The sequence below is a fragment of the Staurois parvus genome, unplaced genomic scaffold, assembly GCF_062004578.1.
Source record: "Staurois parvus isolate SC_StPar_1 unplaced genomic scaffold, SC_StPar_1.0 ptg000437l, whole genome shotgun sequence".
In the NCBI taxonomy this organism is placed as follows: domain Eukaryota; kingdom Metazoa; phylum Chordata; class Amphibia; order Anura; family Ranidae; genus Staurois; species Staurois parvus.
In genome coordinates this window covers 929880-1042500 of record NW_028318233.1, presented here as the reverse complement: position 1 = coordinate 1042500, position 112621 = coordinate 929880, and the positions used below count along the sequence as shown (strand labels likewise).

Genomic DNA, 112621 nt, shown 5'->3' with positions numbered 1-112621 from the left:
GTTACTGTATATCCTTTCTCCACTGACATCAGGAGAAATGTATTTCAGACCAGTGGGGGGAGAACAGAATGGAAGAGAACAGGTCGGGGAAACAAGAGTTTTCATACCTGGTGTCAGAGGGAAATAAAAGAGGGTTGATTTCATGAAAGCAAAAAGGACCATCGGGATTAACAGGAAGAGATGGGGTCTGTAGTTGCCAATGTCTCCATGTCATACTGAATTTCTCTTCTGTGTTATAGAGGGTAGAAGTAAAATCTTCCATGAGAAGAATGTCATTTATATCTAGAAGGCGTTTGTGTTTGTTTCCATAGACAGGGTACATGCAGGCCTTTGACACATTAAAAAATGGATAGGAAAGGAGGCTTTATATTTCGAGATGGGTCTCTTTGTCAGATGGAGAAGACAAGCCGCAGGTCTACCATGGTTGTTTCCTATTAGTCATGTCACTCCAAAATGATTTTACATTTTGGGCAATGCCACAAGAAATGTGACCTTGTGCCTACTGTATTACCACATCACCAGCATGAGTCAAGGATTTGGTGATTTATACTATGCAGCGCAGATTGTACTTTATACCATCAAGGTAAAATCTTGTACCCTAAAGCCCCTTTCAAATGGGCAGACTCCGCCAGCAGATTTGCCTGCTCAGCGGGGAATTGTCCGCTGATCCCCTCTGAGCAGGCAGATGACAAGTCCTTGTCCGCTCCGCTTATGCAGAGTAGACACAGACACAGCTTGTTGTCCTCTGAGTGATCGGATGTAAATGGACCGCCTATCCGTTTTACATCCGACTGTCATCCGAAAGCGATCTGTTAGACAGATGGGGAATGTACAGTATCTCCATCCATCTGTTTTTAACAGATTAGATCGGATGCCGATGGCTGTAAAGGGACACATTCATTTACATCCACCTCTCCATAGAAGGTAATTGATGGTCTGATCAGATCCACCTTAAAATTGGACAGGTGGACCCAATTGGTCTGCCTGTGTGAAAGGACCCTAACTCCTGGAACCTGTTCGCAATCAACGATTTACAGTATGTGCAAGATGTAGTATCTTCTCCTTTTGCCTCAGTATCGATTGGAGCCCTGAAGCCATATTTGTCAGACTTTCTATGCTGCAGGGATGGGGGGAGGAGGGGGGACTGCAGCTTCTTGTCACTCCTGTGTTGTGTAGCCCTCCTACCATGTTCTACTACTTCTGAATGAGGATACAATGGGCTCAGACAGGGAGGTTCTCAGGCCATTGAAAACACCTGTGTACAGTTTGCAGGATCAGTCATTCAAAAGGTAATTGCAGCAACAATAAGGTAGCTAGACATAGATGAATGGTGGGATGTTAATTAGAGCAGCCCAGGGAGCATGCTATGTCCCCTGAGTTTCTGGCATTTAGCTGGTACTCAGGTTGCAATACAAACAAATGTATAACAGATCTGGGGTATACAAAGGCAAAACATACTTGCAGTTTATGTAAAGGAAAATTTTTTTTTTTTTACTTTTAGACAGAGGAGGCAAGGGTTGGACGTCCCTGTCACATTTTTATTGCTGTCTATCTGCTGGGGATAGTCACCCCTTTTTTTGTCCTGGTGATCACTGCCAGGGAAACAGAAATTAAGGCAAAACCCTACATTTTAGAGTTGTCCCCATAACAGAAGGTGAGTGTAAGGCTGGCCATACACTATACAATTTTCTGTCCAATTTCTGCCCAATTTCTTTTAGATTTACTTTCAACTATGTAGTAGGGCACAGGGGCAGACTGACCATTTGGAAACTCGGGCACTGCCTGAGGGCCCGGGGTCAGTAAGGGGCCTCATGAGATGCCCCTGGTACCTTTTTCATAGGCTTTTTTGAGTTTGGGCAAGGACACAGGGGCCCCATGAGTTGTCAGTCCGCCCCTGGTAGGGCAGCACAGTGGCTAAATGGTTAGCACTTCCGCCTGGCAGTACTAGAGTCGTTGGTTCAAATCCCAGCCACGGCACCTCCTGCCTGGAGTTTGCATGTTCTCCCTGTGCCTGCGTGGGTTTCCTCCGAGTACTCCAGTTTCCTCCAACACTCCAAAGACATGCTGGTAGGTTAATTGGATCCTGTCTAAATTGGCCCTAGTATGTGTATGTATGAATGTGAGTTACGGACCTTACATTGTACACCCCTTGAGGGTTTAGGACTGCTGTGAATGTACAATATATATGTAAAGTGCTGCGTAAATGGACAGCGCTATATAAATACCTGAAATAAATAAATGTAGTGCAAGGGCCTGCCTAACTGGATACAATTGAAAGTATTGTTTAGGTTTGACCTCGTATTATGTGTTTTTTGGTAAATCTAAAGCAAAAATCTCAAGAAAATTGTATAATGTATGGCTAGCCTTAGGCCTCATTCACATGGGCATACACACACATGCACCTGTATCTACAACCCAGCTGCATGCAGGCAGCCTATTTAAATCTGACAGTCAGCTGGACACATGGATCTTCAAGCTCATCCTGAAATGTACATGTGTGTAGGTGCAATGCACTGATGTACATAGTCTATGTACATTCTGATGCATGCTTCGAACTTTGTTGTTCAGGAGCGGCTTGGCAAGAGGAATACGACATTTGAAGCCCATGTCCAGGATCCGGCTGTGTGTGGTGGCTCTTGATGCACTGACTCCAGCCTCAGTCCACTCTTTGTGAAAGTCCCCAACACTTTTGAATGGCTTTTTCCTGACAATCCTCTCCAGGCTGCGGTCATCACTGCTGCTTGTGCACCTTTTTCTTCTACACTTTTCCCTTCCACATAACTTTCTATTAATGTGCTTTGATACAGCACTTTGGGAACATCCAACTTCTTTTGCAATTACCTTTTGAGGCTTTCCCTCCTTGCGGAGGGTGTCAATGATGGTTTTCTGCACAACTGTCAGGTCAGCAGTCTTTCCCATTATTGTGATTCCTACTGAACCAGACTGAGAGACCATTTAAAGGCTCAGGAACCCTTTGCAGGTGTTATGGCTTTACCACATGCCGCCCAGCCACTGTAGAAATACAGTGTCAGGGCGCCACGGCTGGGCAAAACCACATTTTAAAACAGGTAGGGGGCGCGTGCGAGGCGCGCTTCCCGCCCTACCTGTCCCGCCAATCATGGCCGCGAATGTCAGTCGCCGGGGCACAGCCGGTCGTTACCGGCTATGTCCCGGTGATTAGCGGCAATCAGTGACAGAGAGCACAGCTGCAGTAGTTGTGCTTTCTGTCAGCTCCCTGGCAGCTCCTGACACGCTGATCGGGACAGAAGAGTTTATCTGTCCCAATCAGTGGTGTTCCCTGCAGTACACACCCCCGCCCCCTAGTAAAACACTCCCCTCACACAGTTAACCCTTTCACTGAATAATAAAGTTAACCCCTTCCTCCCCAGTGCCATTAGTACAGTGTCAGTGGGGTTTTTTTGCACTGATCACTGTATTGGTGTCACTGGGGATGTCAGTGACCCCAAGTCAGTTCCCCCCCAGTGTCAGAATGTCCGCCGCAGTCCCGCCATAAGTCGCTGATCACCGCCATTATTAGTATAAAAAAATGTTTTAAATCCCAGTATCTTTCCCGCCATTTGTAAACGCTATAACTTTCACGTAAACCAATTAATTTACACGTATTTTTTTTAGCAAAGACATGTCGCAGAATGCATTTTGGCAGAAATTTATGACTAAATTTGATTTTTAGATTTTTTTTTACTAGACATGTTTTATAGCAAAAAGTCCAAAATATTGTTTTTTTTCCTCAAAATTGTCAGCCTTTTTTTTTATAGCGCAAAAAATAAAAACTGCACAGGCGATCAAATACCATTGAAAGAAAGCTCAATGTGTGGGGGAAAAAAGTATGTAAATTTCATTTATGAACCGTATTGCATGACCGCGCAATTGTCCATTAAACTAGCGCAATGCTGTATAGCAAAAAAATGGTGTAAATTGTAGTATCTATACCGGGTGTCGGCAACCCGCGGCTCCAGAGCCGCATGCGGCTCTTTTTCATCTTTGCTGCGGCTCCGGAGCACACTGCCCACCAGGTGGTCGGCAAGCCGCAGATCGCGAGCCACATGCGGCTCTTCTGTGTGCCGGGCGCCCGCTCCCCTCCCTCCTCAAAAATCCGGCCCACGGAGCGTGGAACATTGGCTGTCAGGATGTAGGTGGGGCAGCCAGGATGTAGGCGGGGCAGAGTGACGAACTCCTCTCTCAGTCCGCCCTGAAGACCAGAACGGCGCGGGAACACAGCGAGAGGAACGCGCGGAGCAAAGGTAAGTGAATTGAGACAATATGGGGGATGAATTACTATGTGGGGGATGAATTACTGTGTGGGGGATGAATTACTATGTGGGGGATGAATTACTATGGGGGATGAATTACTATGTGGGGGAAGAATTACTATATGGGGGATGAATTACTATGGGGGAAGAATTACTATATGGGGGTTGAATTACTATGGGGGAAGAATTACTATATGGGGGAAGAATTACTATATGGGGGATGAATTACTATATGGGGGAAGAATTACTATATGGGGGATGAATTACTATATGGGGGATGAATTACTATGGGGGAAGAATTACTATATGGGGGATGAATTACTATGGGGGATGAATTACTATATGGGGGATGAATTACTATGGGGGAAGAATTACTATATGGGGGATGAATTACTATATGGGGGATGAATTACTATGGGGGATGAATTACTATGTGGGGGATGAATTACTATGGGGGATGAATTACTATGGGGGATGAATTACTATATGGGGGATGAATTACTATGGGGGATGAATTACTATATGGGGGATGTATTTTCAGTTTTAAAAATGTGGCTGTCAAAATAAATTTCAATCGTGGTTTTGGCGAGATTTGGCTCAGTTGAAAAAAAAGGTTGCCCACCACTGACCTAAGGCTATGATTGTGATTATGAAGATACACTGTGGCCCTGATTAACCCTTTGCTTACTGGGCCCTTAAACCCCCTTCATGACCAGAGTGCTTTTTGCAATATATGCAGTGTCGGATTTGTTATAAATGTTGCAATGGTTTTGCGGCTCCCAGTCTTTTTTTTCCCTTCGGAAACGGGTCCAAGTGGCTCTTTATGTCTTAAAGGTTGCAGACCCCTGATCTATACCATAGTTTGTAGACGCTATAACTTTCACACAAAGCAATCAATATACACTTATTGGGATTTTTTTTACCAAAAACATGTAGCAGAATACATTTTGGCCTAAATTTATAACTAACTTTGAGTTTACTATTTATTTTTTATATCTGAAAGTAAAAAATATTGTTTTTCTTCAAAATTTTTGGTCTTTTTTTGTTTATAGCGTGAAAAATAAAAAGCGCACAGGTGATCAAATACCACCGCAAGAAAGCTCTATTTGTGTGAAAAAAAGGATGTAAATTTCGTTTGGAAGCAGCATTGCATGACCGCACAATTATCAGTTGAATTAGTGCAGCGCCAAGGAGCAAAAAGAGGCCTGGTCATTAACCTCCCTGGCGGTTTTCCCGAGTGTAGCTCGGGGTAGAATTTCTATACCACAAGCGGTAACCCCAAGCTACACTCGGGCTTACCATGCGGCGATGCTCTGGGGGTCCCTGCAGCACTTACCTTGTCCTTCGTTCCCACGATGTGTCCCCTGCAGCGTCCCCGGCCATCTCCTCCGGCCGATGCCGGCATCCGGCTTCTGTGTTCCGGTCCCCGTGACGTCGGGACGTACGGGCGCCGGCGGCGGCGGGAAATTTAAAAAATTTAAAAAAATGTCATTTTTTTTTTTCAATTTTAAATAGTAAAACATTGCTGTTTCATCCCATTTCACATACATATTGTCCCTAGTGCTTTGCCCTGTGCCCTGCCTGCATTTTGTCTGTTCTTTCTGCCTGGAAACTTAGAAAAGTCCATGGCGTCCAAAAAGCGTCCATTTACGTCAAAAGCGGTTTTAGACCGGCTAGAGAACAGCGATAGTAAATCAGAACCACTTACAGAATTGAGTGATAATGATTCGTGGGGAAATTTTCCTAAAAATTACAGCCTACAATAAAAAACTATTTCCATGCGAAAAAATGGTACCGCTTTCAGCACAAAAAATCAGAAGGAATCATACCGCCAAGGAGGTTAAGGGGGGTAAATCCTCAGGAGGGCAAGTGGTTAATTAGCTCATTAGAGTGGGATACTTTGAGCCAAGAATATTGCACCTTTTCACAATATTCTAAGTTTCTGAGATTGTGGATTTGGGGTTTTCATGAGCTGTAAGCCATAATCATCACAATTATGACAAATCACGGCTTAAACTATCTTGCTTTGCATGTAATGAGTCTATCTCATATATTAGTTTCACCTTATAAATTGCATTACTGAAATAAATGAACTTTTGCACAATATTCTAATTTTTTGAGTTTCACCTGTACATGCAACACTTGTTCATCCTGCGCAGGTGAAGACGTGCTTTACACAGGTGTACAAATCACCTGTGTGAATGACGCTTAACCAGTTGTCTACCAAAGTACATTTATAAACTTCATGGTAAGCAAGTGGTTGAATCAAGCTCACCGCTGCAGCCAGTAAAGGGCTTTCCGATAAAAGTGATCACTTTTTTGGGGTTTTTAAAGGGCCTCCGCCGGCAGCAGCCATGGTGGTTCCCAGGCTCTCCTATTCCACCATGGAGCCCAGGACTACGGGAAACTGCTTCCCTGATGAGTGCAGGAGGAACTCAGGGAACATCTGCTCCACGATCCCTCTTGCAACTACTCAAATAGTCCAAGCGCACAGTTATCACTCCTTGTCTAGCGTAGCCAAGAGTACCTGTCACCTGTCCAGGCTGACCTATAGGGGGCTTGTTGGCCCCCTTAAAAAAAGGTAAAAAATAAAAGTTTTTTTTTAAATTGTATAAAATAAAAATAATAAAAAAAAATTAAAGCACCTTTGTCACTCCTGTACACACCCCATATAAGAAGCACTGTGTAAGGTGAGCACATGTATGTAAACATCAATTGCCCTCCACATGCGAGATATTTTTGCAAATGTCAGAGCGAGAGCAATAATTCTAGGGACATAGATAACGGTTAACTCGAAACTGATGACTTGTGAAGGCATGTAATGTGTCACCTATGGAGAATATTGGATACTGTAGTTTTTTGCAATTCCATAAGCGTGTCGAATTGTAAGAAATGATATGCTTCATACTATTTACTTCATGTAACTCTTTTAAATTTTACCAAAAAAATTGGGTATTGTGTTTGTTTGCACTAAATTTAATTTTAGTGTATTAGTGTATTTTTCCGGGGAAATTTGTGTTTGACAAAAATTTGTGCAACGTAAAAATTGCAACTACCCCCATTTTATTCTCCAGGGTCTCTGCTTTTAGAAAATACATATTTTGGGGTGGGGGGTGTTACAGTGATTTCTACAAAAAAAAGCGCAGATTTTAACATGTATGAAATAACTGCCTCAGTAGAATTAAATCTTTCAACGGGGACAGATTTTGCAGTGACAACTGTCTTAGATGTTCCTAGGCTGGAAATACAACATGATATGAGGGGACATGAGTGGAACTTTTATCCCATTGCTAGAGGTAAGTTAGACTTTCTATGGCTCTACTCATACACTCACCATACACGTTATAATCTGATTGTACAATCTTCTGTAGATCTACCAAAGCTATGAGGATCTGAACTATACAATCAATGTGTATCAAAGAGAGCAGGCCTTTTCTCTACATCGTCTCTTCTCGGCCAGGATTCTGTCACCCCTGGGCTCATTTGGAGGTTGCTAGTGGTTCCTTAAAGCGGAGTTCCACCTGAAAAAAAAAAATAAGTCAGCAGCTACAAAAACTGTAGCTGCTGACTTTTAAAATACAAACACTTACCTGTCCCTCGGTCCAGCGGTGTCCTCACCACAGCTGGTTTCACTGGCTGTCTTCTCTCCCTGGCGCCAGCATCTTCAGTGTGGGCACCCAGTTGTGACAGCTTGCGGCTCCACAGCTGGGTGCCCACTGCACATGTGCGAGAAGCACTGCACTGTGTGAATAGCCCCGTAGTCTTCTGGGACCTGTCATGTGTCCCAGAAGACTACGGGGAGGACAACCTCCACTTCTAATCGCCTAGGCCAGTGATGGCGAGCCTTTTTGAGCCCGAGTGCCCAAACTGCAACCCAAAACCAACTTATTTCTTTCAAAGTGCCAACACTGCAATGAAACCTGAATATCGAGCTTTTGGTTTAGAAAAAACAACTCGTACAGTAGTGCAAACTAATTAACAGTACAGGGATGACCAGAGACTGCGGACAGTACAGGGGTGACCAGAGACTGCGGACAGTACAGGGATGACCAGAGACTGCGGACACAGTACAGGGATGACCAGAGACTGCGGACACAGTACAGGGATGACCAGAGACTGCGGACACAGTACAGGGATGACCAGAGACTGCGGACACAGTACAGGAGATGACCAGAGACTGCGGACAGTACAGGGATGACCAGAGACTGCGGACAGTACAGGGATGACCAGAGACTGCGGACACAGTACAGGGATGACCAGAGACTGCGGACACAGTACAGGGATGACCAGAGACTGCGGACACAGTACAGGGATGACCAGAGACTGCGGACACAGTACAGGAGATGACCAGTGACTGCGGACAGTACAGGGATGACCAGAGACTGCGGACACAGTACAGAGATGACCAGAGACTGCGGACACAGTACAGGGATGACCAGAGACTGCGGACACAGTACAGGAGATGACCAGAGACTGCGGACACAGTACAGGGATGACCAGAGACTGCGGACACAGTACAGGGATGACCAGAGACTGCGGACACAGTACAGGGATGACCAGAGACTGCGGACACAGTACAGGGATGACCAGAGACTGCGGACACAGTACAGGGATGACCAGAGACTGCGGACAGCACAGGGATGACCAGAGACTGCGGACAGTACAGGGGATGACCAGAGACTGCGGACAGTACAGGGGATGACCAGAGACTGCGGACAGCACAGGGATGACCAGAGACTGCGGACAGCACAGGGATGACCAGAGACTGCGGACAGTACAGAGATGACTGCTGACCTTTGGGGAGGGAGGGGGAGCGGGTACCTGAATTTGACAGGTACCCGCTCTTACTTCCGCAGAGTTTTTTTTTTATCTTACCTGTTCCTTTATCCAGCTGCGCGCTGTCTTCCCGGCTTCTGTAGTGTGGGCGCTCGTCGGACAGCCGGATGCCCAGTGCGCATGCGCGAGAAGCGCTGTGCTTTGTGATTGGTCCGGCGGCTTCTGGGATCTGTCATGTGTCCCAGGTACCGCCTTACCATTCACAAAGAGCACTGCTTCTTGTGCATGCGCACTTGGGACCCGGCTGTCACGCACACTACAGCCGGGAAGACAGCGCGCCGCTGGATTCTCCTGGCGTGCCCACAGATAAGGCTCGGCATGCCGGCTGTGGCACGCGTGCCACGGGTTCGCCATCACTGGCCTAGGCGATCACAGCATAAGTGGGAGCGGATACCTGTCAAAGGTGCCAATCCTTAATGGGGAGCGGGGGACAAAGTCTTAAAGCTGAACTTCACCTTTTGGGTGGAGCTCCGCTTTAAAGTATAGCTCAAAGCAAAAATTTGGTTTTGGATGGGGGGGAGGGTTAGAACACCTGTCAGGATTTTATTATTGTCTGTGCCCTTGTTAGGGGATTTTGCCCTCTTTGTTATGTTCACTATTATATTACCGAAACTAAAAGTAAATGAAAATCCCACATTTTTGGAATAGTGGGGATGGCTTCTAGCGGGGACTCCCTCACTTTAGAGGCATTTCCTCACTTCCTGTTTTGGCTATGGGACGACAGGAAGTGAAGAGAAATCTCCCATTTGGGACATAGTTGACAAAAATAAATCTTTCAGGGGTTATAACTTTCCCTTGCTTTATTAACCACCTCTCGCCTGCCATATAAGGAAATGACGGGTGCAAGGTGGTTCTGTTGTTCTGGGAGGACGTCATATGATGTCTTCCCATTCTAACCGCGCAGCGCGGCGATCGGCGGTGCGCTGTGTCCCTCGGACACATCCGATCAATGGAAAAAGCCTAAGATTTCGGCTCGGTCATGTGATCAGCTGTGTCCAATCACAGCTGATCGCATGTAAACAGGGAAATGCCAGTTATCAGCATTTCTTTCCTCATGAGCTGTCACACTGACAGCTCAAGAGGAGAGGAGAGCCGGTAATCGGCATTCCTCGGACGGGACATCTACACTGATCATCAGGGCACTGATGATCAGTGTAGCCCCAGCAGTGCCACCTGTCAGTGTGCATCAGTGTCAGCTGCCAGTGCCCAGCAGTGCCACATCAATGCCATATATCAGTGCTCATCTGAGCTGCCTTTCAGTGTCACCTATCAGTACCAGTCAGTACTGCTTATCAGTGCAATATATGAGTGGCACCTATCAGTGCCCATCAGTGCAGCCTCATTAGCGCACATCAGTGAAGGAGAAAAATCACTTATTTACAAAATTTTAAAATAAAAACTAAGAAGAAAAAACTTTTTCAAAATTTTCAGTTGTTTTTGGTTTGTTTAGTAAAAAAAAAATACCCAGAGGCGATTAAATACCACCAAAATAAAGCTCTGTCTCAAAAAATAACACTTTCATATGGGTACAGTGTTGCATGACCGCGCAATTGTCAAAGTGTGACAGCGCTGAAAGCTGGAAATTGGCCTGGGCAGGAAGGGGGTATAAGTGCCCTGTAGGCTAGTGGTTAAACAAAATTGCCGTTTTGTTCTATTTGATGTCAGCAGAGGGAAATCTCCAGCTGCAATGTCAGTGGGCACACAGTGGAATTAGGTGCAGACATGGTTCGTGAATGTAGTTGTATTCAGCATACGAGCAGATTGCTTAACTCCATGGACACGTGTTTTATTGATGGGAAACATCACTGTAACGTATTGGGGAGGCTGCCTGCAGTAGAACACACCCCTCCAATAAGATGGCTCCTGCTGTGAGAACAGGAAGCACGCCCACCCCCATACTGCTCCCTCCCGTGAGGCGTCACTTCCTTCCGCCCTTTCCCGCTCTCCAGGCTAAACGGTGGTGACGCAAACACGCCGCACGTCCCGCTCCACGAGTGGTGTGTATGAAAGGAGTGTCCGGCCCTCGCCAATCTCTCACTCCGCGCGCCCGTTCTCTTCTCAAACATCAGGTAAGTGAACTTCGCCGAGAACCGCCCTCCGACGTGCGTCCGTTCCCCACGGTGTGTACCGGCTGGTGGCCCGGGACACGTGTACAGCTCCAGCCCGTCATAGGCGGGTGGGGTTCGGGCCTATTCTGCGGCGCGGTTAGGTTCTGAGGTGAGTATGGAAAGTTTCCTCAGTGCACGGAGCTGGGACGGCGGATAGACCGCGGTCGCCATTTTGTGGCTGTGCACAATAGCAGGTGGGGGGCGGCGTGGTGCGGCCTGGCTGTGTTCTGGGACCTCGTGGTGGAGGGCTGGGCTCGACGGGTGTACGGCGGCCCATGTGTGTCTGCAGCTTCTTCCTTCATATCACCCGGCCTGCCTGCTGTGTGTACTGTACAGGGCCGGACTAATCCGGGCACCTTAACGCTGGAGGAAGGATCTTCTATTGCGGGCAATGGGCAGTACATGGGATGACGAGACTCTTCATATCGGGGGAGATCCGTGATGTCTGCGGGGGGTGAGAGGAGGCCGGTAGCCTGTCTATAGACCGGCCTTCGCTCTCTTCCTAGATCTGGTATAACCTGAACTTCCTCCCGCGTGTGCTGTGCAGGAGGCGCCACTCACCCCCCACTTCCCCTCCTCCTGTCTCGTCTTTGTCCTGATCCTCCTCTCCAGGCAATCCTGCCTATATATGACACCTGGCCCCAGACTGGCTTCTCCTCCTCTACACTGTTATAGATTGTATATTGGTGGCATTGCTGCCTATATATGAAGGGCCACCTGGTCCCAGGCTCTCCTCTACACTTAGATTGTGTATTGGTCCCATTGCTGCTCTGAATTGTACCTTTTTAAAGCGATGTTAAACACCAAACGCCTTGCAGCTTTCCAATCATCAGATGTGGCTGCAATTTTTTTTTCGCCTGGTGATCTGACCAGTTACATCCCGTATTAGAGCGCCCCCACTCTGGATGGAGGAGGACAGCGGCATTGACAGTCTAGGGGGGGGGGGGGTAGTGTTACTGGACTAGCAGTTTTAATCGCACTAACACATTTCAAATCCAGCTCACACTGTAGTTGCAGTGACCATTTTTTTTTTTTTTTTTTGGGATAAAGGATTTAAATGAAAGCTGATCATTGAGTATTCCTGCTAGTGATGGATTGTCTCAACCCTCCTAAACATTTGCAGGGAAGCTTTTTATGTTCAAAAACCAACATACTGGTCAGATCACAAGATGAAAATAAGAGTAGGAAAAAAAGTGAATGCAGCCAGAGCATCTAGGAATGAATAAACTGCCACACATTGTTTGCATTTGGGTTTAATGCTGCTTGATCCAATTCTGATAATGCCCCTCCCTGTTTGATGTGATCTGTAGGGGTGAGTTCACACTTGACTTTATTTCTAACTCTTGCCAAACGCCCCTATAGCGTTTCACAGGTGTGTTGGGAAGCGTTTTTAATGCTACCTAAACGCCCTATGTGTGGTTTTGAGGAGGTTGATAGGCGTTTGCCAAGTGTTAAAACCGCACCACAAACGCCTATAATGAAGTTAAATGGTGTTAATGCTCTGCAACCCCAGGTGTTTGCGGATTGGCACCATAGACTTGAATGGGAGGCTTCAACTCCTGACTGGACACGAGGCTTTAGTTCTGCTGCGACACAATGCGTATGCTTCAGTGTGCACAGCACTGTGTGCTGCCAAGTGCAGAATTTTCATACACGTTTGAGAAGCGTTAAAAATGCTTCCCTGACGCCTGCTGACAAAGCTAGTGTGCACTGAGCCTAATTTTCACTGTTAGTGTCCGGTCACACCTGTGCAATTTGCAAATTGAAATCGCATCTAGTGAATGTCAGTGTCTTTAAAATGTGCGGTTTGCTGCAGCGGGACTTCTAAAGTAGTTCTTGCATTACTTTTTCTGCAGTTTTGGTACACTTTCACATACATAGAATGTAATGGAAATCGCACTGCAAATTGCAAGAAATCAATGAAAATCTTCACACAGCAATGAAATCTTCAGAAATCACACCTGGAATTGCGCTGAAATTGCACACATCACGTGATTTTAAATCACAGCAGTGCGCTGACTTGCACAAATCATAACCAGAAGATGCAGGTGTTAGGCTGTAATGGTTTGACATCTTAACCACTGTGATATATTGCAGCTTACCAGTCAGTCATATGTGTAGTGGTCGCAATTTTATTTTTAAGGCTTCTCCCCTTTAAATTGTTTGTAAGCTCTCACCTTGTAAAACCCATTCGGTTTAAAATATAAAAGGTAAAACATTTGTGTATAGATATAAAAAAATCCCATTACCCCCCCCCCTTTTTTTTTTTTAACAAGTAATCACATTCCCTTTGTTTACAGCATAGAGTTGAGGGAGAAGGAGCAGCAGCACACTGAGCTTCCCAGTGAATGGTTGTGCAGGAAGGGGTGTCATGGAAAGTCTGGCCATCAGAGGAGACTAGGCTGAGTTTCCAGCACAGCTAGAGAACTGACCACGTTGTGATGTCATGCCTAGTGTGGTTAGTTGGTCAGTTTGTACTAGGAAATCTGGGACTGGCAGGAACGCCAGATACCTCACACAAAGGAAGCAATACAAAGAGTACAGGAGACTTTCATATAAGTACATGGTACTTAAGAGATACTTTAAGAATATATGTTTGGTTTACATATCCTGTAAGGCCCATTTCACACGGATTCCTAAAATGCCATGTTTTTAGGTGTTCAGGCTTTTTCTTTTTAGATCTCAATACAGTCCAATTTTTTTTTTTTTTTTTTCTTTTAAGCCCACAAATCCTACATAAAAACAGGCAGAAGACCGTATAGTAAAATGTGTGCACGCATATGCAAACACGTTAACTTTTTGAGATATGTCGAAATAAATGCACTTTCGACACATCTCAAAAATTTAACTTGTTTGCGTGTGTGCGCAAGCACATTTTACTGTACTGTCTTTCGCCTGTTTTTATGCAGGATTTTTTTTTTTGCCGAGAATCTGATGTTCGTACATTAGTACTGTATGTAAGCAGCGTTTTTTTTCACATGGTGTCTGTTAGTGACTCACGTCCTGTTTCTTTTTTTTTTTTTTTTTTTTTCCCCCCCCCATGTGAGATCTGCAGATTAAACTCTACATCCTTGGGTGGCTACACTCACTTCTCTAACTATAGAGGGATCCATAGTTGTCACATAGGTTGGGTTTTAAACATGTCTGCTTTTGTTCGTCTCATTACACGGAGGGGGATGGATGTATGCATTTGCTTTGCTGTTTCTGTAACGTGATGCCGTTGTACGTTTGGATTGCATAGAACATGAAATTGGCTTTTGTTACATAAAAATGCTCAATACTGGAGTAGCTGGTGCTTTTGTTTCAGTCTTGTTTGCTGGTTGCTGTGGTTGTGTTAATTACAGGCTCTTCGCAGCAGGTCTGGAAAATACTTGCCTTCTAGGCAGTCGCTTCATAATGCAAAAGCTTTGTTCATATTTCAATATTTTTGGTATTAAACACTTTTTTTTTCTAAATTCACACAAAAAAAATTTTCTTCTTCAGAAAAAATGGCCGATGAATGCATTGTGAGAGTTCGTGGTTTGCCATGGTCCTGCACCCGGGAAGAGGTACTGGAGTTTTTTTCAGGTTAGTAAAACAAAAATTAAACCACCTTTCTGGTAATTTCCACATGAACTTACAGCCTGATTCCATCATTTTAATTTCTTTCACTTTAATATTATGCTGAAATTTCCATTACAGCTCTTGTAGTTTGCCCTGATTTAATCACTTTTTCTGGCACTCTGTAGTGTGGTATTGCGATGTGACCGAAGGTGCCTAGGTATCATTCCTGCGTTCTTTGTTAGGAATGCATTGTGTGGACCTTTAAGTAGTCTGCTTGACCACATAAGGGTCATTTCAGAAACCTGCAGGAGCAAATGTAACTGATGGATGTTCCCATCACTGCTTTCTGATTGTAAAGAAAGCTAAGTTGAAAGTGACTGCATGTTACTACTATGTTGCTGAGCTGGCCATGCACATACAGAGATTGGTAGCAAACTGATGTGTTCAGAACAGCAGCATTTTTGCTGATTTACATGGCACTGTACAAAATAAAACAATCAGGCTGAGTAATAAGCATCTCTTTATACTGACCAGCATTTCTCAAGCAGTGTGCAATTACTGCCACTCTAAGTAACCGCAAACACAAGTTATCTTTTAATCAATGTGAGAGGGAACTTCACTGACTGCCATTGTGAGAGCACATCTTTTTGCCTGATTACCAGTGTGAGGGGGGTCCTACAATTACCACCACTGTAAGAGGGCATTTCTTCATTCCCCACTACTAGAATTGGGAAATACACAATTCTCAGCCCAATTTTCTGCTCTATGCTGTAAAACCAGTCCCTGCCACCTCTTTATGCCTGTCAATTACGTTCACCTGACGTCAAGTTCAATGCAGAGTGTTAGCTGTACATTGGACATGAGGATGCCAAGGAATAGTCCACTATGGGAGAGGGCAATCTGTTAAACTGCTTTCCTGTTCCCTAGCATTTAACATTTTGCAGTGCGGGTACAGAACTCACTGCAAGGGACTTTTTTTTTTTTTTTTTTTTTGCCTGGAGCGGTTTTACCAATAGTAGCAAATGTTTTTGGCATCTAACTTGGGACCTTCCTCTTAAAACAGCGGACTGCTCTATTGCTGATGGAGCTGGTGGCATTCATTTCACAATGTCCAAGGAAGGTCGTCCTAGTGGAGAAGCCTTTATTATATTGGAAACAGAAGAAGATCTTAAAAAGGCCCTAGAAAAAGACCGGAAATATATGGGTCACAGATATATAGAAGGTAAAGCTCTGTCAACACGTTTCTCATTTCCTGCTTTCAGCTATGCTGTAGAATAAACATGCTGTTTTATCCGTGTATGTGCTATGCAAAAGAGGTTTGACTACATATCACACTGTTGCAGTTTTCAAGTCAAACAACACAGAAATGGAATGGGTCTTAAAACACAGCAATGCTGGTGACTCTGAGTCCTCCACGGATGGAACTGTGAGGCTTCGCGGTCTACCCTTTGGCTGCAGCAAAGAAGAGATTGTGCAGTTTTTCTCAGGTACTTGTAGTTTCGTAAAATCTGTAATTCTTAGGTCTGGGAATTCAGGAATATAACTATAGCCTAAGTCAGATCTTTTTTTGATTTATAAGTAGTTCTTTAACATAACGCACTGAAGGCCATTAAGCCTAAAACACAAGTTGCCCTGTACATCAGCTATTAACATTTTACAAATTGTTTACAGAACGGGATATTTGAGATGACATTTGCTAAGCAGCTATGGAATATGAATAAATTCATTCTACACTTGCAGCTAAATGCAGATGGCTTCCGTTTTAACGTTGGTAATGCCAGCAATGTTTATTTCAACATCTCTAAAATACCTTCAGTTCTGATTTTGCTCTGTTTTTTGTTTTGTAAATGTTTTTCATAGCTTTTGTCTTCCATATATGCCACTTGTGTTTTTTGGTTTATTGGGCTTTTGATCTCGTAGACTATACTTTCATAAATTTGTATACTGGTAATGTTCTTGTTAATGTAGATAACATTGTGGGGTGGTGGGATAAAGCCATAGTTGTAATGTAAACTGATGTTAGGCTATTGGGATTTTTATTTAAAGTTGTTAGTATTGTTAAGATGGGTTTGTTTCAGCCTTTAACACTGTTCCCCTTGACGGGGTTATTTGTCCTTGGGTTAAAGGGTTGAGAATCGTGCCAAATGGGATAACATTGACGGTGGACTACCAGGGGAGAAGCACAGGGGAGGCCTTCGTACAGTTTGCTTCAAAGGAGATAGCAGAAAAAGCTCTGGGGAAACACAAGGAAAGAATAGGGCACAGGTGGGGATGGACAGAACGGGATCGGTCTTCTGTTATTCTTTGTTTTTATTTTGTTTTGTTGTTTTTGTTTTATTATTTTATTTATTTTTTGGGGCTTCATGGTGGTGGGAGGGGGTTCTGATTTTAAGAAAAAAAAAAAAAAAAAAACAAACAAAAAAAAACCCTTTTTGTTCGGTCAGTATAACAATGCAAATTGGTATCTCTTCTCTTCAACCGCTTTCTTTAAGAATCAGCTTCACATTTTCTGAGCTTCTAAATCTTGATTGTACAAATGCTTTGGCTTTTATAGTCTGTGAAGCCACTAATTTTTATACATTTTATTTTACAAGAATACTGACTTTTCTTTTAAAATGGTTGCATAGATACATTGAAATATTTAAAAGTAGCAGAAGTGAAATCCGTTCATCCTATGATCCACCTCGAAGAATGATGGGAGGACAGCGTCCAGGTCCTTATGATCGACCAATGGGTGGCCGTGGTGCCTATTACGGAGCTGGCCGAGGCAACATGTATGATCGTATGCGAGGAGGAGGAGGTGGTGGCGGCGGTTATGGTGGTGGTAAGTCCTGTTATAAGCTATATGTTGTGTCTGTTTTAACTAGTAGCAGGCTGCTTGTCTGTCTTGTATTTTTGAGCTTAGTTTGCTTTCTGCATCAATCCTTTTGAAAAAGCTTATTTTAAGTTAGCTGGTGCAAAGGGCTATGAAGCTAATAATGGGGGGGGGGGGGGGGGATGGATCAAACCTAGTAGCCCTGGGCAACACTGGCATTACACCACTCTGCTTGCCATAATAATTTTAAAATTGTATATGCAATTCTCTTAACTCAGCCTGCTATTGTGATTTTGTTTCTAGGTTATGGTGGATTTGAGGAGTACAGTGGCTATAACAACTATGGTTTTGGAGATGGCTTTGATGACCGACTTAGAGAAAGCAGAGGTTTGTTTCCCTTAACTGTTGTCATGGTGGTAAGATGTATCAGTAGAACATACCTGCATTATTTGTGTCATCTTAAAAATGACTAGAGGGCAACTTCTATGAATCTGAGCAATCAAAAGCAATTCTTTGCAGACACATTAAATGTTGTAAATTGGCAGGTAGTCACATGTTCTATTTACACCATAGAGCCCTGAAACTTTGGGCACTTTGTTTAGCTTTTGCTTCCAGTGCTTAATGGCTGTGCCTCTAACTTTCTAAACTGGCTGGTCGGGATTTGCATAAAAACACCTTTTATAAGTTATTTATATGATTTGCAGAGGGCATGTATAAGATCCTTGTTGAACAGCACTAATGAACCTGAATATTTTGAGGTAACATTTTTTTCTTTTTTTCTTCTTCCTCTAAATGCCTAGGTATGACTCAAGGTTACCCTGGAACAAGTGATGGTGGCACAGGTTTTCACAGTGGGCATTTTGTTCATATGCGGGGCTTACCTTTCCGTGCAACAGAAAGCGATATTGCCAGTGTGAGTGTTTTTTCCTAAAGTTTTGCTCAGAGCTAGTCATGCAAGACTATTGTGCATAGAGCTTGATAAACTAGTGGGTACTTTTATATAGCCACTCTGTCGGGGTGTGGGCAGAATGTCCCCTGTAGAAGACTTTAAACTTGCTGGTCCAGCTCTCATTCATAGAATCTTCCTTTTGTTACACTGCCTTGAAAGCCTTCACGTCTGAAGCTATGCTGGGTGTGTTTGATGCCTGTGTCCTCATGTGCATTTTGGTTCCTTCTTACAAACCTACCTTGTCACAGGACACAACTTGGTGGGGGGATGCAGGCAAGTACCACAAGAACTGTCAGATGTAAAGAGATTTGTGGGGGCAGCAGCATAGGGAAGATTCCATGATTAGGCATTGGACTGGATAAGTATAAAGTACCATGCTTCACAGGTGGCTGAACAAGAGCGAACACTGCTACAGGTCCACCAGCCACACACTACCACAATAGTAATGAACAAATGCCAGCCCAGCTCACAGCTGACTAAGGAAAGCCTAATATGTTGCACTACTGTTGTGTGGTGGTTTTTTTTTTTTTTTTTGTTTGTTTTTTTTTTTTGTTTTTTTGCATAACCCCATCCTTGGCAGGAAATGTTTGGCTAAACCCACCCCCCGACAGGGTCTCTTGTATGTAATGAAATCGCCACTATTTCATTTCACTGAACTAGGAAAGACTGCTGCATCTCAAACCTGATTTACAAAGGGATCTTTCTCTTTTTGTAGTTCTTCTCCCCACTTACACCCATCAGAGTACATATTGACATTGGGGCAGATGGAAGAGCCACTGGAGAAGCTGATGTGGAATTTGCAACACATGAAGATGCAGTAGCAGCCATGTCCAAAGATAAAAACAACATGCGTATGTAAACTTTTTTTTTTTTTTTTTTTTTTTTTTTGTTTTTTTCCCCCCTGCCTTTTTGATATGAAAATGTTTTAATTTTTTTTTTCTTCTCCAGAGCATCGATACATTGAGCTATTTTTAAACTCTACTGCTGGTGGTGGTGCTGGAATGGGCGGTGGAATGGGTAGTGGAATGGGATGCTATGGCAGAGAAACTTTAGGTATGTATACATTAGTACTGTTCATTTAAAGTTTGACACTTCAGTGTATGTTTTGGTGAATAAATGAAGTAAATGCCCTTCCTTTCTTTTGGTGTAATGTGATCCAGATGGTACTGGCTATGGTGCAGTTGGCAGAATGGGAATGACGGGCAACTACAGTGGATGTTATCCAAATCCAGATGGTCTAGGTGGTTATGGTAAGTAAATATTTTTAGGTTTTCCTCCTTTTTTTATACAGTTAAACTTAAACCTCTCACAAATATGGACCATTCAATCCAAGCTTGTATGAAAAGTGCATTGGAAGAGGATGCCTTTTAAAGGAAAATTAATACATGCATAAATGTAAGCAGATTAAGTTATACGGAAATCTCACCTTGCTTCACCTCTCCTTTCTGCCCCCTATTTCTTGTCATGGGCAGGCTCTTTGGTCAGTTGGGAGGGGAAAGGCTAAGCTCAAGGTGTACATAAGTGTATACCTTCAGGTGCTTGGATCTACATTTAGTTTTCACTGAACCTAACCTCTGCTTATGCAGTCTTTACTTTTAGCTTGAGTTGCTCAAGGTTGTAATGCAGGGGTAGGCAATTTTCCCAAGGGGGTCACATGTTAAACTGGGACTCTTGTGGACGACTGGAATGAACGATTAATAACTTGAGACCTGGAGTGGCAGGAGTGCGTGGGGATGTCTCCTAGGCAATGTTCTCTTGCTTGAACTGAGCCTCTCTGCTGTACTGATAGCTCTTGTAACTTCCCACTCAGAGAGGCAGTTGACAGTGAAGGCATGAAGGGCCAAGTGGGGACATCTAAAAGACTGGATGTGGCCCTGGGGCTGCAATTTGCCCAGGTCTAATTTTAAAGGACCATTAACCTTCCAACGCACCTTTTTGTTGTATTTGAAATTCAAAATTAATGTGATCTCTTTGAATGTAATTCCTTAAAGCATGTGGGTCACTCTGGGGATAGCATTGTTTCTATTAAACAGCAAGTGCTATATAGTGAACCTGTTTTCTGTAAGTTCAGCTTAAATAATTCTTCCCTCTGCTCTTCTGAAGTACTCTAGTAGGGAAAAAAAAAAAACCTGTCTACTTCCTAACTGCAACTGGGAGTGCAGTTCTGTCTCCTCTTCCCTGCTTAATCTGTCAGACCTGTGCAAATGTCAGTTGATTTCCTGGCAATCCAGCAGTTCTAAATGAGAGCTTGGTTTGAACCTAATTTTTATTTTAGATTTGCTTGGTAAATTTCCCTTCTGTCTCTGGTAGGTTTTAGCCCCTGAATTTTCTGGGTGATTGCAGCATATCAATATAAATGTCCCTCACTCTTACTACTTTTGCCTTCTGCTGTTCTCCTTGTGACCCTGATGCTGCTACTTTATACTAGTGTCCTTTATAATTTCCATTGCTCCCTTTTATTTGTCACTGATTGAAACATGCCAGAGGAAACCTGGCATATTCGATAAGATTCTGGGGTCACGTGCTGTGAACAGGTCAGTGCTCAGGTGACTGCCTCCCAGATATAACCATGAAATCGCATACTCCTGTGTTTCTTACACACTGTGGCCACTATAATTTTATGCAACTCCCTTTTTTCACCATGCCCTGGCCTCCTTACAGCACTATTTTATATATTTCAATACTTCGAACCATGTTTGTGTGGGTGTGAATGTTCTTCACTGTGGCGCTACATATAATGCTTCCAAACTGCACCACAGATATTTTTTTTTTTTTTCTCGTTTTGAAGGATACAGCTTCTTGGTTCACTGTAATGCTTTACAACTCCTAGATTAGACATGTACTTTAAGTATTATTTCTAGATCTTATGGCTTGTTTGTAAAGTTGCATTTCTATTCAGCAGACTGTTTTGTGCTTAATATATGCAGACAGTGATTTTTTTTTTTTTTTTTTTTTTTTGTCATTTTTAATACAAACTCTATGAAATATTCTCTTTACAGGAAGGGGCAATTCTGGAAACAGTGGGGGCTACTTTGGGCAGCACGATAGCATGGGTACAACTGGATGGCGTGGAATGTACTAGAACAGATTTTGTCTAGAGGCGATCGTGGATGGGAGTTCTTTTTTTTTTTTTTTTTTTTTTTTTTTTTTTTAGTTCTGTTTTTGTGTTTAGCACTTGTACAAAATTTGTACAAGAAAGTTGATCTTAAAACAATTTTAGTGAGCAGAGTACAGTGGACATTGTTACTGTAGAAATCTTCATTTGTTTGAATGCAAACATTTAACTTTGAATAAATTTTTTTTTTATAATCAAAGATGTGTTTTATGCCTAATATTAAGGTTGTAATGGAAACAATCATTGCATTTTTGAGCATGCATTTAGGCACATGGAATACATGTTCTGTAATGCTAAGGACAAGTTTTTTCTTTCAGAAACACTGTCTCAGGAAGATGACAACCCCCCTTATGCCTGAAGGCTTTTCCACAAAGGATGGGGGTGTAATTTTAATGAATTTGTGAATATGAAGCTGCCCTGTTATAATAACCCCAATAGTTTGTTTTTATTTTGTTTTTTTTTAAATAAAATTGTTGTGTAGATTCCTGAACCTGTTAGTTTAACCTATATAAATATGCAAATCCGCTTCAATCCCATCTGGGTTCTTTAGGTTTTTTTGTCTGCTTTGTAAGTTTTTTTGATTATGTTAAAACATACTTTTCAAAAGGGATACATTTTGCCACAATTGCTAACCTCAATTTGCCTAGCCATTATGCTGACCCTTGAGATTCACTGATTCCTGACGATTGTAACACATTCACCAGGGATTTTTACTAGTAATGGTGGCAATCTGTGACTGACAGCGGCGGTCATTCTGACGCTGGGGGGAACTGACTTGGTCTCACTGGCATCCCCAGTGGCACAAATACAGTGATCAGTGCTTTTTAAAAAAAAAAAAAAAAAGCACTGATGCTACTAATGGCACTGGACAGGAAGGGGTTAACACAAGGGGCAATCAAAGGGTTAAATGTGTGCTGTTTTACTATGCTCTGTTCATGTGCTTCACTGTAAGCACACTGCTTTGGATGGCTGTGCACACGAGGTGACAGAACTGTTTTTTGTTTACAAATCATTCTCCCTGTCAGATGCTTGACAATAACCTTGCTGATGGGTAGCCACCAGCTGGGACCTGGTGATTGACAGCTGCGAAATGCAAAAGTGTGTATGTGAGATGGTGCAAAAGAGTGCGGCCCTGTAGCAGTATATTTGCTATAGGGTGGTCAGGAAGTGGGTATGTATAGTTGAAAAAACAGAAGTCTTTATCTACATGTTGGCTTAGTCAATGCCTCAAGGTTTTGAAGCTGCCTGATACGCATGGTGTAGGCAGCTATCTTCATAAGAAGGCTGCAGCGTTTGCATCTGTCCTTCTTAAAGCGGAAACCAGCCTAACATTTTCTGAAACATTTGCTTTTGAGTTTTCTTGTAACTGAGGTATATCAAAAGGTGCTTTCACAGTGTTGCAATTTGACTGCAGCGCAGCTAACCCACACCAAACATGTCTGTAAGCTGCACTGAAATCAAACCACACCGCATCAATGTGAATGTGCCATTTGATGTACCTCAGTTACAAGCACACTCCTGTTTCACAATGTTTAAAAACGTGTCCAGTTTTGGTGTGCTTTTAGAAAGGCTCTTTGGTGTGCTCTCAGGAAGCACACCAAACACACACAGAGCATAATAGCTCTCTATCTGAAAGAGAGCAGTTAAACACCAAACGTGGGTAAACTGTGCTGCTCCTGTTGTGTGGTCAGACCACATTTTACAAGGTAGCTTGTACAGTGAGTGGAGTAGGCTTCTAATCTTCATGCACTTTCACTAGTCTTGCTGTGTTGTGAAATTTGATTGCGTAAAGATGCGTATTTAATTTGTGCAGATCAGCATATTTCTAAAATTCAGCATATATAGCATTTTGTTATGTAGTTCCTATAAACAATGAATGATAAAAAAACACGCATTTGTGAATTTATCTGCGTATCACATGGGGAAAAACTATTCTAGATGGTTCCTCTGCAAGAAAGTGTGTTTTGTTAGGAAACTACAGTAAAGTGTTACTAAACGCATCACCCTATATCTGTCTGCCCCCCAGTACACAACAATGAAATGCTATCTTTGTAAAAATAAACGAATACAAAAAACTGCTAAATGCCTGTTCTCATCAGCAGTTAGAGCAGTCTTGTAACTTCTATCAGTGCCCAGCTGAGCACTGATTATAGCTTGTAGGAGTTATCAGTCTGCCCTGACTGTCCTATGAGGCTCCCTGACCCTCTGTTTGGATAGTGCTGATCGGCCTTCTATGTATCTCATGCACCATTCCAAAGAGAGAGAGGGGGGGGGGGGGAGAAACTTCTAGCCATACACACTAAACTAAGCATGTGCAGAGTGTCTTCTAGAGCTCTGTACAATCGGCAGATGGATTGGGGGACAGGAGAAGGAGGATCAGAGAAGACAGGACCAAAGTCTTTTTACATGGAGGATTAACGCCTTAGGTTCCACAGTGAGTATAACTAGCATGCTTTATGGCAGTGGTTCTCAACCTGTGGGTTGTGACCCCTTTGGGGGTCGAATGACCATTTCACAGGGGTCACCTAAGACCATCTGGGAAAACACATATTTCCGATGTGTAAAGAGCAGCTATTGTGTAGAAAGCAGCAGTATTGGAGGTAAAATGACACTTCATGAATTATAATTTCTGGGTAAATAATTTTATAGTTGGGGGTCACCACAACATGAGGAACTGTATTAAAGGGTCACGGATTTAGGAAGGTTGAGAACCACTGCTTTATGGCATATACAGACTGCTTTTACTGTTGGGGGCTTATTAACACTTTTAAGTACTTGAACATGTCATAAATGTTCATTGTGTGAAAGGGTCCTTGGGGTTATAAAAGAGGGTCACCAATCAACATTGATAATCTGTTGATGGTCAATCTGCTGTTTGGCATTCTTAGTGGCTATATCAAAATATGCCCTACTTTGTCAACCTCCATGTCTTTCCTACTACCTTGCAAACACTCTTAGGGCTCATGTACACAAGGCATTTGGAAAACTCTTCTGAACTTTGGAAACTGCTGGAAAACAAAGGTTAACAAAAATTTAGCTGTGTTTGCATGCTGTGTTTATGCGCAGAAGCATTGTAAAAAGATAATGGTGGGACACCTTCCCAAATGCCCAGAAAAATAGTAAACTATTTCAGACATTTTGAGAGCAGAAGCAGAGAGAGCAGTATGTGTTGAGATGACCTGTCTTTTCTGGTTGTATTTACGATGGACTCCATCATGAGCATAATGTGGCATGTTCTACCATTATTTTTTTTTATTTTTTTTCCTTCATGCAAAACCTGCAACTGACTGTGCTGGTGTACCGGGTCTATTTGAGTACCTGGAGAACACTGCATGCATTTCTAATGATGAAAAAGGCTCTGGCTATGGAACAGTTAAACACATATAAACATGGTTAACTATGTTGATAAGTGTTTGGCAATTGAAATGCTGGTAAAATCTACTGAATGCAAGTTTTGTGTGTTCAAAAAAAAAAAAAAAAAACTAAACTCAACTGCCTGTAAATGGCATAGTGTACATAGACACAGGAAAACATTAGGGAGAGTTCAGGGGCTGCTGGGGAAAAAGACTGCAGAAAAGCTCCTGAATGTGAGTTTATCAGCTGCAGTGTACATGAGCCCTTCCTGGTGTCCTAGAATAGAGTTGCCCAAGGTGGTTTAAATGTTCAAATACACAAGAAAAAAAATTCCCCTTGGATGTTTTACTGCAGGATAAATATTTAAGAAAAAAAAAATTGGCAAAATAGTATTAAAATTAAATCTTTATTTGTACATCAATCACAGAAAATGCTTAAAAATTAGCTCTGGTTCATAAAATCCCAGTATGGCAGAGACACCCTATTTGGCAAAAAAACATGACAGTTTTACAAAAGAATTTCATATCTGATTTTGCCTCTATGAATATACCAACCCGTTTTGAGATACAGCTTTACACTTTCTTGGGGATCAGGGATTGTCTGAACTAGAAAAATACGTACATGTTAGATCAACACCATTATATATTAACATATAGAACCAAACTACACTTGGGAAAATTACCATCTACTTAAGAAATATTAAGTAACAACCCAGAGAAATTAAAAAAAGGTTTGTTTCCAAGCACCCCTCTTCATGCATCTTAAAAGAGGAATAGAGCTAGTAGGCCTGCAGAAGGTCACCAGGCGAACTACACCAGGAAGTAAGGGAGTCCCACACCTGTGAAAGGGGAATTAAGTATGTTTGTATATTAAGATCAGAACTAACTCACTGAAATCTGCATTTAGGCCAGTACATTGATTACTTGTAGTAACCCTCTTAGGGCACAGAAGAGTTTGACTGTCAGAATCTTACTGTGGGTCACATCCACAATAATCCTCAGGCCACTGTGATTAACCCACTTGCCTACTGGTCACTTATACCCCCTTCCTGTCCAGGCCAATTTTCGGCTTTCAGCGCCTTCACACTTTGAATGACAATTGCAGGGTCGTGCAACACTACCCATATGAAAATTTCATAATTTTTTTTTCACACAAATGGAGCTTTCTTTTGGTGGTATTTAATCTCCATTGGGTGATAGGCAACAATGATGGGTGGCACAGCTGGGCGCTGATCATTGGTGCTGATCCCTACTCTGACAATTGCCAGTCACTGATACAGATGTGGAATTTACACTGGTACACGACAGATGTAGATCACTGGTACACGACAGATGTAGATCACTGGTACAGATGTGGAATTTGCACTGGTACACTACAACAGATGTGGATTTCACACTGGTACACTGACATGTGGATCACTGGTACAGATGTAGATGACCACAGGTACTGTGTGACAGATGTGGATCACTGGTGTGCTGACAGCAGTGGGGGACACTATGGGGTGATCTGTGTAACTCCCAGTTTTATACAGATCGGCTCTGCTTCTCGCTACTGGGATTTTTGTGAGGAGAGGCAGAGCCGGTCAACAGATTGGCGGCTTAGTTGACATTATATGATGGCTGTGATTGGACACCAGCCATCATGTGATCAAAAGGGCCAATCAGAGAGCCCTTCTGCTGTGCAGCGTTGTGCTGTGTCCAGGGGACACAAGCACACCTAGAGTGCAGCTGCGCGGCCACATTCTGAGGGACGTTCAGGAATGTCTGGAGCTTTGCTTGAGTGAGGGCCCCATCTGTGGATCCCTTTGAACATGGTACAAAATTCTGTTAGACCTTCATGCCACTGCTGACCCACCTTTCTTGGTGAAATGGGAGAGAGACTTGCAAACTAGTTTCACAGAACCCCAGAAGGAATACATACTTTTTTGTGTGTGCAGAAGTCCTCCCTTTGTAGTAAATATCAATAATCCTCCTACAAAATTACCACACAATGATACAGAACCCCATCAGTCTTGGCCAAACTATTCCCCAATCTGACGGTTGCTGGTGCTGTTAACACCCAGGCACCATCCTTCATATTTTCTATTAATGCCCCAAACTTCAGACTTCCTGTCAACCGGTCCTTCAGCTCATTCACACATTTACAGACCTATCCCTGTGTAATAGCCCAGCTGCAGTTCTATTTAATCTCACCCCCATGTCGAAGAAGCGCCATAATAAATCTCTTCTCGGCCATCTACACGGATGTGCATACCGAACCAATGGAAGCAACAGTCTGCCCCTATCGTGGCCCAATGGCTCGCAAGAGTGAATGATTGAACAGATGGAAGACATGACTTCGCTATTTGGGACAAATCAGTGGAACATAAGACATTGCTCTGTGCTTAAGACCTTGAGAGTCCTTCTGCATGTGCCCTACTCCTTAGGGGGAACTCCTCCTCTAAGACTTCCCCCTCCCCCCCTCCCTTTTTTCTCTCTCCCCTCTTTTATAATATACTAAAAACTGATATGCTCAGACCCTAGTTGATCGACCAGCTTAACACTTCCCCCACTTACTGGGAACTTCTTTCGCAAATTGGAGGGACTATCTTCCGTTGAAGGGGGAGATCTTACATAACCTGCCCAGAGAGAAACCCCCAATCAATTACACTCGCCATACTGCAACTGGGCTCCATGTCCACATACGATTTCATTTTCTGATAACTGCCCCGAGTGATCATATGTTTACCTGCATGTATACACACATTGATGGCACAAATGCTACTTTGTATGGCTTATCTGTCCTGTGAAGTAACCATTTCATTTTATATGTTGCATATCACTAAAAAAAAAAAAAATACCAGTATGTGAAAGAATATTCTTTTTCTGCCAAGTAACTCCAACTGTCACTAAGATAGTGGTAAGTTATATGCTTATCACATATTGATGACGCTCTAATTAAAGAGTGGTAAAAAACAGCTCCGTACAATCAGGCATCAATAGCATCCATCCCTCTGGGTAGCGGAACTGCTGGCAAACACCGTTTTCGCAACAGTCAACTCTGGTCCTCAGCAGCATGTACTCAAAAAAAGAAACATACAAATGTTTCCAACGGTGTAAAAAAAAAAAACTCATGGCACCTTTTATTATTCATTTATAATTCAAGATATTGCACTCACATGGATAAATATAGTAATTCTGCATTAAAAGGTCACCGTAGCCGGGAAACAGCTGCCACTTTAAGAGGCTCCTCCCTACGAGTTTAGTAGTATAGGGCATCTTGTGGTAGTTGCAGACACAAACAGGATCCACTTCTGTGGTGGGCTGCCAAGGATGTCACTTACCCTTACTTGGCCAGTGCGTTTGTGGTCAGTCTAGAAGAAGAACCTGCGCAGTGTCTCCCTGGGATAGTGAATGTACTGCACACTCAGCTTCACCCTGTACAGATTTTGCAGCTCACAGGACAACAATCTAAGTGGGCATTACTGTGGCAGGTTCATTTTGCAGTTAAGCCTATGCACACAAACAGTAGCCACCACGTTTTAACAAACATGCACCTTACTAGCAGCAATTCTGACCTTCAAGAAATATTGCTGCTATGCCCAGACAGGAATGTAATGAAGTTTAAGGACTTCCTGACCACCCTCTAGCAGAATTACTGTGACAGGGCTGCTCAAAATCACATTTATATATATATGTGATGTATTTCCAGGTAGGGGGCGTGCAAGCGCGCCGCCATACCCACACCTCCATTGGTGGCCTTAGCTGTTGATCACCAGGTCCCGCCCGGAGATTCCCCACCCTCCCCTGTCAGCACCAGCACGCTGCTTTGTATTGTTCTGCATAACAGAGCAATACAAAGCAGCGTGCTTACACAGTAAAACTTGGCAGAGTTGACAGGGGAGAGGTCTGTATGTAAACAACATAGATCTCTCCCCTGTCAACACGAACAGGCTGCTTTTTATGTCTCTGCACAGCAGAGCAATACAAAGCAACTCGTCTACATAGTAAAACACAGCACACTATGTGAAACACAGCACACATTTAACCCTTTGATCGACCGAGATGTTAACCCCTTCCTGCCCAGTGTCATTAGTAGTGTCAGTACATTTTATTAGCACTGATCACTGTATTAGTGTCAGTGGGGATGTCAGTGGCAGTTAGTTGCCCTCCAGTGTCAGAATGCCCGCCGCAGTCCCACAGTCCTGTTATAAGTCGCTGATTGCAGCCATTACTAGTATAAAAAAATAAAATAAAAAATTCCAGTATATATACAGCCATTTGTAGACGCTATAAGTTTTACATAAATAATTAATTTACACGTACAGTATTGGGATTTTTTTTTCAGCAAAGACATGTTGCAGAATACATTTTGGCCTAAATTTCTGACGAAATTTGATTTTTTAAATTTTTTTTTACTGTGACATGTTTTATAGCAAAAAGTAAAATAAAGGTTTTTTTTCAAAATTGTCAGTCTTTTTTTGTTTATAGTGCAAAAAATAAAAACCGCAGAGGTGATCAAATACCACCTAAAGAAGACAACATACAGGTTCAGGGGGGAGGGCTGAGTGTTGGAGTGGAGAGGACTTCCAGGCATTGAGAGCGGAATTCTGCTGGTGTGAAAAAACCAGGACCTCCCAAACACCCCACAGAGTACTGGACTTGTCCTCCTGACGTTACCTGGTCAGTCGGAGCTGTGGGAGTGCTCGCAGACCCTGTACAGCTGCGTCCTCGATCTCGGAGGAAGCCCTGCTTTGCTCTGTCCTGCCGTGTCGGTGTGGAAGGAGTTGTGTGCTGAGAGGCATAGGAGTGCCGAAGCTGACAGTTCTGAGGAGGAGACAGACACTTGCAGTAGAGGGGCAGAGATGCGTGGCTGAGAGGGGGTCAAGAAGCAGTTGAGGAGAACACATGAGGAAAAAGAGTACATTGGAGCAGGTATGTCGGCTCGTTACTGATTAGCCTGACGCATGCTGTGGGAAGCTGGAGGAGCTTGAAACCTGGAGGGAGGACCACTCTGATAGGGATCCCAAGCAAGGAATAAGGAGCTGTGACAGAGGGAGAGTAGACCCTGAGACACTCACAAAGTTGACTTATATAAACTGATGGTCTTGCTGCCCAGGTACCCCATATCGTAAGTATGTTAACAGGATGGAGAGAATTGTAAGAAAATGGAGTCCGTGTTTGGGACATGGCCGGAGGTGGTGAGTTGCCGTGGGCAACGGAAAGAGATTTAAGTTCTAATACTGTCTAATGACTGTTAAATGAAAAATTTTCACACATGAGGGGGGTCGGGTGAGCAGTAGATTGAGGAGTGGGGTGTTCTTAGGTCAAGAGGTCAAGGAGAGAGTCAAATATCATACATCCTCACACCTTGTCTGGGATTGCTTATGGACTTTTTCTTTGGAACTGTTGTTATTACCTGGGAGTGTTATACGTGAGGTGAGTGGACATTAGTTAAAATGAAGAGTAGATCTGCAAAGGGCGGGGGGGAGAAAACCCCGCAATCAAATGCAAACAGGAGTACTATTAAAAAATATATGCCCGTGTGGGAAAAAAGCCCAGATACAAAAGGTCCTGAGAAAAATCTAGATGGGATTAGAAAATATGAGGAGGAGCATACTAAATTGTCACATGGCTCCCGAGATGGAAACTTGATTAATAAATCCATAAGTGCAGACAGTGTAATGGACCAAAGTATGGTGGTTCAACAGGACGCCATATCGCAAATTCCTACAAGATCTGAGATGGCGGGAATGTTTGCAAAAATGGAACTCTTTATGAAGAATGAAATGGCCAGAGTTCATAATGACCTGGGGCGAATATTAACAAGAGTGGAAGAAGTAGAGGGGAAGATGGATGCCCAGGCCCAGCAGATAGTGAATTTGCAGTCACCGGTAGAAAAGAGAACAGCAGGAACTAGTGTACAGATTAGAAGATTAACAGAATAGAGACAGAAGAAATAATTTGAGGATTCAAGGTTTACCAGAAGTTCCTAAAGAAGAGGATCTGGGAGAGAAAGTACGGAGTGTGTTAAATCCATTAATTTGAAGATCAGTAACAGCCCCCTAAAATTAGAAAGAGTGCATAGAGAAGGGCAAGCAAACTGATAAGAGGCATGGAGGAGCTCAGCTATGAGTAACTGAATTTATTCTCTCTTGAGAAGAGGAGATTAAAGGGGGATATGATCAACATGTATAAATACATCAGTGGTTAATATAGTGAACTTGGTGTAGAGCTATTCACCCTGAGGTCATCACTGAGGACAAGGGGGCACTCTACGTCTGGAGGAAAAGAAATTTAATCTCCAAACACGGAAAGGTTTCTTCACAGTGAGAGCTGTGAAAATGTGGAATAGACTCCCTCAAGAGTTGGTTCTGGCCAGCTCAGTGGATTGCTTCAAAAAAGGCCTGGATTCTTTCTTAGGTACACAGAATATAACTGGATACAAACATTTATAGGTAAAGTTGATCCAGGGAATTTACGATTGCTTCTCGGGGGATCAGGAAGGAATTTTTTCCCCTGCAGGAGCAAATTGGATCATGCTTTGAAGGGTTTTTTTTTGCCTTCCTCTGGATCAACTGTGGGTATAGGATTATAACTTTTTTTTTGTTTTTTAATGGTTGAACTTTTTTCAGCCAGACTATGTCATATAGAATTAGGCGTCCAATAGGAATTACAGCCGATCTACCAAGAGACGTGATTGTTCCTTTCCACCACTGTGTGGACAGAGAGGATCTGGAAAAAATTGAGAAAAAGACCGGGTATAAAATATGGAGAGACGAAATTGCAAGTATATGCTGATGTAGCCCCAGAGACTCTGTCTAGGAGAAGAACGTTGAAACCTTTATTGGATCAGATGAGAGAGAAAAGGATCTCATACAATTGGGGGTTCCCGACATGCTTGATCGGTAGGAAGGACAGGAAATCGGCCAGGTTAAGATTTCCAGAAGATCTAAGAGACTTTTGTGAAAAACTAGAGTTGCAGATGGTAGAAATGGTAGGGTGGGTCGGTGACATCTAGTGAGAGTGTGGAGTTGAGAACCGATAACTGGCAGCAAGTTAATAAAAGGAGAAGATGATGGGGGGCAGTGGGAGGATGGGGAAGGGGAGGGGGACAGGGTTAGGGAGAGGAGAAGGTTTTGTTTGGTGTTTTTTTTTAATCATCTCTCTCTCTTTCCGAATCTCCCTCTTCACTCCTCCCTACTGCTGGCCCTTTCTGTAGTCCTCTGGTGGGGTTTCCGTAAGAGGAATGAGAGACTGGGAAAAATTTTGACGCCTGGAGGCCTAATAGGATAAGTTATTAAGTATCCCTTTTGTGGGGAGAGGGGGATCAGGATAAGCGTCCATGTTGAGAGTCATACCCTAAAATAGGAATTGGTAGAGGAGAGAACCTACGTCAGATTCCAGGCCTATACGTAGGCCAATGAGGTTTTAAGGGGAGATTGGGTAGGAGTGGGTGGGGAGGGGGGAGGAGGGATTGGAGGAGGTGGATGGGGGGAGTAGAAGAAATAGGATAGTTGTACATGAGAATATCTATTTTGCCAGTCTACAGGTAAAGAGAAGCAGGGTGGAGAAGAGAAGTTACAAAAATAGATGTGTGTGATTAATATTATGACCTACAATGTAAAGGGTTTAAACTCTCCAACTAAAAGACATACGGTTCTCAGGGAAGAGATGCATCTGACCTATGATACCAATGTTAAGATATACTCAAGGGACTACCCTCAATGGCATTATGCGGATTCACCAATAAGGAGTTGCAACTGGAATTTCAAAAAATATAGGTGGAGGAGAAATTGGTTGATCCACAGGGCTGGTATTTGGGACTTAGAGGAGAAATGCAGGAGCAGAAATATACATTAGTTCATATTTATTGCCCAAATAAGAACCCGGAAACATTCTTGCAAGAGGTGCTGGGTAAAATAACATACTTTCAGAAAGGTAGATTGATTGTAGCGGGCTACTCTAATTTATGCCTAGATCCATGGATGGATACGTCCTCTGGTTTGCAGAGGGAAGGAGGAAGAAAATTGAGATTGCTAAAAAAGAGGTTATTTCAAAATCAATAGATATATGGAGAGTGAAACACGCTAGAGAGAGGGATTATACCTTCTACTCGTCTGTGCATAGATCATATTCACGATTGGATAATATCCTGATTGAGCACATACAACTAGAATCGTTGATGAAATCAGATATAAAGGTGAGGCCTTTATCAGACCATGCCCCTGTTACATTGAATTTGTGGGTGGGAGGAGATCAAAACAGGAGGGCTATGTAGAGATTAAATGAGTCACTTATCCAGGATCCTGAGATGAATGAAAGGTTAAAAGAAGAAAATGTGCAATTTTTTGCCCTGAATGAAACAGAAGAAATATCGGTGGCCACTCTCTGGGAGACACCTAAAGCCTATATGAGGGGAATTCTGATAGTTTTAGGGTTAAAAAAGAAGAAAGAGCGAGAGAGAAAAATAAAGGAGGTAACGGAAAAGTTATATATAAAGAACAGACTCATACAAAGAAACAGGATGTAGACGTTCATCAGATGATCACGCTTAAAAGAGAAGAATTACAAGATTTAATGAAGCAGGAGACTAGGAGAATTTTTAACAGCATTTCAAAGGATAGATATACTGTAGATGGAGAAACAGGCCAGGGAAATACCTGATGAAAAAGTTTAAGGAGAAGAAATCTAAAAATTATATAAAAAAAAAGAGAACGGGGAACTGGTCTACTCCATAGATATTGTTCCAAAAGTTCTATAGTAAGCTCTATGAGGTGAACCCTAAGGATCAGAAAGGAAGGGAGGAAGAGAAGAATAGGAAAAAGGCTAGAATTCCTTATGGAAGCACAATTACCAAGAATAGCAGAAGATAAACTGGTAGCCCTAGAGAGTATAATATCACAAGAGGAAATCAGAGAGGCCCTGAAGAGTATGGTGGGAGGAAAGAGCCCAGGTCCCGACGGTTATACAGTAGGATATCATAAAAAATTGAAAGAAATAATGGTACCTAAACTTTGTACTTATATGAACGCATTAGGTGAGGGGACGGAAATGAGAGAGGAATCACTTCATGCACATATAAGAGTTGTTCTTAAAGAAGAGAAGGACAGCGCACAATGCCTTAGTTATAGACCAATATCATTGTTAAATATTGATACAAAGTTAATTGCGAAAGTATTAGCCACCAGGTTCAAAGAACTGATGCCAGAGCAATACATCTAGACCAAGTTGGATTTGTTCCAGGAAGACAAGGGAGAGATAATGATTTAAGAACATTGCTACTCTTACAGAAAGTAAAGAAAGGGAAACAGTCGGCGATCGTATTGTCAATAGACGCAGAAAAAGCTTTTGACAGAGTAGACTGGGGATTTATGATTAATACGCTGGAAGTACTGGGAATGGGGAGCAAAATAGTGAGATGGATAAAAGGACATTATAACGGACCCTCTGCATCTATCAAAGTGAATGGGTCGTTGTCGAGATCCTTTAAAATGTATAATGGTACTAGACAAGGGTGCTCACTGTCACCATTGTTGTTTGTTATCTCTAGAACCATTGTTGGCAATGATAAGAAAGAATGTAGATATTAGGAGAATTAAGTTGGGGGAAGTAAGGTAGCAGCATATGTGGATGATATGTTGATTTACATTGTGAATCCTAGAAAGACACTGCCTAATCTAATGGGACTATTAAGGAGATATGGGGAGTTATCACATTTGAAAATAAATATATCATAATCTTAGATTTTGAACATTAATACATCAAAGGTAGAAGCACAGTACCTACAAAAAGACTTCCACTTTATATGGAGAGAGAGAGAATTAAATTACTTAGGAATAAAGCTAACACCTTCAATAAAAAACTTGCATCAAGCTAATTATATCCCATTAATAAATTAAGTTAAGGATGAGTTGAGAAGACTCTCAGTAGGGGGGTCTTGTATATAGGCCGTATTAACCTGGTCAAGGCAGTGATAGTGCCAAAAATCCTGTATAAGTTCCATATGCTCCCCATATACGTGCCAGGATCCTTTTTTAAGATAAGAAAAAATGATATTGAGGTTTATATGGGCTAATAAGAAACCTAGAATCCAAAGTGAGATCCTGTGTAAGAACAAAGAGAAAAGGGGATTGAACTTGCCAAACATGAGGAAGTGTCAGGGATCCGGGTATGACCAGAAATGTGAGGACTGATACAGGGAAGTAACAGGCTTCAGGAATGATATAATAACAATACAATTTATTATTAGCCACCTAAATATACAACGCACAGTAAACCAACCTTCCACTAATCTTAGTATGTGCAGGAACACAGGCGTAGTCAGGGCTGGAGAGGTGGAATGGTCAGGCTGGCCATATGGTTCTGTTAACGACCGTCTGGTGGTAACTCTAGCAGTCCTCAGGACAGGATTCCCCAGGGCGCGGAGTCTAAGTCCCAGTCTGCTTATTCACCAGGGCCCCTGATGGTGGGGATGGACTTGGAGCAGACAGGAACCAGGTTGCGGCCCCTGAGTACACCTGCTCGTGGTAGAGGGATCCGCCAGAGGTATATACTGATGTGAAGAGGCAGACGGTGTGAGCAGGGATGGCTGGATCCGTGCAGGATGGATGGATGGATGGATCGTCTGGGTAGCGTAAGGCGTAGTCAGGCAGGCCAGGTCAGCAACGTGCGGGTAGCGAGGTACCGAAGGAGCAGGCAGAGAATGGTCAGGGTCACAAGCCGGGTTCAGTAACTCACGGGCTGCGCGGTACAGAGGATCAGGCAGAGAATAGTCAGTGTATCTGAAGAGTGCAGCGCTTATAGACAATAGGTGAACAAAGGGAACAGTAAGTCCTTAATATTAAATATAAGAATTATGAAATAGTCCATCAAATATATAGATGAATATGAAAAATTGAGGTGACTTGGGTATCCGTGTGGTAATGGTAATGAAATGCGCACTCACCGGACGCACATATTAAATGCGCCTTATATGTAATTATCCTCGCCGGAGAAAGCCCCACCCTCCTGCTCATGTGACCGTACCGAGTAATTTCTGGTATGGCGCTTCCGGATCTCTAGGTTCCGGCTTGTGTTGCATCTGTACTGACGTTACGAGTGTTCTAGCCCACAGATCCACTCTAAGGACGAAATACCACCCACTACCCAGGCCATCCGGAGGGACAGCACCCACCAGGATTACACAGGGGGACCCCTTTGAGGAAGAGGACCACTTTCCTCGGACCCTATAGAGGGAGGACCACCCATTACCTAGCATCAGGATAATTACATATAAGGCGCATTTAATATGCGCGTCCGGTGAGTGCGCATTTCATTACCATTACCACACGGATACCCAAGTCACCTCAATTTTTCATATTCATCTATATATTTGATGAACTATTTCATAATTCTTATATTTAATATTAAGGACTTACTGTTCCCTTTGTTCACGTATTGTCTATAAGCGCTGCACTCTTCATATACATTGTCTTCTCCACAGGTCATTGGTACCTTTTTTCTGTGCATAGCAGCTTGTTTACTAAGGCGCTTATACCACTTTTTATACAAGAGAATAGTCAGGGTCACAAGCCGGGTTCAGTAACTCACGGGCAGCACGGTACAGAGGGTCAGGCAGAAGGATGGTCAGGCAAGCCAGGGGTTAAACAGGAGACGGTCAGCAACAATGCAGAGGTCGGCAACAGAAGATAGGCAGAGGAACAGAAACACAGGATACCAGGTACAGGGGCTCATGGGAAACAATACACCAAGGCACTGACTGCAGGCCTGGCCATTCCTTAAATACACCTCCTGCAATCAGCCTCACTTGATGGTTTGATTGCAGGAGTGAGCTTCTGGCTGCTGAAAGCACCCGCTGGCCAGCCCTGGTACTGCAGCCCACATGGCAGGTGAGTCCCACCACCAGTGGTGAATCCATTCCTGACAGGAAGTATTATATGTCGGTGTTATTATCACGGGTGGTGGATTGGACTTATAACTCGGAGGGGGAAAAGTTGGGTTAAAATTGAAAGTATACTAAGTAATGTACAGTTGGAGAGGATTATTTGGATTCCAGAAAAGTTTTTAGTGTTGGATGAAGAAAGTAGTGCACTAACACGAGAGGTGTTAAGAATGTGTGTTAAGAGTGTGGGATAGGTTGCACAAATCATTGGGATGGGAGTATAATTCATTATGGATACCCCTGGTGGATACGGATTTTCTCCCACCAGATAAGGAGCACATCTCAGGGAAATGGTTTAGAAATAGAAATGCGCGATTAAGGGACATAGTTGACAAGGGGAAGTTATGTAAATTTCAGGAACTAAGGAGTAAAAAAGATTTATTTTATATACTGGATGAATTTAGATATCAGTTGGGCCATTTTGTTTCAGCACTCCCCCAACCACTGAGGATGTCGGAGGATATGCTCCCTTTTGAAAAAATGTTGATTCACAGGTCCGCCTATAAACATATAATTTCTAGAATATATAAGATTCTTATTGAATGGTGGGACCTGAACCTCTGTCATTCTTAGAAAGATGGGAAAGAGAACTGGGTACAAAAATTAATGAACAAAGTGGTAAATATAAACACAGTAGAAATTGCTTAGTTAGGTTGTATTGTACACCGAGTGTTGCACATAAACAGAAAGAAGAAATTTCACCACTATGTTGGAGAGGTTGTGGGGAAAGAGGGACTATGACTCATATTTGGTGGGATTGTATAAAAATTCAGGGCTTTTGGCAAGAGGTAATTCAATCTATACAGGAGATTGTGGGGATAACTATCCAAAAGGATCAGTGGGTTTGTTTTAAAGGACCAAGTTGTCAATAAAACAGTATAAAATAGTTTAATATATCATTTAATTAGTGCTGCAAAAGGATTAATCCCTACATTCTGGCAGGTTCCAGATCCCCCAACAATGAGAGATTGGATGAGGAGGATTGAATATATAAATATGATGGAGGAGTTATACCACATTGATGAAGATAAAATGGGAAAATTTAGAAAAGAATGGAGTAGGTGTGATGTTTTTAAATCATCAGAAAAATATCTCAGGATAATGGGTACCAAGTAGGAGGATTTAGAGATTCAAACTGAATAACTGGAGAGTGATAAACGTAGAGTGACCATAGGTGTTTAGTAGAAAGGTTTAGAAAGAGATCGTTAGAAAAAGATTGATAGGTGTGATTATGGGGATAGGGAGGCTGGGGTGTTAAGGTGAAGCGGTTTAGGAAAAGGATAGCTAAACTGTTTATGTTACGATAAATTGTGTACTGTTTTAATTTGTACTGAAATAAAATTTAATAAAGGACATTAATAAAAAAATACCACCTAAAGAAAGCTCTATTTGTGGGAAAAAAAAGGATATAAATTTAATTTGGGTGCAGTGTTGCATAACCACACAATTATCAGTTAGTTACGTAGTGCCGTATCGCAAAAAAATGGCCTGGTCAGGAATGGGGGTAAATCCTCTGGATCTGCAAGTGGTTAAAGTACAGTAGCCTTCTGCCAAAATGCAGTACATGCTTTAATGTTAGGTTAGGGCAGTGGTCGGCAAGCCGCGGCTCGTGAGCCACATGCGGCTCTTTACAAACTTAAATGCGGCTCTTCTGTGTGCCGGGCGCCCGCTCCCCTCCCTCCTCTCGGGCGGCCGCCCCCTCCCCTCCCTCCTCTCGGGCGGCCGCCCCAAAAGTCAGGACTCTGCAGCTGTCAGGATGTAGGCGGGGCAGCCAGGATGTAGGCGGGGCAGCGTGACGAACTCCTCTCCTCTCACAGTCCGCCCTGAAGACCAGAACGGCACGGGAACACGGCGAGAGGAACGCGCGGAACAAACGTAAGTGAATTGACACAGGGGGGACTTACTATATGGGGGACTTACTATATGGGGAATGAATTACTATATGGGGAATGAATTACTATAGGGGGGATGAATTACTATATGGGGGATGTATTACTATATGGGGGATGAATTACTATATGGGGGATGAATTACTATGGGGGATGAATTACTATATGGGGGATGAATTACTATATGGGGGATGAATTACTATGGGGGATGAATTACTATATGGGGGATGAATTACTATGGGGGATGAATTACTATATGGGGAATGAATTACTATGGGGGATGAATTACTATGGGGGATGAATTACTATATGGGGGATGAATTACTATGGGGGATGAATTACTATATGGGGGATGAATTACTATAGGGGGGGTGAATTACTATAGGGGGGATGAATTACTATATGGGGGATGAATTACTATATGGGGGATGAATTACTATGGGGGATGAATTACTATATGGGGGATGAATTACTATGGGGGATGAATTACTATATGGGGGATGAATTACTATGGGGGATGAATTACTATGGGGGATGAATTACTATATGGGGGATGAATTACTATATGGGGGATGAATTACTATGGGGGATGAATTACTATATGGGGGATGAATTACTATGGGGGATGAATTACTATATGGGGGATGAATTACTATAGGGGGGATGAATTACTATATGGGGGATGAATTACTATATGGGGGATGAATTACTATAGGGGGGATGAATTACTATATGGGGGATGAATTACTATGGGGGATGAATTACTATATGGGGGATGAATTACTATGGGGGATGAATTACTATATGGGGGATGAATTACTATATGGGGGATGAATTACTATGGGGGATGAATTACTATATCGGGGATTAATTACTATGGGGGATGAATTACTATGGGGGATGAATTACTATATGGGGGATGAATTACTATATGGGGGATGAATTACTATATGGGGGGTGAATTACTATATGGGGGATGAATTACTATGGGGGATGAATTACTATAGGGGGGATGAATTACTATGGGGGATGAATTACTATATAATAGATGTATTTTCAGTTTTAAAAATGTGGCTCTCAAAATAAATTTCAATCGTGGTTTTGGCGAGATTTGGCTCAGTTGAAAAAAAAGGTTGCCCACCACTGGGTTAGGGAATTAAGGCATTTAAAGTTAGAACATTTAGAAAATTTAAATGTTTTATAAACAATTTTAAAATACTGTTTTAATATAAAGAAAACCGGTTCAGGAAGATATTCACAAAAAACATACTACAAATCAACAGTAACAGTAAAATAAATGTAATTAGCTGCATAGCAGTCCAATCTGATGTTTTAAAGTAATTGGCTCTCATAATTTACCCTTGGAAACCAGGCATAGTTCTAATAGTAATCAAGAGCCACTGAGTTGCAAAAGCAGCCATTTTTTCTGGTCCCTGATGAGGACGTTTACAAAATTAACATAACCAATCAAAATGTCTGAGGGATGTGCTGAAGGGGTGTTGAAGAGTTTTATGATGTTCAGCAGAAACACCCTTAATGCCAATTGGACAAAGTTTTGCAAACTGACGACCAATAGTGCACATAATTAAATTACAATTTGATAGAGAACAAATATGAGATACAGGCTATGCCTGTTTTGCTTAGAAGATCTAATGTATTTTATAAGCCTTCTGCTCCTAGTATTTGGTGTCTCATTGATTGTTTTTGTTTATACATTAGTGCAATCACTTTTTAAGAAATGTAAGTTAATAGCAGGAATTATTATGGAAATTGTATGAAACTTACCTTTTGTACACTTCATCAGCATATTAGCATAGGCCACAATCCTCCAGTCATATATACACCAATCAGCCATAGCATTATGAACCCCTACCATTATTCATTGAGACATGGACTCCACTAGACTTCTGGAAGGTATGCTGTTGTATCTGGCACCAAGCCATCAGTAGCAGATCTTTTAAGTCCTGTAAGTTGCAAGGTGAGGCCTTCGTGGATCAGATTGGTTTTCCAACACATCCCACAGATGCTCAATTGGATTGAGACCTAGACAATTTTGAGGCCAAGTCAACACTGCAAACTCGTTGTCTTGTTTCTCAAACTATTCTTGAATTCTTTAGAATGGGCCACCTTATTCCATAGCTGAGTGGTCCAGTTCAGATGCTCAGGTGCCCATTTTAGGTGCTTTTGGCTTTTGACATGGGTCATCAGATTGAGAGTAGACATCACTGGGGCAGGTTAAACCTGCAGTTAACCCTTTGTGCACAAACAGTAGCCACACCACATATTGTAGCCTCCCTAGCGGTCTGATTATGTCCATATTTCTGTGCTCAAAGCAGTACATTTTTTTGCATGGAAATATGTATCTTTTTTATTGTAGGCCTGTAATTTTTAGGAATAACTCACTGAAATCTGTCCGAACTAGAGTCTAGTAAACATCCCGGGTATATTAAAATTTGAAACACGAAATCATAAATTATAATTTACTAAAAATCATAAAAAATAATAATATAATAATAATAAATTTAATTAAATAATATAATCAAACAAAGAACACTGAAATTTGAAATAAAGCTCCAAGTTCGCACATCACTGAGCAAAGTCGCAAAATCGTTTTCAGTGTCTGATGACGAATTTCCCCACGAATCATTATCACTCAATTCTGCAAGTAGTTCTAATTTACTATCGCTGTTCTCTAGATGGTCTAAAACCGCTTTTGACCTAAAGGGACGCTTTTTGGACACCATGGACATTTCTCAGTTTCCAGGCAGAAAGAACAGTAAAAATGCAGGCAGGGACAGGAAAAAGCACTCGGGACAAAATGTATGTGAAATGCTTTGATACAGTAATGTTTTACTATGTTATTTTAGTAAATTTAGTGAATGTCACTTTTACAACTTTCAAAATTCCCGCCAGTTCCATCCTCTGTACGTCCCGACGTCGCAGGGAACGGAACCCAGAAGACAGATGCCGACATCCGCCGGAGGATATTGCAGGGGACAGTGCAGGAGGGACATCGAGGTTAAGAAACATGCACATCTCTAGCAGAATCTGCTGTAGTATTTCTGACCTTTAGAAAATGTTGCTGCCATGCCCAGACAAGAATGTAATAAAGTTTATAATATGGTAGCCTTCTGCAAAGAGGCAGTAAACATTTTAATTGTCAAAGTCGGTAAAACATTACACTTGCCAATTTTTTTCTGCTTTTAACAGATCAACTTCTGGGACAACATCCTCACTTGCTGCCTAATATATCCCACCCACTTTCAAATGGCATTGTAATGAGATAATCAATATTACATACTTTACCTGTCAGTGTTCCTAATATTATATCTGATCAGTCTATAGGTTTTGATGACAAAGATATAAAACAATATATAGAACTGTGTTTGTAGATACCAAAAAAGATCAATCAGTCGGAGTATCTAAGAAAATGGATGGTTCCTAAGTATAATCTAGCCCCAGAAAAATTGAAGATATAAACAGTAGATTGCTTTGAATCTACTTAATTGAACATAAAAAGTTCAATTTCTGAATGTAAAAGTCCAAGGTTTGTTTTCAAATAGAAAATACCCGATCTGTCTCTAAATATCACCCCTATCTTACTAGATAAGAGCCACAGACAAAAAGATTTACTATACTATCTGTTAAGGGCAGTATTGTGAGATGTATAAAACATATGGCCTGCAGATGTATGATAATGAAATATGGAACTGCAAATAAGAAAACATTTAATTTTAATTAACACAAAAGAAAGGTTTACTATAAAAGAGTTATTAACTTGTTACACTAAAGGTGTGCTACACCACATACAATGTCCATGTGAAAAACAGTACATAAATCTTACAAGGTGAGAACTTAAAGTACATGCTGTATGAAAGAACACCTAGGCATTCTAAAATATAAACAGAAACACACTAAAAACAGTTACACGCCAGTAATGTACAAGGCACTTTTGAGCATTAGAGAAAGTCTATAAAGTTGCCAGAGGGGGAGACAATATAATAGAAACAGGTTGGATCTACAGTATAATATGAACTATCTGAAACCCTTGCGTTTAAATGTTTGTGTTTTATCTTTACGTACAGGTTTGTTACAACTCCTGTACAAGAGTGACGGTGGTATGTTAGTGTTTTTTTATTCCTCTTTTCATATAAAACATTTTTTAACAACAGGCAGCCTCACATGATGTTTAATAGGACTTTATTTAAGATTATGTTTTTGACTTTTAAAGAAGGCACAATAAATAGTTTAATTTATTACACATAAGGATTGCTACCCTACTGAGACAAAAGTAGGAATGTTTAGAAGAGTAAGGGCCACAGGTATTAGAAGAAGGGGAATTACATATTCTCCTAAACCAATGACTGACGGCTGACTCTTTATCAGCCTCTAGCATGCACAATTTCTTCTTCCATACAGACTGAAAACTTACTGGGCACAAGTAAACAGTGTCCTAGGCAGCTCACCACAAAAGCAAATTGTGTCTCTCACTGCAACTACCATTATTGGTTTACCAACGACTACACTCCTAAGGGGGATAGTGTCATTAACAGTGAATCGGCTCGGATGACTTTCCCACAGGAAATCAGTTCTATAAGGACATTGTTTTGCTTTAGCATTATACATATACTGCCTTCTGTTTCTGTGACGTTTCTACGAGGATATATTCTACTGGACTGAACACGCAGCAGACTTAGAATTTATATTTTATTTCATTTAGTTACTGAATAATTGTACAACATTGTTTATTTTATGGGACTTTACACTGAGGAATCTGTTGTGAAGCAGTCTTAGGCTGGCAATACACTATACTATCTAATTGTACAATCTACTTTAGATCTGCCATCAACTACACTGCTCAAAAAAATTAAAGGAACACTTTTTAACCAGAGTATAGCATCAAGTTAATTAAACTCCTGGGATATTGATCTGGTCAGTTAAGTAGCAGAGGGGATTGTTAATCCATTTCAGCTGCTTTTGTGTTAATGAAATTAACAACAGGTGCACTAGATGGGCAACAGTGAGATAACCCCCAAAACAGGAATGGTTTTACAGGTGGAAGCCACTGACATTTTTTACCCTACTCATCTTTTCTGATGTTTTTTTTTTACTAGTACAGGCTAGACAATGACACCCTGACTTCCATTAGGTATCGGGATGAAATCTTTGGACCCATTGTCAGATCCTACACTGGTGCAGTGGGTCCTGGGTTCCTCCTGGTACACGACAATGCCCGGCCTCATGTGATGAGAGTTTGCAGGCAGTTCCTGGAGGATAAAGGCATTGATACCATTAAATGGCCCCCACGCTCGCCTCATTTAAATCCAATAGAACACCTCTGGGATATCATGTTTCGGTCCATCCAACACCACCAGGTTGCACCTCAGACTGTCCATGAACTCAATGATGCCCTTGTCGAGATCTGGGCGGAAATACCCCAGGACACCATCCATCATCTCATTAGGAGCATGCCCCGATGTCTGGCAAGCATACAAGCGCGTGGGGGCCATACAAACTACTGAGTACCATTTTGAGGTGCTGCAATGAAATTTCAGCAAAATGGACTAGTCTGCTGCATCATTTTTTTACTTTGATTTTCGGGTTGTCTTTGAATTCAGTCCTCTGTAGGTTGATCATTTTCATTTCCATCAAATGATGGGGCATCCTTACATTCTCAACACATTACCCAGTCCATATCAGTATATATATCCAGCATGATATTTTTCCCCATTGAGATGTGATGTGTTTTCAAAGTGTTCCTTTCACTTTTTTTGAGCAGTGTATGTAGTACAAGGGCCTGCCTAACTAGATACAAATTGATTGCTTAGGTTTGTCCTCTTATTACATAGTTTTGGTAAATCTAAAAGAAATTTTACAATCAGATTGCCAGCTTTATGGTCAGCTTTAGTGATTTCCTAATTATTAGTACTGCAGCGTTGTTTGATCCACTGGCAAGCACAGATTGTCACTTTAATATTTTTATTATTTTGGGATAATAGGAATATACTTACTTTGAGAATACTGTTGGTGCCTTTTTTACTATATTATTTGATTCTCTAAGCTATGCACTGTTTACACAAGGTGTATATCACATGTGCTTTTTGGCTCCCCTACTATGAAGGCAAAAGGGTAAAAGAACTGCTCTCGGAAAAAAGAAAGCACATCTCTATGTTGGGGTGCTTCTTTGGGACATTCCAGAATCTGCAGGTATGTATTACCTGTAGCAACCCATATTTTTACACAATTGTATAATATGGGAACCAACTTTATTGAGGGGAAGGAGAATAGGCCAGCAGCTAGGAGGTTCCTACACAATTGATACTCTCCCAAATGAGAGAAGCTTCCTAGCTTTGTCTCCTAGTAATGTATCTCTGGCCTTGTATAGGAGGAAGACCAATACTCTCACTGGACTTGATTTTCCTAATAAAGAGGTCTCCTTTGCTATATATAAAAGAAAAAATAAAATAAAAATACATCACAATGACTTGTCATGAATCCTCATTTTATGTTCAAGTTACAGCACCACAATATGGAGCCTGACATCCTTCTGATTAATGTGTTCTTTGCTGGAGTGCAAATTATTTGGGTGTAAATAGGTAAAACTTAAAAGTATGTTAAACAGACATAAGCGGGCAAAGTTAAAATAAAACTAAAATGACCAGGTTGAAATACAAATACATTTTTTACTATCCAATGAGAACCTGGAGCACTTACTGTAGTACACAAAATAATATATTTATATATACTGTTTTCTAGAGTGTCTGTATAAATATGTTTAATAACAAACATATAGGTTAGTTAGATATTGTAGTACATATATTTTACAATATATCATAGATGTTAATAAAATTACTGTATAATGCATATTTGGTCATACAGTGCTAGAATGATATATCTTTAATAAGTTTATATTGGGGGGCGGATTCAACACTTGCAGCCTTCACATACGTTATTTCAATGTTCCTAGATTGGCTTAAAACATCTTTATCGCTGTTTGTTATAAAATGGTTTCAAAATAAGGGGAAAATAAATAAAATGGAAACAAAAAAAGAGAGAAAACAAATTAAGTTTATTAGGAAATGTTGTAGTTTTATTATTAAACAATGTAACCACTTTTTAGAATGTATCAACTTGGTAAACAGTGCTTAAATAATACCTTTCAATAATGCGTAGCCAGTTCCAACCTCATGTTATCTGTACTCATCCTCACCTCTACTCCAGACCTCAGGTCACCATGCAAAACTCTTTTATTCTCCCCAGTACCAGTGGGCTGTATGGTACTATGCATGCAGAGCCTTTTCTCCATAGGCCCTAACTGAGAACCTGTCATTTTGCAAGCCAGCAAGGAAATATGTTCCTCATTAAAATTAATGGAAATGGTGGCAGATACTACTGTACGGCCTGGCAGTACTGCAAAGGAATGAGCCCTAATGGAATGTTTATTTCACTGATGTTTCTATATTAAACCAGTCTTTGGGGAAGAGAAATACTGTACATAGCTAGTGCCAGTAAAAGAAGACTCCCTGACCACAAGAGACTGTAAAGTCTGAAAACATCTGATCATGCAGGGGGAAAGAAAAGAAAACCCTATCAAGCAATTGTTTCCCAGATATGTAAGGCTTCCACCTGGTCTTCTATTTTCACTCTCTCAAAGTTCTATCAGGTTGACACTGCCAGCTTCCAGCGTAAGTTCCTTCAGGTAGGGCTTTCAGCTGCAGGAAGTCCTTGGTTTTCTAATATTTTCTGGGGCCTGTTGGAAGCCTAACACTCATTTCAACACTTTTAGACAGGCTTAAGACTTCCTGTGTCCCTCAATGGATAAGTAAGAAAACAGTATTTTTTTTAACTTTCTGTAAAATCATTTTTTTTTGTAGTCCATTGAGGGCCATAGGTCCCATCCATCTGCTTTAAGGGATAAGTTCACCTCTCTGACCATGTTACATGTTACACCCATATTTGGGGTATAACATGTTTAGCCTCAGAACTCTCTCCCCCCGATCCCCTCCTCTTTGTGGCATCTTCTCCCTGTACTCACTGCCACAGCCCCTGCACGGCCGAGTCATTGATTCACAGATCGCTATGAATAAATGAACTAAAAGTACCAACAACCTTTGCGGCTGTCAGCTTGTAGTTCTCAATGAACTACCACGGTTATGCTGAGCACTGTGGTAGTTAATTCATTCCTCCTGTCAGTGTAAAACTGTCTGCTTGTATGAGGTACAAGCAGACTGATTACACTGACAATCTGCAGAAGACCTGCATGGCACCTGTGATCTACTGATCGCAGGTGCAATGCTTTACAGGCTTCTAAAACAAAAAATAGAAAATGCATGTTTTTTTAACTGCAAAAAAATGTGTATTTATTATTTTTTGTAAAAAGGTGAACTTATCCATTAAGATCATGCTGAAGGGGTTATTGAGGGCTGGCCTACAGTTTGTTTGAGAGTTTACATCCTCCTGTAGGTGGCAGTAAAACCCTAAAGGTTGAAGACTTTCTTTGACCCTAAATGGACTCCTAGAAAATAATTTTTATGACAAATACAAAAATCTTACTTTACAAAAGATAGATACTCCATGCATTTTCTTACCTCTCTTCATATGGTTTTCTGCAAGCTGACATTTGGGAAGACTTCCCATCCTGCTCATCAATCACATCTCTTTTTTTGGCTTCCTCTTCCGAACACTGCATGTCAAGCAGAGATTCAATCAAATATTTTATATTTAGTTTAGAAATGCTTTAGAATAATTTATTAAATCCCAGTGGATTACATGCTCGATGTGCAACACCACAGTTGACTTGATACCAGTACTTTTACTCTGCAGACTACTTTTGTCTACCTACAGCAATTTTTTTCCATTAAGTAAGAAGGAAGATGTGAATGACTGCTATGGGCAGCAAGAACGTTTTTTTGTTTTTTTTTTAACCTACTTTTTACATCCGTTTTGCATCTCCATGCTTGTGATCTGCAGCCACCTTCTGTCTACATGCATTCCAGTGATGGATACATGGCATTCTTGAGTGTGTTGGTGTTGGCACTATTTCCTTATGGTGACAACAGTGGACCATGCCTACATATTAGTCAGCATGAGAAGCCCTTGTGACTGAGTGCTTTCACAGAGGCAGAACTTGAAACCAGAGACAGCAAATTGCCACCCTACAGGTTAAATTGAGATTTCAGAGTCTGGGCTTACATGTACTTTAAAGCAACAATATCAGGGGGTTAAAAAATGCATGTTTACTTATACTTTTGAGTCAATGTGGTCATCCAAGGCAAAGCTACAGAATGCATCTAATGGGGGAAGGCATTACTGTATATAGAACTCACAGAGAGCTGGCATAAGAGTTCATAGGAGATTGGCTTAGCATCCCTAATTTATTCCCCCCCCCCTCCATTCACTGATTTTTGTTAGGCTACTCTCCTATAACAGATTAAACTTTGGCACTTCTAGAGTTATCTACACTAGATGGGTGAGATTTCCCTCTTCAGTTCGGTGGAGTCTTTGTACCACATCTGCACTGACTGGGCCCCACACTGGAATGCTTTCCTTTTTGAGCATGACCTCCAGTTAAGGGAGCAGGAGCAAGTCATTGTATACAAGTACATAATTTGCTCTAAATTTTACAAATCAAGTGAATGAGGAGAACACAATCAACTGCAGGAAGTTACAGGATAGAAAATGAACAATGAAGTGCGGATTAATGAATAGCAGAGTTAAGGGCCCATTCACACTTGTGTGTAGTCCTGCACTGTGTTGCCAAAAAGGGTCATGAATGTCTTTTCATCCGTTGTGAGCCCATTCATAATGAATATAGTGCCTATATGCAACGGACATTAGCTCATGCGGAAAGAATGTGTATTAATAAGCCACAACACTTAGGTGTGAATGAATCTTAAAGAATGTTTCCGCAAGCCCCTTTACCTGCATTTTCTGGTACATCTCAAAGTTAATTGCCTTTACTTCTTCCAGTTGCTCTTTTAGACCAATGAGAGTATCTTGCTTTTCTAAAATGTCTTTCTCCAACAACTTAACTGCAAGTTCAATCTCATGCTGCACTCTTACTGGCTCAAGGTCAGTGTCTGATTCCTGAGATGGTGGAAAAAAAAGAGAACAGAAAAATGTTGTGCAGTCACAAAAGCAACAAAGATAATTTTCTGACAAAGTCATATATCTTTATATATCTAAATGTTACACTGAACTAAAAACTTAACTGTGAAATATAAAATGAAAGCTATAACCAACATGCCAATATGTAGCAATAAAAACATGATAATATTTCTAAACCTTTTTTACCCTACTAAATATACCAGGTTTTATTGCTGTTAGTCCCCTGTTCCTATTCTGTCTGGCAGCTGTCAAATAGTCAGGAAGTGATGAGAAATTATAGGCTTGCTTACATACAATTTCAGGGTTTCTGGTTATTCGCTTCCATGTTTTTGTAGCCATCCTTTATATATTATGAACTTAACAAGGGGAAAGCCATGCATCTACAATCTCAGTGGTTGTATTTATCAGTGCAATGACTGGCTATGCAGTCATACCCACCTGTCTCAGCTGTGCGTCTTCATGATGCGTACATATGTCAGTAAAGATATCATTCAGCCCATGTCTTGTATGCTGTCTGTATATCTGCTCCGCTTCAATACTGGCCTTGGCTGCCTGTGTGTAAACCTCATGATTACAATCTAACATGAAAAGTTGCAGGGATGAAGTAGATGGAAAAAAAATTATGAAAAGTAGACAAGTGGCAAAAAATTTTAATTAATAAAATGGGTGGAAAGTTTTTATGAACTACCAGTAAACAGCTTTGTAGGAATTATTTTCACCTTTGCTAAAATATAGCAAAAAATACCTGGGAAAATCTTTATATAAACATGTAATGCTCGCCACACATGGAAATGTTCAGGAACCAGCATTTCATTGCAAGAACTTGGGAGACATGAATACTAAGCACAGATATAAGTCTAGAGACTGAATCTGTGCAAAAGTACAAGAAAAAGCAAAGCATGAGGGAAGGAGGGAGGAGGGCAGTGTGGCACGGAGCTCCATATCAACAGGTAACTACCGTAAAGGGACACAGAAGCTAGTAGGCTGAAGGTATCAAGGAAGCAGAGGAAAGAATGTCATTCAACAATGACTAGAGCTGGTGTTGTTCAAAAAGGCTTTATGAATCTAACATTGACAGTAGAATAAAAAAACAGTATGCATCGATCAGTCTGGCTGAAAACAATCCCTACAATCTATGTCACCTGCCAGCAGGTGCTCCATCGATGATAAGTCATTTACAATAGTAGTCCACATCGTAATGTAAAAGAATAATTGAGTTTCTGTGGCTTTCCACATTCTGGAAATAATTGTTTAGGTCGTGACAAGGCAAAAGCTAACATCCGCTTTAATGCTCTTATTCGAACCAGGCAGCAGAGACAGCAAAGTGATCTCAGTAGATATTTTCACTTGTGTAGATTGTATAAAGTAAAAGGTACAAAGAAAACTTTGCCAAAATGGTTGTATTATGCTGAAACTTCACCAGATATGCAGATATGTACTTTTATGTTGTAGTCAGCCCCAGCACAAGTCATAGGAGGAGGATAACATGTTACACAGTATATTAGTGGGGCTGCATTACCGCCAAGATAGTAGTTTTACATTTTTCTTCTAGACAGGCTTTTTTTTTGTTGTCTCACGGGGGAAGAGGTACATTTTTAGGACATTCACTTCCAAGGTCACCAAATCTATTATATTCTTTTAGGACACTGGACAGCATAGTCAAGGGGGAAGATGCACTCACCGGCCACTTTATTAGGTACACCTTGCTAGTACCGGGTTGGACCCCCTTTTGCCTTCAGAACTGCCTTAATTCTTTGTGGAATAGATTCAACAAGGTGTTGGAAACATTCCTCAGGGATTTTGGTCCATATTGACATGAGTTACTGTTGCCTTTCTATCATCTCGAACCAGTCTGCCCATTCTTCTCTGACATCAACAAGGCATTTTCGTCCACACCACTGCCACTCACTGGATATTTTCTCTTTTTCGGACCATTCTCTGTAAACCCTAGAGATGGTTGTGGGTGAAAATCCCAGTAGATCAGCAGTTTTTTTTAAATACTCAGACCAGCCCGTCTGGCAGCAACAACCATGCCACATTCAAAGTCATTTTAATCCCTGATGTGAATGTACAATATATGTATGTAAAGCGCTGCATAAATTGACGGTGCTATATAAGTACCTGAAATAAATAAATAATCCCCTTTCTTCCCCATTCTTATACTCGGTTTCAGCCTCAGTACATTGTCTTTATCACATCTAGATGCCTAAATGCACTGAGTTGCTGCCATGTGATTGGTTGATTAGCAATTTATGGTACCAAGCAATTGAACAGGTGTACCTAATAACGTGGCTGGTGAGTGTATATCCAGTATAAAAAAGCAGATCATCTGCATACAACCCACATTTATGATGATGGATTCTGATCTGTAAGCTTGAATAGAAGGGTTATTTCTGATGGTCACTACCAAAATGCTCCACCATAAGAACATATAATAGGGACAGGAGTCAACTCTGTCTTTTGTTGTTAAACATAGACATAGGTGCAGACAGTATAATTAAGGAGAATCCTAGCCATGGGGTCAGTGTAGAGGGTCCAAACCTTTGCTATAAAAGGTATATCCCATGTTTAACTGTAGAAGGATAGCTTCAGGAATGACCAATGTACCCAGTCGATGGCCTGCTCTGCTCAACTGTCTGACAGCAAGATGGGATCAATCTGCATTGAGCCAAGGAAAGCAGGTTAATGGTATGGTTGATATTATCCCTGGCTTCCCTGTATATGACAGAAGACAGGAGTGGCGTGGGCCCTTACTTTTAAATGATCAAGTATGTCAGAATAATAACATCTGTTTGTGGAAAAAAAATATTTCTACCTCTAGATGTTGATGAGCTTTCATGAAAATCATGGCATTGTCGTTCCTTAATTGATGGTTTTCCTCTTGCAATTTGATAATATTATTCTTGGCTATTGCTAACTAAAACAGAAACACAAAGGTAAGCAAAAAGGAAAAAAAACACAAAACAATCCAATACAAAAATAGTAACAGAGATTGTAAATATTTATCAAACATGTCCACTTTCATCTTTGCTACAGTTGCACATTTCTGGGTGTGTCAAATGAACATTGGCAAAGTTGGGTAGCAATTTGATGGATAGGATTCTGGATGTATGAGGACCCAAGCCAATACGCCTAAAGTTGTCAGGTAAAACTAATATGTATGTACATGTGTCTGTATGCTACTCCGGTTAACATACAGTGGATATAAAAAGTCTACACTCCCCTATTAAAATGTCAGGTTTCTGTGATGTAAAAAAATGAGACAAAGATAAATAATTTCAGAACTTTTTCCACCTTTACCTTTGGTTCACACATAAGCGTTTTCCTCAGTGTTTTGCAGAAACACACTACAGTCTGTGTAACATGATTTCTAGAGATGAGCGAATTATTCAAAAATTCGGTTCGGCTGATTCGCCGAATTCGCCGAATAAATTCGCTTCGAGCCGAATATATTCGCTGCGAATTTAACTTATAAAAAGGGTGTTTCTAGGCTTCAGAGAGCCTTTATATTAGTGCAGAACACTGTACCTTTAATTTAAATGCCCTTGGAGTCTGCTGGGGAAGAGAAATAATACTGTCAGTCAGTATGACATGCAGATGAGTGCCGTCGATCTTAGAATCACCGCACACTTCACTCATTTGGGCAGTCACGGGGCCAAAACCAGAGTGTGGAGCCACAGTGTGGCGGTGGAGGCAGCAGCAATGGGAGGCCATACAGCACCCTATGACAAAATGGAACCCACCAGCAGTGTGAGGACACCTGAAAGTGGCACATGGCAGAGTGTGGCGATGGAGACAGCAGCAATGGGAGGCCGTACAGGGACCCATGACACACTCTGGACCTGGCAGCAGCATGAGGAGGCGGTACAGGGGCCCATGACAGATTACGGGCCTGGCAGCAGCATGAGGAGTCGGTACGGGGGCCCATGGCAGATTACGGGCCTGGCAGCAGCATGAGGAGGCGGTACAGGGGCCCATGGCAGAGTGGCGGAGCGTAAGCAGCTAAAATTGAAGGCCATACAGAGGCCTATGTTAAAAAGTCCCCCCAGCAGCAGCGTGGGGAGACGACTATCAAGAGTCCAATGGCAGAGTGGCGGAGCAGAAGCAGCTTCAATTGAAGGCCATACACAGGCCTAGGTTTAAAAGTCCCTCACAGTTAATTCCAATAACGAACTCTACTCCTCCGTGCAATCTACTTACGAGACCCTGGGCAGGTCTGGGTCCAATTTGTGGTAGAGACTGGTTTTGTTCAGCCATCCTTGAGCGAGTAATAACAGGTCTGTGCTGCCCTTTGGTGTCTGGCTTAATGCGCACAACACTGAACGTCCCAGCGTTTGTCAACGATTTGCCGTTAAGTGATGCAAACCCGCTGAACCACATTCATGAGGAGCTGGTACAGGGGGCCATGAATCAGTATGGACCTGGCAGCAGCGTGAGCAGACGACAGAGGCACATGGCGCAGGGTGGCGGTGTAGGCAGCATTATTCTGAAGCCATACACAGGCCTAGGTTAAAAAGCGGAAGCCGTCAGCAGCGTGAGCAGACGACAGAGACACATGGCGCAGGGTGGCGGTGGATGCAGCAGTATTCGGAAGCCAAACACAGGCCTCGGTTAAAAAGCGGAAGCCGTCAGCAGCGTGAGCAGACGACAGAGGCACATGGCGCAGGGTGGCGGTGGAGGCAGCAGCAATGGAAGGCCATACAGCACCCTATCACAAAATGGAACCCACCAACAGTGTAAGGAGACCTGAAAGTGGCACATGGCAGAGTCTGGCGATGAAGTCAGCAGCAATGGGAGGCCGTACAGGGACCCATGACACACTCTGGACCTGGCAGCAGCAAGAGGAGGCGGTACAGGGGCCCATGGCAGAGTGGCGAAGCGTAAGCAGCTTAAATTGAAGGCCATACAGAGGCCTATGTTAAAAAGTCCCCCCAGCAGCAGTGTGGGGAGACGACTATCAAGAGTCCAATGGCAGAGTGGGGGAGCAGAAGCAGCTTCAATTGAAGGCCATACACAGGCCTAGGTTAAAAAGTCCCCCCAGCAGCAGCGTGGGGAGACGACTATCAAGAGTCCAATGGCAGAGTGGCGGAGCGGAAGCAGCTTCAATTGAAGGCCATACACAGGCCTAGGTTAAAAAGTCCCCCCAGCAGCAGTGTGGGGAGACGACTATCAAGAGTCCAATGGCTGAGTGGCGATCCGGGAAGTCAGCGTTGTGATTGCAGATGCAATGCAGAAATTCTACGAAGTAATGCCGTGGGTGCGAAGAAGATCATATACCGTCGTACTTCCATCCATAAGACGGAACAACCTGCGAACCGGGAGCTTTATTGCCCTGACCCGCTGAGCAGCTTCTGGGATACCCAAGAGGCCCATGGCAGAGTGGCGGAGCGTAAGCAGCTTCAATTAAAGGCCATACAGAGGCCTATGTTAAAAAGTCCCCCCAGCAGCAGCGTGGGGAGACGACTATCAAGAGTCCAATGGCAGAGTGGCGGAGCGGAAGCAGCTTCAATTGAAGGCCATACACAGGCCTAGGTTAAAAAGTCCCCCCAGCAGCAGTGTGGGGAGACGACTATCAAGAGTCCAATGGCTGAGTGGCGATCCGGGAAGTCAGCGTTGTGATTGCAGATGCAATGCAGAAATTCTATGAGGTGATGCCGTGGGTGCGAAGAAGATCATATACCGTCGTACTTCCATCCATAAGACGGAACAACCTGCGAACCGGGAGCTTTATTGCCCTGACCCACTGAGCAGCTTCTGGGATACCCAAGAGGCCCATGGCAGAGTGGCGGAGCGTAAGCAGCTTCAATTAAAGGCCATACAGAGGCCTATGTTAAAAAGTCCCCCCAGCAGCAGCGTGGGGAGACGACTATCAAGAGTCCAATGGCAGAGTGGCGGAGCGGAAGCAGCTTCAATTGAAGGCCATACACAGGCCTAGGTTAAAAAGTCCCCCCAGCAGCAGTGTGGGGAGACGAATATCAAGAGTCCAATGGCTGAGTGGCGATCCGGGAAGTCAGCTTTGTGATTGCAGATGCAATGCAGAGATTCTATGAGGTGATGCCGTGGGTGCGAAGAAGATCATATACCGTCGTACTTCCATCCATAAGACGGAACAACCTGCGAACCGGGAGCTTTATTGCCCTGACCCGCTGAGCAGCTTCTGGGATACCCAAGAGGCCCATGGCAGAGTGGCGGAGCGTAAGCAGCTTCAATTAAAGGCCATACAGAGGCCTATGTTAAAAAGTCCCCCCAGCAGCAGCGTGGGGAGACGTCTATCAAGAGTCCAATGGCAGAGTGGCGGAGCGGAAGCAGCTTCAATTGAAGGCCATACACAGGCCTAGGTTAAAAAGTCCCCCCAGCAGCCGTGTGGGGAGACGACTATCAAGAGTCCAATGGCTGAGTGGCGATCCGGGAAGTCAGCGTTGTGATTGCAGATGCAATGCAGAAATTTTATGAGGTAATGCCGTGGGTGCGAAGAGGATCATATACCGTCGTACTTCCATCCATAAGACGGAACAACCTGCGAACCGGGAGCTTTATTGCCCTGACCCGCTGAGCAGCTTCTGGGATACCCAAGAGTTTGGCTTCTGTGGGGAATATGGTTGAAAACTGAAACTTAAAGGCATGTTGATGGAAGGGCACCAGTGTCAGTGCTCCGGAGGGAATATAGCTTCAAAGCTGACACTTGAGGTATATCGACGGTCAGAGACCACAGGAAGTGGAGCTTGCGTCTTAAATCGACTGAATGTGGCAGATGTGAAACGTCTACGGGCCGTATATGAAACGGGTTGTTCCTCTTTCTGGAATAAGTGTTGGAAATGGCCACTCTTTTTGGTGTGGCGTTTTGTCTATTTAATTCCGATAACGGACTCTACTCCTCCGTGCAATCTAGTTACGAGACCCTGGGTAGGTCTGGGTCCAATTTGTGGTAGAGACTGGTTTTGTTCAGCCATGCTTGAGCGAGTAATAACAGGTCTGTGCTGCCCTTTGGTGTCTGGCTTAATGCGCACAACACTGAACGTCCCAGCATTTGTCAACGATTTGCCGTTAAGTGATGCAAACCCGCTGAACCACGTTCATGAGGAGCCGGTACAGGGGGCCATGAATCAGTATGGACCTGGCAGAGGTGTGAGGAGACCCGAAAGTGGCACATGGCGCAGGGTGGCGGTGGAGGCAGCAGTATTCGGAAGACATACACAGGACTAGTTTAAAAAGCGGAAGCCGTCAGCAGCGTGAGCAGACGACAGAGGCACATGGCGCAGGGTGGCGGTGGAGGCAGCAGTATTCGGAAGCCATACACAGGCCTAGGTTAAAAAGCGGAAGCCGTCAGCAGCGTGAGCAGACGACAGAGGCACATAACGCAGGGTGGCGGTGGAGGCAGCAGTATTCGGAAGCCATACACAGGCCTAGGTTTAAAACTGGAACCCAGCAGCGTGAGCAGACTACAAAGACGCACATGGCAGAGGATAGATCTGGCAGCAGTATGAGAAGGCGGTACAGGGGCCCGTGGCACAGTGTGGTGATGGGGGCTACAGCAACTGGATGCCAGAAAGTGGCCGATAGGGCTATATACTGCATGGAATTATAAAGTTGTAAAGACAGCGGCCTATAAGGCTATACACACTATAACAATCATGACTTGATTGACCATTGGCCTATAAGGCTATACACAGCATGAATATCATGACTTATTCTGAGAGTGGTTTGGAAGGCTATATACAAAAAGTAATTCATGAGCTGTCCGGACAGCGGACAATAAGTACATATATACAAATCAATTCATCAGCTGTCCAGCCAGCGGCCTCAAAGGCGACACATATAGAAAGCAATTCATGAGCTGTTCAGACAGCGGCCTCTAAGGCGACAGATATACAAAGCAATTCCCGAGGTGTTCAGGGAGCTGCCTGAACGGCTAGGTTATTACTAAATATATTTTTGTGGCCAAACATCGGCCTATAAATAGATGTCTACACAGTGACAAAAAATTATGTCGCCAGACAGCGGCCCCTAAGGCGACAGATATACAAAGCAATTCCCGAGGTGTTCAGTGAGCGGCTTGAACGGCTAGGTTATTACTAAATATATCTTTCTGGCCAAACATCGGCCTATAAATAGATGTCTACACAGTGACAAAAAAGTAGGTCGCCTTACAGCGGCGTATCCTACAAATTGACATTATAAGAAATGGTTTAGACCAAAAAAAAAACTTTGATGCGATGCTATACCTTAGTAGATTGTGGAAAGTCGACAAGTCAAGCGTAACTGTGTACATTACAGAAAATCTTAACAAGACAACCAAACATGTGGCCAAACCGTGACCGATACAACAAGTTAACAATGTAAGAAACATGAGGGGACCAAACCGTGGCCAATAAATAAACAGTCCACCTCATTGATGAGATGGACAACACGTGTCAAATAAATATTTAAAAAAATTGCTATTCCATCGGTCTGGAACTGGTCGACTATAAATAATTAAAAAGTTTAAATTCATGTGACAGTCGTCCAGCGACGTATAAATAATTTAAAAACACCAATTCATGAGGGGCCCGACCAGCAGAGTATAAGTCATTAAAAAGGTTCAATTCATGTGACGGTCGTCCAGCGAAGTATAAATAATTTAAAAACCCCAATTCATGAGGGGCCCGACCTGCAGAGTATAAGTCATTAAAAATGTGCAAAACATGAGTCGGCCGACCAGCAGCCTCTCAATTAAATATATATACAAATGTACGGATCAGGTGGAGGTCTTCCATTTGTCCCTAATAACATGTTTGGGGCATGATTCATGGCGGATTTAGTCAGTTGTGTCAGGAACTGGTGGTTTGAAATTATTACATTATTACATTACATTGAGTTTATATAGCGCCAAAGGGTTTGCTCAGCGCTGTACAATAGAGGGGGGGACAATACATGAAACATTACAGCAGCTACGAACAGCACACGAGGGGTAAGAGGGCCCTACTCTTTCGAGCTTACAATCTGGGAGGGAGGGGGTAGTGGTACAGGAGGAAGTGGCTGTGGGGGATGGAGTGGTAGGAGGAATGAAGGAGAGCAGCAGTTAGGTGAGGGTGGGGTAGGCTTCCCTGAAGAGGTGGGTTTTCAGGGAGCGCCTGAAGGTGAGGAGGGAAGGTGACAGTCTGATGGATTGGGGTAGTGAGTTCCAGAGGATGGGGGAGGACCTGGAGAAGTCTTGCAGACGTGCGTGTGAGGAGGAGACCAGGGAGCAAGATAGAAGGAGGTCCTGTGAAGAGCGAAGGGTACGGGTAGGGTGGTACTTGGGAATCAGGTCGGTGAGGTAGTTAGGGGCAGTGTTGTGAATGGCTTTGTAGGTCAGAGTGAGTAGTTTGAATTTGATGCGTTGGGCGATAGGGAGCCAGTGGAGGGAGAGGCAGAGGGGGGTGGCAGAGGTGGAGCGGCTGGTGAGGTGGATGAGTCTGGCAGCTGAGTTCAGGATGGTCTGAAGCGGGGAGAGTTTGCACTGTGGTAGGCCGGTGAGGAGGGAGTTGCAGTAGTCAAGGCGTGAGATAATCAGGGAGTGCACAAGTAGTTTAGCGGTGTCTGGGGTAAGGAAGGTGCGTATTTTGGCGATATTGCGGAGGTGGAGCCTGCATGTGTTTGTCAGTGATTTGACATGAGGTTGGAAGGAGAGGTTAGAGTCCAGAATGACCCCAAGGACTTTGGCTTGCGGGGCGGGATTGATGGTGGTGATGTTAGTAGTGATGGATAGGATGGGGGGGGGGGGCGCGGGCAGGAGGGAAGACGAGAAGCTCGGTTTTGGAGAGGTTGAGTTTGAGGAAATGGAGCGACATCCAGTCAGAGATGTCGTTTAGGAGGTGAGTGATGCGGGCGGAGAAAGTGGAGGTGAGGTGAGGGGTGGAGAGGTAAATTTGAGTGTCATCAGCATAGAGATGGTAGTTGAAGCCGTGGGAGTGTATGAGTTTGCCAAGGGAGGAGGTGTAGATGGAGAAGAGAAGGGGTCCAAGGACAGAGCCCTGGGGGACCCCAACAGAGAGGGGGAGGGAAGGGGAGGTGGCACCATTGTAGGAAACGCTGAAGGAGCGTCGGGATAGGTAAGAGGAGAACCAGGAGAGAGCGGTGTCTCTGACGCCAAGGGAGAATAGTTTATTAAGGAGGAGGGGGTGGTCAACTGTGTCGAAGGCCGCGGAGAGGTCCAGGAGGAGGAGGACAGAGTAGTCGCCTTTGGCTTTGGCGGTAAGTAGGTCGTTGGTGATTTTGAGGAGGGCGGTTTCGGTGGAGTGTAGGGGACGGAAGCCGGACTGTAGTGGATCAAGGAGGTTGTTGTCAGTTAGGTGGGCGCTTAGGCGGTTGTAGACTAAGCGCTCCAGGAGTTTGGAAGTGAGTGGCAGCAGGGAGATGGGTCTGAGGTTGTTTGGGTCAGAGGGGTCCAGGGAGGGCTTTTTGAGTATGGGGGTGATGTGCGCATGCTTTAGGGGGGAGGGGAATACGCCGGTAGAGAGGGAGAGATTGAAGATGTGGGTGAGGGAGCAGATAGAGAGGGAGAGATTGAAGATGTGGGTGAGGGAGCAGATGAGGGAAGAGGGGGGTGACTGGAGGAGTCGAGAGGGGATAGGGTCTAGGGGGCAGGTAGTGAGGCGGGCTTCAGAGAAGACCCTGGTGACTTCCTCAGTGGTAGCGGGGCTGAAGGAGTGCAGAGCTGGTGGGGTTACGGTAAGCGGGGTCTTGGGTGTGGAGGGGGGCAGTGCGGTTGCGAGGTCAGAGGAGGGAAGAGATGAGGGGGAGATAGGGGGGGGGAGGCTAGGTGGGGAGGTAGATTGCGAGTTGACTATGTCCTGACGGATAGCATCAATTTTATTGTGGAAATGAGTGGCAATCTCGTGGGCGGTGAGTGAGGTACTGAGTGGAGGAGGGGGGGGAGAGAGCAGGGAGTTGAAGGTGGAGAAGAGTCGGCGAGGGCAGGAGGAGAGGGTGTTAATCAGGTTTACGAAGTAAGCCTGCTTGGCGGCGTGGAGGGAGGAGGTGTAAGTGAGGAAGGCAGATTTGTAGAGGGAGAATGAACGGGGGGACCTGGTTTTGCGCCATAGTCTCTCCAGTGCACGACTGCGACGTTTGAGGCATTTAGTGTGGTCGTTCTGCCATGGTTGGAGCGGTCTGGGTTTGATGTAGCGTGTGGTTAGGGGTGCCAGAGAGTCTAGGGTAGCTGATAGTGAGTCGTTGTACGTGTTAGTGGCTAGGTCAGGACAAGACAGTGGAAGGATTCTGTCGTGTAGGCGGTCGGCAGCTGAGTGGAGGGGGGCCGGGTTCAGGTTGCGAAGGTTGCGGCTGGTGATGGTTTGGCGCTCTGGGGGGGGGGAGTTAGGGGAAGGGGAGATGGAGAACGTGAGGAGGTGGTGGTCGGAGAGAGGGAAGGGGGTGTTAGAGAACTGGTTGAGGGTACAGAGGTGGGAGAAGACGAGGTCCAGGGTGTTCCCAATGAAGTGGGTGGAGGATTGAGTGTGCTGTGTGAGCGCGAAGGAGGAGGTTAGGTGGAGGAATTGGGAAGTAGCCGGGCTGTTGTCATTGATGGGGATATTGAAGTCCCCGAGGATGATGGTTGGTAGCTCAGAGGAGAGGAAGAAGGGAAGCCAGGCAGCGAAGTCATCCAGGAAGCGGGGTATGGATCCGGGAGGCCTGTAGATCACTGCGATCCTTAGGGGGGTGGGTGAGAAGAGCCGGATGCAGTGAGCCTCGAAGGAGGAGAAAGTTAGGGAGGGAGGATTAGGGAGGACCTGGAAGGTGCTCAGCGGTGATAGGAGCAGGCCGACCCCACCACCTTTGTGACCGCTCAGTCTTGGTGAATGGGACCAGACGAGACCTCCATAGGAGAGTGCCGCAGGGGAGGTGGAGTCAGTGGCCTGTACCCAGGTTTCGGTGATGGCTAGGAGGTTAAGGGAGCGGGAGATAAAGAGGTCATGGATGGCAGTAAGTTTGTTGCAGACCGAGCGGGCGTTCAGGAGTGCAACCGAGAGAGGGGGGATGGATGCGGGGAGAAGGGGCACAGATATGAGGTTGAGGGGGTTACGGCAGCTGGCGGGAGCAGGGGGGTCCCTAGAGGAGGGGTGAGGTGGCGAGGGGCCAGGGTTCGGGGAGATGTCCCCAGCAGATAGGAGAAGGAGAAGGGTGAGGAAGGTGGCATGGGAAGTGTAGGAGCGTGTGGGTCTGATAGTGGTGGCACGTGGGTCGACGGGGGAGTGGAGTAGCAGGAGGAGGTGGTGAGTGCCGTAGTGGGGAGAGGGGAGTAGTGAAGGGGCAATGTAGAGCTGTTTTGGGGGGGTAGGCGGGTAGAGGGAGGCGATTTTTGGGATGGTGGAGAGGAAAATGAGGAGGAGGAGTGCAGGAGGCATGTTGGGGTGGGTGCGGTGACAGTTGGGTCAGGGGAGGTGAAGGGATACAGGTCAGGGCAAGGTGTGTGGGGAATCTGTGTTACCATGGGAGAGTCATTTGAGTCCTTCTGTAGGGGTAGAGTGAGGGTGGAGGGCGGCAGCTGGTTGGCAGCAGTCTGTGGGTGCAGTAAGCTGGCGACCATGGGTGCTGTGGCATGTCTTCAGTGGGTACGGTGGTTCGGCTAGTGGAGGGGTCGTAGGGTGCGATGGCTGGGGGTGATGGTAGGCACGGCGACTGGTGATGCTGGCGGCTCGGTGACTGGGGTTGTTGAGGCCAGGAGTCGGGTGCTGAGGGCTCGGCGTCGTGAGGCGCTGAAGGTGTTGAAGGACCGTCATCAGAGTCGAGCGGGGCGTTGCGGTAGCGATCGTCGGCCCTGCGTGGTTTGTGCTCAACCGTGATCTGTTGCGGCCGGTAGGAGAGACCGCAGCTTCAAGGGTCGTGGTGGGCCATTAGTCGCCGGGGCGTCGCCAGAGGGAATAGCGTGCCGGAAATCAGGGTGCTGGGCGAGCGTTCCCTGGTGTGGTGGCTGGCTGGTAATCCCAGGTGGGGTGGTGGGCAGGGGATCCCCGGTGGGATGGTGGCCGTGCTATCCCTGGTGGGGTAGTAGCGATCCCTGGAGGGATAGTGGCTTAGGGTCCCTGGTGGTTTGGGGTTTCAGGTGGATGGTGGGATCCCTGAGTGAGTGAGTCCCTGGAGGCTGGCGGTGTGATGGTGGTTGGGCTCCCTGGTGGGTAGTGGGCGCCCCTGGTGAAGTACCTGGTGTCCTGGAGCGTCGGTGGATCCCTCCTGGGTTAGCAGGACCGTTGGTGGTGGTGGTAGCTTCCCGGAGCAGCGGAGGCGTCCCGCCGCGGCCGCAATTCCCGCCGCGATTCCAGCCACGGCTGGCAGGAAACACCGCGGCTTCGGGTGCCGCGGTAGGCCTCAGGCTGCTGCGAACCGCCGGAGCTCCGCTGGAGGGACGGAGTGACAATCCCCTTGATTAGTCTGGATTGAGGCGTGGATTAGTCTGGATCCCCTTGAAATCCAGACTAATCCACGCCTGATTCATTTTCACAAACGTGAGTCTCTCCACACTTTGGGTGGACAGTCGTGTCCTCCGCGGAGTTACAATACCTCCTGCCGCACTAAACACGCGCTCCGATGCCACGCTACTGGCCGGGCATGACAGCCTTTCAAGGGCAAATTCAGCTAGTTGGGGCCAAAGGTCAAGTTTCGTTGCCCAGTAGTCAAGGGGATTGTCTACCTCGGTTGGCAGGGTGCTGTCCAAGTAGGCCCAAGCCTTTTGTTTGAGGTCCTGCTCCAGGTCCACCTGATGCTGCTGCTGCTGCGGCTGGTTAGTAGTTTCCTCACTGCGCTGGTGAAAAAAAGCTACTCATCATCGACTGCAGACTGAGGCAGCCGCTGCTGGTGGAGCTGCCACTGCTCCTACCACCCCACCCCTCCCCTGCTGCCATGGCAGCGGAACGCGAGCGCACAGGGCCCACAGTGTCTGAGGATGGACGTTGGCGCAGAAAGGCAGAGACCAACTGACTACATAGGTGGTTTTTATAGTACTTTATTTTGGCCTCCCTCTCAGCAGGTGTGAAAAAGGCCACCATTTTTGAACGGTAGCGAGGGTCCAACAAGGTGGACAGCCAAAAGTCATCCCTCTGTCTGATGGTTATTATTCGGCTGTCGCTACGCAAGCAACCGAGCATGCTATGGGCCATTTGTGCCAAAGAATGCGAGGGACTCCCTGCCTCCATCTCCACAGCATACTGCCACGGTGCGTCTGGGTCCTCTGTCTCCTCCTCCTCCTCTACCAGATGCTCCTGCTCCTCCTGTCCGCTGAGTGGAAAAACCACCCATTTCACTCAATAATTCCTGAGCACCAATGTCCTCCTCTACCTCCTCCTCTTCTTCCTGTCCTGCCCCCACAGGGGTCATGTGGCGTTGAGATCTGTGCGCCACGTCTACCGCACCCTGACCAGCCATTGTTAACAGCATTTCTTCCAGGACGTGCAACAGAGGAATGACGTCGTTCATCCCATAGTCCTGCCGACTCACGAATAGCGTGGCCTCCTCAAAGGGCCTGAGCAAGTGGCAGGTGTCACGCATGAGCTGCCAATGGCTGACATCTAAGTTACACAGGGGAGTACCTTTATCCGCTTGTAACATCAGGAAATCGGTGATGGCCTTTCGCTGTTCGTAAAGGCGGTCTAACATATGTAGGGTTGAATTCCACCTTGTTGCAACGTCGCAGATCAGGCGATGCTGTGGAATTCCGTTCTGCCGCTGCAGCTCAAGGAGGGTGTGCTTTGCGGTGTAGGAATGGCTGAAATGCATGCAAAGTTTACGTGACATTTTAAGGATGTCTTGCAGTGGGATGGTGGATTTTAGGAACCGCTTGACAACCAGATTGAACACGTGAGCCATGCATGGCGCATGGATGGCACAACCTTCCTTGACGCAGAGCAGACACCATGTTCTTTCCGTTGTCGGTCAACATGGTTCCGATTTTCAGTTTGCGCGGAGACAGCCATCTGTCGATTTCTCTGTTCATTACACTCAGAAGTTCCTCCCTTGTGTGACTACATTCGCCAAGGCATACCAGGTGCAGCACAGCGTGACACCGTTGCGCCCTGCACATGTGATATGCCGGTCGGGTAATGGGACTTGGCACGGGGGTGGCGGATGAGGACACGGCGGAAGAAGAGGTGGTAGAGGCGGACATCTTTGCTGGACCAAGGACGTGCAAACGTGGAGGCAAAAGCGGCGTGACCTGTCCAAGTTGCTGGTGCGGCTGTGCCGGCACCACGTTCACCCAGTGGGCCGTAAATGACATGTACTGTCCCTGACCGTAGTTACAGCTCCACACGTCGGCGCTGCCGTGCACTTTGGCAGAGACCGACATGCTCAAAGACTGGCCCACCATCTCTTCTACATGTGAATGCAGGGCTGGCACTGCCTTTTTGGCAAAGAAATGCCGGCTTGGCACTCTCCACCGCGGCTCGGCACAAGCCATCATTTCTCGGAAAGGTGCTGAGTCCACCACTTGGAAAGGGAGGGACTGCAGCACCAGCAACTTGGACAGGAGGACGTTCAGCTTCTGCACCGTCGGGTGCGTGCTCGCAAACTGTTGTCTCTTGGAAACGGATTCCAAGAAAGACTGCTGACGGAATCCGTGAAGAGGAGTAGCAGGAGAAGGAGCATCTGAACGAGCGGAAGATGCCAACGAGCGACAACTCCCCTCAGCAGAGGTGTTGGAGCCATGACTGGCAGATAGAGGGCGATTGACGTCGGGTGACGGAGCAAGTAACGGAGCGGGTGATGGAGCGGAGGCTGGGGCAGGCAGAACCGCCGTATCTTTATCACGGTTTTCCCAGGCCACCGAATGGCGACGCTGCATATGCTGACGCAACGCTGTAGTCCCAACATTGGCCCCCTGGCCACGCTTGACTTTCTGGCCACATAGTCGACATACGGCTACGTTTACTTCCTCGGGCGGCTTGACGAAAAATTGCCACACCGCCGAGTAGGAAACTTTGCCCCCGCTACTCCTCACTGGCTGACTGCTACTTCCTCCGTGCACACCGGCACCACTACTGGCCGTGGTGGTAGGCTGCAGTGGAGCTGGTGCTCTACTCCGTGGCCGTTTGGCTCCATTGACACTGCTGCGACCCTGCTGCCTCCTGGGCAACCCACCGACTGTTTTGCTCGCTGGCAAGCTGGCACCCTCTTCTCCTGATGATGTGGAAGCAATAGCCTGATGACGACGAGGCTGCCAAGTGCGATCAGCCTCATCATCATCAATTAGGGTCTCCGCGTCACTACTAGCCCCCTCGGCTGCGTGTGGGTCAGGAGACAGACCTGTCTCTAGACCGGTCACCGAGCCACTCTCCTCGCCAGTACTTCTTCGCCTGGCTGCTGAAGAGGCGGATGTCTCCCCCCGTTCCTGACCGCCCTCTGTTAGCTCTTCCTCACTGTACAGTGGGGCTGAGCCCACAGCATGCGATACTTCGCTTGGTGAGGGAACACCAAAGGACAGGGGCAGGTCGAGGACACGTGATTTCAGTGGGCTTGCTCCCGGGCCATGCCAACTATCGGTTGTGTCTGACGTACCCACCGACCGTTGGCTGTAGGTGTCAGACGTGACCTGGGAAGAGGAAGACGACCGAGTCAACCAATCGATGACGGCAGGGTTGTCGGTAAAGACACGACCGCTGGATGACACCGGGAGCACTGGCCTCTGGCTGCGACTAGTGCTGCCTCGACCCCTTCCTCTGCTGCCACATCTGCTCGCTCCTGAAACATTGCCTCCTCTGCCACTCCTCTGCGTGTTGTCTGACATACTCTTTAATTCAATAAGCACCCCAAAAATAAAACCGGATTTAACTCTTTGAACGTACAATAGTGGTTGTGAAGCAGAAAGTCAGTTTATTTAGCACAATCGGTCAATTGCAGCTTGCCGTTGGCTGTAAACTGTACGTTTATGTCACTGGAATGCACTAATCACCCAAAAAATATTACCGCCACCCGGCGTGTATATGGATTTAACTCTTTGAACATACAATAGTGGTTGTGAAGCAGAAAGTCAGTTTATTTAGCACAATCGGTCAATTGCAGCTTGCCGTTGGCTGGAAACTGTACGTTTATGTCACTGGAATGCACTAATCACCCAAAAAATATTACCGCCACCCGGCGTGTAAATGGATCTAACTCTTTGAACGTACAATAGTGGTTGTGAAGCAGAAAGTCAGTTTATTGTACACAATCGGTCAATTGCAGCTTGCCGTTGGCTGGAAACTGTACGTTTCTGTCACTGGAATGCACTAATCACCCAAAAAATATTACCGCCAGCTGGCGTGTAAATGGATTTAACTCTTTGAACGTACAATAGTGGTTGTGAAGCAGAAAGTCAGTTTATTTAGCACAATCGGTCAATTGCAGCTTGCCGTTGGCTGGAAACTGTACGTTTATGTCACTGGAATGCACTCATCACCCAAAAAATATTACCGCCACCCGGCGTGTAAATGGATCTAACTCTTTGAACGTACAATAGTGGTTGTGAAGCAGAAAGTCAGTTTATTTAGCACAATCGGTCAATTGCAGCTTGCCGTTGGCTGGAAACTGTACGTTTATGTCACTGGAATGCACTAATCACCCAAAAAATATTACCGCCACCCGGCGTGTATATGGATTTAACTCTTTGAACGTACAATAGTGGTTGTGAAGCAGAAAGTCAGTTTATTTAGCACAATCGGTCAATTGCAGCTTGCCGTTGGCTGGAAACTGTACGTTTATGTCACTGGAACGCACTAATCACCCAAAAAATATTACCGCCACCCGGCGTGTAAATGGATCTAACTCTTTGAACGTACAATAGTGGTTGTGAAGCAGAAAGTCAGTTTATTGTACACAATCTGTCAATTGCAGCTTGCCGTTGGCTGGAAACTGTACGTTTCTGTCACTGGAATGCACTAATCACCCAAAAAATATTACCGCCACCCGGCGTGTAAATGGATCTAACTCTTTGAACGTACAATAGTGGTTGTGAAGCAGAAAGTCAGTTTATTTAGCACAATCGGTCAATTGCAGCTTGCCGTTGGCTGGAAACTGTACGTTTATGTCACTGGAATGCACTAATCACCCAAAAAATATTACCGCCACCCGGCGTGTATATGGATTTAACTCTTTGAACGTACAATAGTGGTTGTGAAGCAGAAAGTCAGTTTATTTAGCACAATCGGTCAATTGCAGCTTGCGGTTGGCTGGAAACTGTACGTTTATGTCACTGGAATGCACTAATCACCCAAAAAATATTACCGCCACCCGGCGTGTAAATGGATCTAACTCTTTGAACGTACAATAGTGGTTGTGAAGCAGAAAGTCAGTTTATTTAGCACAATCGGTCAATTGCAGCTTGCCGTTGGCTGGAAACTGTACGTTTATGTCACTGGAATGCACTAATCACCCAAAAAATATTACCGCCACCCGGCGTGTATATGGATTTAACTCTTTGAACGTACAATAGTGGTTGTGAAGCAGAAAGTCAGTTTATTTAGCACAATCGGTCAATTGCAGCTTGCCGTTGGCTGGAAACTGTACGTTTATGTCACTGGAATGCACTAATCACCCAAAAAATATTACCGCCACCCGGCGTGTAAATGGATCTAACTCTTTGAACGTACAATAGTGGTTGTGAAGCAGAAAGTCAGTTTATTGTACACAATCGGTCAATTGCAGCTTGCCGTTGGCTGGAAACTGTACGTTTCTGTCACTGGAATGCACTAATCACCCAAAAAATATTACCGCCAGCCGGCGTGTAAATGGATTTAACTCTTTGAACGTACAATAGTGGTTGTGAAGCAGAAAGTCAGTTTATTTAGCACAATCGGTCAATTGCAGCTTGCCGTTGGCTGGAAACTGTACGTTTATGTCACTGGAATGCACTAATCACCCAAAAAATATTACCGCCACCCGGCGTGTAAATGGATCTAACTCTTTGAACGTACAATAGTGGTTGTGAAGCAGAAAGTCAGTTTATTTAGCACAATCGGTCAATTGCAGCTTGCCGTTGGCTGGAAACTGTACGTTTATGTCACTGGAATGCACTAATCACCCAAAAAATATTACCGCCACCCGGCGTGTATATGGATTTAACTCTTTGAACGTACAATAGTGGTTGTGAAGCAGAAAGTCAGTTTATTTAGCACAATCGGTCAATTGCAGCTTGCCGTTGGCTGGAAACTGTACGTTTATGTCACTGGAACGCACTAATCACCCAAAAAATATTACCGCCACCCGGCGTGTAAATGGATCTAACTCTTTGAACGTACAATAGTGGTTGTGAAGCAGAAAGTCAGTTTATTGTACACAATCTGTCAATTGCAGCTTGCCGTTGGCTGGAAACTGTACGTTTCTGTCACTGGAATGCACTAATCACCCAAAAAATATTACCGCCACCCGGCGTGTAAATGGATCTAACTCTTTGAACGTACAATAGTGGTTGTGAAGCAGAAAGTCAGTTTATTTAGCACAATCGGTCAATTGCAGCTTGCCGTTGGCTGGAAACTGTACGTTTATGTCACTGGAATGCACTAATCACCCAAAAAATATTACCGCCACCCGGCGTGTATATGGATTTAACTCTTTGAATGTACAATAGTGGTTGTGAAGCAGAAAGTCAGTTTATTTAGCACAATCGGTCAATTGCAGCTTGCCGTTGGCTGGAAACTGTACGTTTATGTCACTGGAATGCACTAATCACCCAAAAAATATTACCGCCACCCGGCGTGTAAATGGATCTAACTCTTTGAACGTACAATAGTGGTTGTGAAGCAGAAAGTCAGTTTATTTAGCACAATCGGTCAATTGCAGCTTGCCGTTGGCTGGAAACTGTACGTTTATGTCACTGGAATGCACTAATCACCCAAAAAATATTACCGCCACCCGGCGTGTAAATGGATCTAACTCTTTGAACGTACAATAGTGGTTGTGAAGCAGAAAGTCAGTTTATTTAGCACAATCGGTCAATTGCAGCTTGCCGTTGGCTGGAAACTGTACGTTTATGTCACTGGAATGCACTAATCACCCAAAAAATATTACCGCCACCCGGCGTGTAAATGGATCTAACTCTTTGAACGTACAATAGTGGTTGTGAAGCAGAAAGTCAGTTTATTTAGCACAATCGGTCAATTGCAGCTTGCCGTTGGCTGGAAACTGTACGTTTATGTCACTGGAATGCACTAATCACCCAAAAAATATTACCGCCACCCGGCGTGTATATGGATTTAACTCTTTGAACGTACAATAGTGGTTGTGAAGCAGAAAGTCAGTTTATTTAGCACAATCGGTCAATTGCAGCTTGCCGTTGGCTGGAAACTGTACGTTTATGTCAATGGAATGCACTAATCACCCAAAAAATATTACCGCCACCCGGCGTGTAAATGGATCTAACCCTTTGAACGTACAATAGTGGTTGTGAAGCAGAAAGTCAGTTTATTGTACACAATCGGTCAATTGCAGCTTGCCGTTGGCTGGAAACTGTACGTTTCTGTCACTGGAATGCACTAATCACCCAAAAAATATTACCGCCAGCCGGCGTGTAAATGGATTTAACTCTTTGAACGTACAATAGTGGTTGTGAAGCAGAAAGTCAGTTTATTTAGCACAATCGGTCAATTGCAGCTTGCCGTTGGCTGGAAACTGTACGTTTATGTCACTGGAATGCACTAATCACCCAAAAAATATTACCGCCACCCGGCGTGTAAATGGATCTAACTCTTTGAACGTACAATAGTGGTTGTGAAGCAGAAAGTCAGTTTATTTAGCACAATCGGTCAATTGCAGCTTGCCGTTGGCTGGAAACTGTACGTTTATGTCACTGGAATGCACTAATCACCCAAAAAATATTACCGCCACCCGGCGTGTATATGGATTTAACTCTTTGAACGTACAATAGTGGTTGTGAAGCAGAAAGTCAGTTTATTTAGCACAATCGGTAAATTGCAGCTTGCCGTTGGCTGGAAACTGTACGTTTATGTCACTGGAACGCACTAATCACCCAAAAAATATTACCGCCACCCGGCGTGTAAATGGATCTAACTCTTTGAACGTACAATAGTGGTTGTGAAGCAGAAAGTCAGTTTATTGTACACAATCTGTCAATTGCAGCTTGCCGTTGGCTGGAAACTGTACGTTTCTGTCACTGGAATGCACTAATCACCCAAAAAATATTACCGCCACCCGGCGTGTAAATGGATCTAACTCTTTGAACGTACAATAGTGGTTGTGAAGCAGAAAGTCAGTTTATTTAGCACAATCGGTCAATTGCAGCTTGCCGTTGGCTGGAAACTGTACGTTTATGTCACTGGAATGCACTAATCACCCAAAAAATATTACCGCCACCCGGCGTGTATATGGATTTAACTCTTTGAACGTACAATAGTGGTTGTGAAGCAGAAAGTCAGTTTATTTAGCACAATCGGTCAATTGCAGCTTGCCGTTGGCTGGAAACTGTACGTTTATGTCACTGGAATGCACTAATCACCCAAAAAATATTACCGCCAGCCGGCGTGTAAATGGATCTAACTCTTTGAACGTACAATAGTGGTTGTGAAGCAGAAAGTCAGTTTATTGTACACAATCGGTCAATTGCAGCTTGCCGTTGGCTGGAAACTGTACGTTTATGTCACTGGAATGCACTAATCACCCAAAAAATATTACCGCCACCCGGCGTGTAAATGGATCTAACTCTTTGAACGTACAATAGTGGTTGTGAAGCAGAAAGTCAGTTTATTTAGCACAATCGGTCAATTGCAGCTTGCCGTTGGCTGGAAACTGTACGTTTATGTCACTGGAATGCACTAATCACCCAAAAAATATTACCGCCACCCGGCGTGTAAATGGATCTAACTCTTTGAACGTACAATAGTGGTTGTGAAGCAGAAAGTCAGTTTATTTAGCACAATCGGTCAATTGCAGCTTGCCGTTGGCTGGAAACTGTACATTTATGTCACTGGAATGCACTAATCACCCAAAAAATATTACCGCCACCCGGCGTGTAAATGGATCTAACTCTTTGAACGTACAATAGTGGTTGTGAAGTAGAAAGTCAGTTTATTGTACACAATCGGTCAATTGCAGCTTGCCGTTGGCTGGAAACTGTACGTTTCTGTCACTGGAATGCACTAATCACCCAAAAAATATTACCGCCAGCCGGCGTGTAAATGGATTTAACTCTTTGAACGTACAATAGTGGTTGTGAAGCAGAAAGTCAGTTTATTTAGCACAATCGGTCAATTGCAGCTTGCCGTTGGCTGGAAACTGTACGTTTATGTCACTGGAATGCACTAATCACCCAAAAAATATTACCGCCACCCGGCGTGTAAATGGATCTAACTCTTTGAACGTACAATAGTGGTTGTGAAGCAGAAAGTCAGTTTATTTAGCACAATCGGTCAATTGCAGCTTGCCGTTGGCTGGAAACTGTACGTTTATGTCACTGGAATGCACTAATCACCCAAAAAATATTACCGCCACCCGGCGTGTATATGGATTTAACTCTTTGAACGTACAATAGTGGTTGTGAAGCAGAAAGTCAGTTTATTATACACAATCGGTCAATTGCAGCTTGCCGTTGGCTGGAAACTGTACGTTTATGTCACTGGAATGCACTAATCACCCAAAAAATATTACCGCTACCCGGCGTGTAAATGGATCTAACTCTTTGAACGTACAATAGTGGTTGTGAAGCAGAAAGTCAGTTTATTGTACACAATCGGTCAATTGCAGCTTGCCATTGGCTGGAAACTGTACGTTTCTGTCACTGGAATGCACTAATCACCCAAAAAATATTACTGCCAGCCGGCGTGTAAATGGATTTAACTCTTTGAACGTACAATAGTGGTTGTGAAGCAGAAAGTCAGTTTATTTAGCACAATCGGTCAATTGCAGCTTGCCGTTGGCTGGAAACTGTACGTTTATGTCACTGGAATGCACTAATCACCCAAAAAATATTACCGCCACCTGGCGTGTAAATGGATCTAACTCTTTGAACGTACAATAGTGGTTGTGAAGCAGAAAGTCAGTTTATTGTACACAATCGGTCAATTGCAGCTTGCCGTTGGCTGGAAACTGTACGTTTGTGTCACTGGAATGCACTAATCACCCAAAAAATATTACCGCCAGCCGGCGTGTAAATGGATTTAACTCTTTGAACGTACAATAGTGGTTGTGAAGCAGAAAGTCAGTTTATTTTGCACAATCGGCAAACTGCAGCACCAACTGTGCACGACAGCCACCAAAAAAAAAAGGGTGTATGTCACTTTAAATTTTCGATTCTTTGATAGCTGTGGCCCTAAGTAACGATTCTGTGTCCCTGAGTAACGATTCTGTGTCCCTGAGTAACGATTCTGTGGCCCTAAAGTCTCTGTGGCCCTAACTCTGTCCCTTAATACACACAGGTCTGTCTCTCTTGAATGACCGGAGGCTAATGGAGAATTCTAAGATGGCCGCGATTTATAGCTCTACCATTACACAGTGCTGGCTGGCTGCTGATTGGCTAATGCGATCACATGTCATGAATGCATTATGGGTCAGCGCGCCTTGTCTGCGTGCCTTCCCAGAGATCCCGCCCCATCTTCTCTGTCCATTTTCTCCGTCGCCACACATGTCGCCGCCATTTTTGGGAAAATTCGATTCGTGCATCCGAAGTTTGCTAATCTTCGGATTCGTCGCGAATAGAATTTTTCCAAATCTTCGGAACGAATTCCACTTTGTCATGTTCGATTCGCTCATCTCTAATGATTTCCTATGGGACAGGTTCATATCTCCGCATTTTCATCCGATGCGTTTTTTGGAAAGGGTCAGGGATTTTTTTAAACGCAAAAAGTAGCATTTTTGGTTCTATAGACTTCAATGGAAATGCTGCAGAAAAGCAGTAGTGTGTTTTTGCTGCGCAAAAAACGCAAAACACACTGCAGAAAGGGATCAAACCTAGCCTAAATGTGAGCTATAAACTGTACAACTCAATTGAAAAACAAACTTAAATCTTTTTGGGCGGGGGGGATTAAACATAAAAAACTAAAATAATGTGGCTGCATAAGTGTGCACACCCTCTTATAACTGAGGATGTAGCTATGTTCAGAATTAAGCAATCACATTCAAAATCATGTTAAATAGGAGTCAGTACACACCTGCCATCATTTAAAGTGACTCTGATTAACCCCAAATAAAGTTCAGCTGTTCTAGTAGGTCTTTCCTGACATTTTCTTAGTCGCATCCTACAGCAAAAGCCATGGTCCGCAGAGAGCTTCCAAAAAAGTATCAGTCAGGAGAAGGGTACAAAAGAAATTCCAAGGCATTAGATATACCATGGAACACAGTGAAGACAGTCATCATCAAGTGGAGAAAATATGGTGCAACAATGACATTACCCAGAACTGGACGTCCCTCCAAAATTGATGAAAAGACAAGAAGAAAACTGGTCTGGGAGGCTGCCAGGAGGCCTACAGCAACATTAAAGGAGCTGCAAGAATATCTGGCAAGTACTGGTTGTGTGGTACATGTGACAACAATCTCCCATAGTCTTCATATGTCTGGGCTATGGGGTAGAGTGGCAAGACAGAAGCTTTTCTTCTGAAGAAAAACATCCAAGCCCGGCTAAATTTTGCACATCTGAAGTCTCCCAAAAACGTGGGAAAATGTGTTATGGTCTGATGAAACCAAGGTTGAATTTTTGGCCATAATTCCAAAAGATATGTTTGGCACAAAAACACTGCACATCACCAAAAGAACACCATACCCACAGTGAAGCATGGTGGTGGCAATATCATGCTTTGGGGATGTTTTTCTTCAGCTGGAACTGGGGCCTTAGTCAAGGTAGAGGAAATTATGAACAGTTTCAAATACCAGTCAATATTGGCACAAACCCTTCAGGCTTCTGCTAGAAAGCTGAACATGAAGAGGAACGTCATCTAGGAATGACTTCACCAGAAGAAGTTTAAAGTTTTGGAATGGCCCAGCCAGAGCCCAGACCTGAATCCCATCAAAAATCTGTGGTGTGATCTGAAGAGGGCTGTGTACAGGAGATGCCCTCACAATCTGACAGATTTGGAGTGTTTTTGCAAGGAAGAGAGGACAAATATTGCCAAGTCAAGATGTGCCATGCTGATAAACTCATACCCAAAAAAACTGAGTGCTGTAATAAAATCAAAAGGTATTTCAACACAGTATTAGTTTAAGGGTGTGCACACTTATGCAACCATATTATTTTAGTTTTTTACTTCCCTCCACCTAAAAGAATGCAGTTTGTTGTTCAACTGAGTTGCACAGTTTATAGGTTACATTAAAGGTGGAAAAAGTTCTGAAATTATTTATCTTTGTCTCATTTTTTTACATCACAGAAACCTGACATTTTAACAGGGGTGTGTAGACTTTTTATATCCACTGTACTCCAACGGAATATACAGCAGGTAAAATAAATACTGAACACATCACCATTTTTCTCAGTAAATATATTTGTAAAAGTGCTATTGACATGAAATTTTCGTCACATGTTGGTGACAACCCATGCAATCCATACATACAAAAAAACCCAAAACAAATAAATTCAGAAATTAAGTTATGTGTAATAAAATGGAATGACACAGGGAAAAGGTAATGAACGCATGAAGAAATGGAAGTGCAAAAGGGCATAGAAAGCGGAGACACCAGCTGAAATCTATCAATAATTAGAAAGCAATCCTGCCCCTTGTCAGTGCAAATTAACATAAGCTGGTTCAGTCTCAACTGATGGCCCATAAAAGGTTTCTCATTACCAAGGTGTCAAACAAGAAACATCTCATGATAGGTAAAGGCAAAGAGCTCTCTTAAGACCTTTGCAACCTTATTGTTGCAAAATATACTGATGGCATTGGTTACAGAAGGATTTCTAAACTTCTGAATGTTCCAGTGAGCACTGTTGGGGCCATAATCCAGAAGTGGAAAGAACATCAGTACACCATAACCTGGCCATGACCAAGATTTCAGAAAGAGGAGTAAAAAGAATTATCAGAAGAGTTGGGCAAGAGCCAATGACCACTTGTGGAGAGCTTCAGAAAGAAATGGAATTAGCAGGTACAGTTGTTTTAAAGAAAACAATATGCAATGCACTCAGCCACCATGGCCTGTATCCACCACCACGCAAGACTCCATTGCTGAAAAAAAAGCATGTTGAAGCTCATTTAAAGTTTGCTGCACAACATTTAGACAAGCCTGTGAAATACTGGGAGAATATAGTCTGGTCAGATGAGACAAAAATTAAACTCTTTGGATGCCATAATACACACCATGTTTGGAGGTCAAATGGCACATCACCCCAAAAACACCATAGCAACAGTGAAGTTTGGAGGTGGGAACGGGGCTGTTTTAATACAATTGAAAGAAGGATAAATGGAAAAATGTACCAAGGCATTCTTGATAACTATCTGCTGCCATCTAGCAGTATGATGAGTATGAAATGAATGCAGCAAAGTAGTTCATCTCATGGGACATTTTGCGCTGTTACGGTTTGCACATATTTGTACCACGTTTTGCCACATTTGTCACACAATTTTGCACGTGGCAAAATTCACATTTGCTTCTGCGTTTGAGAGAACACATCTATCTATCCAATCACTGTGTATCCAATCAGGCAGGCCCTTGCACCACATAACTGATGATAAATCTAAACGAGATTGTACATTCAGATTGTATAGTGTATGGTAAGCTTTACAGACTTCCAAAGACACACATCTCCTGTTTTCAGTACTACAGCTCTGCTCCACATAGGCTGTTATGTGATTGCTTAGCTGCTACAAACTCTATCAAATGAAAGATCTATGGAAGAAGAAGGTAAAGTACAAAACAATCCATTGGCAGAGGAGGATGCTAGCTGAGTATTCATGGAGAACATTGTTCAGTGATAATGACTGCATTGTAGAAGCATGTAACTACAGAGGTGGGCGGGAGCAATCTTCTGGAGGGGGAAAGCAGATGCAAGGTGTGTTTTACTGAGGTCAGCTGGTAGTACTTTCTCACTCTACTACTAGTTTTTCCTATAGGACATCCTAAAGAAGGCATTACAGCGTTTACTATATAAGAAACTGGGGGCCGAGGTAAGGCCTACCCTACAACATAGGGACAGTTTTTTCTTCTCTGTACCAGAGGTACATTAGTGTGTCTATGCATGTACATAGCTCAGGATCACACATGCACGGGTGCCGCTTTAGCAAATGACTTGCTGAGAGGGCACCCAGAGGAAGAAGGAATAGACAGCGCCAGCCAAAGAGGAGGTGAGGGACTGCTCTGTGCAATGGATTGGAAGGGTGATCTCTCAATCTCGATCATCACTGCAGCAATGATTGAGATATCATTTTTTAGGGCTGGTGATTATGCACAAAGTAAAAGTAATCCTAGCAGCTAAGAAGCTGCTGGATTTTACAGGTGGCAGAAGGGGGTCCCAACCCCATTCCACCACCGCCTTTACCCGGGCTCTCCCAATCAATCAGAGAGCCTGGGAAGGATCTAGTTCCTGGGACACAGTGAAAGGAACTGATGTTGTTCCTCTCACTGTGTGACATCACAAACTGGAAGCAACGAGGATTTAATCACTTCTTGTATCGGTCCTATGTAAACAAGCAGTAACTGGATTGAACAAACATCTGATCAAACCTATCTTTTAGCGTGTTTTTGCCAAAAAATTGCAGTTTGAAGTAGTTTTCTAGCAAAAGAAAATGTCAGAATTGGCCTGGACTGGAAGTGGCTAATTTGCTCATGACCTAAACACATTTGCACTGGCTTATAAATGGTATTTTCACATACATTGCACATGAAGAAGATTATATAACAACAGATTTTATACATGCACATTTCAGCACTTCCATACCTCTTCAATGAGTTTTGCATTGGACTTTTCCAGTGTATCGATTCTTGTATGAAGACTGCTAACAGTACCACTGTGAACAAGCAGGAAAGTTGAATATTATATTATTATTATGTTATTAATATTATACAGGATTTATATAGCGCCAACAGCTTGTGCAGTACTTTACAAAATGGAAGGAAACAGTAGTTACTATACAATTCAATACAAGAGGACTCAGAGGGCCCTGCTCATTAGAGCTTACAATCTAAAAGCAAGGGATTAAAGAATTTGCTATAACACTACTTATAGGGGAAGATTTATAAAAGACGCATCAGATGCCATCAAAACACATTAACCAACACATATGCCAAGTGAAAAAAAAACATTCCTTGACACTTTTCCAACATGTTCTTCATTGTGGAAAAGTGGTTACTATAGCATTCATCCTATTTATAACAGGGTAAATGTTGAATTTCCCGCAGATTTCCCATGATTTTAAAAAAAAGACACAATTGCCAAGCCTGAGATAGCAAAGCATTGCATTTACCTAGAGAAATACAGTACAAGGCCTGTTTATGGATAGTGCGGAATCTGTGTTTTTAACAGTTCAGAATCCTGGAATGTGAATGCAGCTGGTTAGGCTGCCAAACACAAGCAGCTTTGTCCTATGCATACCAGGATCCACCACATTGTATTTCTACTGTTTAGCTAATGTTTAAATCTGGTGCATGTGAAAGAAAGCGACTTCTCTATTGGAGGTAAAGTGATAATTGTCAAGCATTTGCAAAGAATTTTCACAACACTGGATACCTGAATAAGTGCTTATGGTCATTGGTCATTCCTAGAGAGGTAACCCCTAAACACCAAAGTCTTACCTGTTGTGGTGCTTGAAAGTATCAGGTTTTGTTTGTCCTGCCCCTACTTTTGAACTGTTAAATAAACTGTACTGCAAACTACAATACACAGTATGAAAACAAAGGGCTGAAACTAAGGGAGGTCATAGAATATTTTTTTGGTTTGTTCAATCAGTGGGATGAATTAAAAAAAAAAAAAAGACCAGATTCCCTCATCCTTGCTGCTGAGTCATTGTATTCTGACTAGAGATGAGCGAATTATTCAAAAATTCGATTCGGCTGATTCGCCGAATTCGCGGAATAAATTCGATTCGAGGCGAATATATTCGCTGCGAATTTAACTTATAAAAAGGGTGTTTCTAGGCTTCAGAGAGCCTTTATATTAGTGCAGAACACTGTACCTTTAATTTAAATGCCCTTGGAGTCTGCTGGGGAAGAGAAATAATACTGTCAGTCAGTATGACATGCAGATGAGTGCCGTCGATCTTAGAATCACCGCACACTTCACTCATTTGGGCAGTCACGGGGCCAAAACCAGAGTGTGGAGCCACAGTGTGGCGGTGGAGGCAGCAGCAATGGGAGGCCATACAGCACCCTATGACAAAATGGAACCCACCAGCAGTGTGAGGAGACCTGAAAGTGGCACATGGCAGAGTGTGGCGATGGAGACAGCAGCAATGGGAGGCCGTACAGGGACCCATGACACACTCTGGACCTGGCAGCAGCATGAGGAGGCGGCACAGGGGCCCATGACAGATTACGGGCCTGGCAGCAGCAGTGGGCGGGCGGTGGATGCAGCAGTATTCGGAAGCCATACACAGGCCTCGGTTAAAAAGCGGAAGCCGTCAGCAGCGTGAGCAGACGACAGAGGCACATGGCGCAGGGTGGCGGTGGAGGCAGCAGTATTCAGAAGCCATACACAGGCCTAGGTTAAAAAGCGGAAGCCGTCAGCAGCGTGAGCAGACGACAGAGACACATGGCGCAGGGTGGCGGTGGATGCCGCAGTATTCGGAAGCCAAACACAGGCCTCGGTTAAAAAGAAGAAGCCGTCAGCAGCGTGAGCAGACGACAGAGGCACATGGCGCAGGGTGGCGGTGGAGGCAGCAGCAATGGAAGGCCATACAGCACCCTATCACAAAATGGAACCCACCAACAGTGTAAGGAGACCTGTAAGTGGCACATGGCGCAGGGTGGCGGTGGAGGCAGCAGTATTCGGAAGACATACACAGGACTAGTTTAAAAAGCAGAAGCCGTCAGCAGCGTGAGCAGACGACAGAGGCACATGGCGCAGGGTGGCGGTGGAGGCAGCAGTATTCGGAAGCCATACACAGGCCTAGGTTAAAAAGCGGAAGCCGTTAGCAGCGTGAGCAGACGACAGAGACACATGGCGCAGGGTGGCGGTGGAGGCAGCAGTATTCGGAAGCCATACACAGGCCTCGGTTAAAAAGCGGAAGCCGTCAGCAGCGTGAGCAGACGACAGAGGCACATGGCGCAGGGTGGCGGTGGAGGCAGCAGTATTCGGAAGCCATACACAGGCCTAGGTTAAAAAGCAGAAGCCGTCAGCAGCGTGAGCAGACGACAGAGACACATGGCGCAGGGTGGCGGTGGATGCAGCAGTATTCGGAAGCCAAACACAGGCCTCGGTTAAAAAGAGGAAGCCGTCAGCAGCGTGAGCAGACGACAGAGGCACATGGCGCAGGGTGGCGGTGGAGGCAGCAGCAATGGAAGGCCATACAGCACCCTATCACAAAATGGAACCCACCAACAGTGTAAGGAGACCTGTAAGTGGCACATGGCGCAGGGTGGCGGTGGAGGCAGCAGTATTCGGAAGACATACACAGGACTAGTTTAAAAAGCAGAAGCCGTCAGCAGCGTGAGCAGACGACAGAGGCACATGGCGCAGGGTGGCGGTGGAGGCAGCAGTATTCGGAAGCCATACACAGGCCTAGGTTAAAAAGCGGAAGCCGTTAGCAGCGTGAGCAGACGACAGAGACACATGGCGCAGGGTGGCGGTGGAGGCAGCAGTATTCGGAAGCCATACACAGGCCTAGGTTAAAAAGCGGAAGCCGTCAGCAGCGTGAGCAGACGACAGAGACACATGGCGCAGGGTGGCGGTGGAGGCAGCAGTATTCGGAAGCCATACACAGGCCTAGGTTAAAAAGCGGAAGCCGTCAGCAGCGTGAGCAGACGACAGAGACACATGGCGCAGGGTGGCGGTGGATGCAGCAGTATTCGGAAGCCATACACAGGCCTCGGTTAAAAAGCGGAAGCCGTCAGCAGCGTGAGCAGACGACAGAGGCACATGGCGCAGGGTGGCGGTGGAGGCAGCAGCAATGGAAGGCCATACAGCACCCTATCACAAAATGGAACCCACCAACAGTGTAAGGAGACCTGAAAGTGGCACATGGCGCAGGGTGGCGGTGGAGGCAGCAGTATTCGGAAGCCATACACAGGCCTCGGTTAAAAAGCGGAAGCCGTCAGCAGCGTGAGCAGACAACAGAGACACATGGCGCAGGGTGGCGGTGGATGCAGCAGTATTCGGAAGCCAAACACAGGCCTCGGTTAAAAAGCGGAAGCCGTCAGCAGCGTGAGCAGACGACAGAGGCACATGGCGCAGGGTTGCGGTGGAGGCAGCAGTATTCGGAAGCCATACACAGGCCTAGGTTAAAAAGCGGAAGACGTCAGCAGCGTGACCAGACGACAGAGACACATGGCGCAGGGTGGCGGTGGATGCAGCAGTATTCGGAAGCCAAACACAGGCCTCGGTTAAAAAGCGGAAGCCGTCAGCAGCGTGAGCAGACGACAGAGGCACATGGCGCAGGGTGGCGGTGGAGGCAGCAGTATTCGGAAGACATACACAGGACTAGGTTAAAAAGCGGAAGCCGTCAGCAGCGTGAGCAGACGACAGAGGCACATGGCGCAGGGTGGCGGTGGATGCAGCAGTATTCGGAAGCCAAACACAGGCCTCGGTTAAAAAGCGGAAGCCGTCAGCAGCGTGAGCAGACGACAGGCACATGGCGCAGGGTGGCGGTGGAGGCAGCAGCAATGGGAGGCCATACAGCACCCTATGACAAAATGGAACCCACCAGCAGTGTGAGGAGACCTGAAAGTGGCACATGGCAGAGTGTGGCGATGGAGACAGCAGCAATGGGAGGCCGTACAGGGACCCATGACACACTGTGGACCTGGCAGCAGCAAGAGGAGGCGGTACAGGGGCCCATGGCAGAGTGGCGAAGCATAAGCAGCTTAAATTGAAGGCCATACAGAGGCCTATGTTAAAAATAATAACATGTTTGGGGCATGATTCATGGCGGATTTAGTCAGTTGTGTCAGGAACTGGTGGTTTGAAATCCAGACTAATCCACGCCTGATTCATTTTCACAAACGTGAGTCTCTCCACACTTTGGGTGGACAGTCGTGTCCTCCGCGGAGTTACAATACCTCCTGCCGCACTAAACACGCGCTCCGATGCCACGCTACTGGCCGGGCATGACAGCCTTTCAAGGGCAAATTTAGCTAGTTGGGGCCAAAGGTAAAGTTTCGTTGCCCAGTAGTCAAGGGGATTGTCTACCTCGGTTGGCAGGGTGCTGTCCAAGTAGGCCCGAGCCTGTTGTTTGAGGTCCTGCTCCAGGTCCACCTGATGCTGCTGCTGCTGCGGCTGGTTAGTAGTTTCCTCACTGCGCTGGTGAAGAAAGCTACTCATCATCGACTGCAGACTGAGGCAGCCGCTGCTGGTGGAGCTGCCACTGCTCCTACCACCCCACCCCTCCCCTGCTGCCATGGCAGCGGAACGCGAGCGCACAGGGCCCACAGTGTCTGAGGATGGACGTTGGCGCAGAAAGGCAGAGACCAACTGACTACATAGGTGGTTTTTATAGTGCTTTATTTTGGCCTCCCTCTCAGCAGGTGTGAAAAAGGCCACCATTTTTGAACGGTAGCGAGGGTCCAACAAGGTGGACAGCCAAAAGTCATCCCTCTGTCTGATGGTTATTATTCGGCTGTCGCTACGCAAGCAACCGAGCATGCTATGGGCCATTTGTGCCAAGGAATGCGAGGGACTCCCTGCCTCCATCTCCACAGCATACTGCCACGGTGCGTCTGGGTCCTCTGTCTCCTCCTCCTCCTCTACCAGATGCTCCTGCTCCTCCACTCCTGTCCGCTGAGTGGAAAAACCACCCATTTCACTCAATAATTCCTGAGCACCAATGTCCTCCTCTACCTCCTCCTCTTCTTCCTGTCCTGCCCCCACAGGGGTCATGTGGCGTTGAGATCTGTGCGCCACGTCTACCGCACCCTGACCAGCCATTGTTAACAGCATTTGTTCCAGGACGTGCAACAGAGGAATGACGTCGTTCATCCCATAGTCCTGCCGACTCACGAATAGCGTGGCCTCCTCAAAGGGCCTGAGCAAGCGGCAGGTGTCACGCATGAGCTGCCAATGGCTGACATCTAAGTTACACAGGGGAGTACCTTTATCCGCTTGTAACATCAGGAAATCGGTGATGGCCTTTCGCTGTTCGTAAAGGCGGTCTAACAAATGTAGGGTTGAATTCCACCTTGTTGCAACGTCGCAGATCAGGCGATGCTGTGGAATTCCGTTCTGCCGCTGCAGCTCAAGGAGGGTGTGCTTTGCGGTGTAGGAATGGCTGAAATGCATGCAAAGTTTACGTGACATTTTAAGGATGTCTTGCAGTGGGATGGTGGATTTTAGGAACCGCTTGACAACCAGATTGAACACGTGAGCCATGCATGGCGCATGGCACAACCTTCCTTGACGCAGAGCAGACACCATGTTCTTTCCGTTGTCGGTCAACATGGTTCCGATTTTCAGTTTGCGCGGAGACAGCCATCTGTCGATTTCTCTGTTCATTACACTCAGAAGTTCCTCCCCTGTGTGACTACGTTCACCAAGGCATACCAGGTGCAGCACAGCGTGACACCGTTGCGCCCTGCACATGTGATATGCCGGTCGGGTAATGGGACTTGGCACGGGGGTGGCGGCTGAGGACACGGCGGAAGAAGAGGTGGTAGAAGCGGACATCTTTGCTGGACCAAGGACGTGCAAACGTGGAGGCAAAAGCGGCGTGACCTGTCCAAGTTGCTGGTGCGGCTGTGCCGGCACCACGTTCACCCAGTGGGCCGTAAATGACATGTACTGTCCCTGACCGTAGTTACAGCTCCACACGTCAGCGCTGCCGTGCACTTTGGCAGAGACCGACATGCTCAAAGACTGGCCCACCATCTCTTCTACATGTGAATGCAGGGCTGGCACTGCCTTTTTGGCAAAGAAATGCCGGCTTGGCACTCTCCACCGCGGCTCGGCACAAGCCATCATTTCTCGGAAAGGTGCTGAGTCCACCACTTGGAAAGGGAGGGACTGCAGCACCAGCAACTTGGACAGGAGGACGTTCAGCTTCTGCACCGTCGGGTGAGTGCTCGCAAACTGTTGTCTCTTGGAAACGGATTCCAAGAAAGACTGCTGACGGAATCCGTGAAGAGGAGTAGCAGGAGAAGGAGCATCTGAACGAGCGGAAGATGCCAACGAGCGACAACTCCCCTCAGCAGAGGTGTTGGAGCCTTGACTGGCTGATAGAGGGCGATTGACGTCGGGTGACGGAGCAAGTAACGGAGCGGGTGATGGAGTGGGGGCTGGGGCAGGCAGAACCGCCGTATCTTTATCACGGTTTTCCCAGGCCACCGAATGGCGACGCTGCATATGCTGACGCAACGCTGTAGTCCCAACATGGGCCCCCTGGCCACGCTTGACTTTCTGGCCACATAGTCGACATACGGCTACGTTTACTTCCTCGGGCGGCTTGACGAAAAATAGCCACACCGCCGAGTAGGAAACTTTGCCCCCGCTACTCCTCACTGGCTGACTGCTACTTCCTCCGTGCACACCGGCATCACTACTGGCCATGGTGGTAGGCTGCAGTGGAGCTGGTGCTCTACTCCGTGGCCGTTTGGCTCCACTGACACTGCTGCGACCCTGCTGCCTCCTGGGCAACCCACCGACTGTTTTGCTCGCTGGCAAGCTGGCACCCTCTTCTCCTGATGATGCGGAAGCAATAGCCTGATGACGACGAGGCTGCCAAGTGCGATCAGCCTCATCATCATCAATTAGGGTCTCCGCGTCACTACTAGTCCCCTCGGCTGCGTGTGGGTCAGGAGACAGACCTGTCTCTAGACCAGCTACCGAGCCACTCTCCTCGCCAGTACTTCTTCGCCTGGCTGCTGAAGAGGCGGATGTCTCCCCCCGTTCCTGACCGCCCTCTGTTAGCTCTTCCTCACTGTACAGTGGGGCTGAGCCCACAGCATGCAATACTTCGCTTGGTGAGGGAACACCAAAGGACAGGGGCAGGTAGAGGACACGTGATTTCAGTGGGCTTGCTCCCGGGCCATGCCAACTAACGGTTGTGTCTGACGTACCCACCGACCGTTGGCTGTAGGTGTCAGAGGTGACCTGGGAAGAGGAAGACGACCGAGTCAACCAATCGATGACGGCAGGGTTGTCGGTGGAGACACGACCGCTGGATGACACTGGGAGCACTGGCCTCTGGCTGCGACTAGTGCTGCCTCGACCCCTTCCTCTGCTGCCACGTCTGCTCGCTCCTGAAACATTGCCTCCTCTGCCACTCCTCTGCGTGTTGTCTGACATACTCTTTAATTCAATAAGCACCCCAAACATAAAACAGGATTTAACTCTTTGAACGTACAATAGTGGTTGTGAAGCAGAAAGTAACGATTCTCTGTCCCTGAGTAACGATTCTGTGTCCCTGAGTAACGATTCTGTGTCCCTCAGTAACGATTCTGTGTCCCTGAGTAACGATTCTGTGTCCCTGAGTAACAATTCTGTGTCTGTCCCTGAGTAACGATTCTGTGTCCCTGAGTAACGATTCTGTGTCCCTGAGTAACAATTCTGTGTCCCTGAGTAACGATTCTGTGTCCCTGAGTAACGATTCTGTGTCCCTGAGTAACGATTCTGTGTCCCTGAGTAACGATTCTGTGTCCCTGAGTAACAATTCTGTGTCTGTCCCTGAGTAACGATTCTGTGTCCCTGAGTAACAATTCTGTGTCCCTGAGTAAGGATTCTGTGTCCCTGAGTAAGGATTCTGTATCCCTGAGTAACGATTCTGTGTCCCTGAGTAACGATTCTGTGTCCCTGAGTAACGATTCTGTGTCCCTCAGTAACGATTCTGTGTCCCTGAGTAACGATTCTGTGTCCCTGAGTAACGATTCTGTGTCCCTGAGTAACAATTCTGTGTCCCTGAGTAACAATTCTGTGTCCCTGAGTAACGATTCTGTGTCCCTGAGTAACGATTCTGTGGCCCTAAAGTCTCTGTGGCCCTAACTCTGTCCCTAATACAGACAGGTCTGTCTCTCTTGAATGACCGGAGGCTAATGGAGAATTCTAAGATGGCCGCGATTTATAGCTCCACCATTACACAGTGCTGGCTGGCTGGCTGCTGATTGGCTAATGCGATCACATGTCATGAATGAATGCATTATGGGTCAGCGCGCCTTGTCTGCGCGCCTTCCCAGAGATCCCCGCTCCGTCGCCACACATGTCGCCGCCATTTTTGGGAAAATTCGATTCGTGCATCCGAAGTTTGCTAATTTTCGGATTCGGCGCGAATCGAATTTTTCCTAATCTTCGAAACGAATTCCACTTCGTCATGTTCGATTCGCTCATCTCTAATTCTGACAGCAGGGAGCCTTCCCCACAGTAAGAATACACTGATCAGTGCTGCCGGCTATAACTGGCAGCACTAATCGATCGGGAAGAAACTGACACACTGATTGTACAAAAGTCGACTGGCAGAATATTATTATTATTATACAGGATTTATATAGTGACAACAGTTTTCTCAGCACTTTACAAAATAACGGGAGACAATACAGCAACAATACAGTTCAATACAAGAGGGTTAGGAGGGCCCGGCTCCTTGGAGCTTACAATCTAAGATAACATTCTATTCAACCAGCCTGCCCTCACATGTATTGAATTTGGCTGGTTGAGCTCTGGCTTTTATTTCAATATAAGTGATTTTAATTGCATGTAATGGTGTTTTTACAGGACATTTATTTTGTTGTAGACTTACTTCAGTTGTCTGTTAAGTTCTTCAACATAATTCTTCTGATCCAGTATTGCAGAAATGTGTACATTCCTACAAAAAAAGAAGACAAATGTTAATAACTCTGCAATAACCCTGCAGATATCCAGTTTAAAAGGAATAAAACATAACATTTAAATGTGCTAGTTTGAAGAAAAGTAACACTTGCAAGTGCATAAAATGTGCCTAGATAAAGCTATAATTACAGATAGGCAGCCAATAGATGGAGTCATTTTTTTTTTTGTTTAGCTAACAGGACTACCGTAATTTTTGCTCCATCAGACGCACCTGACCATAAGACGCGCCTAGGTTTTACAGGAGAAAAACAAGAAAAAAAATATTCTGAACCAATGCACTGCAGACACAGTACAGGAGATGACCAGAGACTACGGACACAGTACAGGAGATGACCAGAGACTGCGTACATAGTACAGGAGATGACCAGAGACTGCAGACATAGTACAGGAGATGACCAGAGACTGCCGGCATAGTACAGGAGATGACCAGCGACTGCGGACACAGTACAGGGGATGACCAGAGACTGCGGACATAATACAGGACATGACCAGAGACTGCAACAGTACAGGAGATGACCAGAGACTGCGGACAGTACAGGGGATGACCAGAGACTCCAGACAGTACAGGGGATGACCAGAGAGTGCGGACAGTACAGGGGATGACCAGAGACTGCGGACACAGTACAGGGAATGACCAGAGACTGCAGACAGTACAGGGGATGACCAGAGACTGCAGATAGTACAGGAGATGACCAGAGACTGCAGACAATACAGGAGATGACCAGAGACTGCAGACAGTACAGGGGATGACCAAGAGACTGCAGACAGTACAGGGGATGACCAAGAGACTGCAGACAGTACAGAGGATGATCAGAGACTGCGGACATAGTACAGGGGATGACCAAGAAACCTTTGGGGAGGGAGGGGGAGCGGGTACCTGAATTTGACAGGTACCCGATCCCACTTCCGCGGAGTTGTCCTTCCTTTAGTGTAGGCACCGGCTGTGTCCGGCTGTGCCGGGTTCCCACTGCGCATGCGCAAGAAGCCCTGCGCTTTGTGAATGGCCCGTCGTCTTCTGGGACCTGTCATGTGTCCCAGAAGACGCCGTATCATTCACAGCCTGGTGCCCACACTAAAGATGCCGGTGCGGGAAGATTGCACAGAGCTGGACCGAGGAACAGGTAAGGTCCTGCTGCAGAGAAGAGCTGAGCAGCCGGCTCTGTATTCTGACACGGTGGTGGCGGCCCCTTTTTTTGGGGTAAAAAATGCGTCTTATGGAGCGAAAAATGCGGTAGTTGAAAAACCAAGATTCGATTTCCTTGTCCACACATTTGATGTGGATGAGGGAATCCTCCCCGCTGAGCTATTGTATTTTGACAGAAGGAAGACTTCCCCACTGCTGAGCGGCCGGCTCTGTATTCTGACACGGTGGTGGCGGCCCCTTTTTTTGGGGTAAAAAATGCGTCTTATGGAGCGAAAAATGCGGTAGTTGAAAAACCAAGATTCGATTTCCTTGTCCACACATTTGATGTGGATGAGGGAATCCTCCCCGCTGAGCTATTGTATTTTGACAGAAGGAAGACTTCCCCACTGTCAGAATACACTGATCAGTGCTGCCTGCTTTAGCCAGCGTCCTTGATCGAGTGGGGAAAACCTGACTGGGAAGTTGCAGAAGTCAATCTGTAGATTGATAGATCGACTTCTGTACAACCTCCCTGCCCATACAGCAGAGAAAATAATTATTTGATATACTGCAGATTTTGTAAGTTTGCCCATTTACAAAGAATTGAACAAATGCCTTGTTGATGTCAGAGGTCATAGGAGAATAGGCAGATTGGTTCAAGATGATGGAAAAGCAACAGTCAATTTGGACCAAAATCTCTGAGGAATGTTGCCAACACCTTGTAGAATCTATGCCATGAAGAATGAGGGTCCAACCTGGTTCTAGCAAGGTGTACCTAATAAAGTGGCCAGTGAGTGTATGTCACCTTAACTGTGTACATAGATAAAAGAAATTAAAGGGTTCTTGATCTGAATATTAAACAAAACATGAAAAATGTATCCCTGACTTATCCTTACCTTCCTTCCCGATCATGATCATCTTCTTCAGATTTTAAATATATGGAAAAATCAATGACCCCAACCTAACAAGTAAAAAGAATACAATTAAAAATACTAGCTCTCTGTTTGATGGATCGATAACACTTTTATTGGATTCTTTGATAGACTTTCTCCCCACCAACCTGAACTATTAAAACCATATCTACTAATCTCTTCCTATGTTGACCATACAGATCATGTGGTCAAAATAGGCAAATGTAAGCTATTAACAGTTAACAGTTTGTAAATACCCGCAGATTAAACTACCTATAAAAAAGTAATAACCATGTAACCACTGATGGCTGATCATGCTTAATGATGAATTTATTTTTATATCACTTTTTTAAAAGTTATTTTATAGAAATGTGAAGAGTTACATATGATAGAGAGAATAATTAATTTTGCTGAAAGAGTACACCAGGGATGTTGAATTTGTATTGCCCAGGCGCCGGGAAGCTAGTTTTTTTTATCCTTCAGCCCTGCTGTGGGCAAGCAGTAGAGCTCACCTGTCAGGTGGAAGCATTTGGGAGGCAGCGCTGCCGCCGATTGCTTCCACAAAGTGCCAGCCTCTGCTCCCCCCCACGTGAACCGTTCACTGTCTCCCGGGCTGCGCTTGTCCATCTGTGGGCCCGGGAACCAGCTCACTGCTGTTATTTATTTATTATTATTTATTACATCGAGTTTATATAGCGCCAAAGGGTTTGCTCAGCGCTGTACAATAGGGGGGACAATACATGGCACAGTACAACAAAGACAGACAGCGTACGAGGGGTAAGAGGGCTCTACTCTTTCAAGCTTACAATCTAGGAGGGAGGGGGTAGTGGAACAATAGGAAGTGGCTGAGGGGAATGAAGTGGCTGAGGGGGATGAAGTGGTGGGAGGAATGAGGGAGAAAGGCCATTAGGTGAGGGTGGGGTAGGCTTCCCTGAAAAGATGGGTTTTGAGGGAGCGCCTGAATGTGGGGAGGGAAGGCGACAGTCGGATGGATTGGGGCAGTGAGTTCCAGAGGATAGGGGAGGACCTGGAGAAGTCCTGCAGTCGTGCATGGGAGGAGGAGACCAGGGAGCAGGATAGAAGGAGGTCCTGTGAGGAGCGAAGGGTACGGGTAGGGTGGTACTTGGGGATCAGGTTGGTGAGGTAGTCAGGGGCAGTGTTGTGAACGGCTTTGTAGGTCAGGATTAGAAGTTTAAATTTGATGCGTTGGGCAATCGGGAGCCAGTGGAGGGAGAGGCAGAGGGGGGTGGCAGAGGTGGAGCGGGTGGTGAGGTGGATGAGTCTGGCCGCTGAGTTCAGGATGGTCTGCAGCGTGGAGAGCCTGCACTTGGGTAGGCCAGTGAGAAGAGAGTTGCAGTAGTCAAGGCGTGAGATGATGAGGGAGTGTACAAGAAGTTTGGTGGTGTCTGGGGTGAGGAAGGCACGTATCTTGGCAATATTGCGGAGATGGAGCCTGCAGGTGTTTGCAAGTGATTTGACATGAGGGAGGAAGGAGAGGTTCGAGTCAAGAATGACGCCAAGGACTTTGGCTTGCGGGGCGGGAGTGATAGTGGTGTTGGTGGTAGTGATGGATAGCTGGGGGGGGGGGGTGTGGGCAGGGGGAAAGACGAGGAGTTCGGTTTTGGAGAGGTTAAGCTTGAGGAAATGGAGCGACATCCAGTCTGAGATGTCGTTTAGGAGGTGAGTGATGCGGGCGGAGATAGTGGGGGTGAGGAGAGGGGTGGAGAGGTAAATTTGGGTGTCGTCAGCATAGAGGTGATAATTGAAGCCATGGGAGTGTATGAGTGTGCCCAGGGAGGAGGTGTAGATGGAGAAGAGAAGGGGTCCAAGGACAGAGCCTTGAGGGACCCCAACAGAGAGGGGGAGGGAGGGGGAGGTGGCGCCATTGTAGGTGACGCTGAAGGAGCGTCGGGATAGGTAGGATGAGAACCAGGAGAGATCGGTATCTCTGATGCCAAGGGAGAGTAGTTTATTAAGGAGGAGGGGGTGGTCGACTGTGTTGAAGGCCGCAGAGAGGTCCAGGAGAAGGAGGACAGAGTAGTCGCCCTTGGCTTTGGCGTTTAGTAGGTCGTTAGTGATTTTGAGGAGGGCAGTTTCGGTGGAGTGTAGGGGACGGAAGCCGGACTGTAATGGGTCAAGGAGGTTATTGTCAATAAGGTGGGCGCTTAGGCGATCATAGACTATGCGCTCAAGGAGCTTGGAGGTGAGTGGCAGCAGGGAGATGGGTCTAAGGTTGTTGGGGTCCGCGGGATCCAGGGAGGGCTTTTTGAGGATGGGGGTGATATGTGCGCGCTTTAGGGGGGAGGGGAATGTGCCAGTAGAGAGGGAGAGATTGAAGATGTGGGTGAGGGAGCGGATGAGGGAAGAGGGGGGTGACCGGAGGAGTTGAGAGGGGATAGGGTCCAGGGGGCAGGTAGTGAGGCGGGCTTCTGAGAGGACCTTGAAGACTTCCTCAGTAGTGACAGGGCTGAGGGAGTGCAGTGCAGGGGGGGTTACGGTGGGCGGGGCCTCGGGAGAGGTGGAGGGCAGTGCGGTTGTGAGGGCAGAGGAGGGGGGAGAAGAAGGGGTGACGGGGATGGGGAGGCTGTTGACTAGAGGGGAGGGAGGAGATGGACACATCCGCTCCCCTTCTTGTTCTGACCCGGAAGTGACGTTATGATGTTTGATATCTATTTACTCGGTGCAACCTCATCTTTCATATTTTCCAAAAAACAATAGGGTAATTTATTGCTTTTTTTGTGCCCTAAAATTAACTTACTTGTATTTTTTACAGAAATTTTGCGGTAATATCATTCGACATACAAAATTGGAACTACCACTGTTTTATTCTCTAGAGTGTCTGCTTTCAGAAAATATATGTTTGGGGGTTTTGTGTAAACTTCAGGCCTAAAATGATATTTTAATCGTGTGCAAAAAACGCAAAAGCGGCTCTGGTAGCAAAAGGGATAAAGGATAAGCTGGGCACTCCCCTTTCCTGACAAGCAGCCAATTGGAGCTCATTACACTGCAAGGTCTCTCCCCTCCCTGCTAGTCCCCGGGTGCGGTGCTGGAGACAGGCAGGGAGGGGAGGGGAGGAGGAGATAAACAGCGCAATGTTAAAATTATTACATTTTTAAATCGCCATAAAGCCACTTTTGATTTTAAAAGCCCCAGGCATTACTTAAAGCAGATTTAAATACAGTTTTGGTTCAAATTAATTTTTTTTTTATCTGGAAAAGTAGATTATCATGAGGGACAAGTAGATTGGGACACCGATTTAGTCCCTGGACAAGTAGTTTTTTAAAACATTTCCACACCCTTGCACACTATAGGAGAAAAAGAGCTGTATAGCAGGTAAGGTATTCATTACATAGAGGATGCTATTAGTATGAAATAGGCAAGTGTTAAACTTTATGGAGAACTGCAATCTTGCAAATAAATAGCAGAAACTGGCATTTGATATTCTTTTTTCCTAATAACATTACAAAAACAGTAATTAAGAGTTAACAACAAAATGATTTAGATGCCTTTCTGTAAAGTACTATTCTGTGTTCTGGAAAATTTGTTCTTTAAAGTTTTTAAGTGCAGTCAAAACAAACGACACAAAATTCAGTAAAAGGGATATAACTTACAGTCTGTAGGATGTGTCCCTTGTGCTGATGCCTCTTCTATTAGGTAAAATCCTTTTCTGCTCCCCCCCTTGCCAGCCCCCCCATCCCTGTCCAATGCTTTACATATCTGTCACAGATGACTTATACAAAATGTATTCATTATTACCAAAATCAAGGACTATGCATTTGACTGCAGAAAATACCTTACTTAAAGTAGATAGAAGCCTAAATACCAAAACATTTCACAGAGCTTTAACATGTTAATTAAATTTTCAAAACTGCAACTTTTATGAATTCTTATAGGGTTATCTTGCCATAAAGATGCTTATTCAGACACTCTCTCTTATGAGGTGACAACTGTCTCTCAATTGTGCTGCTCAGTTGTCACACTTCCATGTTGGTGGCCAGTCCAGAGCAATGATTTGCATCTGAAACTGGAATGTTTAAAAAAAGGAGTGAACATAGTATTTTATAAAAGAAAAAGTAATTGTTTATGATAAACAGTTCTTTAGCAAATTAAATGTAATGCAGTTAGGGTTAAATCTTTTTCAAAATGTACATTAAAATGGCAAAAGTGTTGGCATGGAGAGCTTCTCATACCCTCAGTATGGATAGGGGAAGCAGCCTTACAGACCATTGCACTTCAAACAGCATACCAGATCTTGTGGGAAAAAAATTCCAAGTATTATGCAACATACTTGTGAATCCAGATCTTCTCCTTTGACACAGAGATTGGCATCAATCACATTCAATCCAACCAACAATCCAACAATTACTGTCCCTTCTTCTTCCATCATTACTGCATAGTTTTCATAAAACTCACTAAATAAGAAAATAGGAAGAGTGGTGTACCGTAAATACAAACATACAATAGCAAATGTTTCAGCAAACATGGAAATGAAAATAACACATATATATTTCAAGTAATATATTTGTGGCAACACTGGAAATATAAACACATCAGAAATTGTGCAGATAAGTATAGGAAAGAGGTCCAGAGCTGGTCATACATCAGGATACATCACTAACTGTACAGTCACAATAGAGACCTGCATGGGTTTTATTAAAATCCCAAATAGGGATGAGCAAATGGTTTGGATAAATTCAGACTGAACTTTGGCTGTTTTGGTGTCTGTCCCAAACATTACACCCAAGCCTTAGTGCATTCAGCAGGAGCCATACATCATATATAGAAGCTGTATTTGTACCGCTTCTATGTATGACAGCTTCCTGCTGTCACTGGTTCTTAAGGAAGCCATGGGTGCTTGCACCCACCGCTTTCCTAGGAACCACTGATGTCACAGGAAATCCTTGCTCCTTTTAAGTAAAGGGGCAGGGATAGCAGGTACATCACTCTGCAAATATGGCCACTGGCCCAACTTGGGGAATGACTCTGACAACAAACATAGGACTTAATCTCACAAACATTCTTTTTTCCTGGAGTCCCCTTTAAAATCCATTCAAAAGACCCAAAGGGTCTGGTATATATTTTGGGGGTGGGGGTGGACTCTATGCAATGTATTTTTTCTTCCTTGCTGTAGGATGTGCTACAGCAAAGAAAATACATTTACAATTTACAAAGAAAAACCAATGATACAGTTTAAATTACCAACAAATGACATTCACTGCCAGCTTCTTTATAAAAAAAATAAAAAAAACCCCACAGCACACAAAAACCTCCATATGTCAACCAAAATACATAGCAGAGTCTTGGACGAGTCTGTGAGCTTTTGTTTTTTTGTTTTTTTTTTCTTTAACAAAGAAGCCGGCAATGACAGCTGTCAAAGTCATTTAAAAACTTGTTTTCCTGTGTAAATGTCAGTGTTGCTGCAGCAGTTTGTGTATATCACAGAAATGCGCCCCGCCACAAGTGGGATTAGGACACCCGCAGGCATGTTATCTAAAGGAATTAAATTATTCACTTCAAGTATTTTGAAAAAAAATAATTGCTCCTGGCCAAACTGATTTTTTCCATTGTACGTTCCCCAAGGCAGTGCCCAGTCCCATTGCTATTTTTTGACAATTTAACAGATTTGGCTCCCATTTATGTCAATGATGCTTGGGTTTAGTATCCAAATTTCTTTGAAGTTTGCAGAGCCCTGCTTGAACCAAACCCATCCCAAATTGCATAACATGCACTAGACACCTGAAAAATCAATCAGCGACCTTATTCTTATAAAATAAAAAAAAAGGCTGATAAAGATGATTCCCTCCCACCCCAAATACAGTACGTGTTCAGCATTGTGCCAGTGCACAATACAACTCAAACTTCCCCTTCTACTACTATTTACAAGTGTAAAAGTGACTAATTGCTAACTATGAGGCAACATGGATGGTTGCTTTTTTTCAGAGTTGCCTCTAGTAAGATTGCTGCCTCTATACTGAGACAGTGCAAAGCAAGGCATTGTAAGTAATGGGTAAAGATCATCTGCAGGGAGTCTAGTAAATAGTTATTTGCCTGCCTTTTTTGGGAAAAACTTCCATTGTTCTATTCTTCTTCAGGCACCATATGGCTGTTGGAAGCCACAAGACATTCATGTAAACAGAATGTCCCAGTTGTCTCCAGCTCTGAAACCCTCTGTAAGATTTTACCTATTCACAATCCCCGGTAATTGGGCATAGTGGAAGGCAGAGAGATCTAATACAAGTATGTTCAGGCACATTTAGGTACTAACACTTTATATTAGCTAGCAGATTTCTTTTTTTGTTTTGTTTCCTTGAAGGTACTCACAAACATGAAACATTTTTACGGTTGTCTGCAAATGGGACCTGCAGTCCGGTGTCAAGGTAGAACTAGCAAGGTTGGACCCGACCTTTAATGTTCCCCCATAAGGACACTTGGCCTCTTCTTTCTTACCACTTCTTATTGCAGCAGCATAAATGTGTGAGTGTTAGAGCCAACAAAGTCTGACAAATATGGAAAATTACAGAAATAAAGCACTATTGCCAGGAAACACATATAAAGCTATACAAGGATAGTATTAATAATACATGAAGCAATAAAATAAATATGCAGTAAGCATTGTCACATTTTCTGAACTAGGTATTTATCAAAGCCTTTTTGTTGGGGTGTATTTTTATTTCGAATCCCAAGTGAATGTGAAAAATTAATACATAACTGAGTAACAAACCTCAAGAGATCCCTACGCATGATCAGGCAACGCAGATAGTCTGCCAGTTTCTTCTGCATCATTGATAACCTCAGCCAGGCTCTAGCTCGACCGAGGGGTGTTCTGCAGTTGAAATAAAAGACAATTGGATTAAAGTATTCACATCAACAGCAAGGCAGCGGTTATGGCTTCTGCATAGCAGTGCAGGAATAAGCTGCCCAGTAACATGAAATGGCACACCTGAGCCCCGGTAAGTCTCGCACGCTGGCTGCAATCTCTTCGGCTTCTGGACATAGCTTCTCCACCAGTTCCAGGGGACCCCATATTGTTCTGTTAAAGCTCAAAAATGATTTTCTCACTATAGGATTACAATATAAAAGAAGAAATGAAAAATGTTTTTTCAAAATAAAAGTAAAGTGCCTGTAAATGTAAGTGTTGTTTAAGTTTTGCCTATCTATCACTTAAGGTGAACCAGTCACGATTCTTAATTATAACTGTTCCAGTGCATTTATGAAAAATGTATATATGGCCTTTCACGCAGATTTATATACTTTGTAAATGGACAAATTAGGAGCAGAAACATGACCTGAGGGATAACATGCTGCCTTCTAAGCTGCCTGAGAAATGCTAACATGCTTTCTTCCAGATACAGAGTTTGAACAGCATTTTATATATATAGAACTCTATTTTGTTGGTGCTACTATGCACATTTAAGAAAGTTACTGAAGTAATGTAGCCTTACTCATCCCATTTCCTAAGCAAAAGATACTAAAGGTCACCACCTCCTGTCCCTTTGTGCTCAATTTTAATTATCAGATATTATCCTTCATTTCAGTCAATAGCTCAGCAAGGTTGATGGGCAAAGTGGTGAGAGTGGAAGGATTGATACCATCCAACTGTTTAAAGGGGCAGCCAAGTCTTCTTTTTACAGCATGTGAAGGTCGAAGCAGTAGCAAGCATTACAGTATGGCATGTGCACAGGGTCCTGATCCCTTACCCTGCAACTCAGAACTCCGAAGGCTTTTCTAGGCAATAATAAAGCTTTCTGCAAGTTGTGGAAAAAATATGACACCAACAGGGTTGTGGGGTCAGTATAGTCAACATCTATTTTGCTACACTTATCACCTTAGTAAGAATTTGCCTTATTTGTTTGCTACTAAAACGGAAAGGTATTTTATTATAACATCAAAGTTTTTGTATCAGGGCTTTGTCCTAAGCCGCAAGATTTAGTATGTTATTTCATTCCTTTGTAAACTGTCAAAAATTTCTCATTGCACTAATGAACACATTAATACAGTATGAGATCAGACATTTGAAGGGGTAGCAACTGTCAGACCTCATGAAGCCTCAATATTCATCTTCTGACAAAACAGGTTCTCACGTACATAATTCAGAAGGAAAGTGACATGCTTCAGAGTTGTTTTAACTTGATATTGTTTGCCTTTGAGCTGCTTATGAAGTTCCTGCGGAACTGTGTTGAGCTTCTTTAGCATTCACACTGACTTTTTTGAAAGGAAAAAAATCAACGTATATTCCAACAAATACAGTCAGGTCCATAAATATTGGGACATCGACACAATTCTAACATTTTTGGCTCTATACACCACCACAATGAATTTGAAATGAAACAAACAAGATGTGCTTTAACTGCAGACTGTCAGCTTTAATTTGAGGGTATTTACATCTAAATCAGGTGAAACGGTGTAGGAATTACAACAGTTTGCATATGTGCCTCCAACTTGTTAAGGGACCAAAAGTAATGGGACAGAATAATAATCATAAATCAAACTTTCACTTTTTAATACTTGGTTGCAAATCCTTTGCAGTCAATTACAGCCTGAAGTGTGGAATGCATAGACATCACCAGACGCTGGGTTTCATCCCTGGTGATGCTCTGCCAGGCCTCTACTGCAACTGTCTTCAGTTCCTGCTTGTTCTTGGGGCATTTTCCCTTCAGTTTTGTCTTCAGCAAGTGAAATGCATGCTCAATCGGATTCAGGTCAGGTGATTGACTTGGCCATTGCATAACATTCCCTTAAAAAACTCTTTGGTTGCTTTTGCAGTATGCTTTGGGTCATTGTCCATCTGCACTGTGAAGCGGCGTCCAATGAGTTCTGAAGCATTTGGCTGAATATGAGCCGATAATATTGCCCGAAACACTTCAAAATTCATCCTGCTGCTTTTGTCAGCAGTCACATCATCAATAAATACAAGAGAACCAGTTCCATTGGCAGCCATACATGCCCACGCCATAACACTACCACCACCATGCTTCACTGATGAGGTGGTATGCTTAGGATCATGAGCAGTTCCTTTCCTTCTCCATACTCTTCTCTTCCCATCACTCTGGTACAAGTTGATCTTGGTCTCCTCTGTCCATAGGATGTTGTTCCAGAACTGTGAAGGCTTTTTTAGATGTCGTTTGGCAAACTCTAATCTGGCCTTCCTGTTTTTGAGGCTTACCAATGGTTTCCATCTTGTGGTGAACCCTCTGTATTCACTCTGGTGAAGTCTTCTCTTGATTGTTGACTTTGACACACATACACCTACCTCCTGGAGAGTGTTCTTGATCTGGCCAACTGTTGTGAAGGGTGTTTTCTTCACCAGGGAAAGAATTCTACAGTCATCCACCACAGTTGTTTTCAGTGGTCTTCCAGGTCTTTCGGTGTTGCTGAGTTCAACGGTGCGTTCCTTCTTTTTAAGAATGTTCCAAACAGTTGTTTTGGCCACGCCTAATGTTTTTGCTATCTCTCTGATGGGTTTGTTTTGTTTTTTTAGCCTAATGATGGCTTGCTTCACTAATAGTTACAGCTCTTTGGATCTCATCTTGAGAGTTGACAGCAACAGATTCCAAATGCAAATAGCACACTTGAAATGAACTCTGGACCTTTTATCTGCTCATTGTAATTGGGATAATGAGGGAATAACACTCACCTGGCCATGGAACAGCTGGGAAGCCAATTGTCCCATTACGTTTGGTCCCTTAACAAGTGGGAGGCACATATGCAAACTGTTGTAATTCCTACACCGTTCACCTGATTTGGATGTAAATACCCTCAAATTAAAGCTGACAGTCTGCAGTTAAAGCACATCTTGTTCGTTTCATTTCAAATCCATTGTGGTGGTGTATAGAGCCAAAAATGTTAGAATTGTGTCAATGTCCCAATATTTATGGACCTAACTGTATCTATGTACATGAGCTGATAGTAAAGTTTATTGAGGAAATTAGTATTAGTATGCTCCAAGGTAATTTAGCATGGCTAAAACATTAAAAACATTTTTTTCTGCTGAACTTTAGCATTTAATTTCAATTAGCACACAACTACAAGAAAATGCAGATAGGGTAAGCAAAATGCCTTTTATTCAATGGCGCCAACAACACATCACAATGAGCAAAAAAATTGACTTCATGTACCTAAAGTATTAAACAGTGCATATGTAAAAAAAAGGTGCACATGTCAATGCACATGCATTTTGCACATGTTACACTCAGTGATGTGGTATGAACAAGCCATTAAAGACTGGATTGTGTATAGAAGATTTAGGGAAAAAGAAGAAAACAGTACATACAGTGAACATCAGTCAACACAAAAATCACATGTAAACATATTTGACAGGTTCACGAAGGCATATGTAATTCTACTCAGTATTTTGCCATCACAAACCTCTGAAAATAGCACAGCTTCACCACTTTCTGTTCAAGCTAACCTAACTCACTCCTATTTTAATGTAACACTAAGGTTCCTTTTACACAGAGCAGAGCCTGCTCTTGTCAGCAGCGTTGCCTTGAGCTGATCCCCTGCTGATCGGAGCCAAACGGGAAGAATGTCACATCCAGGACCGTTCAGTTTCCACAGAGAGGACACAGGTGGACCCTTAAGAGCTCTATGGACAGCCGGATGTAAATGGACTCTATTTACCTCAGGTTACCTCCAATATGATCAGCAGAAACGGAAAAGGACACAGTCTTTTTTTTTTTACCTGGACAGACCTGGAGGTAGAGGGGAGTAGACAGACACAAGTCTGTTTACATCTGCCTGTCCATAGGGCTCCATGGACCTTTCGATCAGGTCCACCTGAAAAACTGATAGATGGACTGGATCAGAATGCCTGCAGGGGCCTAACAATTCACAATTTTTACCTGTGCGCATCATGATATTACAACAAAAGGGGGAAAAGCTCACTTAAAATGAAAGACAAACTTGGACTTTGGGCCACAGAAAAGTATTATTATTTACATATTTTTTATACATTATATATTTAAAAATATTCTCTTTATACAAGATACTGGTCAGTCTTTATATCTAGTGGCAGTGTCAATTTAAACACATTTTCTATTTTCTTTTGGATTAATACCTATAAGTTTAAATATATGTATTCAAACCTGTTGCCAGGTCCTAGTGCAACAAAATAAATAGGTTAGGACAAAAGACAACTGCAAAAAGTTATTTGGTGTTCAACCAACACATCTCCAACAACAAAAAAACATAATTTCGATACTATAATGAAGAAAAGACTGGTGGACTGGGGACATAATTAATGTAAAGACACTTTAGGGGCAATTATTATAAGGACTGTACTGTCACTTCCCAGGGATGACACACAATAGCAATATCTTTAAATTAAAAACAAGTAAAACTATAAGATTACTTACCATCGCCAAATTATATGTAATGTAATGTTACTTATGTACACTAACCTTGCAGTCATATAGTTACTTATGCATTCATGCTTCACCAAATGTTCCCTGTATATTGTAATAACAATAATCTCAGTCTCTCAATCGTTCCAGTTGCATACTGTACCTTTAAGGCCATGCTTGAGACAATGTTCCATTACAACAAAGAACTGCTGAAGAGGAGGGTAATCTGAATCCAAAGTACGGCCGTAGCCCAGGGCTGATTCAATGAGTCCTTTTATACTTAGCTTAGCCATGTTCAGCAGATTTGCACGCTCAACTACAGCTGGGTCTTTTGCTGTTGGTACACATGTAAAAACAATGACAGCATTATATACAATATAGCCAGTAAAAATGACCTGCAAATGATTGATTGAGATATATATTTATTTATTTATTTATCGAGTTTATATAGCGCCAAAGGGTTTGCTCAGCGCTGTACAATAGATACACTATATTGCCAAAAGTATTGGGATGCCTGCCTTTAGCGCACATGAACTTTAATGGCATCCCAGTCTTAGTCCGTAGGGTTCAATATTGAGTTGGCCCACCCTTTGCAGCTATAACAGCTTCAACTCTTCTGGGAAGGTTGTCCACAAGGTTTAGGAGTGTGTCTATGGGAATGTTTGACCATTCTTCCAGAAGCACATTTGTGAGGTCAGACACTGATTTCAGATGAGAAGATTTGTCTCTGCTCTAATTCATCCCAAAGGTGTTCTATCGGGTTGAAGTCAGGACTCTGTGCAGACCAGTCAAATTCCTCCACCCCAAACTAGCTCATCCATGTCTTTGAGGACCTTGCTTTGTGCACTGGTGTGCAGTCATGTTGGAACAGGAAGGGGCCATCCCCAAACTGTTCCCACAAAGTTGTGAGCATGAAATTGTCCAAAATGTCTTGGTATGCTGATGCCTTAAGAGTTCCCTTCACTGGAACTAAGGGGACAAGTTCAGCTCCTGAAAAACAACCCCACACCATAATCCCCCCTCCACCAAACTTTACACTAGAGACACATCCATCGGATTGCCAGACAGAAAAGTGTGATTTGTCAATTCAGAGAACACGTCTCCACTGCTCTAGAGTCCAGTGGCTGCGTGCTTTACACCACTGTATCTGACGATTTGCATTGCACTTGGTGATGTAAGGCTTGGATGCAGCTGCTCAGCCATGGAAACCCAATCCATGAAGCTCTCTATGCACTGTTGTGCTAATCTGAAGGCCACATGACTTTTGGAGGTCTTTAGCTATTGACTCTGCAGACAGTTGGTGACTTCTGCACACTGTGCACTTCAGTATGTGCTGACCCCGCTCTGTCATTTTACGTGGCCTACCACTTTGTGGATGAGTTGCTGTTGTTCCCAGTTGCTTCCACTTTGTTATAATACCACTAACAGTTGACCATGGAATATTTAGTAGCAAGGAAATTTCACGGATGGACTTATTGCACAGGTGGCAACCTATCACAGTACCACGCTTGAATTCACTGAGCTCCTGAGAGCGACTCATTCTTTCACAAATGTTTGTAGAAGCAGTCTGCATGCCTAGGTGTTTGATTTTATACACGTGGCTATGGAGATAACTGGAGGGGGGTCCCAATAATTTTAGCAATATAGTGTCTATATATATATATATATATACAGTTGCAAGAAAAAGTATGTGAACCCCTTGGGATTACGTGGAGTTTTGCATGAATTGGGCATAAAATGTGCTCTGAACGTCATCTAAGTCACAACAATAGAAGAACACAGTCTGCTGAACATAATACTACACAAACATTAGATGTTGCCATGGTTTAATTGCACATAACATGTAAACATTCACAGTGCAGGGAGGAAAAAGTATGTGAACCTTTGGACTTAATAACTGGTTGACCCTCCTTTGGCAGCAATAACCTCCTCCAAACGTTTCCTGTAGTTGCAGATCAGACCTGCACAACGATCTGGAGTAATTTTGGACCACTCCTCTTCACAAAACTGTTTCAGTGTAGCAATATTCTTGGGATGTCTGGTGTGAATCGCTCTCTTAAGGTCATGCCACAGCATTTCAATTGGGTTGAGGTCAGGACTCTGACTGGGCCACTCCACAAGGCGTATTCTGTGCTGTTGCAGCCATTGTTTTGTTGAATTACTTGTATGCTTTGGGTCATTGTCCTGTTGCATCACCCATCCTCTGCGGAGCTTCAGTTGGCGGACAGATGGTCGTATGTTTTCCTGCAAAATGTCTTGATAAACTCTGGAATTCATTTTCCCATCAATGACAACAATCCGTCCAGGCCCTGAGGCAGCAAAGCAGCCCCAAACCATGATGCTCCCTCCGCCATGTTTTACAGTGGGGATGAGGTTTTGATGTTTGTGTGCTGTGCCTTTTTTTCTCCACACATAGTGTTGTGTGTTCTTCCCAAACAACTCAATCTTGGTTTCATCTGTCCACAGTATATTTTGCCAGTAGTGCTGTGGAACATCCAGGTGCTCTTTTGCAAACTTCAAACGTGCCGCAATATTCTTTTTGGACAGCAATGGCTTCCTCCGTGGTGTCCTCCCATGTACTCCATTCTTGTTTAATGTTTTCCTTATTGTGGATGTGTCAACAAAAATGTTAGCATGTGCCAGAGATTTCTGTAGGTCTTTAGCTGACACTCTGGGATTCTTCTTTACCTCATGCAGCATTCTGCGCTGTGCTCTTGCAGTCATTTTTACAGGACGACCATGCCTAGGGAGAGTAGCAACAGTGCTAAACTTTCTCCATTTGTAGACAGTCTGTCTTACCGTGGACACATGAACATCAAGGCTTTTGGAGATACTTTTGTAACCCTTTCCAGCTTCATGCAAGTCAACAATTCTTGATCATAGGTCTTCTGAGAGCTCTTTTCTGCGAGGCATGGTTCACATCAGACAGTGCTTCTTGAAACCAGTAAACCCAAAACAGGTGTGTGTTTTTTAAGGGTAGGACAGCTGTCAGCAACACATCCAATATTATCACACTGATTGGAGTCAAGGTTGGCTCACTCCTGGCTCCAATTAGCTCTGGGAGAAGTCATTAAGCTAGGGCCTCACATGCTTTTTCCTCCCTGCACTGTGAATGTTTCATGTTATGTGCAATTAAACCATGGCAACATCTAATGTTTGTGTAGTATTATGTTCAGCAGACTGTGTTCTTCTATTGTTGTGACTTTGATGACGTTCAGAGCACATTTTATGCCCAATTCATGCAAAACTCCACGTAATCCCAAGGGGTTCACATACTTTTTCTTGCAACTGCATATATATATATATATATATATATATATATATACAGTATATACAGTATATATATATATATATATGTATATAAAAATGGTACTCAGAGGATGAAAATACAGTAGTTATGCATGGACAAGAAGAATTAGAATAAATCAGAGCATAATTAAAATTGACAGGGATGCCTCTAAAATCCCTGAGACACCCATAGAAGAAATTAGGTAACACTTGCCAGGAAGAAAGGAAACCCTTCCTCTTTCTACTAAAACTGTGTTTTTTTTGGTCTGTGTCCCAGCTGAGAAAATTTTCTAAGACTTTCAGTTTTTATGTTTTGTGAGATTTACTCTCCCCAGCAGGGCAATTAAAAACCTGACATAGACTTTAACTCTCCCCTACTCTATTCATAAGAAAATTGGTTCTGTCTGGAATTGGACTTAAGCTTATGCTGAGGTTGATATGATGGCACTGGTCAGAAACAAAGGAATACAGTAAAAAATAAATATAGCAGAGGACGGAATTAGTTTCGGTGTTCTGATATTGTTGACAGTGTTACTTTTGTGTATAATGCACAGTCGGATAGAATGTTGTACCTGGCTGAGACACCACAGCTGCAGTGAGGTGGGAGACCCAATTAACAGGGTTCCTTGGTGCTCCAAACTGAGCCATCTTCAATAGGAAATGCCACTCTTATTCCAGTGATCTGTAGAGGAGAGACATGCAAGATACTAAAGCTACCCACAAGCAATTAATGATAAATGTGCTAACAATCACATCATTAGCAAGATATTGATTTGAAGTCATGAGCACTCATCAAAAGATGCACCCCTGCATTGTTGCAATTACAAATGTTTAGGCATTCTCATGTTCATTATTTTTTGTTTGTATTGGTATGACACAAAAAAGTAGAGAAACAAAACGCAAAATCTGACACATTCCATGCAAAACTCCAAGTATGGACTGAACAAAATTATTGGCACCCTCAAATTAATATTTGGTAGCACACCGCTTGGAAAAAATAACTGAAATCAATCACTTCCTGTAACCATCGATGAGTTTCTTACATCTCTCTACTGGAATTGTAGACCACTCTTCTTTGGCCAGCTGCTCCAGGTCTCTCAGATTGGAAGGGTTTCTTTTCCCAACTGCTGTTTTGCAATCTCTCCACAGGTACTCTATGGGATTGAGATCTGGACTCATTGCTGGCCAGTTCAGTATTCTCCAGCACTTTGTCTAAAACCATTTCTGGGTGCTGTTTGACGTGTGCTTTGGGTCATTGTCCTGCTGTAAGAACCATGACCTCTGACGAAGACCCAACCTTCTGACACCGAGTCCTACATTGCACCCCAGAATTCTTTGGTAGTCTTCAGATTTCATAATGCCATGCACACGATGAAGACATCCAGTGCCTGAAGTAGCAAAGCAACCCCAAAACATCAGTGAACCTCCACCATGTTTGACGGTAGGGACTTTTTTTTTTCTTTAAAGGCCTCACTGATTTTTCTGAAAATTAATGATGAGCTTTACCAAAAAGCTGTAATTTGGTTTCATCTGTCAATAGCACATTATCCCAAAAGGATTCTGGCTTTCTCAGGTAGGTTTTGGCAAAATCCAATTTGTTTTTTTTATGTTTCTGTGTCATTCAGATGGCCACGTGTAGTGCGAGCTGACACAGTTGTACACTGTGCCTGAAGGTCAGCTTGAAATTGTCTGAAAGTTGATCGAGGTTCTTTATCCATCATTTGAACAATCATTTGTTGCAACCTTTGATCAAGTTTTTCTTTTTCGTCCACGTCCTGAGAGATTAGTTACAGTGCCATGGGCTGTAAACTTCTTGAAAATGTTGCGCACAGTAGACACAGGAACATTAAGCCTGGGTTCACATATATTCGGTGCGGTATATCGCATGTGAGTCACACAGGAACCGCACTGCATTCCTGCGAAAATCACATGCGATTTGTGTGCGGTGCGATTGGAGCCATACATTCTGTATGGCTCCAATTGCGCTGCACCCGCACCAAAGATGTGCAGGACCTTTTTTTTGGTCCGCACTAGAATCAGATCGCATGGGTATTCACACCTATACGATCCGATTCTGCACATCGCACTGCATTTTGTGGACCACTTTTGGGGTGTAGATAACTTAACATACACAGCGGTTCGCATGAACGGGGAGCAATTCTCATGCCGTGCGGAATTTGCACTGAAAACACTGCGAATTCCACACCGCATCAGTGTAAACCCAGGCTAAGATCTGTTAGCTGATACAGATAAGTTTAGTTACAAATTACAGGAGCATATCAAACTTGGAATGCAATTATTTCTTACAATGTGGAGAAGGTGCCAATAATTTTGTCCAGTCCATTTTTGGGGTTTTACATGGAATGTGTCAGATTTGGCTTTTTGTTTCTCCACTTTTTTGTGTCATACCAGTACAAGCAAGAAAAAACATGAGAATGCCTAAACATTTGTAGTTGCAACAATTTTCTGGGCGAAGTGGTGCATCATCTGACAGAAATGCACGGGTGCAAATATGTTTAGCCATGACTGTACATAAACAATAAAGACTGCCGAGAACCTGTCATTGCACTGTATGGACAGCTGCTATCTGCACACAGCTGTCAAGCCTAGCAGCAGAAATCAGTGTATGCTTGCTTCTGAGATTGACAGCATGGCAAAATGCCTGTGTGAATAGTCACTTTACATATTACAGTGACAATATTAGCGCAGGTATCTAAACCAGCCATTCTCAACCAGAGATCCTGTGAGGGGTCCCTTGAGCTGTGGCTGATTGACCTCCCATCTGATGGTACTTGCACAGTTGTAGGGTCAATGCCAGTTGGCAGAGCCAGCTGCAAGACACTGATAGCCTTTTTAGCTCTCTGTAAGGGAGGCATTCTGACCACCACTGTAAAACAGGCATTCTTTCCACTGATCCCCAATGCAAGGGGGGGCATTCTTCCCACTGACCCCCAATGTAAAGAACATTTTTTTCACTGACCAACAATGTAAGTGTGCATTCTTCTGATATCCCAGGCTAGCGGGAGCCTGGGCTGAGGCTACCATTCATTCCAAAACCAGTGGGACTGCATAGATGTGCAGCTTCAAGGGATCCATCGTTTGCTGGGCATTCGTCCCACTGGCCACCAATGTAAGGGGACATTCTTTCCAATGACCACCAATAAATTGGTTCAAGAAGGAGTTCTCAGAGACCTGAAAATTATTTCAAGGGTTCCTCTGGGGAAAAAAGGTTAAAGTGTTTCTAAAGGCATTTTTAATTAAAATAATAAACTTCCTATACTTACCTGCTCTGCGCAATGGAATTGCACAGAGCGGTCCCAAATCTCCTCTTCTGGAGCCCCCCCCCCCCCCCCCCGGCATGCTCTGCGCCTCCTCTCCTGTATCTGCCCCATAGCAAACCTTTTGCTATGGAGACAGACATGTGGGCTAGATACTGAGCTGAGCTGTGTTCGTCCATAGACATACACAGCTTGTCTTGGCCCCACCCCCTCCTCCCTCCTCACAGCATTTGATTGGCAGCAGCAGGAGCCAATGGCACCCACTATTGCCTCAGTTCCTGTGAGTAGAGGGAGAGGAGAAAGAGATGCAGCCGAGCACAGCGCTAGATCGATTGAAGGTGAGGGAGCACAGCAACTTGTAAAATGTTTTTACCCTAATACAGAGAATGCATTAAGGTAACAAATGTTTTCTCTTTAGAACCACTTTAGGAAAGGCTGGAACACATTATGAGTTACTAGTATTTGTATTATCAGTTCTACCAAACCAAGAAGCAAAAAACAATAGAAGCAAAATTCTATTCTGATATATTAACAGCTCAATAATTTACATTGGAATTCAAGTCTAAACTTATAACGACTCCCATCCCCCTCCCAACTGCTATACTAACTACCCTGTAGAAGGGAGATGCTTATACTTACCTATTTACAGAGCACTCTGGTCCGGTCCCGTCATCTCCCCAGCCGACAGCTTCAGGGGAGAGGAGAGAGCACTGACAAGGGCTTGAATGCCTGGGTGGTAACATCGCCCATAGGTTTACTATGGGGCATTTGTTGTCTGCTGTCCCTCCTCTCCCCTGAAGCTGCTGCTGGGGAGATGGTGTTACCGGACTGGAACACCCTGACAACAGCCAAGTATAAGTATCTTCCTTCTGCAGGGTAGTTAGTATAGCATTTAGAAGGGGGTTGGGAGCAGGTTTAATCTTAGGTAGTAATAGATTGGAATTCCACTTTAAACCTTTATACACACATTAATCAGAGCAATGTACTCTGAAGAAGACGTATTGCCAGAACAAAATGTCCCCATTTAGCACAGAAATGTATTCATTAAAAAAAAAAAAATCAAAAATCATTTGAAACAATACCCATTCATAGCTAATATGGGCTGCGTTCATAATAGGTTCCTGTATTTCTCTGCACAGCAGGACTAAAGCTCCCCATACATCCTACAATCTCCTTCAGATTTACCAACAACTATGTAGTACAAGTTCCTATGTGATTTCATGCAGATTGATTGGATAGTTTTGTTTTAGGAAATCTAAAGTTGACTGTACAGAGAATTCCAGCAATTATCTGTATTACGTACATACATTGATCCAGCTTGGCACAATGCCATCATGCATTACTCATACCTGATAGGCTACTGAGGAATCTTGAAATCACTGTAGTAGTTGGCGCTGCTACAGTGACAGCTGCAATCCTCTGGGTCCTGCTAGGGTTCTGTGCGAGTGGTTCCATACAGAACACAGGGGGTTGATCACTTTGCACCTCCATCATTAGCAGAATGCCTTGTATTTTTCTAATGCATACAAAGTGCTCTTTGATTAGACAAGGTGGAAATTGTGATGTCGCTGCCCCTTCTCTCCACCTTCTCCAATCAGAGAACACCTTATATTCATTGAGAAAATACAAAGTGTTCTCTTAATAGAGGCGGTGCTGAGCAAGTGACCACCTGCAGTCAGTGTGCAGAGAAGAATCTGCTTGCACAGGACCCAGATGTTCACTGTAGTAACGCAGACTACTACAGTGATTGTCAGCTTCCCTAGGGGACCCTCAGGTGTTATTACTTACAATGTACCAAGCTAGACCAATGTGAATATGCAATACAGATCATATCTGGAGTTCAGCTTTAGGACTAGTAGACTAGATGGGACAGTAAGCCAAAAGATTGTATTACATCTCGCTGATGAGAGGGGCGAGCAGAAGGATGACCTCATCACTGTGTTGCTGCTTCTTCACTATCCTATCACAGGCAGGAAAAGTGAGGTCAGTAGTAGCAATGTGGGGTGTCTACATTAGAACATTTACTGGACTAAATCTTACAGGCAAATTATGAATTTGCTGTAAATTTACCTGTTTGCATTTTTATACACTAATAAAATTACAAAATCCAATTTTTTTCTAGTAGACTTTACACTTTCATTACCAATGCATTTACAGTTCATAGTAATAAAGGTTTTGGGGGCTAGGATTCCTCCTCTACAAAAATACTTTCCTTTAGATATGATCCTCAATAGACACAGGATTTACAGTATATTCAGCATGTTTACACCAAATGCCCTTACAAACTCAGCTATTACTGTGTAAAAGTAGCATCTACATCACTACTGTTATGCACACAGCCTGCGCAGAGCAGAGGTGTGGGAGGGACCCAGCAGGCTCCACCCACTGTAGGCTGCCTGCAGTAAACTGCAGTAGGGGGCAGAGACAAGACCAGTATCCCTGTGCAAGAGAGAGAGCAGTGAGCAGTCTTTATTACAGAAAGGCCAAATGCACAGATCTGTAATAAATACATGCAGCACACCATGATTCAGGTTAGGTTCACATTGATGCAGATTGCAGTTGATGCATTTTGAGTTTTTTCCACACCCAGTTTGTATGCTTTTTTGTCCATTTTTTGTGCATTTGCATGCTCGGATAAGGGTCTGGTATGAATTTTGGGGGGGATTCCTCACCATTTTTTTTTTTTTTTAATTTTGGTGTGGGGTTCCCACTTAAAAATCCACAGCAAACCTGAAGGGCCTGGTATGGATTGGGGGGGACCCCACACAGTTTTTTTCCCAATTTATTTTTTTAATTGCGAGCAATCTGATGCTGCATCTGTCCCCCGCCGGCTCTAACTGTGAGAACTCAGTGATCACATGACCACTGATCACTGAGTTTTCACAGCCGCTCAGAGCAGAGAGCGGTGACTGACTGTCTGCTCTGCCCCCCCTCCACCTCCACTCACTGGAGCACTGGGCTACAGAGAGGGAGGGAGCGGCTGGCCAAGGCTGTCAGCGGTTCACTGACAGGCTGAGCCAGGTACAGCTCCAGACTCTTTAAAGTTGGGATCTTTCCCCAGCCTGGACCGGCTCAGTGACATCAGCCAACAGCCGGCTTCAGCTCACTGTCAGCTGAAAACAAGTCCCAGGAGTGCAGAAGGAACTGCACTCCGATGATCCCTAGGAGACGTACAGCCAAAAGAGCTTTGGCTGTAATTTTCTTTTAGGGACACGGCAGACACCCGCTCCTTATCAACCATGTTGTTTACTGGCTGTTAAAGACACTGGCAGCCGGCCGCTCCTTAACAACCAGCTTAATGTCACACAAAACACAACATGCAAAATGCATAAAAAATATGTTTTTGGTGCGGTTCCATTGAAGTCTAATATTTATTTATTTATTACAGGTACTTATATTACATACAAAACGGGGGGAAAAAAAGTCCCTGACCCTTACAAAAATCTGCACCAGCTCAGAACACACAGATGTGAACTAGATCCATAGGAAATCATGTCATATGAACTGTAGTGCGTTTCTGCAAACTGGAAAACGCACTGAAATCCACATAACCCCTGGTTCACATCTGTGCGGGTGGTGCTGCTGTGGGACCCGCACAAATGCCTGCAGCTGCTCCACCCACACAGAGGAATGCAGACCCGCGGGCGGGTGTCAGTAATTCTAATGTCATGCCGCCCGCACTGGAATTCACAACCGTACTGGGTTTCCCCTGCGGACTGCGATTTCCCAAGTAGTGCAGGGACTTCTTCCCTGTGTGTCCTGGGGCACAGGAGTCCATTCCAATGACCGGGCTCTCATGCCTGCGCAAATCAGGGCCCGCACGGATGTGAACAGGAGCGGACTGACCATTTGGAAACTCGGCCACGGGGGCCCGGGTCAGTAGGGGGCCCCATGAGATGCCCCTGGTACCTTTTTCATACAGTTGTGTCCAAAATTATTCAACCCCCACTGAAATTGAGTGTTTTGGCCAGTTTGACATTGCTTTTGATCATTCAGTCATCTTGCTTACATTTACATTAAAGAGGCACTTGTAGGTCAGACAAATATAACATAACAGTTATAATGAAATAACCACAAATGTCTTTTCTGTGCTCACAGCATTATCAGTTTTATTCAACCCCCAAGTGACATTCAATCTTAGTACTTAGTACAGCATCCTTTTACAGTTATAACAGCTTTTAAACGTGAAGCATAGCTTGACACAAGTGTCTTGCAGCGATCTACGGGTATCTTCGCCCATTCTTCATGGGCAAAGGCCTCCAGTTCAGTCACATTCTTAGGCTTGCGCACTGCAACTGCTTTCTTTAAGTCCCACCAGAGGTTCTCAATCGGATTTAAGTCTGGTGACTGCGATGGCCACTCCAAAATGTTCCAGCCTTTCCTCTGCAACCATGCTCTAGTGGACTTGGAGGTATGCTTGGGATCATTGTCCTGTTGAAAGGTCCAACGTCTCCCAAGCCTCAGGTGTGTGACGGACTGCATCACGTTTCCATCCAATATCTCCTGGTACTGAAGAGAATTCATGGTACCTTGCACACGCTGAAGCTTCCCTGTACCTGCAGAAGCAAAACAGCCCCAAAGCATGATTGACCCTCCACCATGCTTCACAGTAGGCAAGGTGTTCTTTTCATCATAGGCCTTGTTCTTCCTCCTCCAAACATAGCGTTGATCCATGGGCCCAAACAGTTCTAATTTTGTTTCATCAGTCCACAGAACACTATCCCACAACTTTTGTGGTTTGTCCACATGGCTTTTGGCATACTGCAGTCGACTCTTCTTATTCTTTGGAGACAGCAAGGGGGTACGCCTGGGAGTTCTGGCACGGAGGCCTTCATTACGCAGTGTGCGTCTTATTGTCTGGGCTGAAACTTCTGTACCCACATCTGACAAATCTTTTCTCAGTTCCTCAGCAGTCACACGGGGACTTCTCTCCACTCTACGCTTCAGGTAGCGCACAGCAGTCGAAGTCAGCATCTTCTTTCTGCCACGACCAGGTAGCGTTTCAACAGTGCCCTTTGCCTTGAATTTGCGAATGATGCTTCCTAAGGTGTCTCTTGGTATGTTTAACATCTTTGCAATCTTCTTATAGCCATTGCCCTTCCTGTGAAGAGAAATCACCTCTTCTCTTGTCTTCCTGGACCATTCTCTTGCCTTCACCATGTTTGTAACCACACCAGTAAATGTCTAGAAGGAGCTGAGTATCACAGTCATTTTAAAGCTGCCTAATTGGTGCTTATTATGCTTGATTGCTGCTCGGTGACATCCACAGGTGTTTTCAATACCTGATGGAAAGCACCTGTATGAACCTCTGTTCTTCAGAGTGGTAGTCTTTAAGGGGTTGAATAATTGTGGCAATGAAGAAACCACATAAGAACCATTTACTACTGTATTACATAAACAATTGATGTCATTTTAGTTGCATTTGGGTAGTTACAACGTCCTTGTAGGATTTGATTCTGAATACAATTCCAAATGTACACTATAGTCCCTAAACCCCTTTACAGCATTGGGGGTTGAATAATTTTGGACACAACTGTAGGCTTTTTTGAGTTTGGGCAAGGACACAGGGGCCCCATGATCCCCTATTGCCCGGGGGCCCTATGCGTTGTCAGTCCGCCCCTGGATGTGAACCAGGGGTAAGTGTGACACACCAACCAGACTCCCCCCCAGCAGCTGTCATGGCTGTAGAGTGCAGCACACACACTGCCCTCCATGTCTGCTAGGCAGGATCCCGGTCCATGCTATGTACAGAATATTCTCAGCTCCCATAACCCCCAGGTAGTTCTGCCAAGAGAAGCACCTTACCTCATTCAGCAAGATGCACGACGTCCACCAACCTCCCTCTGCACCCGGAGAGTCCGCCCAGAGACAGACCGAACTGCGCATGAACTCGGCGTCACTGCTACGCCAGTCAGTGTGCGGCGGCTTCAAGAATACAGCCCTACGCACATAGTGTACGTGTGGTGGGCGGCTGTCCAAGGTGCTGAACGTACAGCTCAGTCTGGAACATAAATGTATATGTGTGTGAATGGTAAAGTGGCGCTATCTCCTGTTCAGGAACAATTGCTGGCAGGCTGGATTTGATTGAAGGAGAAGCTCTATATGTCGCTCTGCGAAGAAAATGCCGCTCACCTGCCTGCCAGAAATGTCTCTCTTAAAGGAGAAGTAGGGCCAAAGCTCTTTTGGCCAAATTTCTCCTGGGGATCAGAGGAGTGCACTTCGTTCTGCACTCCTGTGACCCATATTCAGCTGTCAGAGGGCTAAAGTCGCTCAGTCAGTCCTGGCTCTGAAGAGATCCCGACTTTAATGTCAGGATCCGCCCAGATGCCTGACCACTGCACCACTGACAGCCTGAGCCATCTGCTACCACCCCCTTCACAGCCAAGTGTTCTCTTGAGTGCTGGAGGGGCAGAGCAGAGAGCCCCTGACCCTAGGTTCACACCTAAGCGTTTTCTGCAGCATTTTGCACAAACACAGTACAGTCCATTTAACATGATTTCCTATGGGACAGGCTCACATCACCGCGTTTTCACCTGGTGCGTTTTTTTCGAAAGGGTCAGGGACTTTTTGAACACAAAACATTGCATTTTTGGTTCTATAGACTTCAATGGGAACTCTGCAGGAAAGCATGTATTGCATTTTTGTCTCATTTTTTAAAATCTGCCTAGCAACAAGAAAAATTTAAAAAAATTAAAAAACCCCCCCGCAAAACGCATCAAAAATGCAAGTACAAAAACGCACTGCAGAAACACATCAAACGCAACCTGCATAGGTGTGAACCTAGGGTAACTGACAGTCACCTTCTGCCTGCTCACCAAAGACCCAGAACTGAGTGATCAGCAGTCTGATCACTCAGTTCTCTGTGTTGGAGGTGGCAGGGGACAGATCAGTATCAGACTAATGCTGCATCCACCTAGGTGAGTGTATGTGTTTTTTTAATTCCCATACTTCTCTTT

At 44.4% G+C, this 112621-nt stretch overlaps 2 protein-coding genes across 4 annotated transcripts; one reads left to right on the top strand and one right to left on the bottom strand.

The window, feature by feature from the left end:
- Positions 1-11019: 11019 nt before the first annotated feature.
- On the top strand, positions 11020-22173 carry HNRNPH3 (heterogeneous nuclear ribonucleoprotein H3). 3 transcript variants are annotated; one of them, XM_089687746.1, is made up of 12 exons: positions 11020-11176; positions 14699-14782; positions 15822-15980; positions 16102-16245; positions 16885-17023; positions 17386-17582; positions 17877-17960; positions 18374-18486; positions 19238-19373; positions 19471-19575; positions 19683-19772; positions 21955-22173. In XM_089687746.1, the coding sequence occupies exons 2-12, from the start codon at positions 14704-14706 to the stop codon at positions 21993-21995; spliced, it is 1287 nt and encodes a 428-aa protein (XP_089543872.1). In that variant the 5' UTR covers positions 11020-11176; positions 14699-14703; the 3' UTR covers positions 21996-22173. The 3 variants fall into 3 exon arrangements, with proteins under 3 accessions (XP_089543872.1, XP_089543871.1, XP_089543873.1); XM_089687745.1 differs by lacking the exon at positions 21955-22173 and adding an exon at positions 21522-21836; XM_089687747.1 differs by lacking the exons at positions 11020-11176; positions 14699-14782; positions 15822-15980; positions 16885-17023; positions 21955-22173 and adding an exon at positions 21522-21836 and having other exon boundaries at positions 16119-16245.
- Positions 22174-42519: 20346 nt separating this feature from the next.
- Positions 42520-111621, bottom strand: RUFY2 (RUN and FYVE domain containing 2). Its single transcript, XM_089687744.1, has 14 exons — positions 111471-111621; positions 102960-103069; positions 99263-99433; positions 94698-94815; positions 94479-94580; positions 92046-92169; positions 87743-87807; positions 85635-85700; positions 76700-76769; positions 51725-51826; positions 49348-49461; positions 48724-48888; positions 47391-47485; positions 42520-45792 (listed from the first exon to the last, which is right to left on the bottom strand). The coding sequence occupies exons 2-14, from the start codon at positions 103033-103035 to the stop codon at positions 45684-45686; spliced, it is 1377 nt and encodes a 458-aa protein (XP_089543870.1). The 5' UTR covers positions 103036-103069; positions 111471-111621; the 3' UTR covers positions 42520-45683.
- Between the last annotated feature and the right edge of the window lie 1000 nt (positions 111622-112621).

Bases quoted from the DNA above. Each gene is read 5' to 3' on its own strand.
- HNRNPH3 (XM_089687745.1), top strand. From the start codon at position 14,704: ATGGCCGATGAATGCATTGTGAGAGTTCGTGGTTTGCCATGGTCCTGC. The intron at 16,246-16,884 runs GTACTTGTAGTT...CTTGGGTTAAAG, and splicing joins GATTGTGCAGTTTTTCTCAG to GGTTGAGAATCGTGCCAAAT. The intron at 19,773-21,521 runs GTAAGTAAATAT...TTCTCTTTACAG, and splicing joins AGATGGTCTAGGTGGTTATG to GAAGGGGCAATTCTGGAAAC.
- RUFY2 (XM_089687744.1), bottom strand. From the start codon at position 103,035: ATGGCTCAGTTTGGAGCACCAAGGAACCCTGTTAATTGGGTCTCCCAC. The intron at 99,434-102,959 runs GTACAACATTCT...GTGTACCAACAG, and splicing joins AGCTGTGGTGTCTCAGCCAG to CAAAAGACCCAGCTGTAGTT. The intron at 76,770-85,634 runs GTAAGTCTACAA...GCTTGTTCACAG, and splicing joins GAACTTAACAGACAACTGAA to TGGTACTGTTAGCAGTCTTC.